At 39.1% G+C, this 144179-nt stretch overlaps 1 long non-coding RNA gene across 1 annotated transcript; it reads left to right on the top strand.

Moving 5' to 3' along the window:
- Nucleotides 1–46741: 46741 nt before the first annotated feature.
- On the top strand, nt 46742–114493 carry LOC145504965 (uncharacterized). The gene is made up of 4 exons (XR_014052661.1): nt 46742–46857; nt 56999–57079; nt 96181–96481; nt 113506–114493. It is a non-coding gene; the product is annotated as an uncharacterized LOC145504965 (long non-coding RNA).
- Nucleotides 114494–144179: the final 29686 nt, after the last annotated feature.

Raw genomic sequence — 144179 nt, 5'->3', positions numbered from 1 at the left:
ATAACTGAAGTGACTTAGCAGGAGTCAGGCATGCAACTTCTGTTTCTATCACATGGGCAGAACTTGGGCATATGGCCACATGTCTAGCTAAAAGACAGGCTTGGAAATCTTGTCTTTATTCTAGAACTTAAGTACTCAGCTAAAAACCAGGGTTTTACCACTAAACAGGAAGCAGAGAAGAGATATGGGGAGAGATACCAGCCTCTGTCATGGAGGGTACTGCAAACATGTATGCATTCCTGAGCTGGCAGGATGCACCAGTGCTATGATGGAGGCCTGATCAAATGCTATGGGAGGATGGGGGAGAGAGATCTAGGGGGCTTAGGATGGAGATCCTAAAGGAGCTGGCATTCTGCTCCTTTGGATACAGGCTCCTTTGGATACAGGGAAATTGGATACAGGCCTTTCTGAGTAGAGGGGATGGCTTTAAATAAAATCAAGGAGACATAGAAGTTCCTTTTTGGTTAAGGAAGGAGAGATGGTCCTTTGTTGCCGATTTCAAAATATCAGGGATCAGCCAAGGTTGAGGGCCAGGGAAGTAGTAGAAGAAAAGGCTGGATGTGTATATTGGAGCCAAATCTCATAGTCTTGATCATCAGTTAAAAAGTTTAAGCTGATTTCGTACAGCATGTAGCAGAAACCTCTAATTGCCTTTCTGTGTATTTAATTCTCATCCTAAAAATGACTGCATTATGGCAGACACTTCATATTCAGCTGTTGTTGCCCTCGGCCTCGGCTGACCTGGATCATCTTTCATGGTGTTCTTCAACTTGATCCTGAGCCTCATTATTCGTTTTCATTCAGGGCAGACATTACTGAATATTTGAATTTAGAATGAGAGATAAAACCTGTTTTCCACCTGAATGACATGATCTTCTTGGTTGTTTCCTGCTATAAAATGTCAATAATCATACTTCTCTAAGAGGAATGCTTTCTGACTCAGTTTCAGCTGATGATGTAGGAGTAGAGGCTGAGTACAAAGCAAAAAGTACCACATAAAGCTTTTACCCCAAAGCAAGAAGCTAGACCATGCATGCAGCCTGCCAGAAAATAGTTCACAAACCTTAGCTCATTGCTCACCTTGAAGGGCTGACATGCAAGAGACCAGGAAAAAGCCTGTCTGAAGAAAGTGTTGGAATGCTGGTGTGTTGGGGGCCACTTGGAGAGCCTTCTGTATGTCCCTGGTGTTTGTGGGGGCAGTGGACTACTCAATGGTAAACCAACCCACTAAATATGTTTAAAGAAGCTACAGGGATAAAGTGGTTTTCTGCACTGATCTTAAAGAGTCCGGCCTATTCAATGTAATGCTTCCAGTTCTATGATTGTCTTCCATTCATTTTGTTTATTTTCAGTTTCCTCCCTGCCCCCAATAGCCATGAAGGCAGATGTATGTTTCACACAACATGTGAAAACACAGTATAATAAGTATTTAATAAATACTTGTTGAATGAATGAGGGAAATGCATACACAGTCATCATTACAATGTAATTGAGTTTTGAGAATCATATCTGGGCGATGGCAAATATAGATGTTTAGAGGTACAATTGAGTCCTATTTAAATTGACTTCAAGTGGGAGGTGTCTTTAAGAAGGCAGAAGGAGCTAAGACGGCAGAAGGAGTGGTGACGAGTGGGAGCCCATATTTAGGGAGGCTTCTTGCCCCCAGTAGAGCATGTGCATGAGGTTAGAGGTCAAGAGTAATCCATGGGTGTTGGCAAGTGTAAAACAGAATAGCTTGGTTTTTTCTTTTTGCCAATCCATAGGCTTTTAATACGACATCACAACTACAGTTATTTTCAGAGCTTGACCAGACTTAAAGGCTCTGAAGATGTTTGAGACTATTGTGTATAGCTTTTCTTGAGCTTCCCAAGTAAAGATAGTTTCACGTACTTTCATCAAAGGTACATGGCTAGAACACACCCAGGCTGAGTGATAGGAGGCCTCTAGTTATGTATTTCCTTAGCACGACCAAAGTAGAGAGTCGTTAAAGATTTTTAGTATTACAAAATATCAGCTGTGCAATGTTTGAATAGCAGTGGAATTAAACAGTGAACAAATGCATTTCAGCCCCAGGCTGTTATTACTGTTTTCTAAAAATGTTAAGACTAAAACAGCACCACTTGGCATAAGCAACAGAGTGATTCCCTCCTAAGCTTTTGTTTCAGGTCCCAGGGGTTATTAATAGTAATCATTTAGCCTGATTCATCCCTGCTATCTTTTCATCATTTAAATTATTTTTAACAGCTTTATTGAGCTTACTGATATACAGTACAGTAGGCATCACATAAAGTGTATAATTTGATAAGTTTTGACATCACCAGCATCAAGATGGTGAACAAGCTAATCATCCCCAAATATTTACCTGTTTTTCTTTCTACTTCCTCCCTCTTGCTCCTCTTTGTGTTACCTGATCCCCCAGGCAACAACTGACCTACTTTCTGTCCCTGTAGATTACTTTGTATTTTCTAGAATTTTATATTAATGAAATTATACAGAATGTACTCTTTTTTATCTGGATTCTTCCACTCAGCATAATTATGTAGAGATTTATATATATGTCATGTATATAGTTCATTCCTCTATACCACTGGGTTAGCATTCCATTATATAGATATATTTGATCATTTTTCCATTTAACTGTTGATAGACATTTGGGGTGCAACTAGTTTTTTTGACTACTGCAAAAGAAGTTGCTATATATATTTGCATATGAGTGTGTGGACATACCATTTTGTTTTTCTTAGGTACATATCTAGTAGCATAATGAATGGCTCATATGGTAGATGTATGTTTAAATTTTAAGAAACTGTCAATCTGTTTTCCAAAGTGGTTGTACTATTTTATATTCTCACTACCAAGGTATGAAGAAAGTTTCAGTTCCTCCACATTTCTCACCAACTCTTTAAGGGCAGTCTTTTTATTTTCAGTCATCCTAATAGAGATGTGTAGTAGTATAAATATCTCACTTTGGTTTTCACTTTCTCTTCCCTAGCGACTAAAGATACTGAACATCTTTTCATGTGCTCATTTGCAAACCATATATGTTTGAAGAAGTGAAGTTATTTGTTCAAATCTTTTGCCTATTTGTGTTTTCTTATTGAATTAAGAGTTACTTATATTCTATAGGTAAATCTTTTATTAAATATGTGATTTGCAGACATTTTCTCCCAGCCTGTGACTTGTTTTCTCACTTTTTTAGCAGGATCTTTTGAAGAGCAGAAGTTTGCAGTAAGTTTAACTTCCTATTTATCAATTTGCTATTTTATGGATCATGCTTTTGTTGTATTCTTCTTTTTGGGAATTACAACTTTATATATTTTAGGCTGCTTGAAGTTGTCCTACAGTTTGCTGATTTTTCTAACCTTTTTTTCTATGAATGTTTCCCTATGGCTAGTAATAATTGTCATGTCTTCAAGTTCACTAATTTTAAAAAATTAAGCTTAATTTTAAAATTTCAGTTAGTGTGTTTTTTCACTTCAGACATTGTAGCTTTCATCTCCTGGAGTTCAATTTTGACTATATATGTGTATGTAGCAAAGAGGGTTGCAGTGGATGGCCTGAAGAAAAAGGATATCTAGAATGATAAGACACAAACTTGAGATATTTATGAATCATCTGGAGAATCTGTTAAACTGTAAACTTGTATGGACTGTAGACTTCTATGGACTCCACACAGAGTTATCTTAATAGAGAGAGCTGGAGGTGGCCCAGGAATCTACATTTAACAGGAACCTCAAATAATTCTATTGCCAGAGAGCCATAGCCCATGTGGAAACACTGATATTGACCTAACACTAGGTCAGGTGCCATGAAAATATGTATGAGAAAAAAGGTTTTGTGATCTAAACTGACAATTTTTGGCACAATTGTCAGTTTATACCTGGGCATGTTTCTGATCCATTTCTACTAAATAAATGAGTGACAAAATGGATGCCTGGATGAAAATGAATGAACTGATATAAGTCCCATTTTCTGTATTCATAAATTGATGAGACATTTATAATAAACACATTAATTATTGATCTATATATAATTAGTGCCATCATCCACTATATTGGCTTTCTAAGAGCGTATTAACTTGGGACCTAGTAATCTATTTATACTATACAACAACTTAGCAAATCCTTTGCAAAATAGTATAAGTGCAAATTCTAATCCAATACCAGGAACATACTCAAAGATTTGGGGTTAGGAATGTAGGAAATATTGAAGTTTCCCTAGGTCTATGAATATTTTAATAATAAAAGAAAACCACCAGTTAAAGGAAAATTTTACATCTATGGTCAGTTGTAAACATGTGATATATCCTTATGATATGTCTTATTTCCTTAAGCATTTATTTTTGATGTATAACAAATAATATGGGCTTCTCAGATGGCTCAGGGTTAAGAATCCACCTGCCAATGAAAGAGATGCACAAGACACCGATTCTATTCCTTGGGTTGGTAAGATCCCTGGAGGAGGAAACGGCAACCCACTCAGGTATTCTTGCTTGAAAAATCCCATGGACAGAGGAGCCTGGTGGGCTACAATCCATGGGGTCTCAGTCAGACACAACAGAGCATGCAAGCATGCAACAAATAATACACAATTGACACAGTATAAATATGTTAAAGACGTTCACTTTATATTGACCATTGGATGTATCATAGCAAATAAAATCTGAGCAGAGAAACATTTCTTGGTTACAGATCGATTTTACTTCCTTCCACAGCTTGGAATAGTCAATAAATTAATAATTAATTTAGTCCTATAAAAAATTCTTTCATTACCAAATCTGTTTCACTAAGAAACTATTCTGTCTCTGACAGTTCATTTGAGGCTGTCAGTAAATGAGAGCATGGGTTTGAATTTCATAAATGAATCTCATGAAAGAGTTTTAAATTAACTGAGTACTGTAGAGGCAATGGATTTTAAATTAATGAATGTTTAATTTTTTTTTTACCATTGAGATGCCTAAACAAAACTCTTATTCAGAAATATGATGCCTGCCTCTCTCACGTGATCAAATTAAGAACTTTTAAATCTACAGCTATCCCTCGCACACATAGACATAGGCACATGCATCAGTGACAGTGTGTCATTGGCTAAAACACAGTGATTAAACATGGTTCAAGCCAAAGCAATGGGCTTCCCTGGTGGCTCAGTGGTAAAGAACCCGTCTGCCAATGCAGGAGACCTGGGTTCCATTCTTGGTTTGGGAAGATCTCCAGGAGAAGGAAATGGCAACCATTCCAGTGCTCTTGCCTGGGAAGTCCCATGGACAGAGGAGCCTGGCCAGCTACAGTCCATAGTGTTGTAAAAGCATCAGATACGACTTAGCAACTAACCAACAACAAGCAAAGCAGGCTATCCATCCATCTGGAATACCTGCCATATTTCTAAGGAAGAGCTTCTCCATGGACCATAAAGAATATTCTGGTCCTTGCTTTCAATCCTGAACCAATGAGTCATTATCAAGACCCAGAAAAGGAAGACAAAGAAAGCTGTGGGGGAGGCTTACTTCCCAATGAATGTCCTTATCACTTTTCCCCATCAACATTCTCTCCTTGTGATACATCTGTCAAACTGGGTTACTGGATAACACCTCCTTGCTGCTGCTGCTAAATCGCTTCAGTCATGCCAGATTCTGAGCGACCCCATAGACAGCAGCCCACCAGGCTCCGCCGTCCCTGGGGTTCTCCAGGCAAGAACACTGGAGTGGGTTGCCATTTCCTTCTCCAATGCATGAAAGTGAAAAGTGAAAGTGAATTCGCTCAGTCATGTCCGACTCGTAGCAACCCCACGGACTACAGCCTACCAGGCTTCTCTGTCCATGGGATTTTCCAGGCAAAAGTACTGGAGTGGGGTGCCATTGTCTTCTCCAACACCTCCTTAAGTACATGCTTTAGCCAAGGCTTCCTCTACTTTTGATTCCTTCCAAACTCCACTTATATGCTACTATTGCCTAGTTTTGTTCAATCTTATTCCTTTAACTTCCTAAATTAGACATTATTGTTTTATATATTGTTAACTTTTTAAATGTTCCCACAATTTCTTCTTGCATTCCAGACTTTCCTTCTGTAATCATTTTCTTTTTCTTCCAGAAGTACAGCCACTGAGAATTCCTATAGTGAGTATCTGTTGGTAGTACTATCCCCTTTCAGTTCTTGCTTGTCTTCCACCTCCTGAAACATTAATAGAATTCCCTAGGGCAGGAGAGAGTGGGATGCTTGACAGCTCAGTTTCTCTATCACTGTTTCAGCTGGCTGGCAACAGGAACCCTGGCTGGTGTGAGTAGCCCCTTGTTGTCCCCAAGGCAGTAATAGGCTTCTCTAGAGAAAAATGCTTTCATAGGCTTGGTCAAAGTCCTCTAGGACAGGGTTTCTCAACCACAGCATTACTGATTATTGCACTTTGGACCAAATAATTCTTTATTGTGGTAGGCTGTCTTATACCTTGTAAGACATTTAACACATCTTTGGTCTCCATCCACTAGATGCCTTCCATGTGTGATAACAAAAACATGTCTCCAGATAGCAGCAAATGTCTTCTGGAGAGCAAAACTGTCCATCAGTTCAGTTCAGTCACTGAACTGTCCAACTCTTTGCAACCCCCTGGACTGCAGCACACCAGGCCTCCCTGTCCATCACCAACTTCCGGAGTTTACCCAAACTCATGTCCATTGAGTTGGTGATGCCATCCAGCTTTCTTATCCTCTGTCATCCCTTTCTCCTCCTGCCCCAAATCCTTCCCAGCATTAGGGTCTTTTCCAGTGAGTCAACTCTTCGCATGATGTGGCCAAAGTATTGGAGTTTCAGCTTCAACATCAGTCCTTCCAATGAACACCCAGGACTGATCTCCTTTAGGATGTACTGGTTGGATCTTCTTGCAGTCCAAGGGACTCTCAAGAGTCTTCTCCAACACCACAGTTCAAAAGCATCAATTCTTCGGTGCTCAGCTTTCTTCATAGTCCAACTCTCACATGCATACATGACTGCTGGAAAAAACATAGCCTTGACTAGATGGACCTTTGTTGGCAAAGTAATGTCTCTGCTTTTAAATATGCTATCTAGCTTGGTCATAACCTTCCTTCCAAGGAGTAAGCATCTTTTAATTTCATGGCTGCAGTCACCATCTGCAGTGATTTTGGAGCACAAAAAAATAAAGTCTGACACTGTTTCCACTGTTTCCCCATCTATTTCCCATGAAGTGATGAGACCAGATGCCATGATCTTATTTTTCTGAATGTTGAGATTTAAGCCAACTTTTTCACTCTCCTCTTTCACTTTCATCAAGAGGCTCTTTAGTTCTTATTCGCTTTCTGCCATAAGGGTGGTGTCATCTGCATATCTGAGGTTATTGATGTTGGGATTGGAATGAAGACTGACCTTTTCTAGTCCTGTGGCCACTGCTGAGTTTTCCAAATTTGCTGGCATATTGAGTGCAGCACTTTCACAATAACATCTTTTAGGATTTGAAATAGCTCAACTGGAATTCTATCACCTCTACTAGCTTTGTTCATAGTGATGCTTCCTAAGGCCCACTTGACTTCACATTCCAGCATGTCTGGTTCTAGGTGAGTGATCACACCATCGTGATTATCTGGGTCGTGAAGATCTTTTTTGTACAATTCTTCTGTGTATTCTTGTCACCTCTTCTTAATATCTTCTGTTTCTGTTAGGTCCATACCATTTCTGTCCTTTATTGAGCCCATCTTTGCATGAAATGTTCCCTTGGTATCTCTAATTTTCTTGAAGAGATCTCTAGTCTTTCCCATTCTGTTGGTTTCCTCTATTTCTTGGCACTGATTATTGAGAAAGGCTTTCTTATCTCTCCTTGCTATTCTTTGGAACTCTGCATTCAAATGGGTATATCTTTCCTTTTCTCCTTTGCGTTTTACTTCTCTTCTTTTCACAGCTATTTGTAAGGCCTCCTCCGACAGTTGTTTTGCTTTTTTTCATTTATTTTTCTTGGGGATGGTCTTGATCCCTGTCACCTGTACAATGCCATGAACTTCCATCCATAGTTCATCAGGCACTCTGTCTATCAGATCTAGTCCCTTAAATCTATTTCCCACTTCCACTGTATAATCTTAAGGGATTTGATTTAGGTCATACCTGAATGGTCTAGTGGTTTCCCCTACTTTCTTCAATTTAAGTCTGAATTTGGCAATAAGGAGTTCATGATCTGAGCCACTGTCAGTTCCCGGTCTTATTTTTGCTGACTGTATAGAGCTTTTCCATCTTTGGCTGCAAAGAATATAATCAATCTGATTTCAGTGTTGGCCATCTGGTGATGTCCATGTGTAGAGTCTTCTCTCGTATTGTTGGAAGACGGTGTTTGCTATGATCAGTGCGTTCCCTTGACAAAACTCTATTAGCCTTTGCCCTGCTTCATTCTTTACTCCAAGGCCAAATTTGCCTGTTACTCCAAGTGTTTTTTGACTTCCTACTTTTGCATTACAGTTCCCTATAATGAAAAGGATATCTTTTTTGGGTATTAGTTCTAAAAGGTCTTGTAGGTCTTCACAGAATTGTTCAACTTCAGCTTCTTCAGCATTACTGGTCAGGGCATAGACTTGGATTACCATGATATTGAATGGTTTGCCTTGGAAATTAACAGGGGTCATTCTGTTGTTTTTGAGATTGCATCCAAGTCCTGCTTTTCAGACTCTTTTGTTGACTATGGTGGCTACTCCATTTCTTCTAAGGGATTCTTGCCCACAGTAGTAGATATGATGGTCATCTGAGTTAAATTCACCCATTGCAGTCCATTTTAGGTCACTGATTCCTAAAATGTCAACGTTCACTCTTGCCATCTCCAGTTTGACCACTTCCAATTTGCCTTGATTCATGAACCTAACATTTGAGGTTCCTATGCAATATTGCTCTTTACAGCATCGGACCTTGCTTCCATCACCAGTCCCATCCACAATTGGGTGTTGTTTTTGCTTTGGTTCCATCTCTTCATTCTTTCTGTAGTTATTTCTCCAGTGATCTCCAGTAGCATAGTGGGCACCTACTGACCTGGGGATTTCATCTTTCAGTGTCCTATCTTTTTGCCTATTCATGCTGTTCATGGGGTTCTCAAGGCAAGAATACTGAAGTGGTTTGCTGTTCTCTTCTCCATTGGACCACATTCTGTCAGAACTCTCCACCATGACCTGTCTGTCTTGGGTGGATCTACATGGCATGGCTCATAGTTTCATTGAGTTAGACAAGGCTGTGGTCCATGTGATTAGATTGGTTAGTTTTTTGTGATTGTGGTTTCTGTCTGTCTGCCCTCTGATCCCTCTCTCAGCACCTGCCATCTTACTGGGGTTTCTCTGTCCATGGTTGAGAACAATTCCTTCAGGGCTACATTAGAGAGGCAAGCAGGTAACACTCCTTACTATCTCCTTTCAGTTGTGCCCTAAATTGCATTTTCTCATTTGTAATAGAGCCAGCACCACCTGCATGATATAAGTTAAACTCAGATTACATATATATATATATATATTTATATCACATAATACACACAGTATATGTATATTAATATATATATACACACACACACACACACACGTGTGTGTGTAGGGACTTCCCTGGTGGTCCTGTGTTTGGGACTTGTGTTGTCAGTGCAGAGGGCCTGGGTTTGATCCCTGGTTGGAGAACTGGATCCCATATGCTGCAACTAAGAGTTTGCATGCCACAACTAAAGATCCTACATGCCTCAGATGAAAATCCTTCATGTCACAGCTAAAGATCTTGCATGCTGCAACTAAGACCTGGCACAGCCAAATAAATAAATAAATATTAAATATATATATATATTTGTATATATTCATATATACAGATGTATGTGTGTGTGTGTATATATATATATATATAGAGAGAGAGAGAGAGAGAGAGAGAGAAAGACATTGAGAGGCATATTTTCAAAGGTGTATCATAGTGAGGAAAATGAGAAGCAAGAGGACCAGGTGCAGTTATGTACACATATATAACTTCAGGGAATGGTAAGAACTGCGGTGAATTGAGAGCTGTACACTACTAATGACACTGTCTCCTGCTTTCCTCTTATTGTTGCCATGTGAGAATTTGAGCTCAATGTTGCTGAATATTCTAATTTTTCAGGAGAAACCACAAGATCCTTGTGTATGTACATGATACATATGAAATGTTTCTACCTTTAAATGTAGATTCATGATTTATCAGAATAGGGTAAACCTCACATTTGTGGGTCACGTGTGGGCTATAGGCTTCTATACTGCAACCTGTGACTTCTGCCTGGCACATAATTATTGCTTATTAAATGTTAGTTCTCTACTCATCTCCTATACTTGGAGACACAAGGTTACCCACTTGGTTTGGGCCCCAGCAGCTTCCCTGGTAATCTCAGAGTTCCTTAAAGTGCCTAGGAAAACTCAACTCAATGCTCCTGGATTCTACCTGCATTCCCATGGCCTCTTTGGTGTAGAGAAATAGTTCTTTACTGAAGCTCAGTGAGTGTTTAATTGATCTTTAGATCACTCAGTACGCATACCCTTTAGGTACTGCCTAAGGAAAGATTAATTTTCAGCCCCAGGAAAGATTTTAAATGGGAAATTTCAGGCCATGCTAATGTGACTGAGGCTTCACCTTAGAAGTAGCAAATCTGGAGAATTAAAAATGAACCCATTTTGGCAAAAAAGCACAGTGGTGCTGTTTCTAAATAGCTGAATTTTTTTTAACTAAAAGGAAGAAATCCAAGTGTATTCTATAAGACTGAACGACACAAATAGAGAGTTAGAGTAGAAAGTTGAGGGTGGCAGTGAAGAGGACTATGGCCAGCACAAAAAGGAATGAGGACTCCAAACTGCAAAGGGAAGCATATAGTTAAGCAAGATTGACTACAATTAAGGGAAAACAACCAGAAAGGGGAAGAAAAGAAACATTCAGAGAGTCAGTGCCTGTTGCTGTATAACAAGCCTGGTGCCAGGTGCTTGACTTCTACTCTCTCATCCTGCTGCTGATGCTCCCAACCAGCTGCAAGGAGGGGCAGAAAGGTGAAGCAACTTGTTTGTGGTCACACAGCTAACAGGTGGCAGAGCTGAGAGAGTTAAAGTACAAAAGTATTGACGTCGGAGCAAAATGTGGCTCTTAATTGGCCTTGAGAGTGATTCTTAACCTGGGAACAGCCCCCTAGCTTCCTCCCACTACCCAGAAATTATAGGCAAAATGTTGTATTTATGAGCACCATCATTGTTCTGGGGGAAGGATCTCCAGTTTCAATCAGGTAAAAAAATAAAAAAGAAGATTGAGACTTTCTGCCTTAAAGATTTGTGGAGTTTAGTCTAGGAGACTCTCTCCATAGTTCTGTAGAAGTACAGAAAAACATACTCCAGATACCCAGAAATTTAAAATAATTGTTTCTCGGTCACAAGTACTTCCCAAAGTCTAAGTCATGACAAGTTAACAGCAAAGTTTTACAGCTAAGTTCATGAAGTGTATTCATCTTTTCTTTTCTTTAGCCCAATACATGAAATGAGAAACCACAAAGGCTATTGAGTTGGTGTGGATAGGAGTGAAGAGATGTAGGCTCTTGTGTAATCCATAAATTCCTGGAATTATGGTTGGATAATACAACTTGCCTCCACTGCCTTATCTTTTAATCGCTTTTGTGAATGCTAACAACTGGTCTACCTAACTCAAGGCAAAATAGAGTGGTAGATTTGAGTGAGAAATGCCTTTCTTAAGTATCTGTACCAACCACTTAATTTATTGAATGAAAGGATTGAGTCACTTCCTCGAGCCACTGAGACCAAAACCTAGGTTAGGAAATATGTACAATGCCATTTCCATGGTACCATGCTGTGTCCCATGTCAACACTGGAAAGAGGCACTAGTGAAATGGATTTCAGCCTCATTCATTCATGCAATCAGTCAACAGGACCTCATTATTGAAGGTGCTTGAGCTCCTTTGTCTCAGAAAACTGAAAGACATTTAATGCACATCTACCATGTGTCAAAACTCTGTAATTGAAATTTTAGAACAACTTGGGTTGTTCAAGCGGCCACTATCCTCTACCTCAAAGAGGCTTTTAATGTCATTAATTGAGTACCTACCGAATGCAGAAGCACAAAGGGGTGGGAAGAAAGAATTTTAAAAAATATGTAACTCATAGTCATTGCCCATATGTTGTATAAAATTAACAATGGAAAGAATGATGTGTAGGAGGATACATTGCCTGTCCATGTATCTGTGGCCTAACCATAATGGAGTTAGACCAACAACACACTGCGTGCACGCTCAGTCGCTCAGTCATGTCAGACTCTTTGAGACCCTATGGACTGTAACCCGCCAGGCTCCTCTGCCCATAGGATTTTCCCAGCAAGAAAACCGGTGTGGGTTGCCATTTCCATCTCCAGGGGATCTTCCCAACCAGGGACTGAACCCGCATCTCCTGCGGCTCCTGCATTGGCAGGCAGATTCTTTACCACTGAGTCACCTGGGAAGCCCAAACAACACATTAGAACTTCTCTAAAAATCAACCCCAAGAAAGGGACTCCATGAAACTCTGGTCTGTGTTGAAGATCATTCATGAAGTCAGCTTCTAAATTCTGTAAGAGGTGAACTCTAAGAACAGCGTTTTGCATGTTTCAGGATGGCATTTAAAAAGAATCCTTCCCTCTATCTTGTTCTTCATGCCGAAAATATGATAGGCAACTTTTACCCTGTTACTAGCACAAGATTTTAAAATGTCCTACCCTGCATCAGAATGAACCAGAAGTCTGCTTCGTTCTAATTTTGTGCATGCTCAGCCTCTACTGCCTCAGTTCTCTTCAGTTCCCTTTATTAAGGTCCAGGTCAGTGTCCTTCCCAGATTTTTAGCTCCCCTGAGGATAGGAACTCTGTCTTACCCATCTTGGTATCTGCAGCACGTTAGCCAGTGCCTGGAATATGGGAAGGCTCCATTCCTCCTTAGTAAACTGAACTGAATTGTAAATGCTGAAGAAACAAGCAGAGTAAGGGAGGAAAAACGTCCAAAAAAGATAAGATTATTTTTCAATAGAGATACTGAGATGTAGGGAGACAAAATACTATCCAAAATTGCCCGGTATTAGAACAGATAAAATGCTCAAGTCTATAAAACTAAGTCTCTGCACTTAGATTGCAATGTTTCTAATCGACACAGAAAATCACCCATCTGATTTTAGGGTAAAAAGTCTACCTTTTGAGTTTTTAAATAGGAATTAGTATAAATACAGAATACACAATGAGAAAGAAAATGAGACAAAATAATTGATGAAGACAGTATACTACCATAATAATCAATAATGTGTCAATTTCAACTCTCAATGACAGCCCAATCAATGAATCTGTCTTGGCAGATAATTACTTGCTATATCTTAGTCCATAATGCGATCAATAAAGTCAAATGTCCAGTTTAATATTTTACATTTAATGATTATACAATAACAGGCAGAATAATATATGTTGAGGGAGATTAATGGAAGGATTAGACATGGTGCGAATACTTTTTTTCCTTTTAGTCAGTGAAACGCTAATGAGGAATTCAAAATAAGCTGAATTGAAGCCTTTCTTTCTTAGCACTCTGCTAAACAGCTGAAATTATGTTCAGAGATTTGGTTATTGAATTTCTAATTATCTAGCAATTCAAATGATTCATGAAATTATTTGAGGCTTGTCCATCCATCTAGTTGGCAAACTGGCTTGGTGAACCCAATTGGCTGTGCCTTTTCAGTAGGAAACAGCATTCATCTCCCCCTAACCCAGGAGGAAAAGCAGCCTTATGCCGGGCCCCTGGTCTGGCTGTTCTATTGACCAGGTGGTGATGTTCCCAGGGGAATTGTGGCTGACCTTTCTTGTGGTCAGGTTCCTCTGAGCCCTGCTTGCCCTTGCTCACTTGTCATGAACTTGGCTTCACTAAAAATTCACCACAAATCAATTTTGTCAGTTTCCATTATTTTATTGTTCACCAGGGAGTAGCCCAGACAGGTGCTGAATAATTCATGATGGCGGTGGTGTTGATCCTATTTTCTGGGTAAGAAAAATCTAAAGCCCCAGAAGGCCTCAGTCAGTGAGTCAATCCCGAGGCATTGGTGTGCCTTCTTAGCACATGCTATGGGGTAGGTTAAGTTTAAATGGCCTGTGCTACTAAGAAACCAACCTTTCTCTCTGGTAACTATGTGAGCCACTTACATATCAGTTGGTGTCAAAGAGGAGAGTTGCAAGATTTGAACTTAAGGTAAAAAGTATATACACACCTGGAAATATAAGAATTATACAGTGAGTCTCAACTGGCAAAGTCTGAGCAGAGAATCAGAATCAGATTCTGAGTCTCAAGACATAAGTCAATTCAGAAAAAGACACAGGAATAAAGAAATATATTACATTCTCATATATGATATATGCCTGTATCTATATTAGATATAATGTCAGCTGCTAGGCAACTTAGAATAGAAAAGAATTACAACTATGGTAAAGAATTCACGAATCGTGAATAAGCCAGCCATAGACTGTGAGCTGCAGTCTCAAAGGCAGATTTCTCTGTTTTCAGAATAAAAGATGTAGGCTGCAGTGGTCCCTCAAAGCCAACATTCTACATTATTGTCTCAGTTAAAGCCAAAAAGCCAAGACAGAAAGGGGGGGGAGCAAGGATGATTGGCTGCCCAGCTAGAAAGGTGGGGAGCAAGGATGGTTGGTGGCCCAGGAAGTACAGGAGGGCAGCAGCACCAGGGGGGAAGGCACTGCAGTCCAAGCCTTGGTCTTCAGCCTGCAGCCCCAGATCCTGCCTCTACAGGTCACTCAAAAGGGAGTGGGCACAATAGGGACTCAAGCACTACTCCTGAGCGGTTGCTACATAACTAATGTGCCAGAATGTTCATTTACAGTGAGACTGTAACTGCCAAGGGACCTGGACCACTTAGATTTGCAGGCAGATCCTCCTGTCCATGGAAAACTCACCTGAGGTACCACTAAAATCAGACATCTGCATCTGAAAGTAATAAGCAAGTGGGAGAGCAAGAAAAAAGCTTCTGCACAGCAAAGAAAATGCAAAGCAAACAAAATGAAAAGGCAACCTATAGATTGGGGTAAAATATTTCCCACAAGGGGTTAATATCCAAAATATATAAGAAACTCATCCAACTCAATAGCAAAAAAGACAAATAAACTGATTAAAATATGGGCAAAGGAGCTGATTAGACATTTTCCCACAGAAGTCATACAAATGGCACACATACAACAGGTACATGAAAAAGTGCTCAACATCACTAATCATGGGGAAAATGCAAATCAAAACCACAATGTATATCACCTCACACCTGTTACAATGTCTGCAACAACAAAATAAAAGGTAACAAGTGTTGGCAAGAATGTGGAAGAAGGGGAATCCTTGTACACTGCTGGTGGGAATGTAAAGTGGTAGAGCCACTATGGAAAACAGTATGGAGGTTCCTCAAAAACTAAAAATAGAACTACCATATGATCCAGTAATCTCTCTTTCGAGTATACACCCAAAGCAAATGAAATTAGTTATCTCCAAGATACTGAGGGACTCCTTTGTTAATTATAGCATTATTCACAGTAGCCAAGATCTGGGAACAATTTAAGTATCCATCATGGATCGATGGACAAAGAAATTGTGCATACAATGGAATTTTATTCAGCCTTAGGAAACAAGATCTTGCCATTTGTGACAATGTGAATAAACCTGGAGGACATTATGCTAAGTGGAATAAGCCAGGAACAGAAAGAAAAAGTTGATCTTCTACCTGTGGAATCTAACAAAGTCAAATACATGGAATCAAAGGACAACAGTGGTTACCAGGGATGGGGAGGCAGGGAAAATGGGGAAATGTTAGTTAAGGGTACAAAGCTGAGTTATGTAGGATAAAAAAGCCCAGAGATCTCATATATAGTATGTTGACTATAGCTAATAAAACTGTATTGAATACTGGAAATTTGATAGGAGAATAGATTTCAGGTATTCTTATCAGATGAAAAAAATAGTACCTGTGTGAGGAGATCATACGTTAATTAGCTTGACTACTGAAATCTTTTCACTACATATATGTATATCAAATCATCCTGTGTTACACCTTGCTGTTGTTTAGTCGCTAAATCATGTCTGATTCTTTTGTGATCCCATGGACTAGCCTACCAAGCTCTTCTGTCTATGGGATTTCTCAGGCAAGAACACTGGAGCGGGTTATCATTTCCTTCTCCAGGTGATCTTCCCAGCCCAGGGATCAAATCCTCATCTCCTGCTTGGCAGGCAAATTCTTTACCACTGAGCCCAGGGAAGCCTGTGTTATACCATAAATACATATAATTTTTATTTTTTAAAAATAGACATAGAGAAAAAGAAAGTCACATAGTAAACAAAGATTGAGAGCAAAGGGAATGGGATGGTGTTGAGGGGCAGGTCTCCAACTTTTTGGGAAAGTCTGATAACCTACCCCAGTTTTAATCAGATGCATTCAAGTACATTTTTCCCTCCATGTCTGCATAGATATGAATAAATACTAACAAAGCTTGTGAATTCATCTTTTATATTTCATTTGTGTGTGTATGTTGCAAAATACATATAACAAAATTTACTATCCTAACCATTTTTATGTGTACAGTTCAGTAATGTTAAGTACATTCATTTTATTGTGGAATGATTACCACCATTCATCTCCAGAACTTTCACCTTGCAAAACTGAAGCTCTGTCATTAAACAATATTTCCCCATTCCCCCTTCACTCCAGCCCCTGTAAGTTTACTATTTTCTTCTTGTCTCTATGAATTTGATTACTCTAGGTATTTCATATAAATGGAACCATGAAATATTTATCTTTTTGTGATTGGCTTATTTCACTTACCATAATATCCTCAAGGTTCATCCACATTTTTGTAGCATGTGTTAGAATGTCTTCCTTTTTACAGATGAATTATATTCCATTGTATGTATACGCAATTGACCCTTGAACAACATAGATTTGAACTGCATGTGTCCACTTATACTTGGATTTTAAAAAATAAATACATACTACAGTATATAATCTGCAGTTCATTGAATCTACAGATGCAAGACAACACATATAGAGGGCCAACTGTAAAATTATGCTATGGCTTTTTGGCATTGAGGGTGGTTGGTGCCCCTAAGTCCTGCATTGTGCAAGGGTCAACTATACCATGTTTTGCTTATCCATTCATCCGTCAGCAAACACTTGGGTTGCTTTCGCCTTTAGGATGTTATGGATAATGTTATATGAACAGGGGTGGACAAATATCTCTTTGAGACCTTTCAATTCTTTTGGGTACATACCTGGAAGTGGAATTGCTGGATCATATGGTAATTCTATTTTTAATTTTTCGAGGAACCACCATAACAGCTATGCTATTTTACATTTCCACCAACAATACACGAGTTCCAGTTTCTCTGTATCTTTACCAACACCTATTATTGTCCACTAAAAAATAGTCATCCTAATGGGTATAAGGTAGTATCTCATTATAGTTTTGATTTGCATGATTAGTGATGATGAGCATCTTTTCATGTGCTTGTTGGCCATTTTTATGTCTTCATGGAGAAATGTCTGTTCAAATCCTTTACCCATTCTTGAACTGGGTTTTGTGTGGTTGAGTTTTAGGAGTTCCCCATATGTTCTGGATATTAATCCCTTATCAGATGCATGATTTGAAATATCTTACCCCATTTTGTGGGTTTCCTTATTCTCTGTTGATAGTGTTTTTGATGCACAGATTTATTAAATTTTCATTAAGTTCAATTTGTCTATCTTTTTCTTTTGTTGACTGTAACTTCAGTGTCATATCCAAGAAATTATTTACAAATCCAATATTGTCCTCCCTTAATTATTTGAACTCTTCATTCAGAGATAATGAAGCGTCACATGCAGTTGTAAGACAGTACAGAAAGATCTCGAGTTTTCCTCCAGTGATAACATCTTGCAAAACTATAATACAATACATAACCAGGATATTGATAGTCATACAACAAAGTTACACAGCAAAGCATTTCCACCACCATAAAGATCTCTCTTGGTGCCTTTTTTATTGTCACACCCATTTTCTTCTCACCCCCACTCCTCCTTAATCCCTGGCAACCACTAATTAGTTCTCCATTTCAATAGTAGTTTTGTCCTTTGAAGAAATTTATATAAATGAAATCATACGATGTATAACTTTTGGGATTGACTTATTCTCACTCAGCATGATTCTCTGAAGATCTCTTCAGGCTGTTGTTTGTATCATTGGTCTGTTCCTTTTTATTGCTGAGTAGTATTCCCTGGTATAGATGTGTTGGAGTTTATTTAATCATTCACCCACTGAAGGACATCGAGTGATTTTCAATTTGAGGCTATGAAATATATGGCTACTATAAACATTCACGTGTGTGAATGCAAGCTTTCATTTCTCTGTGATAAATGACAAGGAACACAAGAGCTGAGTCATTTGCTAGTTGCATGTTTAGATTTTTTTAGAAACTGCTAATTAATTTTCTGGAAGGCTGTATCAGTTTACAGTCTAACCCAAAATTTATGAATAATACAGTTTCTCTCCCTATAGGGTTTTCACCAACAACTGGTGAAAATTTTTTCATTATTTTTTCTTGTAGCTGTTCAGATAGGTGTGTAGTGATAATGTCTCATTATGATTTGAGCTTGCATTTTTCAAACGACTAATGATGCTCAACATTTTTTATGTGCTTATTCACCATCTACATATGATCTGCAGTGAAATGTCTGTGTGTGTTTTGTCCATTTTCTATTTGGATTTTTTTTAACTTTTGAGTTTTGAGCATACTTTATTCTAGATACTAGTTTTTGTTGGGAGATGTGGTCTGCTAATATTTTCTACTCATGTGTAGCTTGTCATTCTCTTAATAGGGTCTTCCACAGAGCAAATATTTTTTATTTTAATAAAATTGAAATTTATCATTTCCTTTTATAGATTTTGCCTTTGGTCTAAGTCTAAGAACTTGTTGCCTAGCCCTACATCCTGAATATTTTCTCTTATCTTTTTTCTAAAAATTTTATAGTTTCAAATTTTACTTTAAAGTCTGTGATTCATTTTGAGTTAATTTTTGTATAAGATGTAAGAACTAAGGTTGAGGATTCTTTTGTCCTATTTATGTCTAGTTGCTACAGTACCATATTTTGAAGATTATCCTTCCATTGAATTGCTTTTGTACCTTTATCAAATGTCAATGGGCATATTTTTGCAAGTAAGTCTGTTTTAAGTTCTCTCATCTGTCCCATTGATCTGTGTCTATCTCTCTGCCAAAACCATGAAGTTGATTACCTTAGCTAAATAATAAGTATTGTAATATACTGATTTCTCATACTTTATTCTTTTTCAAAGTTGTTTTAGATATCTCAGCTTCTTTTTCTCTCTAAATACATTTTATAGTAATCTTACCTATCACTCAAAAAAGTCTTGCTGGGGTTGTGATAGAATTGAGTTAAACTGGCATATCCTTTTGAGAATTGGCATCTTTACTGTGTTGAGTCTTTCAATTCATGAAAATAGTATACCCCTCCATTTATTTAGAGCTTTACTTTCTTTCATCAACATTTTATAGTTTGTTACAAACTACATTTTTCAACAATCAAAAATCCAGTTGATTTCACTTTCTGACCAGTATATGGTCATAATCTAACTTAGAAATGAACCCTATTATGGTCAAGCCTAAAATAAATTCCTGTACATGTCTGGTTTACATCTAAGTATTTCATTTTTTTGATTGATTGGAAATGGTGTTGTATTTTTTATTTTGTTGTCCACATGTTCACTGCTTGTATGTAGATATTCAATTGATTTATGTGTGCTTATTTTGTTTTATAAAACTAATGAAGTCATTAGTTCTAGTAGGGTGTTTTTTTTTTGTAGAGTCCTTGGAATTTTCTATGAGGACAATCAAATCAACTGCAAAAAAAGACAGTTTTATTTCTTTTTTTCTGATATGTATGCCTTTTATTTCCTTATTGCACTGGTTAGAACTTCCAGCACCATGTCCAACAGAAGCAGTGAGATAGACATTCTTTCCTTGTTCCTGATCTTAGAGGGGAGAAATATAGTCTTTCAACATTAAGTATGTTAGCTGTAGATTTTCATGGATGTGCTTTGCAATTAAGGAATGTCGCCTGTATTCCTATTCTTCTTAGAATTTTTACCATGAAAGAGTACGGAATTTTGTCAATTTTTTTTTTTTTTTGCCTCAGTTGGTATTATTATGTGCTTTTTAAAAAAACACTTATTACTATGGTAGATTACATTGATTGATTAAGTATTGAACTAGCCTTATATCCTTGGAATAAGCTCTGTTGGACATGGGTTTATAGCTTTTTTGTATATATTGCTGAATTCTATTTGATAATATTTTGTTTAAAAATTTAGTCTATATTCATAAGGGATATTGGTCTACAGTTTTCTTATTTTGTACACCTGTTTATCTGGTTTTGGTGTGGGGATAATACTGTGTGCTGTGTGCTGTGCTTAGTCACTCAGTCACGTCCGACTCTTTGTGACTCCATGGTTTGTAGCCTGCCAGACTCCTCTGTCCGTGAGATTCTCCAGGCAAGAATACTGCAGTGGGTTGCCATGCCCTCTTCTAGGGGATCCTTCCAACCCAGGCTTTTCAAACATCTCTTTCATATTGGGTGAGCTGTGTTTGTATTTGTTTTAGGAGAAATTGGTTCATTTCATCTAAGTTGTGAAATTTGTATCTATAGAATTACTCATTGTATTACCTTATTATCCTTTTGAAGTCTGCAGGGTCTGTAGTGATATCACCTGTTTCATTGCTGATATTGGTATTTTGTGTCTTCTGTCCCTTTTCTTCATCAGTCTTGCTAAAGGTTTCTCAATTTCATTGATCTTTTCAAAGCACTAGCTCTTTGCTTCATTAAATTTATTTATTTATTGTTTTCAATTTCACCAATTTCTGCTCTTATGTATATTATTTCCTTCTTTCTATTTATTTGCATTTATTTTGTTGTTCTTTCTATAGATACTTGAGGTGAGATCTTAGATTACTGATTTGAGACTTTTCCTCTTTTCTTCTGTATGCCTTTTAATGCTATAAATTCCTGTCTCACTACTGTTTTAGCTGTGTCACCCCCCAATATTAATATGTTTGTTGTCTTTCATGTAATTCAGTTCAATGTATTTTTATTTAGTATTTGTCTACATTGACTCTCTCAGATCATAACCTGAGGTAAGATGGGGCAGGGAGAAGAGTAGGAGTGAAATGTTGGAATGTAAAATTATTATTTGTTAATTTCCTGTGTATTTTATTCACTCATTCTTTTACCAAATATTAATGGAATGCCTATTGTACACTAGATACTGTGCTAGGGTGTGGGGGAATCTTAAGTTTGGTTCCCTGGGAAACAGACTTGGAGATGGAGACTTGTATATAGGAGATTTGTTGAAGAGGGCTCTCAGGAACAATATCTTTGAGGAAGTGGGGGAAGCCAGGCTTGGCAGAAGAGGAGTTGAGCTGTGATGCAGTCAGCAACTAAGGACTTGGATGAAAGCACAGAGATTGGGGGTGAGGAGAAACTTCAGAGTTATCCTGAACTGAGGCAATGAAACCAGACCTTTGTATGCTCACATTGGTCAGTTGTTGGATGAATGCTTGGGCAGAATAGCTTTATTTAGCTGTGGGAAATTCCAGAAAAGAGACTTGGCTGTGACCTAACAGCAGGCGGCAATCATAGCAGCTGGGGGAATGCAAGCCTTGTCCTGAGAAAGGGTCTGGATTATACACCCTGGCACCCATATCGTGAAGTTACAAATAAATGGACAGGACAGAATTTCTGCTCTCATAGAGTTGGCCATTGGAATAGGTGAGAAGATATGTGTAACAAATATGTGCAAGCAAATAATTATGATTACCATGGTAAGTTCAAGAAGAGCAGTAAGTTAAAAGTGCCATAGGAACTCATTCAGGGAGCAACCAACTCACCTGGGTGGGTCAGGAAAGACTTCTCTTCAGCAACACAGTTGCTTTGCTCTTTCGAATTTTGAAGAGAAAAATCCATGTCATCACATCTCACAGAGGAGGTAGTGAATTACAAAAGCTTGAATTTGCTTTGAAAGATGAGGTCTGTACTTTGCCGAGTAAAGAGAAGTAAATCATGCATTAATGGAGCCAGTATTTTCAGTGAGTTAGCGCCACAGGCTGATCTAGCAAAGAGATAGTAAAGGTGAGCATGCAGGTTATGTGTAATGTGGAAAATAACCTTTTAAACTTTTATGCCCCTCTCTAGGGCAAGAATGCTATTCTTTAAAAGGTTAGTCTACTACCAAAAAAAAAAAAGACTACTTCATGTTTCATTCAAGAATCAATTTTTCTATTAAAAATAAATTGCACTTTAAGTAACCTGTGATATGTTCAGCTAGAGCTAGTGGCTAGATGAAACTTTTATGTCTGCAGTCCTGGTGATTTGGAAGGACTGTTGAACTACTCAGAACAGAATATAAATGTTTCTTATCTTCTGAAACTTGGTTGCCCCACCTAACCTTAATCCTAGTGTAATTTCACTGCTGTTTGATGGGTCTTAGGCCTCCAGTGGTTGCTTTGTGCCCAATGTTTTGTGATCATTAGGAAAATCCAGAGCTCTTCTCCTTTTTATCTCCACTGACAGAGGTTCACTGCCCTTCAGGAGTTAGAGTTCCAGGGGAGAGTCACAGAAACATGAAACAACAAGAAAACGATTCATGGGCAACAGGTAAGCAAGTCTGGGGGTACTATATAGAGTCCTTGAGGAGCTTGGAAGAATAAAAGAAACCTGGAAATTCTCTTAGAGAAGTCCAGCATGGAGCCAGAATTTGAAGGAGGTGATGGATTAGAAGAGAGGCTACTGGGACGTTCAAAAGGTCAGGGGTAGCTGAACACAAGCCCAAAGGAGGAGATGACTAAGATGCTGCGGGGTCAAGAGATGCCAAGTCATTCTTCCTTTTGGAAAACACTTTTCTTTGAGAAAGAACCAAATGGGATAATGAGAGTAGTCAGATTCAGAGAAGTTTGTTATTCAAAATAACAAAGAAAACTATACTTGTGACCTTACTTTCTTCGACTTTATAAAGAGAGCAAATAAATGTTTGGATAAGAAGATTATTGGCCCTTTGAAATGGCAAATTGTATTCTCTGTAGTTAAAAGGGACCATAACGATGGTCCATCTGAAACATCCATCTGAAACATGAATTTCCTTAACAATGAATGGTCCAACCAAATCTTCATTTATCTGATGTTTGAACAACCCTAATGTTACAAAATTCACTGTCTCCCTTGATTCTTGAAGTAAGGATAAAATGCTAAAATCTGTCACCTTGTACCAGATCTGGTGGTCTGCCTGATCAAGCAACACTGAATCGATGATACCCCTCATTCTAGGCTCCCAGACCATGTGCCTACATTTTAGGCAAAGTCACATCCATTTTGGGGGTAGAAATATCACAGTGTAACTAAGTTGAGTTTAGTTTCAAAATAAAAGTTTAAAGTTTTACTTTTTATTCTCATAGAGTGATCTTCATACATCTGAGGTTTGTTTGGACTCAAATGAATGACCTTACACTTGTCCCTTTAATATTCTATCATTTAAAGCCTATTCGTTTTGAAAACTTTTGGAACTTTTTTGGTACAGATTCTTTCTTTGAATGAGTTTGCCATTTCTCTTGGCTTGGAATAATTTGCCAAATTGAGGCATAGTTTTCATGGGTTAATTGATATAGTAATCAGGGTATAGTCAAGGAAAGGACCTTTGAGGTGGAAAGAAGAGAGAGAATGTTACATTACTTGCTGACCTAATGCTAAAGCTACAGGTGGTCAAAGGTGAATCCAGCAGATATACTCCAAAGAGGAAGGTGACTGGAAGGGGTGGGAAAATTGTGGAGAGGTGTGCTTTTCTGCCACAGCTCGACAAGGATATAAGAAGAATACAATGGCTACGTCTTGCTGGGCACTTACTATGTGCCAGGACAGAGCTCAGTGCGTGGCATACATTGTGAGGTTACTGTTATCACCACTATCTCAACTTCGGAGGAAATAACAGCTTAGAGTTTGAAACACCTGTCTGTCATCTAAAGTGGAAAGGATAAGGATGAGATTCATATTCAAGTTTGTTTGACTTCAAAACATGTACTTATAATTACTGACAGTCATGTGAAACCAGGACCAGCAAACTCTTAGAAAATCTCAGGGAATGTGAGGACCTTGGTCTATTCATTGTGAGTGTTCTGAGGTATGTGAATAGAGAAGGATTCCTGTCACTTTGTTTTGGTGTCTATTTAACTTGTGCTTTTACTAACTAGCTTTCATTAGTAGAATCATTCTACCCTTCACTGGAAGTCCTAATTGTATGATTAGAAATAACTCCAAATCAATTAACTGTGAAGATACAAAAGATAATTTCATGGGAAGGGTCCTAATGACCAAATTAATCCCAAATATTTTAAAAAATGTCAAAGAAACATAAACCACAAAGAAGTTGGTTACCTGAACTGCTTTCCATCCAAGTGAATGGTATGAAAGTTATCTTGGTTCATTGTCATTTTTTGAATATTTGGGATCAATTTGGTCATCATTAGGAAATTTCCCATGAAATTATCCTTTGCGTCATCACAGTACGAGCTCCCAGGTGGCAATAGTGGTAAAGAACTCACCTGCCAATGCAGGAGACCCAAGAGACACAGGTTCAATTCCTGGGTTAGGAGGATCCCCTGGAGAAGGACATGGCTACCCACTCCAGTGTTCTTGCATGGAGAGAGGAGTCTTGAAGTCCATAGGGTCTCAAAGAGTCTGACATAACTGAAGCCATTTAGCATGAAGCATATGGAAAGAGTGGAGTGTCCTAGGGACTCTTTAGAGCCCAGATTTCCTTACTTGGCTGGGTCATGTCTCAGGAGAAGTACTGACCTCAAGAACACTGTGCTACTGGCTCGATTTGACTTTCCTTTCTGAGTCTTATCAGAGTGTTTTCTGTTAAGATGACAAATAGCATCTCTTCTGTTTCTAGAGGCTGAGTCCAAGCTATCTTGAGATTTTAAGTCTGCATTCTTTGATTGCATTCTTTTGATTGTCTATGTAGACAAAAAAAAAACAAAACCACCTTATTTGTACGTGGGCAACACTTGCAGAACAGTGTGATAAAGTGTGATCTGCCTAACATCCCTTTCCCAACACACCTACCATCTAGACACAGTCAACTCCCAGCTGCCTTTCCCCCCTCCTCACTCTTGCATCTTAGTACTCCACCCTATAAGTTCTTATCAGAGACAGACACATTGAAACTATAAGAAAACTTAGGCTTCAATTCTGCTTCCATCACTTACTGGTTGTGTGATCTTGAACAAATTATCTAATCTCTCTGAGCCTCTTTCCTGATATGTTAAAAAAAAAAACAATAGTAATATCAATCTCTGTGAGCATGTGAAACAAATGAGATTAATGCAGAGCATCGTGTAAGAGAAAGGGATGCGTGGGATTGTGAAATCAACTAACTATAACAGCAGGTCAGCCTGGGAGAGGAGAAGCACAAAAGCTGATGCTGCTGGTCATTGATGATGGAGACAATGGTGATGATGATGATGACAGCGATTTTTGAATGTATAACCATGTGCCAGGAATTGGGCTAAACGCTTTACATAGACTGTTTTACTTAGTCTTCATAATAGTCACCTCAGATGAATATTAACTTTATACCCACTTTTTAGATAAGGAAATGGAAGTTTTAAAGACATTCAGTAACTTTAACCAAGATAAATTAGCTATTAAATTGTTAAGACCAAAGTAATTTGATTATTGGTCTCCATCTTAGCTGAAGTCATCAGGGAGCATCAGAAACTTCATCCTAGGAGCTGGTGCTTATATTCTGTGTTCCCCAACCCCTCCTACTGATCTCTCAGTCCTTTCACCTCAAGATTTATGTATCACAACGTCTATATTTTATGCCCCTACATCTTGAGAACATTATTTGGAAAAGTGAAAGCATATTCTCTCAGTCGTGTCTGACTCTTTGTGATCCCATGGACTATGCCCACCAAGCTCCTCTGTCCATGGAATTCTCTAGGCAAGAATACTGGAGTGGATTGCCATTTCATTATTTATTTCCTTGAAAATATCTAACACACTGAAAATGTAAAACTTACATATAGAAGACCTAAGTCTTATGCTCAGCAATTCTATAACTAGCTGTGTGGCCTTAGACAGGTCAACCTATTTAAGCCTCAGTTTCTCATTCGCAAAATGACAACCGTATAGCCTCTAGGATTCCTTTCCAGGATAATTTCACTCTTTGATTCTACTTCTACAGTCAAGAACACTTAGTCTTAGCATGTGAAATGACACAGAAATAAATATCCGAACCAAAGCTGACTGTCCAAGGAACAAATGTTATTTTCATGTTAATTTTAGATATAATGATGGGAAAAGGTCAGTTTTCATTCCAATCCCAAAGAAAGGCAATGCCAAAGAATGGTAAAACTACCACACAATTGCACTCATCTCACACGCTAGTAAAGTAATACTCAAAATTCTCCAAGCAAGGCTTCTACAGTATGTGAACTGAGAACTTCCAGATGTTCAAGCTGGATTTCGAAAAGGCAGAGGAAGCAGAGATCAAATGGCCAACATCCGTTGGATCATTGAAAAAGCAAGAGAGTTTCAGAAAAATATCTACTTCTGCTTTATTGAATACGTCAAAGCCTTTGACTGTGTAGATCACAATAAACTGTGTAAAATTCTTCAAGAGATGGGAATACCAAACCACCTTACTTGCCTCCTGAGAAATCTGTATGCAGGTCAAAAAGCAACAGTTAGAACTGGACATGGAACAACGGACTGGTTCCAAATTGGGAAAGGAGTATGTCAAGGCTGCATATTGTCACCCTGTTTATTTAACTTCTATGAAGAGCACATCTTGCAAAATGCCAGGCTGGATGAAGCACAAGCTGGAATAAAGATTGCCAGGAGAACTATCAATAACCTCAAATATGCAGATGATGCCACCCTTATCTCAGAAAGTGAAGAGGAACTAAAGAGCCTCTTGATGAAAGTGAAAGAGGAGAATGTAAAATCTGGCTTAAGACTCAACGTTCAAAAAACAAAGACCATGGCATCTGTTCCCATCCCTTCATGGCAAATAGATAAGGAAAAAAATGGAAATAGTGATAAACTTTATTTTTTGGGTCTCCTAAATCACTGCAGATGGTGACTGCAGCCATGAAATTAAAAGATGCTTGCTCCTTGGAAGAAAAACTATGACCAACCTAAATGACATATTAAAAAGCAGAGACATTACTTTGTCAACAAAAGTCCATCAAGTCAAGGCTATGGTTTTTCCAGTAGTCATGTATGGATGTGAGAGTTGGAGTATAAAGAAAGCTGAGTACCAAAGAATTGATGCTTTTGAACTGTGATGTTGAAGACTCTGGAGAGTCCCTTGGACTGCAAGGAGGTCCAACCAGTCCATGCTAAAGGAGATCAGTCTTGGGTGTTCATTGGAAGGACTGATGTTGAAGCTGAAACTCCAATACTTTGGCCACCTGATGCAAAGAACTGACTCATTGGAAAAGACCCTGATGCTGGAAAAGATTGAAGAATGGAGAAGGGGACGACAGAGGATGAGATGGTTGGATGGCATCACCGACTCAATGGAGATAAGTTTGGGTAAACTCTGGGAGTTGGTGATGGACAGGGAGTCCTGGCGGGCTGCATTTCATGGGGTCGCAAAGAGTCGGACACAACTGAGCAACTGAACTGAACTGATTAATGACTGTAACTTTGCTGCTAATCATATGAAACATTCTATACCCTATTTGGGTGATCACATAATTAATTATCTAGATCAGGACATTTTGGGAGTGAAAGCAGATGCTGTTAGCAATTGCACAAGGACAGTGGACTCAACCCTTGGGCTTCCCTGGTGGCTCAGATGGTAAAGAATTTGCCTGCAATGTGGGAGACATGTGTTCGATTACTGGGTTGGGAAGATCATTTAGAGGAGGACATGGCAATCCACTCCAGTATTCTTGCCTGGAGAATCCCCATGGACAGAGGTGCCTGGCAGGCTACAGTCCACGAGGTAGTGAAGAGTGGGACATGACTGAGCGACTAAGCACAGCACAGCAGGCGAAACGAGGACTATCACCTTCTCTGAGCAACCTTGCCATTGCTCCCTTTGTGACTGCTCCTCCCCTTCTCTCCTCCCCTTCTCTTCCTTGGGCTTCGACAAGAGTGAAAGGCGTCACAGACAGAGAGGTGTGAGCTCCCTCAGTCCCTTAATGGAGTGTTAAGTTCAAAGCTGGAGGTGTGACCATTTAAATGCTAACACTTTTAAGCAAGTTTGTCTGCAACAGAAACACGCTGATTAAAGCTTCTTTCTGCCTGTAGTTTAAAAAACCATTTTGCAATGTTAATTTCCACTCCATTCCATCAATAACTGGCTTCTTCCTTCTGCCTCTCTTCATTTTAAACAATGTTTTATCTTGTAATTACCCTGGAGGACATCCAAAGGACCTCAACCTTGAACTCCTACAAAGAGCAAGGACTTTAGTAACACAGTTCCTTTTCCTGGGTCCTCCCTCAGTGTTTCTTGGCTGCTCTGGGAAGACTAGGGGCGGAAGATGGGTTTGATGGAAATCAGTGATTAACTTGAAAGTGATTCCATCCCTTTCTGAGGCTATCAGAATCCACAGACCTGATTTCTACTTCAAAACTAATTTTAAAAATAGAAGTTGGAGCCTAATAATTAACTTTAAAAAAATGCTATTATTATCAAAGACTGTATCTAAGTGCCTCATTGTAACTATAACACACTTTAGTTGAACTGAATTACTTTTTAAATCAATTCAGTATAGAACTTGGCCATTTTATTTCAAGTGATAAAAGAACAAAATTTCAGTGAAGGAGTAAAAGATGACTTCTTGCTGTTAAGAGCTTAGTGAATACAGCGCTTGGTGACTCATCTAAAAACATCTTCAAAAAATCATTTTGCATTGCTCAGCTAAAATCCGCTCATTTAATGACATTTCCTGTGGTTAAAATCCTCTGTCCGTGGTCACTGTTTTTGAAAAGTATGACTTATCTTTAGTGTTTGAATGAACCATAAAATTACCTTTAAGATCACTGATATTTCCACAATTGTAAATAATTATTTTCTCTTTTATCTGCAAGCTGATGTGCCTTTGTTTTAAAACGTTTCCTTCTGCAGTTGTGGAGAATGTGTACTTTTAACAAGCAGTTTTAGCCAATTGTCAAAGGGCCAGGTGGAACATGAGTTGAAACAGAGTAAAATTAATAGCATTAAAAATGCTTAACACTCAGACCTGCTTTTTCTTCTGTGCTGCTGCTGCTAAGTCGCTTCAGTCATGTACAACTCTGTGCGACCCCATAGACAGCAGCCCACCAGGCTCCCCCGTCCCTGGGATTCTCCAGGCAAGAACACTGGAGTGGGTTGCCATTTCCTTCTCCAGTGCATGAAAGTGAAAAGGGAAAGTGAAGTCGCTTAGTCGTGTCTGACTCTTCGCAACCCCATGGACTGCAGCCTACCAGGCTCCTCCATCCATGGGATTTTCCAGGCAAGAGTACTGGAGTAGGGTGCCATCGCCTTCTAGTGTCTATCCACTGTGCTGCTCAGGAGAGCTTGTGAGTGTGGTGGGCCCAGGGAAGTGAAGCCTGATCGGTGGCGTACAGCTCTCAGGCCTTTGTCTGGTGTCCCTAATCACAGCGCCAGCTGCCTGAGTCATGGGGCTCACTCTTCTCCCTGGGCCCCTCATCTGTGTGACATGTGGTACTACTTCAATCTTAAAAGGGAGAGATGCTGAAAAAAAATAACAGTTTGAAAGCTTTATTTTTTGAAGACACTGACTAAACTCCTTCATACTTTTTTAACTGAAAGTCTGATTTAAGGAGGAATGATGAGCAAAGGTTTCTCCGTAAGAGCAGATATCCACTGACTGCTGGGGAGATGGTGTGGGCAGATTACCAATGAAACCTCATTTGCAGTTCAGGTATAGAAACACTGTCACCTCAGGAGGCTTGGGTTCACGGGAGCAGGGCACCTGAGAGGGCCCTGGGGTGTGATCATGGGGTCCAGTCATCAGCTTTGTGGGTTCAGAGATTCTGAAACATCATTGTCCCTAGGGGTGACAGGTCTCTTGGGACTGCTCCCCACTGATCAGACACTCTAGAAGTTGCTGTCCCCGTCAGAGTACAAAATGAGTAGTTTACTTTGAGAATTGTAGCCCTATTGGTAGGTCTACACACCATGCCAAATTATGACCAGAAGGTTTAGGCAAGCAAAAGCAGTGAAAGCTTAATAGCTAAGGTTCACATAGCCATTGACAGCAAACTTAGGGATACCAAGAGGAAAGTGGGAAAGGGGATAAATTAGGAGTTTGGGATTAACACATACACACTATTGTATATAAAACAGATAACCAACAAGGACCTACTGTATAGCACAGGAAACTATAATCAGTATTCTGTAATAACCTATAAGGGAAAAGATTCTGAAAAAATAATATATGTGTATATATACATATAAAACTGAATCACTGTGCTATACATTTGAAACTAACAACATTGTAAATCAACTATACTTTGATACAAAAAATTATACTGTAAAAAATAGTCAGGGTTCAAATTTCAACTCCATCTATGGCTAGCTGTGTGACCTTAAGAAGTAATTTTACCTCTCTGGGACCAAATCTATCCATCTATGAAAGGGGGAAACTCAGGGAGATAGAATTAAACATTTTTTTAAAAAATACTTAGGAAAATGGCTGTAACATGGTGCATACTTCAATCGCTCAGTCATGCCCAACTCTTTGCGACCCCCTGGACTATAGCCCACTAGGCTCCTCTGTCCATGGAATTTCCCAGGCAGGAACACTGGAGCAGGTTGCCATTTCCTCCTCCAGGGCATCTTCCCCATCCAAGAATCGAACCAGCGTCTCCTGCATTGGCAGGTGAATTCTTTACCACTGAGCCACCTAGGGAGCACTTATAATATGGTAGGTACCTAATAAAATACTGTTGACCAAAAGATTTAAATCAATAGAAATAATTTTGGAGTTGTAGTCAGGACAGTGACTTTAGGAATAAAGGATCAATTCATCTTTCTCACCTGTGTCATTAAATTTGGTCGATACCAGTACACTTCATAACCACCACAGGAACACACAGCTCTGAGTGTTCATTTACAAAAGTTAAGCCGCCCAAGTTTTCTGTCTCTGGCTGCCTCTGTCAGTGATGGCATTTTAACAGACTGAGAGCTGATGATGTGGAGAGCAAGTGGGGAATTGCCTGATTCTGAGGTTTCCTTCCAGCCTATCCTAGTTTCTTAGCAGTTATATTCACAAATTAGACCCATGTAAGAAAGTCTTGGTTTCTTTTTCATGCTTGATTTCACACATGTTCACAAACCTGCCCTGAGAGTTAGGCTTTTTATTCAATACTACAAGACCTCAGAGCTGGGTTCATTACCACAACGTGCAAAGCCCGACATTACCCACTGAGAACCAGGAGAGCCTGGGTGCAAGCATGAGTCAGTGAGGTGCATGCTCATTGTCTGGGGCCGCTAATCAGCCACACTTTCATTTCCCTCCAGCACATGTTTATTGGACACATTACATATCAGGCTTTGTTCTAGGAAAGGATTAGGCACTTAATAACAGGGGTCTTACATTCTAGTGGGGGAGACAGGCAAGAAACCAAGAGAAAGGGGAGGTAAAAGAAATGAGAGAGAGAAATCAGAGCCTACAGGAGCTACACAGAGAATTAACATAAGGTGATGGGATGGACCGCACCTACTTTACAGGATGCAGTAAGGACTCTGTGAGGTGATGTCCAAGCTGAGTTTTGAATCAAAAGAAGGACACAGACAGGCAGAGATGAGTGTGATGACATTCCAGGCAGAGAGTACCATTAACATAGAGGCTCTTAGGTAGAGACCAGTTGGTGATGGTGATGATCAGACCAAAGGCCAGGATAGCTGGGGGAAGCCTAGAAGAAGGTGCAGAAGAAGTAGTCAGGGTCAAGTCATCAAGGGCTTAATAGCCAGAGGAAGGAGTCTGGAATGTTTGCTAAATATCACGGGAAGCAATTGTGGGGGTTGGGGGGTGGGATGGGTTGGTGTTGGTTAGGCAGAGGATTGCCATGATTGAATTTGTACTTAATAAGAAAGTCCCTCTGGGCGCTATGTACAGTGGATTATAGCAAACAAGACAGGAAGCAGAGACACTATTCCAGTATAAAGAGACACTGGCCACCTGGGTAAAGATAGTGGTGCCGAAAGGAGGTGGCTGAATTTGGGATCTGTTAGGAGGCAGGGTCTTGGGTAGACTTGCTAATGGGTTGGTTGGATGTGCAGAGTGCAAGAAAGAGATAAAGTAAGTATGACTTCGCTGTTCTTGTCTGCACAACTGCACAGAAGGTGGCCTTTCCTGAGATGAGGAAGACAAGAGAAGAAATATGTTTATGGGGAGAAATATCAAGTGGGTGTGCTGGGAGCTCTCTGGTAGATCACCATGGCTCCTCTGGGTCAGTGCCCTCTCTATAGGTGTGCGCTCACTCCTGCACACACTCTGCCTCACTTCACCTTCAAGCCAAAATGAAACTGGGGACACTGCCTTCAGCTGTATTTAGCCCTAAGCAAAAGAAGAAATTGAAATCATGAAAATTAAGTCTTATTTTAAAAAGCCAATTTTCATTCTTAATTTGGCTTAGATGTAGTTCAAGGCATCCGAATCAGTTAACTTTGAAGTTATACATATGCATGTATATGTAAATATATATACTTACAACAGGAAAGAATATATACACACAGGCACATATATAACAACCAATATCATGTCATCTACTTCTTTTTATTATTAACTGTCATTGACACTATCAACTGCCTTCCTTTATCTTTTGATGAATTTAACCAAGCTATGAAGGATGGAGGGCAGAATTACAGGGACCAAAGCCTTTGCATCTTTTCTTGATTAATGTTTAAGTGGTGGCACTGTGAGTGATTTTTACTTTGTGTTTTTAGATAAATTTTTCTTAATCACACAAATACAGCTATTAACACCTGCACAAAAATATAGACCACTAACCAAAGAACTATAGGATTTAGGACTGAAAGAACACTTAACCAGGGAGGAATCTCTTCTCCTATATCCCTGCTAAAACTTTCTAATAAAGGGATATCCACAATGTCCTGGTAGTTCAGAGGGTAAAGAATCTGCCTGTAATGCAGGAAACCTGGGTTCGATCCCTGGGTCAGGAAGGTCCCTTAGAGAAGGTCATGCCAACCCACTCCAGTATTCTTGCATGGATTCTTTCATGGAAAATCCCATAGACAGAGGAGCCTGGGGGGCTACAGTCCATGGGGTTGCAAAGAGTCAGACATGACTAAGTGACCAACACACACACACACACACACACACACACACACACACACACACACACACACACACACACACACCATCCATGGGATGTCCTTTCCACAGTTGGCAGGGCCAATTGTTAGCAAGTCCTTTCTTAATCTAGAAGATAAAACTTCCCCTAGACAATTTTCACTATTGGTTCCCATTTTGTCTTTGGCAGAAACAAAAGCAAGTGAACCTTTTCTCCTACATAATAGTTCTTCAAATATTTGAAGACATATCTCTCTTCATTCTTTTTCTTTCTTTCTTTTTTCTGTTTTTTTAAACCAAAGCAGATCCAGATTTTTCAACATTTCCTTATGTGATCGGATTCCTTGACCTTTCATCACTTTAAATAATGACCCCTCTCAACGTTTTGTGTTTTAACAAAGATTTTAGCCTTAAGTTAAAAAGCCATTGGTCCCATATAGGTGGATTGCAGATATGAGTTGATGATGCTCCTGGGAGGTGATGGGTCAGAGGTGGGAAGTGCTGTTGCAGGAAGACTTTTTTTTAAGATTTTTTTTGATGTGGACTACTTTTAAAGTCTTTATTGAATTTGTTACAATATTGCATCTGTTACATGTTTTGGTTTTTTGGCCACAAGGCATGTGGGATCTTACTTCCCCCATCAGGGATCAAACTCACATCCCTTCATTGGAAGACAAAGTCTTAACCCCTGGACCACCAGGGAAGCCCCAGAAGGGCTTTTTAAAACATCATCTTAACTATATAATGAAACTCCACATCCTGTGTCCCAGCTTCTGGTTCTGGATCAGTTGCTGTCTTTGGGTTTAGGGGGCTATAAAGGGAGTTACAGCATCAGAAAATTTCAGCATTAGAAGGAAACACAATTGCTTGCTTTCCACTCACAGCAGAATCTCTCAATAGAGAGGCAGAGGAGTAAGGGATCCAGCACACAGGATCCAGCGCTGGACTGACTAGATTTGACTTCAAGATTCAATGACAATGATAGTAGTATCTTCTTCATAGTGGTATTGTACAGTGCTCAGTTGATGACAGACCCTTATAAATGCCAACCATCATTCTGTTTGTTGTTCTTATTATTCATACAACATCCCCTGACAGATCATCATCAGACTTTTAGTGCCGGGAAGCTCCTTACTTCCCAAGGTGATTCCTTCCCAGGGTTCAACAACCTTCATACTAAAATTTCCTTGTTTAAATTGAGCTGCAATCTGTGTTCTAGTAAATACCACTCATGGGGCCTAGCTCTGTCCTCTAAGTATCACTTTGGCCTCTCTCTTGTGAGATAGTTCATTATATATTTGAAGGCAACTATCAAATATTGTATCAGCTACTAACATTTACCAGACACCTGTTAGATAAACTAGACTCTGTGTTTCACAGGACAAATGTCCTGTGGGTTTGTTCATCACTGCAAAGGCAGCATCTAGTGCATTATTGGACAGCTACCAGGTGTTCACACTGAATAACTGAGAAATGAACGGCTCTTTGCCAGTCTGTAGTTAGAACTTTAGTAAGAATTTCCTCAAAGTTAAGACTGTGCTTTGGCTTTGAAAGAGGTTTATGACAAGCCGGGAACAGAGCAATAATTCAATTTAATTTAAGCATTTACTAAGTACCTTCTAGATATTAGATACTATATTAAGTATTAGAAATACAAAGAAGAAAGGGCTATGTATGGTTCCTTCATTAGTGATATTAAGGCAGCACACAAACATGCCATTCCAAGGAGAAGTGCTCCATGGGTGTCTTTGTGAGAAGGTGCTCCACCTGAATGGAGATTGCATAGTCACAGTTTAGAAAACAAAACAGATGGGACAAGACATCAGATGTTGGTTTGTTATGGGGCAAAACAGGGGAAAAGTAAGAGAGGTGTGAAGTGAAATTTGCTCAGTCATGTCTGACTCTTTGTGACCCCATGGACCAGACAGTCCATGGAATTCTCTAGGCCAGAATACTGGAGTGGGTAGCCTATCTCTTCTTCAGCAGAACTTTCCACCCAAGAATAGAACCAAGGTCTCCTGCATTGCAGGCAAAGAGAGGTGTAGGGATTAAAAAGGGGAGAGTGAGAGACAAAGTAAGGGGTGGGTACACTGAAAGCTGTCTCAGCAAAGAATTAAGTGAACCAGGGTATCTGCTAGGTCATTGCTTAGGTGTCTTGGGTGAGACAACGGCTGGGTCATTTAAATTGCCTTAGCCTGACCAGAGTTTGTTACAGATTTGTAATTATGCAATGTTACCTTACCAGTCTGAAAATTCAAATAAAGATACCATAACACTGTTGATGAACTTCACTGATTAATTAGTGTCCATTTATGTAATAGTACAATTTTGAACTTCCAGATCTGTTTATTTTCTAAAGAGAGTCCTGTACATGTTGAGGGACATGTCTATTTGTGGGCCTATATCTCTGTCCTCTTGTAGAGCTTTTGAAGCAGCATCTCTCCATCATGGTGGCCAGGACCCTTCAGGATCCTCGCATCTCTGACTCCCTGCTGGATGAAGCAGATGCTATGGCTACGTGTTGCTGCTCCATGGTCCTACCCAAAATAGGATGAAAATTTCTCCAACAATTAGTGACCCTTTATCATATGGGCCAAAAAGTAACACTGTTTGTGTCCAAAGTTTCACAAAGTCCAGCTTGAAAAGGGTTTCCCAGCTTTGGCCCACAAACTCTCTATAGAAAGTTAGGTATAATTCTTTGGCTTGAACTGAAAGTAGATATCACAGTGCTCTTTCTGAACCCAGCAAAACACCCACACATACTTGCACCTTTTTTATCTCTCAACAACCAGTTCACCAACATCATTCATTCCTCATAGCTTATGCCAAAATAACCAAAGGCCTTGTGCATATTTAGTAGCAAAAATTGTCACAGCCAGCCTCCAAGATGGCCCTTTGGATTCCCAGCTCCTGGTGTTCATGGCCTTGTGTAGTCATCTCCCACACTATACCAGGGCTGGCCTGTGTGCAAGCATGTACCACAGAAGTGATAGCAGGCCCTACCCAGATGAGGTTGTAAAAGACACTATTTCTATCTTGGGCTCTCTCCCACTTTCTTTCTCTCAGGCCTCTTGCTTTGGAAGGAACCAGCTGCCATGTTCTGAGTCTTGGGAAGAGGTCTAGTGATGAGAAACGAAGGCTTTTGGTCAACAACCAGTGAAGAACTGAGGACTACAGCCAATAGCCAGGGGAACAAGTCTTTCTGGAAGCAGATTCCCCAGCCCCCAAACCCAGCTGATACAGCCCTGGCTGACAGCCTGCCTGCAGTGTCATGAGAGACCCTGAATTAGAACCACCTCACTAAGCCACTCTGATATTCAGAAGACTGTGAGTTAACACATTTTTATTGTTTTAAGCTGCTACCTTTGGGGTAAATTTGTTATATAGTGATAGATAACTGATACAAAACTAGAGGAGAAGCAGTGAGGGGTCAATTGTAAACACCATACATCTATTGTCCCATGAGTTAAGTCAGGCTCAGCCTGTCACTGTGGTATGAAGCATTTGTAGTTACTTATATTATGGAAGATTGGTAATATACAATGATAGGGAGAAAGAAAGCAAAATAGCGGAAATACATTGCTTCAATAAGAGTGTCCCTGCTCCGTAAGTATGATCATGGCAACATCATCACTTATCAGAACCTCAAGGTGCCCTGTTGTATGACAGAGTAACTAATGCACTTCCCACCATTTCTGAAGGTTGATATGAAAACTCATAGTGTAACGTGGATGCCTGCCTCCGAGGATGCTGTATAAATCCAGTATGCTATTATTTTCCATTTTTAATGTGAATTGACAAGGGCCACTTTAGCCTGTTAACACTTCCTTTCTGAAAAAGAACCCCGACATCTTTTAGTGCCCTCAGCAGCAAATGACTTATGCCAGAGCCTATTCTTCTTCTTTAGATGGAAACCCTACTGACACCTGTTATGTTTTCTATTAGATGAGAAAGGTTTTCTAGAATGTGGATGAAAGGGAGCTTTGCCAACCGGAAGGAAATGTGGGCTGTAGTCCTTCCCCTTGGCTGCTGAAGAGAAATTGCCGGTGGTCAGGAATACAGTTTTGAATGCCTGTTTCCTTGTAGAGAAAGGTTTTTGTGCCAGCTGAAATACCAGGTTACCTTTCCGTTATTTTCAGTCCTGCAGATATGACTTCATTAGCACTGAGGCTCTGTTATGAAGGCTTTTTATACCTGCAGGTTGTCATTTCTGACTTAGTTACTAATCCTGGTCACACATTAAGGGCTTTGATTAAGCAATTTGCTTTTTTTCCTTCCTCTCTTCCATCTCATTGAGAGATTACAGAGTTTGAGCATGAGGTTAAAGGATTACATCTGAATCCTGAGAGTCCTGACACTGCTCCAGCTGTCTGTCATTTCCTGGAGTGGTTACTTATCTGTCAATATTTCTTCCCTTTTTTCCCAAGTCCCAGACCTACTTGATCTTGTCCATTTGGCTCTGCTGGTGGAGGAATAACAAGGGTCTTCCCATCATGCAACATTCTGGGATACATCATGACAGAGAAATCTCAAAGCCCAGGTCAATTATAACAGAAGATGTGCACCACCTCTGCCCCTGAACGTCTTCTGGGGCTGCAGTTGTTTAAAACTAAGTCACCTGAAAAATGCAAGGAAATGTGTGTCTGGTTTCTGCCTGCCTTTCTGCTTGTTTAGCCAGATACAAATAGCAGAAGACTAATACTCTGTGTGTGTGGTTTGTGGTTGGGAAAAGGGAATAAAGTTGGCAGCTACCTCATTGTGCCGTAATTACTTTTTAATTAGAATTCATTGAATACAGATGGATTCTTTCTGTTCTTTCGCCCACTGATGTTTTTAATATTCCCACATCAGGTATTATGAGGCAGTAGCCAGCAGTGAATTACATAAAATAACTCTGTAGCTGGTAGTGACTTACAGAAAGTTACCAACTTAACCATTTGTCTTAGATGAAAAATGATCTTACACCTTTTTGTGGATTCTATTGCTGGTGTGTTGATATAGTGTTTGTTTACCCTCATTCCTGCAGGAAAAAAAAATCATAGTTCTTGTATCAAATTACTATAACTGACTGGAACATTTTTATTTCAAATAATGTACCATCATTTTTTTTCATGGTGACACTGATAAATTTGCAGGATTTCTCATTTTTCCCCTCCTACCAATGAATAATTTCAACCTAAACGTGAATGGAATATACAATTTCACGCTGTTATAAAACATCATTGCTCATCACATTCTAATTGTAACTAAGTTTGAACCTGAATATCTATTTGCAGTATTTTGATAGAAATAAGAAGTAATTTCCATTTTTTTGCTCCGGGGTCTCTCAACATGAACTGACACAGGATGCATTTTTGAAGTCACACTTAATAATTCTCTTTTCATTACCAACAACCACACCCTTGTTGAATAGCAGACCCAAAATTAGGCTTACACAGGCCTATGTAATATACCTAAGAAACATGATTTATTCTAATGTAATAATGGCATAGATTTATAAAGCTTGACTACTCCAATGCTCCTCGTTATGATTGTAAAATATTTGTGGCCGCTGTGGGATTTTCTAGATCATTATTTTAAAAAAGGAAAAACCCATTTTGACAGATGAACTGGGGCCATTCTGAGCAAATCACAGATACTTCATATAACAAGGCCTCCAAAGAGGGGAGCATACACTTATTACTATGGCAACCTGGATCAAAACACTATTTTAGCAGAGAGTTTCCAGTTTTACAATGCAATGATGATTGTTTATAGTACCATTGAAACCGGATTCAGCAAAGGTTTAAGAAATGAGCTGACATGAGGAAAATCATTATAGATAAACTGGGGATACTGAATGGGGTAGCATGGAATCTGCCATTATTTGATCAAATACTGAAATTTATTGCCCAGGACAATAGAAATAATGGAAGAGAATTCAGATGATGAGAAACATTCTAAAGTTTCTTCTGTTACAATCGTTTGGTCTAAGATCACTGCTATCTGAAGTTCAAACTTTGAAAGCAAAGAGGCTTTTTCATTTTTTTTAAGTACATATCTCTCATTTTTCTTATTTTTCTATCTGCAAAATACCTACTTGTAACTTTAAAGTTGTGGGCTGACGCTTCTTTTCTTAACATATTCCATCTGACAGAGTGTAACACGGCACAACTCAAGAATGATGCCCATCATGCAGGGCTTTGTGCTTCCACATGTCTACATGAAGTGACAGCTGGTTGCAACCCTGCACAGTTATTTTTATATAAGTGGAATTTTTACACAGAAAGAGAAAAATTGTCTGCATCACGAGTTGTCCATTTTGCTGAATCTGTCTCAAAATATCTAAAGACACTACTGGGTGGATAAAGTGCATTGAAGTGAAGGGTTGAATAATCATTTATTTGTTTAGCAACTATTTATTGTGCACCTCCTGTGTGCCAATGGGTGTGTACAATGGGAGTTTGTGCTTCTAGGTGTGCAGTGGTGGAACTTATGGTCTAGTGATGATGAAAGCCTTAGGAAAATAATTGAAGGATGCAGAAAGAGAAAATAACTGGATGAGAATGGTGTTTGGATCTCTTCTAGTACTTATTAACTGGAATAGTTTTCCAGTCTTTGAAGGGAGAAAAGAGAACTACATTTACCAAATGTATGCTTTATTCAAAGTTCTGTGAGCTAGGAGAGCTACAAATAATCTCATTTAACATCCTGAAAAATTGCAGATGCTATCAAGTTTATTTTGCATATAAGTAACAGCGACTCAGAAAGTTAAATGAAATTCACAAGTATATTCAATAAATACCTAGGTAGCAATTATTATGCCCACACACAGATATTAACTCATTTAACCCTTGTAACAATGTGTAAAGCAATACTGTTATTATTCCTATTTTACAGATAAAGAAAAATAAAGCACAGAGAGGTTGAATAACTTGCTTCAGGTCACACAGCTAATAAGTGGCAGAAGCAAGATGTGAACCTGGGAAGTATGCACCACAGTGCAGTGAAGGCACGTGTTGTAGATAACCAACAGCTATAACCTGTTATCTAGAATCAGCAATCTGATCTGTAAGTAATCAACGACCTTGTGCTATAAGCCAGGTCTGCTGACTTAGAACAGGCTTAATTTTTTTCTCCACTTCTTTGCCTACACAGCTGGATACACAACATAACTCTCAAATACTTGTTTGGTACACAAATTTGTTTTATCCACATAATCATTCCTTGCTGAGAATACAATAATGCCTCAAAGTCATTTCAACAATTTCACTTAGGGTAACACAGAGAGCATAAAATTATAACTTGGCTCTGGGCAAGTGATTAAGTCCATAAATAATTTCACAATGTCAAAAAGTCTTGAAAACCTTAAATAGCCTCATATTGTGTGAGGTAAATGGTCAGGCTATAAACTATACCCACATTTATTCAACTGAATGTATGTTGTTGTTGTTTAGTCGCTAAGTCATGTCTAACTTTTTGGACTGTTTGTAGCCAGCCAGGCTCCTCTGCCCATAGAAGTTCCCAAGCAAGAATACTGGAGTGGGTTGCCATTTCCTTCTCCAGGAGATCTTCCCACCAGGGATCGAGCCCACTTCCTGCATTGGCAGGCAGATTCTTTACCACTGAGCCACCGGGGAAGCCCCAACTGAATGTATACATGTTTATACATTAATTTGTGATTTCAAAGAGAGAAGCATCTATCTACACTGATGTGGAAATGTGTAATCAAAGGCCACTGGTTTTTGGCCACCAGCATCTGTTTTCCCTTGCTTTGATAGTGATATCCTGAATTTCCTTCGGGGAAAGACCTTCACCCTCTCCCTCTCCCATCTCTTTTCACACTGCTGTATTGAGAATGGATCCAAGGCTGTGTGGTCTCTCCTGTGGAATGACCCTTTCTATTTGTCTTTGGGTTTGTTGATATGGAATTAGACCATCATCTCATCACTATGTGGGAGTTCTGAGAATAAAGTCACCATGGAGAAAAGCAGAAGCAAGAACTGAGAAAAAGCAGAATTCTGTAACATCATTTCAGATCCCTGATAAAGCAGCACCTGGATTTAGATGTATCTCTGGACCTTTCAGTTAAAGAAGCAAAGTGTCTAAGCCACTTTGAGTTAGAATTTGTGTCATTTGCAACCTAAAAATACCTAAGAATACAGGGTGACAAAACTATTCTAATAATGTCCTGTTAATCCTTTATTCTTCCTTTCTTCTCTCCCACTCTTCATATCCAAAGAGTCATGAAGTCTTATCTATTTTATCTCTTAAATATTTCTCAAATCTGCCTACTTCTCTCCTTCATTATCATCACCTTAGTCCAAGAAGCTGGCACGTCTTATGTAGACTATTTGGGGTAAACTTCTCTCTGGTCTTCTGGCATCGAATCTAGTCTTATTCTAATCCATTCCTCACACTCCACCTAGAGCAAATTTTCCAAAAAATGTAAATCTGATTATGTTGCTCCTCCTTCCCACCATCCTCTCCTTCACCCAAGACCAGCAGTAGCTTCCACTTGATCCTAAGATACACATTAAAATCCTAAATACTGCCTTTGGGTTCCTGCACTGTATTTAGCAGGACACAGGAATGATGACTTATGTCTCTATTTCAGAATTAATACTGTTTGCAGCCATCCCCTTACCCAGGAGTATGAAATATTATGTTAATCAGGAAAGTATTTAAACAGGTGAGTGCTAATTACAAAAGGGTATTTTTGCACTATAGAAAATGATGAAGGCTGGATAATATATTTTAACACATACATAAATTATATCTGACTATATTTTTGCTTCAAAGATTTAGAGACAGGCAGCATCATGCAGTGGAAAGAGAACTTGCCCAATACTTGGGATATCTGGTTTTGTTACTTATTAACTGAGTGTCTTCAAGCTGCTTAATATAAGGATAGATCATAGCCTTTGGAATAAGATAGTTCAGTTCAGTCACTCAGTAGTGTCTGACTCTTTGCGACCCCATGAACTGCAGCACACCAGGCTGCCCTATCCATCACCAACTCCCGGAGTCCATCCAAACCCATGTCCATTGAGTCAGTGATGCCATCCAACCATCTCATCCTCTGTCGTCCCCTTCTCCTCCTGCCCTCAATCTTTCCCAGCATCAGGATCTTTTCAAATGAGTCAGTTCTTCGCAGCAGGTGGCCAAAGTATTGGAGTTTCAGCTTCAACATCAGCCCTTCCAATGAACACCCAGAACACTCCTTTAGGATGGACTGGTTGGATCTCCTTGCAGTCCAAGGGACTCTCAAGAGTCTTCTCCAACACCACAGTTCAAAAGCATCAATTCTTCAGCGCTCAGCTTTCTTCACCATCCAACTCTCACATCCATACATGACCACTGGAAAAACCATAGCCTTGACTAGATGGACCTTTGTTGGCAAAGTAATGTCTCTACTTTTTAATATGCTATCTAGATTGGTCATAACTTTCCTTCCAAGGAGTAAGCGTCTTTTAATATCATGGTTGCAATCACCATCTGCAGTGATTTTGGAGCCCAAAAAATTAAAGTCAGCCACTGCTCCACTGTTTCCCCATCTATTTGCCATGAAGTGACGGGACCAGATGCCATGATCTTAGTTTTCTGAATGTTCAGCTTTAAGTCAACTTTTTAACTCTCCTCTTTCATTTTCATCAAGAGGCACTTAGTTCTTCTTCACTTTCTGCCATAAGGGTGGTGTCATCTGCATATCTGAGGTTATTGATATTTCTCCTGGCAATCTTGATTCCAGCTTGTGCTTCCTCCAGCCCAGCGTTTCTCATGATGTACTTTGCATATAAGTTAAATAAGTAGGAATAAGACAGGTTTGGGTTCAAATCACAGCTTTGACAGTATTAGCTGTGTGACCTTCATTTCCACCTGTAAAATGGGGGAAATGGCACCTTTTTAAAAGAAAGTATGTAAAGGACAAAATGCATTGCTGGCCTAGAGTAAGAGTTCATTAAATGTCATTTTCATTTTCTCTTTTCTAGTTTGCATAACTTATTTAGCTTCCCTGGGACTCAGTAGTTATATCTGAGTCCTAACAGTTTGGGTCATTTCTGAGACTCCACTATATCAAAATTTTTCCCACAGTTTGGTGGGAATGAGTCAATGAATCCCCTTATTTTCCTAAGCTGTTTCAACTTGAGTTTCTGTCACTTACAACCAAAAGAGAACTATTTGTTCAAGACAAGACTTGTCTTTGCACCTGTCAACATATTGTCTTTCTTCTCTCCAAGTGGACTTCTCTACAAGATGAGGCCCAAGGCCACAGGCAACTTGTACCTTCCTAGTTTATTCTAATTCTTCCATCAGACAGAAAGTTGCTCTCTTCCCTTAGTTCCCATGGGAAGAAACCATGAGAAGAGCTCTGATTGGTTGACCTTGAGTCATGTGCCCTTCTGTGGCCAAGGGGGATGGGGCTCTAAGATTAGAAATCCCCCTAGAATTAAGACTGGGTGCAAAGAATGTTCTATGACATAACAGAGGAACTTTCCCCAAAGGAAAAGGAGTTCTGGGTAGACAATATAATTGGTCCCTACCACACCTATACTTGCCTATCCACTTTTGAAGTTCATTGCAAAATAAATATATGTGAGATACTTAGAGAATATGGTAATATAAAATCTTATTACAGTTTAAATTGGGACTAAATAGATGATATATACACAAATGTATCAACTTAGTATTTTCTCCTGAGTGTATTTTTTTCAGGCCAGAATATTGCCATCAGATAATATTTTTACTATTCCATTGTCCTCATAGAAAAGCTCTCTATTATAGCATAAAATTAGGAATTACTCCAACACTCAAATCAACCAAAGAGAAATTCTCTTGTTGATCACACATAGACTCTGCTTAATGCCAGACTTCCTTTCCCACTAAGTTCATGTTCTCATCCCTCATCCTGCAGGGTATGAAGGAAACTTCAATGACCTTGCATTTCCAAGGTCACCAAGTAGCAGCCACTCTCCTTGAGAACAACTCAAGGAGCACAGATGACTCACCCTGGGTTGTACAATACACTATTGACACCCCCACGCACCAAGTAGCATCAAATTAGACTGAAAGAAAGGGGAAAAACTCATTCTTCACTCAACAATTATCTAAGGAATACTTATTTACTTAGATAAATATGGCAATGTGCAGAGAGGAGATACATAGTCCTTGCCCCTTAAGTGGCTCATAGTCTGCTGGAGAACACTAACAAATAAGCATACAGTTCAAATTCAATGTAACCATTACAGTGATAGACCAGTGAAAGTACTGTAGAAGCTTGCAGAGGGCTTATTCTGCTTGGGCTGCCATAACAACTAGCATAGACTGGGTGGATTAAACTCTGAGAAATTTATTCTCTTAGAGTTTGGGAAGCTGGGAAGTCCAAGGTGAAGGTGCTGACCAAATTCAGTTCCTGGTGAAGCCTCTCTTTCCGGCTTGAGATGGCTGCAGCAGCCATCTTGCTGGGTCCTCACATGGCAGACAGAGAGAGCATGCTCTCTGGTGCCTCTTCCTGTAAGGTCATTAATCCTTTTCTTATTAGGCCCCAGCCTTATAACCTCACCTATCCCTGATTATTTCCCAAAGGCCTCATCTCCAAATACCATCACAGTAGGTTAGGGCTTCAACATATGAATTTGGAGGGGATGTAATTCGTTCCAGAGCAGGCAGCAATCCCTCTACATCTTCTATACAAGAGATGGCCTAGGATAACATCTAATAAGCATAATATGATAGAAGCATAGGGCCAACCATTGCTAAAAATCTATTTAAGGTTGCTGCTTCCGGGTGTGTGAGCTGTGCACTATCCAATCTAATTAAACCATTAAGGTTGACTGTCGTAGATTTGTGTGTTTAACGTGATTATTTTTCATGCAAGTAAATTATTTTGAGTAAGAAGTACATTTTAAAATCTGCACATTTAACTGGTGGCAAGACTCAACATACTCATCATCAAGGCAGTAATAAGTTTACTCCTTATGAATTACCAACATTCTTCGTATGCTTCCCGGCATAAGAAATGGCAACCCACTCCAATATTCTTGCCTGGAAAATTCAATGGACAGAGGAGCCTGGTGAGCTATAGTAGATGGGATCACAAAGAGTTGGACACAACTGAGCAACTGAGCATGCAACTGAATGCTTACCGTGTGCCAGGAGCCATGTGAGATGTTCTATGTATTTTAATGCATTTGTTCCACAGAATGTGAGATAAAGATGTCCCCATTTTTAAAAATTTATTTATTTTATTTTTGGCTGTTCTGGTTCTTTGTTGTTGTGCGTGGGCTTTCTCCAGTGGCAGAGAGTGGGGCCTACTCTCTAGTTGCAGCGTGTGGGCTTCCCTTTGCTGTGGCTCCTCTTGTTGTGGAGCACGAGCTCTAGAGCCTGGGCTCAGTAGCTATGGTGCATGGCCTTAGTTGCCCCATGGCATGTGGAATCCTCCCAGACCAGGGATGGAACCCATGTCCCCTGCCTAGGCAGACAGATTCTTAACCACTGGACCAGCAGGGAAATCTGGGAATCCCCATTTTATGGCTGAAGAAACTGAGGCTTAAACTGAGGGACATAGCTACTGAGCAGGAGTTTTCACACAACGGGCCTGCCTCTGAGATGTCTATTTCAGACCCTCAGCTCTACTGCTCTACTGCCAGTGCCTCCCTCACTGGATGACAAAGTTTTATCCATCCCTTAACTGGGTGCCAAGCCCAAAACACACTCCTGGATCCTGTTGCCAGGTCTGCTAGCTCAGATTTTCTGTGCCAAGTGGTAAATCTCTGGTCATGTTACCTCTGGTCTATTGTATACTATCCTGATGCTGACTACAGTGGGGCTGTCAGCATGCCAGGAAACATTTAGCAGGGGGAAAGGAAGAGAAAAAAGTACAGTGCGTGTGTGTTGCCAGTTATTTAAAATAGGCCAATTATCCCAAACTGTAAACGCGTACTCAAGTTTAAATACCTACGAATCACTTTAACAAATTTAGTAACAAATTTCTCACTGCATGCTCTGTTTGTGCTGTATTAAATGCAGCTTGTTTGAGAAACGTGTGGTTGACTAACTGTGGGTTGTTAGCAGTCCTTTCTCTCTCCTATCCATAGATTCATAAGTTCTGCAAATAGACAAAAGCAGTTAAGTTTGTGCACCCAAAGGTTGCTATCTTGTGAAGACTGAAAAGAAACCAACTAATTTCCCAATTCCCCTTTTCACCATGTTCTTGGCATGATATTTTTGTTTGTGGCTTTTGACCCTGAGTGACCTATGGGAGCCCTATAGGTGCAGCTGGGAAATTGTCACCAAATCCACAGGAACTGTGATGTCATAGGTCAGGAGAGGGACCAGACAGCAGGCCACAATAACCTTCAGGCATCTAGTAGCAGTTGTGAAGATGAATGCAGGACCATGTGTCAAGGACCATGCAGAGGTCATGGAGAAAGTGGCCAACTTTCTCCAAAGCAGATAGCTCCTTTCTTGTTGTAGTCCGAGTAGAGTTGGTAAGTAGGAAGGATGAGCTTCAAAATAATTATGCTGTGTTCTTTCTAGAGCAATTATTCCATTTGGGGGTTAATTGCTAGAGTGTGAACCCAGGCACTATCTAATTAGAAATAAGCCTGTACTCGGGAATAATTACCCAGCTAATTGGTCTAGTGTGGTATAGCTCTGAAGACTGGGTAGTAAGAAACAATGGTGAAAAACAGAGTCTTTCCAAGTTTGGGTGTTTCAAAGAAAGGGCACAGAGTGTCAGGACTGGAATGGACCTTAGGGATCATTTGGGCCTCGGGCTCATTTTGCACATAAGGCCCACACTCACAGAAGGTTACTGGCAGAGCAGCACTTGGATGTAGTTCCTTCCTCTCTCTTAGGCCACTACTCAGCAGCTGATACCTACACTGTGTTTGACTGACAGCATCCAAATAATTGGTAAGAGTGGCAGCAACTGGAAATTGGAAGCCAGGCCTTAACCACGAGAAGGGTTCTGGGCAGGGAGGGTTAGTGGTATGATGCTGTACCACCCAATACTGGATTCTAATTTCTCTGGAAGACACATCAACCAGGAGGGACCCCCAACTCTTCCTAGTATTTCCAGTTTCTCATTTATTTCAACTAAACCATTCATGCTCTGAACATTCACTGATCCTCTGTTATGTGCCAGGCACTAGGCTAGACCTAGAGAAACAAACATAAGACAGATGTAGTCCCTTCTCTTATCTGTAGAGACAAGAGTTACCCCAGAAGCCTCTAGTACAACTGGCTTCCATGATATGTGGTGAAAAGCAACAGATCACCTGGATTATTTTCAGGCAAGAACATCTTTCTTCCATCCATATGTTCTCTACTACTTGGGATCTTTAACAAAATCCTTTATAGGGTAAAAAACGGGTGCCCATGTAGCCGCCTACAGAAGTTAGGAGTCATTTAAATTCAGGAAAAACAAATCTTCCACCTCTGCGTACATTTCCTTATATTTTCAAAATATATTCAATAGTATCTTCCTACAGTATATGTATTTTATTTCAGTTTGATTGAATGAAGAGTAAGCAGACTCAAAGCTGTGATAGGACCTTTTAAGTCCTTTAACCATTTGGGGACAAACTCTTCTTTATTGGAAAAAAAAAGATATTTCAGAGACTTTCTTTGTCTTTTTCTATGGAAACTAAATAGTTATAACTGGATTTTTCTCCTAGGAATTAAACTTTACTAGCAACTGCATGCATATTAAAAAGCAGTGTCAAAATGATGTGTCTGCTTGGAGGTAGAGTAAGGGAAAAGGCATGGAGGGACTCTAGGGGTGCTGAACAATGGAGTGCGAAGTTAGAGTTGGTTAGCTTTGAAAAAAGCTACTTGTTCTGCATGATAAAAAAAACAGAGACCAAAAGGTAGCCTTCAGATGCTGGTTCATGCAACAATCCATTATACTTTTATTCATTCAACAAATATTTCTTGAGTCCTGAAATGTACCAAGCCCTCTGCTAGATGCTGAGTGAAGAGCATAAGATGAAACAGCTGCAGGTTCTGATTTCATGAAATGGACAGTATGGTGGAGAGGAAAATGTCAGGACACACATGGACTGGGTAACCTAAGCTTGGTTATGTTGCATAACAAATAACCTCCAAGCCCTTCACTACAATGAAGGTTTATTTCTTGCTCATGTTAGGTCCATTGCAGCTCTGTATCCCTTCCTCTCTGTTTTAGACCAAGGCTAACAATCAGCTTCTGTCTGAGAAATGCCTCCTTGTCAGAGAGGAGAAGTATGACGGCTGAGTCACACAACAACTCCAGCATTTTTTTCTCAGAGTACATTTCCTGCCCAAAGCAAGTCATGTGGCCAAACTTGATGTCAGTGGGGTGGGGAATTTTAACTCCCCCAGCAGAGAGGGGCCTGGGAGAAAGGACAGCAAATATTTTTGAACAAGCAATATAAATATGTACCAAAACTTACAAAAATTTTATGCTGATAAGGAAAGCTATGGGGAAAAGTAAAAATAGAGGGCTGTGAGGGAGAACAACACAGAGAGTGACATAGACAGTGGTGACGTTGCAGCCCTGGAAAAGTTTTCCTGAAGTGACATCTCAGCTCAAACCCAAAAGATGAAAAGGAGGTTATTCAGGAGAAGGGTAGGAAAAAAGTATAACAGAAGAATAGCATGTGCCAAAGTCCTGAGGCAGGGAAGAGCTTGACATGCTCAGAATGATGGAGAGAGGTGGTACCATGTGGTGGTCAAGGGTGAGGGACTTGGGACTGGACATCCTGGACTTAAATCCTAGGTCAGTTCAGTTCAGTTCAGGCACTCAGTCGTGTATGACTCTTTGCGACTTCCCTGTCCATCACCAACTCCCGGAGTCCACCCAAAACCATGTCCATTGTGTCGATGATGCCATCCAAGCATCTCATCCTCTGTCGTCCCCTTCTCCTCCTGCCCTCAATCCTTCCCAGCATCAGGGTCTTTTCCAATGAGTCAGCTCTTTGCATCAGGTGGCCAAAGTATTGGAGTTTCAGCTTCAACATCAGTCCTTCCAATGAACATCCAGGACTGATTCCTTTAGGATGGACTGGTAGGTCAACCCCTTACTAACCATATCTTATTTACTTCTCTGTGCCTCAGTTTGCTCTTGTGTAAAACAGGGATAACACTTTTGACCTCACTGGGTTGTTGTGAGGATTATGTGTGCTTGGCTCAGGATACTTGCTACTAATCGAAAGGAGACCCAGTAGCTGGGATGCAGTGAGCCCAACAAGAGTAAAGGAAATGAGGCTGAGGGTGGTCGCATCTGCTAAGACCTTAAAAGTCATGGTAGGACTCTGGATCTTAACCCTGAATATTATATGTTTTAAACAGGAAAGTAATTTAGGTCAACTTATATTTTATAAAAGCCTCCTGTCATATTCTGGGGAGTAAGATATTCTCCATCTAGACAACAAAGCACTGTTGAAACAAAATGAAATCCTAGAGAGATCCTGAAAAAGGAAGGATGGAAGGAGGAGGCAGAGGGTGGGGAGGGGAAAAGAAATGAATTTCAGACCAAGACAGATAATTGTGAGGGGAGGAGATATAGGAGGAGAGACTGTCCCCTCCCAGTTTCTGGGAGGGGAGCTACCGTTTTAATAAGCATGGGGAGAATACAGAAGGGAGGCCAGGGCTGTTCTTATCAAGGGGTCAGCAGCCGAGCAATAAACGACAGGCAATCGAATGGGCTGAGTGGCAGCCTGGCTCAAAGTGGGGGTCCCCTGACTTCTGGAGCAGTGAGTGTGGGGGGGGCACCACTGCTCTGATGACACGAGGATGGAAATGGCTTTTTGTAGTAAGGAGAGTCTTATGGAAAGTAACCCAGTCCTTGGGCTTCCTCTAAATTGGTGCCTCCTCACCTTTTGTCCTCCCTTGCCTCCTCCACCCGGGAGGCCCAGGCCCAGGGTGAAGGGTTGGACCAGGCTCCGGGTAGCCTGGTATTGTGCGATGCTTTGGGGGAGATGGCCTCACTTCATCAGCTGGATGACAAAACACTGTTAATGGCACCAATAAAGAAGTGTGAATGTAATTTTCTCCTCCTGGTTATTCCCTCAGTATTTGGCATCTTATTTAACAGATCAACTGGCCATTCACGACATCCTTTCTGAAGCCAAGTCTTTTAGTGGTGGAAATTTCCTCAAAGGCAGTGTAGCTCAGATCACAAGCTTATCAGTCGGAAATAGGCCATATACATCTGGCACACGTCAGAGAGACCACAGGAGAGAGTGATCAAGTTCACTTCAAGTTCTGAAAGCTTTCGGGGAGGGCAGTTACAGCCTTTGAAGTCCTGGTGCTTTGGAGGAAAAAGAAGCTAGGGAGAAAATGTAGAACCTTACTTCGAACGCCACATTAAAATATATATGTATGTTGAGTTGCTGGAGATGTAAAGCTGAGAATATATGTGATCAGCATAAAGGCAAAATTTTGGAGCTCTGGAGTGAGCGGGTCTGGCTATGATTTTAGCTACTATTTATTGAAGGATTACTCTGAACCAGGCACTGTTTGGACACTTTGCTGTATTAGTTCCCTTAATTCTCACAACTAGCATACAAAATAGGTGTATTGTCACTCCATTTTATAGGTGACATAACTAAAATTCATTAATACACCCAGGATCACACAGTTTATAAACTTGGGCAATCTGGCTTCAACATCTGATCATATCACCATCACACTCATGGCCCATCTGGATACAAAATGTTGAAGAGACGCAAGTCAGATTCGGGTATTCACATCTGATTCTGTCCGCTAAATGCTAAGGGGTGGGAAGGATATTTATATATGACCTTATACAGCCGCAGACATTTTCAGGAGGGAAAAACAAAAAACTCTCATCTTTGCAAAGCAGCATTGAGTAGGGACTATGGAGGCAGAATTGTCATCTCTTGCCAGTTATAATTTTTTATCATGACCATGTTTTTCCACTGTGATTAAACATTTGGGGCTCTTTTTAAAGAAAGATTAATTTTTTCTTATACATTTACTAAGCCATAAATAACTGGAGGTTGTTGATTAATTTTCAATAGGAAAAAATCCCCAAACTTGAAAAGATATGCTGATGCATCATTTCCATGTGTGCTCATTTTTAAACAACCAAGATGGAGATTGCAATTCCCAAAGCAGAGTATTATGGCTTTGAAGTTTCAGGGTTGTCTGTTCATTAATGTCTCAGGGAGCAGGAGAAAGAAGATATTCAAGCTTAAGTTCACAAGGCTTTAAGATATTTCCTCCTTTGCTTTTTCTTATATTCTGTATCCAATCCTTTGGCTCCAGCCTTATGGTACAATGACTTTATTTTATTTTATTTTATTTAAATTTGAGATTATTTGAAGCTAATTTAGGGGCAAATTTAATAAAAAGAATTACATTTGACAGTTCTATGAGTAATAATAAAACACAACGATGCACATATGACCAAATATCCTGAAAAACAAACCCATCCAGAACTGCTTTCTAAAAATGCCAGGGAAAGCAGTATGAAAATGGACTTTGTAAAAACGTACTGCCATGCATGTTGCCAAATATAATTTCATGCAGGGCACCAATGAGTCTCTTTTTGCCCACGTCTTCCTTTTACCTTGGAGATCAATCCCCTCCTCCCCATTTGTGATGGATTAGATGGAGACCAGAGCAATTAGCCAGCTTAATTTGACAGTTATTTTAAAAATTGGCTGTTAAATTATGAGACAGTTCTGACTAGGCGTGTGGTTACTTCACAAGGGAATTTCTCCCAAGTGTTTATTTGTCTATGTGAATTCCTGCTGTGAAACTAGTTGAGTTTGGCCAGATGATAAGTCAGATTTGTTTTGTGTGAAGAAGACTGCTGCTAGATTTGGATCATCCTAAACCAAACTGTGAGTTAAATGCACAAATTATCACCTAATTGTTCCAATCTGAATACAACTGACAAATTCAGCCTCTTTGTTCCTACTTAGGAAGCCAGATCCATCAACAGTACCAAATATTACTATGAATTCTTGAAACTAAACAAAGTGTTTTAGAATTTCTATTCCCTAATCTACATACTCATTCATAGCCACAGATATTTATTGATTTATAGTCATAAATATTCCTGTAATGTGGAAGACCCAGTTACAGGGTATTCAAGAATAACTAAGTTGTCATAGTTGTTCCATGACTGGCCTGTTGCTGAGTTCCATGCAAATTCTGTGAAAGTAAAGGATATACATGTTTTTTGACTTATTGTAGAGAGGGCTGAAGCATTGAAGAGGACTGGTTCTGGATGACCTTTATATTCTCTTGCAAGCTGGATTTTAAGGCACTTACCATCTGATGGACAGAGCAGTGGGGGCTCTGGAAATGCTGAGATCTGTACATGGCCCCAGGGACCACCCCCTCCCGCCCCACACAGGCCAAGAAATGCCTCCTGAGGTCTCAGCCAAGGTCAGAACCTTTATAGAAACGTCCATTCCCTTCCAAGCGTTCATTTACTGAAAGCATGATAAGAATCCCTTCTATTTGCACACTGCTTCGGAGTTTGTCAGGCATTTGTCACACACACCATCTCAAATGATTCTTTTACTCTAACAGGATAGAACAAGCGTCCTTATCCTTCTCTTACAATGAGGAAACTGAGGCTCAGAGACTAAACGAATCCTCTAAGATCCCATAGTGGAAAGCCAGAATTCCTACAAATAAAGCCTAAGAAACAGATTAAGGGTGTGGAATTTCAGGAGACAAAGTGCTTCCAGATGTCAGAGTGGTCTTCCTTGACTAGGAGAGCCATCCTCCTATACCAGAATGCCTTTCAGGGGGAGGCAGGTGCTGGCGAGAGTAAGGTGGCACTTAGATGCCACCCCCTATGCCAAACCACACCTGGTGGTCGAGGGTGAAGAGAAATCCAGGTCGCATACCCTTTGCCCTTCCCCATACCAGGCTGCCCACAGGAGTACATGTCCCAGAGACTGTCCTGCCCACTCCCTTCTCCCAGCTCATGTTCCTGGGCCCGTGTGAGTAGCAGGCACCCAGGCAGTACCTAACTGTGTGTGAATGCCCGGGTAACAGTGCACACCCATCTACCCAGACATCAGACACTGCTGTTGCCCCAAGGGAAGGGGGATGAGTAGACAAAGCCCCTGCCCTCCTCCATTTGGGGACGCCTCTCTCTCTGAGTTGCAGTGGCAGCGCTCTGAGCTAGAAGGGGAGCCGACTGGCTCCAGCAGCACGTAGGCGAGTGCCCCTACCTCTCTGACAACCATAGGGATAATTCAAAGAGAAAGAGTAAAAACTAACCCCAAGGTGGGGAAAGTGAGGGCGTTTCATACCATGAGAAGTCTGTGTGTTTTCTGCAATGTGACAAACTTCATGTCTCCACCTCACTCACGTGATCCCAGAAGGACCAAGCCCTGCTTCCTGAAGGGGCTTTGCCTGGGAGCTCACACGGGAGCCTCTTCTTTTATCATGTCACAAGATGGCACGCCACAGTGTGTCCCACTGTATCTTGCAGAAAGCTGATATTCCAATGATGTTATTAAAAAGTGGCACCTTTCGCTGCACTGCGAGAAAATCTTTCCGATGGGGGCAAGGAGACTGCGATACCTTTTCCCCAAGGAGCTTGCTTCAGCCACAGCATTTGATATATGGTGACATCTCCCCACACCCTGATGCACACACGCACACATGCACACACACACACACACACACACACACACACACCACAAACACATTTCCTAGCTGAGATGGATAAGGAAGTTGAGGGACTTGTTCAAGGTCACACAGAGGGATAAGGAGGTCAAGTCATTCACATGGGGGCATAAAGCATTTGGCCCAGCGCTTTTTGGCTCTTGGTCCTTCTCCCTGACCTCTGCTCATCCACCACCTCACCTCCTTTTCAGCTGAATAAATGTGTAATGCACACAAGAAATGCCATTGCAATTCAGTGTATCACTTATGAACAGTGGCTTTTAGCTAACAAGAATGCTGTTAACTTGTAGTCCCTATGGGGATTTCCCAATTCAGGGTAGTGTGTTTTTATTTTTGCTTTCTTGGAACTCAAATCCATGCCTAGCTCAGCTTAATGTCCAGGTCTGTGTGCCAAGGAGAGCCTTGTCTGAAGGAGCAAGAGTTCCTCATTTAGCCCAGTGACCCTCCTGGCTGCCATCCGCCCCCCACCCTCAAGGTGGTTGCTCAGCTGCTCCAAGGGAGGGTCAGCTACTTGGAAAGCAGAATGAAAATGATAAAACCTTACCTGCCAACTTCACAAGGATATTTTGAGAAACAAATAAGATTATGAATTTTAAAACTTCTGAAGTAACTAGAAGAAAGAGGGACTTTTTCTGTCTAGTGTGTGTGTGTGTATGTGTGTGTGTGTGTGTCTGTGTGTTAGTCACTCAGTCCTGTCTGACTCTTTGTGATCCCATGGACTGTAACCCACCAGGCTCCTCTGTCCCTGGAATTTTCCAGGCAAGAATACAGGAGTGAGTTGCCATTCCTTTCTCCAGGGAATCTTCCCAACCCAGAGATCGAACCCAAGTCTCCTGAATTGTGAAGGGATTGTGAAATAGCAGAAAGCTGGTGGGCTGGGAGTCAGGCAATGCTGGCTTCAAATTCGGCTCCAATTGTGTACTCCTGGGAATGCTCTTTTCTTTCTGTGTGTGATACGGGAGTTGTGGAGAGAATTAAATGGGAGTCTGCTGAATGCTTCTAGCAGAGCCACTGGTTTGAGAATGGTGGTGATGGGGTATTGGTTCCTTGCTTCTCTGTACCCTCTGCCTATGCATGCCTCATAGACTCTGGGTGCTCTAGAGAGTTTCTAGACTTATTAGTGCAATTGTGCAATAGTTTGGACATTCTTTGGCATTGCCTTTCTTTGGGATTGGAATGAAAACTGACCTTTTTCAGTCCTGTGGCCACTGTTGAGTTTTCCAAATTTGCTGGCATATTGAGTGCAGCACTTTCACAGCATCATCTGTTAGGATTTGAAATAGCTCAGCTGGAATTCTGTCACTTCTACTAGCTTTGTTTGTAGTGATGCTTACTAAGACCCACTTGACTTCACATTCTAGGATGTCTGACTCTGGGTGAGTGATCACACCATTGTGGTTATCTCGGTCATTAAGATATTTTTTGTATAGTTCTGTATATTCTTGGCACCGCTTCCTAATATCTTCTGTTTCTATTAAGTCCATACAATTTCTGTCCTTTATTGTGCCCATCTTTGCACTAAATGTTCCCTTGGTATCTCTAACTTCTTTGAAGAGATCTCTAGTCTTTCACAGTCTATTGTTTTCATCTATTTCTCTGCATGTGCTACTGGAGAAGAGTGGAGAAATACCTCCAGGAGGAATGAAGAGGCTAAGCCAAAGCAGAAACAATGCCCAGTTGTGGATATGTCTAGTGGTAAAAGTAAAGTCCAATACTGTAAGAACACTATTGTATAGGAACCTGGAATGTTAGGTCCATGAATCAAGGCAAATTGGAAGTGCTCATAAAGGAGATGGCAAGAGTGAATATCAACATTTTAGGAATCAGTGAACTAAAATGGACCAGAATGCAAGAATTTAATTAAGATAACCATTATATCTACTACTGTGGGCAAGAACCCTTAGAAGAAATGGAATAGATGTCATAGTCCACAGAAGAATCCGAAATGCAGTACTTGGGTGCAATCTCAAAAACAACAGAATAATCTCGGTTCATTCCCAAGGCAAACCATTCAATATCACAGTAATCCAAGTCTATGCCCCAGCCACTAATGCAAAAAAGCTGAAGTTGACCAGTTCTATGAAGACCCACAAGACCTTCTAGAACTAACACCTAACAAAGATGTCCTTTTCATCATAGGGAACTGGAATGCAAAAGTAGGAAGTCAAGAGATACCTGGAGTAACAAGTAAGTCTGGCCTTGAAGTACAAAATGATGCAGGGCAAAGGCTAACAGAGTTTTGCCAAGAGAATGCAATGGTCATAGCAAACACCCTCTTCCAACAACACAAAAGATGACATCACATGGACATCACCAGATGGTCAACACTGAAATCAGATTGATTATATTATTTGCAGCCGAAGATGGAAAAACTCTATACAGTCAGCAAAAACAAGACCGGGAACTGACTGTGGCTCAGATCATGAACTCCTTATTGTAAAATTTAGACTTAAATTGAAGAAAGTGGGGAAAACCACTAGGCCATTCAGGTATGACCTAAATCAAATCCCTTATGATTATACAGTGGAAGTGACAAATAGATTCATGGAATTAGATCTGATAAGAGTGCCTGAAGAACTAAGGACAGAGGTTCATAACATTGTACAGGAGGCAGTGATCATAACTATATCCAAGAAAAAGAAATGCAAAAGGGCAAAATGGTTATCTGAGGAGGCCTTACAAAGAGCTGAGAAAAGAAGAGAAGTAAAAGGCAAAGGAGAAAAGGAAAGATATACCCATCTGAATGCAGAGTTCCAAGGAATAGCAAGCAGAGATAAAAAGAGTAACATTGGCCAGAAATTCACATACTCCAAGAGTGTTTGGCAATACAGGAAGATAGCTGTGCCAGTAAATGATAGTGCTACCAACAATGATGATGATGGTCATTTTAAACCCTGAGGGTATATTATATCCTAGGAATCATGCTAAGAGCTTTACATAAAGATCTCATTTAATTCTTTGCAGATCCCATTGAGGTTCTATTATCCTCTGCAGCTGAGGAAACGGACACACAGTGAAGTGAAGTTTGTTTAAAATCACCAGCCGGTAAGCTTAGAGGCCAAGGTTAAAATCAAAGCCAGCTCCTGCGCTCTCCCTAGGGATCTTCTTTCACTAAAATTTGTGTGCATGCATGCTAAGTTGCTTTAGTCATGTCCAACTCTTTGTGACCCCATGGACTATAGCCCACCAGACTCTTCTGTCCATGGGATTCTCCACACAAGAATCCTGGAATGGGTTTCCATGCTCTCCTCCAGGGAATCTTCCTGACCCAGAGATTGAGTCTGCGTCTCTTATGCCACTAAAATTTACTGCCCGTGATATCCCTTCAACACACTATACTTCCTTTCCTTTTTTGGTTCCTGGTTCATTTGACTAAACTATAGCTTGTGCCTTATTGCCTGCAAAGAAAAATGGAGAGGAGAGGACCTTTTTTAACTTTCAGTTTGATTCGTGAGTATTTGGCTGAACTACTCTTTGGTCATGTAGTCAATTATGAATGTGACAGAAATGTCCAAATTGTCACAGTTTTAATTGTGTCCGCAAAGACATCATGATGATTCAGAAAAGGGTTGTCATGGTCAGGAAGGAATGGGAATGGGGACTCAAAAAAAACTCATGCTTTTTAATGTTACCTTCTCAGAAATCTCCCCTGACTTTCTATATAAAATAGTACTTGCCTCCCTCACGCTTGGCCCCTTACCCTGTCTTAATTTTCTTCATCGCACCTATCACCATCCATGGGGAGTTACACTCTTTGGCTTGCGTGCTGTTGTTCCCCTTGAAAAGATGGGCTCCTTTGGATCAGGAGCTCAGTTCTGTTTGCTGCTCCATCCTTAATGTCTAGAACAGTGTCTGGCATACAGGAGATGCTCAGTAACTGCTTACTGAATTAATATACTGAATTGTTTTGAAGAAACATATAAACACCTAGAGTAAGTCCTCTCTTTGTGGATTGGATTGTGAAATAATTGAGACAAAGTTTCTCTGTGCTCTTTGTATTTCCTGGGTGCCTGATGAACTAGGGTTTCTTTTTTGCATAACCTTCAAAACGAACTTCACTCTAAGTTTCCTCACACTCTGGTTTGTCTCAACTTGTGCAGTGCCCCATGATACCCACAATCTGACATTTAGATTATTTCTTGCAAATAATTTGAAGCAGCATCACACATCATGGGGTGACATGACTTCCCCCAGAGTAGCTGGAATGTGGGAGATACAGTCAGAAAATGCTCATTTGATCAGCTACATGTTCCCTACTCCTTGAGATGTCCTATCATGTGCCCTGGAACTAGTCAAAGGTTTACTTCTCACTTGTTGGCAGAGGGCCAGCTGAAGGCAGGACTGGTATTCACACATTCCTCCAATGGAAGACACTGCTTTAGGTTAAGTTAAGGGTTATACATGCTTTGCCTGAGGAGCTGAAAATAAGAATTTTCCTGCCCAAAGTGCCATCTCCCCATAAATGAATTGGTGATGTTAATCTGAAGGCTCACTAATGAGATACAAATATGAAATAACTGTAGCTTCTCTACTGGTTACTGTAGCAAAACCACTTGGACCTAATTACAAAGAGTCTTATTAAAACAACTTGAAAATCTTAGAAACCTAACTAGTCAGATAGTCAATTAAATAGGAAGATACAATGGAATATGTAATGTGCTTTTTTTTCCCCAAAGTTGAATGAATCCCACATTCCTATGCTTTGGTCACTATTGACAACAGCTCTTCCAAAACCCAGATTGTGCCTCTTCAGATCTAATGGTAAATAGAGGATAGTTTTTTCCAAAATACAAGACAAAAAAACCCCATTAAAACATCACTTTTCTATATTTCTCCCATCATTATCTTCTCTTTTCTCTCCCAACATTGGATACTTTTTAACTGAAACTGAAACCAATCGTGAGACTGTAGTATTTCTAGAATGAATAGACCCTTTTGGATTAACAATTTTTCCATCATCCCATCTAAAATTTCTTAACTTGGCAAGCAGGCATACCAGTACAAAAGAAAAAGGCTCATGTCTTGGCCTGGATCAAAAATGCTAAACTAAGAAAATAGGCAATTTTGTCTTAGATCAGTCAATCAGTAACTACTTTCACAGAGTCCAATACCAAGCTAAGTGTTGCTGAAGATCCAAAGGAGGTATGATGCATGGTCTCTGCTTTCAGTCCATTCCAGTGACTATTAGTCACCTTTCCTGAGCTAAGCTGGATAGTACTAACAAGACTATTAGTTAAAAGCTCCTGGAACTGCAGAACTGTGGCCCAAAAGAGACTTAAAATAACAAGGACACACACAAAAATGAAAAGAAGTTCTTGCAAATTGTAATTCATGGTTGCCTGGTACTTCCTTAAAAATACCCATAAGCAAAAATCCTTCAAGCCTCAGTGAGGTTGTGTGGTTTTCCACTTCCCCATCAGCTTGGATAGTCAGGGATCCCGCAGAGGGTTGCAGGAGGAGCAGCCACAGAAATAAACAGAAGCCTTTGCTATCACGTGGCAAGTAAGTGTTGCCTCTCTTGAGCATCCCAGGTAACTGGGGCAGCCCCCTGACAATGGATGAAATGATATCGCATCCAGTCGGAGAACAACCCAGCAGAAACAGCAAGATGACATATAAACCCATAATCTCAGCTTTTAATATGAAGCAACAATACATGAGCACACTGTACTTCTGCAGCTACTCTAGAGAAAGAAAGAGAGTAAAATGTGTAAGAAAGCCACAGTTAAATTACTCACTATTAGCCCCTACAGTGTGCTTCCATCCTACCTGGATGAAGACTGTATACTCACATATACACACACACATAGATACACAGACATGTGTAGGGGTAGAGACTGTCACAGCTAAATTTTTTACTAGTGTAATGAGGAACGAGACCAACAGAAGGAGCTCCCTGGGCTAATTTCCCAGCCAGCAGCCACTTCAATGTTCCCACTAGGAGAGTGAGAAGGAGTGAGAGCAAAATATGATAAATAATGACTGGCTCTGCTGGTCAGGAGAAATTATCACTATGCTTGAGGGATCTAAGGATATGTTCATCTAGGAAACGTACTAGGGGTGCAGACTGAGGAAAGGGAGGAAAGAAAACCCAGAATGGATTGGACATATCTCTAGGACATATTCATTTAAATTAAAGGAAAATTTTAAAGCACAAATTAGATATGACTAAACCTAAAGGTTGCCAAACATCTTAGTTCCCCCAAATTAAAATTGCTTTTTAACTTGTGGCTTTATATGGCTTGGGAGGGGGTGAGGCAGAGCAAGCTATTTTACATTTCCCATAGGCATCTGCCCCAAGACAGTATGTTTAGGTGTATATTTGCTTCTATGTCTTAGCACAGCAAAAGGCCAAGATTCCTTATTCTGTGCTCACCTACAGAGATCTTTTCTGTGTAGCAGGAAAATAGGACCTAGAAAATTCAGGGGAATGCAAAGGAAAAATATTATCAAAGCTCAGAAAAATTGGTTTTGCCCATATTTCTGGGCTAAAATTTACTTTGATGTGTCACAAGCAAATAAGTAAGCATCAAGCCAGGGTGGGCTTAAATGTTCATAGGATAGAGAATGGGTAGGCATTATTTATCTTATATGACTTTCCTAGAAAATGAAGGGAACATATCTAGCAGTTAAAGAATTTTGTTTTTTTAAAACCTGGTTGATAGTCTGCCCAGTGTACGACCATGTATCTTACATATAAAAAGACTCTGACAGACCAGTAATATATTCTTCAGTAGCCAGAGGAGTAATAGGATCTGGGTTTTCATTCCTGCCTGAAACAACTAAAACAAACAAACAAGAAGAAACAAAACAATACAAGAAAAGTATATAAGACAACAAATGTTTGGACATCAAGCAATGAAGGTAGGAAACAAATGAGGTGAGCCCTACGACTGACCCAGACTAAAATGTGGAAAGGTTTCCAGGCTACAGTGCATGAGGAGGACTGTATCTCAGATGGAACTTGCTGGTCTCCTTGAGATGAAGATACAAAGCTGGAAGTCCAGGGAGGTCAAGGCAGCTAACTGCTTGCAGGACAAAGTACCAAAGAGAGAAAGCCCAGGAGATCTTTAGGCACTCTCTCTTGAGTCTTCAGATGCATATGTGTCGGAAACTGCCAAGAAAAAGCCAAAAAAATATTAGAAGATATATACTACATGTAGTTCATACAAGTGAAGGTATGGTGCCTGTCATGAGCAACCAGAAAGGAAAGCCTCATAATTTGGGGTACTGGATAGAATAATTGGAAAAGCTTTGATTCAGTAGTGGGAAAAAAAATTAGAATGGAAGGCAGGGGCCCCTCCCAACCCCAAGATACATATCATACAAATTAAAATATGGTCAGAGAGTAATCATGGTACCCAAATCAAAAGTCAAAGGGAAGGTATTTGAAATAGAAAGGTTAATTTGTGATGGAGGTGATTTTTACATGGGCATAGCTATATGGTCATTCTTCCAAGTAATCAGTACCAATGGTTTATTACAAAACAATGGCTAATGAATCACCAGGACAATGCAGAGAAGGTACCATTGTACTTCTGTTAATGTGACATACTTTTGTATGGTGCTTTAGTAAACCTCTTTATAAATATTTATTAAGTATGCACCCTATGGCATGAATCCAGGATTGAAGAGTGATTGAACATCAGCTCTTGCCTCATGGAATTTCTGATCTAGGAAGGGAGACAGAGCAGTAAATAATTAAGGAGATCAAATCAGTCAGTCCCAAAGGAAATCAATCCTGAATATTCATTGGAAGGACTGATGCTGAAGCTGAAGCTCCAGTACCTTGGCCACATGATGCAAAGAACTGACTCATTGGAAAAGACTCTGATGCTGGGAATGATTGAAAGCAGAAGGGGGATGACAGAGGATGAGATGGTTGGATGGCATCACCGATTCTATAGATGAGTTTGAGCAAGCTCCGGGAGTTGGTGATGGACAGGGAAGCCTGGTGTGCTGCAGTCCATGGAGTTGCAAACAGTGGGACATAACTGAGCAACTGAACTGAACTGAACTGAGTGTGAATAATGCAATTCCAACATGAAATTCTGAGCAAGTGCATGGTAGGGTTAATTAACTTAGTTTGAGGGGGTCACAGAAAACATTCTGGAGGAAGTGATGCTGAGACAAAAAGAAGGAGATAGATTTAGCCAAGTGAAGAATCAACATTTACAAAGGCTGAGGAGAGAGAAAACATGGCTCCTTTGAGAAACTGTGAGCATTTCGGAGTGTTATTCCCTTTGTGTCCTTCCACGACTCTGGGAAGAAGGTTCACCAATGAGAGAGCTGAAGCTTACAGATATCTTATAAAAATGAAAAGTGACAGAACTGGGATTAGAAAACTCAGCTCTCCAAATAGTCAGTCTATGTTCTTGCTCCTTGTACTTCACCATGTTAGTTTTATATATGAGCGGTAGTGTATGGGAAATCTCTGTACCTTCCATTCAATTTTCCTGTGAACCTGTACTGCTCTAAAATATAAAGTCTATTTTTTAAAAAACCTGATATCTCCATCAGTAAGCCAATAAAAAAGCATTAACTAACATAAAGGTGGACATATAGAACAATAGAATAGAATGGAGAGCCCAGAAATAAACCTCTGTATATACTGTCAATTGATTTTCAACAAGGGTGCCAAGGCTATTCAATAGGGAAAAGATGGTCTTTTCTAACATACAGTATTGGGAAAATTGAATATTTACATGCAAAAGAATGGTGTACTTACCTTACACCACATAAAAATATTAACTCAAAATGGATCATAAATCTAAACATAAGAGGTAAAACCATAAAACTTTTAGAAGAAAACATAGAGGGACAACCTCATGACCCTGACCTTTGTAAGATTTCATGGATTTGATACCAAAAGAAAATAGATAAATTGGACCACATCAAAATTAAAAACTTCACTGCATCAAAAGATACAGTCTATAGAATAAACAAGCAATCTATAGAATGAGAAAAAAATTTTAAATCTTACATCTGATAAGGGGTTAATAACTAGAATATATAAAGAACTCCTTCAACTCAACAATGAAAAACCAAATAACCTGATTGAAAAAGGGGCAAAGGTTAGACTTTTCATTTCTGGTTTGGCATGTAAGAAGCTTACATGCAAAGGAAAAGTTGGTTCTTTGAAATGGTCGATATAATTGATAAGGCTATAGCCAGGATAAGAAAAAAAGAGAAGAGATATAAATTACTAATATCAGGAATGAAGGAGAAGACATCACTACAGATCCCATGGACATTAAAAGGATAGTAAAGGCATATTGTGAACCACTCTATGCCCATAAATTTAATCATCTAAATCAACTGAGCCAATTTCTTGAAAGACATAATCTGCCAAAATGTGTACAAGAAGAAATAGACAATTTGATTAGGACTATATCTATTAAAGAAGTCAAATCAGTAACCCTCCAAACCATAAAGCAGCACCTCCAGATGGCTTCACTGATGAATTCCATACAACTTTTAAGGAGATATACTGCCCAGTTCTCTACACACTCTTTCAGAAGATAGAGGCAGAGAAACACATCCTAACTCATTCTGTGAGGACACTATCCTAATACCAAAACCAGATGAAAATATTACAAGAACAGAAATACTAGCAAATCAAATGCAACAATGTGTAAAAAGAATTACACATCACAACCAAGGAAGATTTATCCCTGTTATGCAAGACTAGTTCAAAATTCCAAAATCAATTAGCATAATCCATCACATGAATAAGCTATTGAGTAAAAATCACTGGGCTTCCCTGATGGCTCAGTGGAAAAGAATCTGCCTGCCAAGATGTAGGTTTGGTCCCTTGGTCAGGAAGATCCCCTGGAGTAGGAAATGCCAACCCCTTCAGTATTCTTGCCTGGGAAATCCCATGTACAGAGGAGCCTGGCAGGTTACATGGTACATGGGATCACAAAAGAGTTGGACATGACTTGGTGACCAAACAACAATGAGTAAAAAATTACATGATCACAGCAATAGATGCAAAACAAACAAACAAACAAACAAAAAACCCAAAAACTGTATTTGAAAAAAATCTAGCACCCATTGATGATAAACACTCTCAGAAAACTAAGAATAGAGAGGAACTTCCTCAACATTATAAACAGTATCTAGAGAAAAACTACAGTTAACACCTTATTTAGTGTTAAGAACCATGAAGCTAAGATCAGGAACAAGGCATAGATGTCCCCTCTCAACACTGTACTGGAAGTGTTAGCTAATGTAATAGACAATAAAAGGTAATAAAAGCTACAGAGATTGGATAGAAAGGAATGAAGTTGTCTTTGTGTAGAGATTACATCATAGTTCATGTAGAAAAATCCAAAGAATCAACAGAAATACTCATAGAACTATCAAGTGATAATAGCAAGGTTGCAGGATGAAAAGTGAATATACATAAGTCAATGACTTTCCTATATACAAACAATAGAATGGGAAAGACTAGAGACTATACAAGAAATAAACAAGTGTAATTTTAAATTGAAAACACAGTACCATGTACATTAGCACCTAAAACTGAAACACTAAGGTATAAATCTAATAAAATATGAAAAAGATCTATAGAAGGAAAACTATAAAACTCTGATAATATTTTATTTATTTAAAAAAATAGAGAGACACACCATGTTCATGTTTAGGAAGAAATGGTATTATCAAGATGTCAGTTCTTTCTAATTTGACCTATAGATTCAATGCAATCCCAAGCAAAATAGCAACTTATTTTGTGGTGATTGACAAATTAATTCTGAAGTTTATGTGAAGAGACAAAAGACCCAGAATACCCAACTCAATATTGAAGGGGAAGAATGAAGTCAGAAAACGGCCACTACCCAACTTCATGACCCACTATAAAACTACAGTAATCAAGAGACTGTGGTATTGAGAAAGAGTAGACAAGAGAGCCCAGAAGAAAAGAGAGAGCTCAGAAATAGACCCACATAAATATAATCAACTAATCTATGATCAGTCAGTTCTAAAGGAAATCAATCCTGAATAATCATTGGAAGAACTGATGGTGAAGCTGAAGCTCCAATACTTTGGCCACCTGATGCAAAGAGCCGACTCATTAGAAAAGACACTGATACTGGGAAAGATTGAAGGCAGGAGGAGAAGGGGATGACAGAGGATAAGATGGTTGGATGGCATTACTGACTCAATGGGCTTACCTGGTAGCTCAGCTGGTAAAGAATCCACCTGCAATGCAGTAGACCCTGGTTCGATTCCTGGGTTGGGAAGATCCTCTTGAAAAGGGATAGGCTACCCACTCCAGTATTCTGGCCTAGAGAATTTCATGGACTGTATAGTCCATGGGGTCACAAAGAGTCAGACATGACTGAGTGACTTTCACTTTCTTTTCTTTCACCGACTCAATGGACATGAGTTTGAGCAAACTCCAGGAAATAGTCAAGGACAGGGAAGCCTGGCGTGCGGCAGTCCATGGGGTCGTAAAGAGTGAGACACAGCTGAGCAACTGAAAAATAGCAACAAATCTTTGATAAAGTAACAAGAAACAAAGGCAATAGTACAGAGCAAGGTAGTCTTTTCAATAAATGGTGCTGGAACAACTGGACATTCATGTGCCAGAAAAAAAAAGAATATAGACGCAGATCTTACACTTTTCACAAAAATTGACTTAAATGGATAACAGACCTAAATATGAAATGCAAAGCTATAAAAACTCCCAGAAGATAACATAGAAGAAAACCTAGATGAACTTGGGTATGATAATGCCAGTCTATTAAAACATCAAAGACATAATCCATAAAAAAATAATAAGCTGGATTTCACTAAGTTAAAAAACTCTGCTTTGCAAAAGGCAATGTCAAGAGAATTAGAAGACAAGCCACAGTCTGAGAAAAAATATTTGAAAATGATATATCTGAAAAAGAATTGTAAAACATATGAAAGCCCCTTAAAACTCAATAGTAAGGAAATGAACAACCCGATTTAAAAGTAGGCCAACATATATATATATATATATATGTTCTTAGTGTTTATTTAGGTAAGCATATGAAAAGATGTTCAACCTAATATGCCATAGGGAATTGTAAATTAAAACAATAATGAGATACCATATACACATATTAATATGGAAGAAGTCCAGAACACTGAAAATACCAAATTCTGATGAGGATGTGGAACAATGGGAACTCTCATTATTGCTGATGGAAGTGCAAAATGTTATAGTCACTTTGGAAGACAGTTTGGTCGTTTCTCACAAATCTAAACATACTTTCACTATATAATTTAACAATCATGCTCCTTTGTATTTATTCAAATGATTTGAAAACTTACATTCATAAAAAACCCTGAATAAACCTATTTATAGAAACTGTATTTACAGCTGCAAAAACTGAAAGCAATCAAGATGATCTTCAATAGGCAGATCAATAAATAAACTTTGGTTCATCAAAACAATATTATTCAGCACTAAAAAGAAATGAGCCATCTAACCATGAAAAGACATGGAGACAACTTAAATGCATATTATTAAGTAAAAGAAGTCAATCTGTAAAGGTTACATACTATATGATTCCAACTATATGACATTCTGAAAAAGGTAAAACTATGGGGATGATAAGATTAGTGTTAGCCAGAAGCTAGAGGGAGGGAGAGATAAATAAGCAGAGTAAGGGTTTTTTTAAGCATTGAAACTATACTGTATGATAGTATAATACTTCATGCATGTCATAATATTGATACATTTGTCAAAACCCATAGAAAGTATAATACCAAGAGTGAACTCTAATGTAAACTATGAACTTCGTATGATGATTTGTTGATGTAGGTTCATCAACTGTAACAAATGTACCACTTTGATGAGGGAAGTTGGTAATGGAGGCTGTACATGTGTGGGAATTCCTATACCTTTCACTCAAATTTTCTCTGAACCTACAACTGCACTAAAAAATGATGTTTGCTAATTTAAAAATAAAAAGGGGATGTTGAACACACATTTCTCCAAAGATATACAAATGACCACCATGTTCATGAGAAGATGCTCAAAATCATTAATCATTAGAGAAATGCAAATCAAAACTATGAGATGCTAACTCACACCTATTAGGATAACTATTATCCTAAACAGAAGAAAAGGGGGAGAAAAACAGAAAATAAGAAGTACTGGCAAGGATATGGAGAAATTGAAACCGTTGTGCACTGTTGGTGAGAATATAAAATGGTACAGCTACCATAGAAAATAGTGTGGTGGTTCCTCAAGAAATAAAAAATAGAATTACTGTATGATTCAGCAGTTCCAATTCTGGGTATATACCTTAAAGATTGAGATCAGGATTTCAAAGACATACTTAACAGCATTGTTCACAATAGCTAAAATCCCAGTTATGCAGCATGGGTTTACTGGTGCATCAGCCTCCTTTTGCTGCTTTAACAAATTACCATAAACTCAATGGCTTAAGGCAGTGCAAATTTATTCTCTTATCATTCTGAAGGTCAAAAGTCTGAAATAGTCTTATGGGTCTTAAATCAAGGTGTCAGCAGGGCTGGTTCCTTTGGTGCCACAGAATATAAACAGCCAGCAAAAGCTGGAAAAGGCAAGGAGTGGATTCTCTTTTAGAACCTCCGGATGGAAGGAGCATAGTCCTGTTGACATCCTGATTCCAGCTCAATGATATTGATTTTGGACTTCTGACCTGCAGAACTATGATAGAATACATCTCTGTTGTTTTAAGCCACAGTTTGTGGTTGTTATAGCAGCCACCATAACTAATATAATTTCTAAGTGGAATGAACTTAGAATGTAATTTTGTATATGTAATTTTGATGTGTGGGCCTTAATACCTTTAAGTGTGGTCTCTAAGCTGTCATACTAGCATCACCGGAAAGATTATTAGAAATGTTGCAACTCAGATCCCATTCCCAGACCTCATGAATCTAACTCGGCATTTGAGTAAGAATCCCAGATGTATCAAATTTGAGCCATGAGTCCTAGAGACAGAGAACCAGACAAGAGAACCCCAGGAATCTGGAAGCCCATGGAGGGCCACTCAACCCTTGGAGCATGTCCCAGCACAGACCCTTGTATGGAAGAAATGTTATATTTTGTTTAGGTAATCTTTAATTTAGACTACTGAAATAGATGAACAAATATTCTAACAAATACTCCATCTATATGCCAGGCAAAGCACAAATAATTTGAACACATATGAACTATCAAATGTGTGTTTATAAGGCAGGCAAGTCTTTCATTTCACACACACATGAAAAGTTATTACTCATCATAAAACGTTTCTGCTGTTTAACCATAACTATGATATGGATGTTCACAAGAGCTCTACTGATTGTTACCTTGGGGAATCACGGCTAATCATTTTCAGGCTTTACTACTTACTGTAAGCTAACCACAGAAACCACATCTTCAGTCACATGGCCACTGGAGGCTTTTCATTCCGTGTACAAATTAAGCAGCCACTTAGATTTGGAGCCAGCATTTAGAAAAATTTTATGCATTTGGGTTGGATTACTTAAGGGAAAAAAGGCTGTCTATGGGCTTAGCAATGCTACCCTTGTTGTAGATCAGGTGTCCATTTACGTGTGGGATTGTTTGTGGACTCATTCCATTAGTCTATTTTGAGTCATTACCAAACTGTCTCCATACTGTAATTTTGTCTTGATACCCTGTAGTTTAAATCCTGCAACTTTTACCTTCTTTTTCAGCTTATCCTGATTAGGAGTTGGTAAACTATGACCAGTTGAACCAACAACTGTTTTGGTAAATAAAGCATTATTGGAAAGCAACTAGTCTCTCAATTTCATATTGTTTATGGCTGCTTTCTGACTACAATGGCAGGATCAGGTAGTTGCAATAGGGGGTAGCCTGGGCCACAAACTCTAACATAATTGCTATCTGTCCCTTTACCAGAAATATTTATTGACCTCTGGTCTTGATAATTCTTGTTCTTTTGCATTTCCATATAAATTTTAGAATTAGTTTTTCTCTTTAAGATTTATTTATTTATTTATGGCCTCACTGGGTCTTTGTTGCTGCTTGCATGCCTTCTCCAATGGTGGGAAGCTGGGGCTACTTTCTAGTTGTGGTCTGTAGGCTCCCCATTGCCGTGGTTTCTCTTGTTGCAGAGCATGGGCTCTAGTTGTGCAGGCTTCAGTAGTTGTAGTGCGTGGGCTCAGTAGTCACTGCTCACAGGCTCCAAAGTGCTGGCTCAGTAGTTGTGGTGCACGGGCTTAGTTGTCCCACGGCATGTGGGATCTTCCAGGACCAGGGATCGAACTTATGTCCCCTGCATTGGTAGACAAATTTTTTATAAGTGAGCCACCAGAAAAGCCCCAGTTAGCTTTTCAAGGTGTAGAAAAAGAACTACAGAGATATCATGTGGAATTACATTGAACTTGTAAGTCAGTTCTGGGGAAATTTGACATATTGCATTAATGACTATTGCAGTCTATGAATATGATACAACCCTCCTTTTTAAAATAATTTTCTTTAATTTCCCTCATCAACAAGTTTTATTTTTCTTTAACAGACTCAGCAAATCTTTTGTTGGAGTCTTTTCCTTGCTATTTAAATTCTTTGTATTTTAAAATGCTCATTTTCTAATATTTTGTTGCTTATACATAGAAATACAGCTGCTTTCTGTGTAAATGGGCTTCCTAGCTGGCTCAGCGTTAAAGAATCCACCTGCTGGTGCAGGAGATACAAGAGATGTGGGTTCAATCCCTGAGTCAGGAAGATCCTCTGGAGGAGAAAATGGCAACCCACTCCAATATTCTTGCCTGGAAAATCCCATAGACAGAGGAGTTTGGTGGGTTACAGTTCATGAGATCGCAAAGAGTCAGACACAACTGAGTGAGCACATCTGTATATATTAATAGATTTGTCTGATGAGCATTTTTATCTAAACAGATGTTGACTTTACCAACTGATTTTTATGCATTTGTTGAGATGATCTCATGGCTTTTCTTTTTAGTAAGCTAACACAGTTAATACATTAGTGCAATTTTCAAACCTCATTTCAATCTTTTATTCCTAGAGTAAATCCCACTTAGTCATGATATATCACTGAAACTGTGTACAAGGCCCTTGTCTTTTGAAGTAAAATGCAGCCTCAAGACTTAATGATTGGGAAATGTGAAGATACAGAAACAAAGAGTAGCTGTTGGGCTGGGAAACTGGTGTCAATTTAAGCTGTAAGTCTGCCACGCTGAAGAATTGATGCTTTTGAACTGTGGTGTTGGAGAAGACTCTTGAGAGTCCCTTGGACTGCAAGGAGATCCAACCAGTCCATCCTAAAGGAGATCAGTCCTGGGTGTTCATTGGAAGGTCTGATGTTGAAGCTGAAACTCCAATACTTTGGCCACCTGATGCGAAGAGCTGACTCATTGGAAAAGACCCTGATGCTGGGAAAGATTGGGGACAGGAGGAGAAGGGGATGACAGAGGATGAGATGGTTTGATGGCATCACTGACTCAATGGACATGGTTTTGGGTGGACTCTGGGAGTTGGTGATGGACAGGGAAGCCTGGCGTGCTGCAGTTCACAGGGTCGCAAAGAGTTGGACACGACTGAGCGACTGAACTGCCACACAGCACAGTTACCAAACTCTCACTTCCCTGAAAGATACAGGTAAAGGCCTGACACAAATTTCTAAGTTGTTTTTACAGGAAACGCACTCCCTCCAGATGAAAACTGCTGACCACAAGAACATAGACCCTAGACTGGTTGAAACCAGAAAAGTTAATGATACTTGAAACTTCACCGTGATGCCAATGAATCCAAGAAGCACCCATGAGCTATCATGCCCTGCTCCCTGAATGCTATAAAACTCCTCACTACCCACTCCAGGTTGGATCACACAGTCTTGAGGGCATTAGCCCACTGTGATCCCCTTTGCCTGGCAAAGCAATAAAAGCTGCTCTTTTGTACTTCACCCAAAACTCTATCTACCCAGCATTGGTGAAAAGAGGCTGACTTTGGGCAACATCACCTCTACATAAGTGGGTGGATTTTATAAGCTAACAGTTTGGTTTTTTGCTTCTATGTTCTTAGAGATATTATTCCATATTTTTTTTTCTTCTGATGTCTGTCAGATTTTGCTTCCAGGATTATGCTAGCTCATGAAATAAATTGGAAAGTGTTCTTTAATTTTTTGCTTTTTGGAAGAGTTTTTGTAAAATGATTTACTTTTATGCCTTAAATATTTGGGCAAAGTCACAGATGAAGTCATCTGGGCCTAAGATTTTCTTTGTGTGATGGTTTTAAATTATTAAGTCAGTTTCTTCAACATATTTAGGACTACTCAGATTTTTTGTTTCTATTAATAATTGTGAGTATTTTGATAAATTGTGTTTTACAAAAATTTTATTCCTTTCATTTACATTTGCAAATGTATTGCTTAAAGTTATCCAAATATCCTTTTATTCTCTTTCTAATATCTATAGAATTTGTGCTATTATCTACTATTTTATCCATGATTTTGGTAACCTATGCTTTCTTATTTGCTTGAACAGTTTTCCCAGGTGCTTATAATTTTATTAGTCTTTGCAAAGAACCAACTTTTAGTTTCATGAATCCTCCCAATTGAATATTTATTTTTCTATTTCATTATAATGGTTTAATTTTCATTATTTAATTTTCTGCTCTTTTCTAATTTCTTGAGATAGATACTTGAATCATATATATTCACCTAGGCATGGTTTTACCTGTGTCCAGTACAATTTGATATGCTACATTTTTCCTATCCATTTAATACTGTTTGCTAATTGTGATTTCTTCCTTGGGTTGGATCCTCAGGTTATTAAAATGAGTTTTCCTTACTTTCCAAATTTGGGGAATTTATTAACTATCCATAGGTTAGTGATTTCAAGTTACCTCTACTTTAGTGAAAGAACATACTCTAAATGATATTAATCCGTTGAAGTTTATGAAACTTGCTATATAGACTGTGCTGTGCTGTACTCAGTCACTCCGTCTTGTTTGACTCTTTGTGACCCCATGGAGTATAGCCCGCCAGTCTCCTCTGTCCATGGGGATTCTCCAGACAAGAGTACTAGAGTGGCAAAACAAATGCAATATTGTTAAGTTAAAAAATAGAAAATAAACTAATTAAAAAAAAAAAAAAAGAATACTAGAGTGGATTGCCATGCCCTCCTTCAGGGAATCTTTCCAACTCAGGGATCGAACCCAGGTCTCCCACATTGCAGGTGAATTCTTTACCATCTGATCCACCAGGGAAGCCCAAGAATACTAGAGTGGGTAGCTTATCCCTTCTCCAGGGGATCTGCCTGACCCAGGAATCAAACCAGGGTCTCCTGCATCGCAGGCAGATTCTTTACCAGCTGAGCTACCAGGGAAGCCGCTTTTATAGACTAAAAAATAGTAAATTTTGGTAAATGTCACATGTCTACTTGAAAAGAATATGTATTTCTTAGTTCTGGGTATAACTCTATATATGTAAATGAGAAGTTGTTGAATTCAAGTATTTTAAGATTTTACTGATGTTCTAACAGACATTGAAATACAGGCAAACCTCATTTTATTCTGCTTTGCAGATGCTGCCTTTTTTTTCCTCCGCAAACATAAGGTTTGTGGCAACCCTACATGGCCAGATAATGTTCAGCACTTTTTAGCAATAAAGTATTTTTATTTAAGGTATGTATGTTGGTTTTTTAGATATAATGCTATTCCACACTAGCAAAAACATAACTTTTATATGCACTGGGAAACTAAAAAAACGCATACGACTCCCTTCATTTTGATATATACTTTATCGTGATGGTCTTGAGCCAAACCCATAATATATCTGAGGTATACCTATATGTCTATGAAACTATTGCACTATGACTATAGATATATCTACTCGTCCTTTTAGTTCAACCAACTTTGTTTTATATATTTTGATGCAGTGCTATTAAGTTTTTATTAAACTATAGTAATTATATATTTCTGTTGGATAAGACCAATATATGACTTATGAAATGTTTCACTTTATCTCTAGTAATGAATCTTGACTGAAGAATACTTTGTTTAATTCTAGTGTAACCATGGCATCTTTTCAATTAGTGTCTGCATCTTTTTCTATACTTTTATTTGCAATCTTTCTCTATTTTTAGATTTAATACATGTTTGTTATAAGTTGCACATAATTTTTTAATCTTGACAATTATGGTTCTCTGAGTATCTTTTTATGTTTATTTATTGATAAACTTGTTTTCAAATCATCATTTTATTTTTTGTCTTCTGCTTGTCTTACTCTGCTCTATGTTCCTTATTTTTCTTTTGTTACCTGGTTGAGAATTAAATAAGAATTTTCATTATTCATTTATACCCTTTTATCATCTTGCTAGCTATATATTCTTTTATTATTCTTTTACTATCACCCTAGAAATTACAGCAGACATTTTTTATTTAACTTTCTTTACTTCTTCCTGCTTTTTAAAAATTGTGATATATTTTAATGTTTTAAATATCAAACATATTTTAAACCCTATAAGACATTATTTAATATTTTATACAGCAAATATTCATTTAACTTTCTCATTATTTATACTCCCCATTGCTATCCATCCCTTTCTGAATTTTGCAGCTTCTTTACAATGTTACAGTATTTCCTTCTACCAAAAGAATTTGATATCATTTCTTTTAACACAGATTTCCTGATAACTAGTTATCTCTTTTTATTTGTCTAGATATATATTTAATTTGCCTCCATTTCTGAAGTACATTTTTTTCTAGGTACAGAATTCTAGGTAGACAATTACTTTCTTTTAATACATCACAGATGCCTTACTGTCTTCTGGTTTCCATTTTCCTATTGAGGTTCATTTGTAAGCCTTATTGTTACTCTTTTGAAGGTATAATTATCTGTCAGTACCTGCCAGGAATTGGTTTCAGAAACCCTTATGGATCATGAAATTTGTGGATGCTCAAGTCCCTTACATAAAATAGCATAGTTTGGGGATGTCCCTGGTGGTCAGTGGTTAAGAATTCACCTTTGCAATGCAGGGGACATGGGTTTGATCCATGGTCAGGGAGAAGGCAATGGCACCCCACTCCAGTACTCTTGCCTGGAAAATCCCATGGACGGAGAAGCCTGGTAGGCTACAGTCCATGGGGTCGTGAAGAGTCGGACACGACTGAGCGACTTCACTATCACTTTTCGCTTTCATGCTTTGGAGAAGGAAATGGCAACCCACTCCAGTATTCTTGCCTGGAGAATCCCAGGGACAGCAGAGCCTGGTGGGCTGCTGTCTATGGGGTCGCACAGAGTCGGACACGACTGAAGCGACTTAGCAGCAGCAGCAGCAGCAGCAGCAAGGAACTAATATTCCACATGCCACAGGGCAACTAAGCCTATGCACAGCAACTACTGAGCCCACGTGCTCTGGAACCCACAGGCCACAACTAGAGAAGCCCGTGCACTGTAACTAGAAAAGCCTGCATGCCACAGTGAAGATGCAGCTTAACCAAAAAAAAAAAAAAAGCATAACATTTGCATATAATCTATTCACATCCTTTTGGATACTTTAAATAATTTCTAGATCACTTATGATACTTAAAACAATGTATATGTGAGTGCTATATCTGACTCATTGTGACCCCCATGGACTATAGCCCGCCAGGCTCCTCTGTCCATGGGATTTCCCCAGCAAGAATACTGGAATGGGTTGCCATTTCCTCCTCCAGAGGATCTTCCTGACACAGGCATCAAAGCCATGTCTCCTGTGGCTCTTGCACCGGCAGGTGGATTCTTTACCACTTGAGCCACCTGGGAAGCCAATACAATGTAAATGCTATGTAAATAGTTGCTGGTGTACAGCAAGTTCAAGTTTTGCTTTTTGGAATTTTTTGAAACTTTTTTCTGAATATTTTTGATCTATGGTTGGTTGAATCTGTAGATGTGGAATACATGGATCCAGAGGGGCAACTGTAATAAGACTTTTTCTCTGTGTTTGGGGTTTTTGAGATTCTTGAATCTATGGCTTGATATCTTTCATAAATTTGATAAAATTCTGGCAATTATTTCTTTGAATATTGCTTCTATTCTATAGAGTCTCTTATTGGGACTACAATTACACACTGACTTATCTTTCCATTAATCCTGCTAGTTCTTTATGTCTTTTCTTATAATTATCATCCTTATTTTCTTCATATATTTTTAACTGAAATATCTTCCAATTCACCAATCCTTTCTTCAACTCTGTTCAACCATCTCTTAAACCCATATATTGCTATCTTAATTTATTTTTATATTATTCAGATCTAATTTCTATACTTAATTTATTTTTATAGGTTGAATTTATCTGGTGAGATTTCATTTTTTTATTTTTTACACCATATTAAACATACTTACGTGAAGAACTGACTCACTGGAAAAGACCCTGATGCTGGGAAAGATTGAAGGTGGGAGGAGAAGGGGACAGAGGATAAGATGGTTGGATGGTATCACTGGCGCGATGGACATGAGTTTAAGTAAGCTCCAGGAGTTGGTGATGGACAGGGAAGCCTGGCATACTGCAGCCCATGGGGTCGCAAAGAGTCGTACACTACTGAGTGACTGAACTGAACTGAAACATACTTATTTCAGATTCTTTAATAACTCAAACGTCTATATTTCTTGTGGATACTCTTATTTCTACTCCCCTGCCCCGTTTTCAGTCATTTATTTTTGTTTTCTAATATGAACACACTTATGCGAAGAACTGACTCATTGGAAAAGATCCTAATGCTAGGAAGGATTGGGGGCAGGAGGAGAAGGGGACGACAGAGGATGAGATGGCTGGATGGCATCACTTACTCGATGGACACAGGTTTGGGTAGACTCTGGGAGTTGGTGATGGACAGGGAGGCCTGGTGTGCTGCGATTCATGGGGTCGCAAAGAGTTGGACACGACTGAGCGACTGAACTGAACTGTACTGATGCCTTAAAAAAATAAATCCTGGACATTGTGCTTGAAACATAGAAAATTTGGGGCTTTTGATACTTATTTCTTCTAGAGTTAATATACATTTGCTTCTGGTAGCAATTCAACTTGGAAAAAGTCTTATTAATACAAGGATTTGAAGCTAGGTTGTAGTCATTATGAGACTGGTCTGTTTCAGGTTTGCCCTTACACCTAGAATACAGGCCTTGAGTGGTCTGGAGTGTTACACAAAGCTCTATATCTTGGAAGGCTCCAAACTTAAATTCTTGTCTCTTTAGCTGCATGAAACTACAGCCTCTTCGTTGTTCCTTATAAATCGAAGAGAAAAACAAAGCTGCATGTTCGTCTTACCATCTTGTACTTCCCTTCTGTCAGAGGTCTTGGTCTCTTAAATCTTTTTTTAAAACAACTTTTTATTTTTTATTGGAGTATAACCTTTTAATAATGTTGTGATAATTTCAGGTGAACAACAAAAGGACTCAGTCATACATATACATGTATCCATTCTTCCCCAAACTCTCCTCCCATCCAGGCTGCCACATAACACTGAGCAAAGTTCCGTGTACTATACAGTAGGTCCTTGTTGGTTATCCATTTTAAATATAGCAGTGTGCAAATGTCCAATTATCTTGGTAGCTCTATTACCTCTTCAAATAGATCTTTTACAAATATTTATACACCTCTTCTAGCTGATCTCAGTGAGACAAAGTAATCAGCTAGAATCAAAGTGAAACACTCATCCCTAAAATCTTTAGACCTATGCCTCACTTTTACCCTTCAGTGTTGAGGGGTTTGTTTTTTGTTTTCTCCAAATTCAGAGTTTCTCTTGTACAATTTATCCAGAAAATATTCCTTTGATCTCTTACATAAAAGGTAAGTTTTCTGGATAGGTAGAGAAAGAAACAGGGTTCAATATTGCTGTTTAAGGAATTTTAACTAGTTGCCTTGATGTCAACACTATTTGTCAAACCCTTTGCCCCCACTTTCCACACTACACACACACATACACATACACACACTCACAAACATACACCTGTGATACCCAGAGTCTTCCCAGAGTTTTGCAATGTGAATAATTTACTGCTCCCTTTTCTCTCCCTGTATGCAGGCTTTAGGCTGAGTAGCTTCCTCTACTCTGCTAAGGCAGCTTCCACTACTACATCAATTTTTGTGATTATAAAAATGTGTTGAAATATCTCATTCTTTTGTATTTCCTTTTCCATTTGCCCTTGTGGTTTCTACCTACTTTTGTTGTCATTTTGTTGAGTTTTGGGGTAGAAAAGAGAAACGTGTGTGACTGATTTGCCAAGTTACCCAGAAGTCCTCCACATGGTATTTTATAAAACAATGGAACTAGGTAGGCATTATCCATAGTAACAATATAAGCAGGTGAGCAAAACAGTGTTCTTTTACATCTGGGTCAATTCACGCATTTATTTAAAAAAGAAATTTCCCAGTAGATATTTAATAAGTTTACAACCTCTGCTACAGTGGAATTGGAAGCAGTACATTTTCAAGTCTCTTCTTCTCATCTCAAAAGATATATTTTATTTTTCCTTTTTTTTCCTTTTAAAAGCAGAGAGGCAGAAATAGATAGGAAATAGGGACAGGGATAATACTGAATCTGAGGTTTGAAAGTCAGAACACAGTTACTTTATACTTAAAAGATAATAGGGGTTTATAGTTGGAAAGTTTTTATCTAAAGGAAGAGTTTCAAACCTATTACAATGTTTGGTCAAGGTTTTTCAAGCTCTATTTACTGAGCAGATAATATTGTTAACATGGAATGCTTGAATCTTAAAATGCTACAGATGGAAGGAATTTAGAGGTCATCCAGTATGAATTCCTTGTTATAGATATGAATAAACTGGACCCTAGAAAGAGTAAGTGATTTGTCCTTCATCAGTCAGCTAGCAGTATGACACTGTAGATAAAAGCCATGGCCAAGAGTCACACAGAAGTGAAATTTAATCATGGCCCTGAAACTCAATACTTCCGAGACCTTGGAAAATTGACATTCCTTTTTGGAGTGCCAGAATTTTCATTTGTAAAATTGGAAGAAAAATGGTAAGTAGGATAGCTATAAAATTTAAATGAGATAGTACATTTTTAAATAGCTAAGGTATTATTTGACATATTGTAATTACTCCAAAAAGTATTAGTTATTATTGGTAATTACAATTGGCCAGTGGCAGAACTGAGTCAAGCTAAGATGACTTCTGACTCTTGATTTAAAAACTTTTCCAGTGTTATTATTTTTCTCAAGAAGTATCCTGGGATATGTGCTTTGTGTAATCTAGGCCACTTCTGTTACTTTCTTGTTTCCTTACTCCTGTTTAACTATGACATGATAATGGTACCAGTGGTATATAGCAGGTACATATTAGGTTTTCACTGAAATGAATTCTTTCAAAACTCAATTAAAAGCATTTGTTGTATGTAGTAAACTCTTCTTGGTAGAACATGGCACTATTTTTATGAGGAAAGTAACTAAATGAATTCCACTTAAAAATATAGGCATCAAATCTCATAGAATGAGATTGGAAGTATAAACTGATACAATTTTTGGAGGACAATTTTGTAATAGATACTCAACAGTTTTAAAATGAGTATAAATCCAGAAAACTCTAAGAAAATAATAAGGAAAAGGATCTTACACAAGATGTTTATTTTTATATTGCTGCTGCTACTTCTGCTGCTAAGTCACTTCAGTCATGTCCAACTCTGTGCGACCCCATAGACGGCAGCCCACCAGGCCCCTCCGTCCCTGGGATCCTCCAGGCAAGAATACTGGAGTGGGTTGCCATTTCCTTCTCCAGTGCATGAAAGTGAAAAGTGATAGTGAAGTCGCTCAGTCGTGTCCGACTCTTCACGACCCCATGGACTGCAGCCTACCAGGCTTCTCCGTCCATGGGATTTTCCAGGCAAGAGTACTGGAGTGGGGTGCCATTGCCTTCTCCGTATTTTTATATTACTTACAAAAATTTTTGAAAAAGTATCTATCTGGGTGATTTATGAAATATACTACAGTAAATTTATATTATGGACAATAATGTGTCAAAAATCCTGTTTTATGACAATGTTTAATCACATAGAAAAATGTATTATTTAATAAAAATGGTTATCCAAAAGAATTTACTATATGGTTCCAGTTTACTGTACAAAATCTCTCTCTCTCTGGTCTGACCTGCTTTATCATTGTGGTATTAATAAGTTACCATTAACTTTAATATTTAAATTATTTTCCAATACTAAATATTATCCAGTTCTCAGGAACTCATTCTCTCTCTTCAAAGATGCACTTCATGATGGCTATTGTCAGACATTGTTGCCTATGAAAACACATGGACTACATTATTTAATGTTTGTTTATTATCCCTCTCATCTGTGTATATGTTCCTCGAAGGCAGTTTCCTAGAAACTGTCTTGGTCTTTCTACTATCGTATGCCCAGGGCTTAGCACAAAAAGAGATAAAAAATATTTGCTCAATTAATAAATTAACACATAAATGATGGAATGAATCCTTGGCCTCTGCAATAATGATTTCATTGCTGTTCTAGCAGTAATTTCCAGGTATGGGAGTGGCAACAGGAAGAGGAGGTTTATCGTTCAGTGTTATATTTAGTGGTGGTTAACAAATGCCACTTAAATTAGTATAGGTTCCAGAGGCACTGTTTCTTCAGGAAGAACTATGCTACTCATTCAATGTTTATTTAGCCTTGAGTATTCATAGCCAACCCCCTCATGGATCACAGACTTATCATGGCAAGGGGCTTGCATAATTCAAGGAAGCTATAAGCCATGCCATGCAGAGCCACCTGAGACAGACTAGTCATAGTGAAGAGTTCTGACAAATCATGGTCCACTGGAGAAGGAAATGGCAATACACTCCAGTATTCTTGTCTGGAGAACCCCACGGACAATATTAAAAGACAAAAGATATGACACCAGAAGATGAGGTGCCCAGGTTTGAAGGTGTCCAATATGCTACTGGGGAAAAGTGGAGGGAAATTACTAACAGCTCCAGTAGGAAGGAAGTGGCTGGGCCAAAGTTGAAATGATGCTCAGCTATGGATGCATCTGGTGCTGAAAGTAAAGTCTGATGTTGTAAAGAACAATAGTGCATAGGAAACTGGAACGTTAGGGCCATGAATCGAAGTAAATTGGACATGGTTATGCAGGAGATAGCAAGATTGAACATCGACATCTTAGGAATCAGTGAACTAAATTGGACAGAAATGGGAGAATTTAGTTCAGATGACCCTTATATCTACTACTGTGAGCAAGAATTCCTTAGAAGAGATGGAGTAGCCTTCATAGTTAGTGAAAAAGTCCGAAATGCAGTGCAGTCTCAAAAACGACAGAATGATCTCAGTTCATTTCCAAGGCAAACCATTCAATATCACAATAATCCAAGTCTATGCCCCAACTGCTGATGCTGAGAAAGCTAAAGGTGACCAGTTCTATGAAGACCTAAAAGACCAGAACTAAAACCAAAAGAAGATGCCCTTTTCATCACAGGGGATTGGAATGCAAAAGTAGGAAGTCAAGGGATACCTGGAGTAATAGACAAGTTTGGCTTTGGAGTACAAAATGAAGCAGGGCAAAGGTTAACAGAGTTTTGCCAAGAAAATGCACTGGTCATAGCAAACACCCTCTTCCAACAACACAAGAGCCAATTCTACACATGGACATCACCAGATGGTCAATACCAAAATCAGACTGATTACACTCTTTGCAGTCAAAGATGGAAAAGCTCTATACAGTCAGGAAAAACAAGACCTGGAGCTGACTGTGCCTCAGATCATGGCCTCCTTATTGTAAAATTCAGGATTAAATTGAAGAAAGCAGGGAAAACCACTAGGCCATTCAGGTATGAACTAAATCAAATCCCTTAGGATTATACAGTAGAGGTGACAAATAGATTCAAGGGATTAGATCTGGTAGACAGAGTGCCTGAAAAACTATGGACAGAGGTTTGTAATGTCGTTCAGGAAGTGACCGAAACCATCCCAAAGAAACAGAAATGCAAGAAGGCAAAGTGGTTGTCTAAGGAGGCTTTATAAATAGCTGATGAAAGAAGAGAAGTAAGAGGCAAAGGAGAAAGGGAAATACATACCCAACTGAATGCAGATTTCCAGAGAAAAGCAAAGAGAGATAAGACATTCTTAAAAGAATAATGCAAAGAAATAGGGAGAAACAATAGAATAGGAAAGACTAGAGATCTCTTCAGGAAAATTGGAGAAATCAAGGGAACATTTCATATAAGGATGGTCACAATAAGGGACAAAAATGGTAAGGCCCTAACAGAAACAGAAGAGATTAAGAAGAGGTGGCAAGAATACACAGAAGAACTATACATAAAAAGGTCTTAATGATCCAGATAACCAAGAAAATGTTTTGTGGTCACTCACCTACAGATGGACAGCCTGGAGTGTGAAGTCAAGTGTGCCTTAGGAAGCGTTACTAGGAACAGAACTAGTGAAGGTGATGGTATTTCAGCCAAGCTATTTAAAATCCTAAAAGATGATGTTGTTAAAGTGCTGCACTCAGTATGTCAGCAGATTTTGAAAACAGCAGTGCCCTTGGGACTGGAAAAGGTCAGTTTTCATTCCAATCCCAAAGGATGTTCAAACTACCATATAATTGTGCTCATTTTACATGCTACCAAGGTTATGCTCAAAATGCTTCAAGCTAGGCTTTAGCAGTACATGAATTGAGACTTTTCAGCTATACAAACTGGGTTGCGAAGAGACAGAGGAACTAGGGATCAAATTGCCAACATCCTTTGGATCATGGAGAAATCAAGGGAGTCCCAGAAAAAATTTCTACTTCTGCTTCATTGATTACACTAAAGCCTTTGACTGTGTGAATCACAACAAACTGTGGAAAACTGTTAAAGAGATGGGAATACCAGACCACCTTACCTGTTTCCTGAGAAACCTGTATGTGGGTCAAGAAGCAACAGTTAGAACTAGACAAGGAACAACTGACCAGTTCAAAACTGGGAAAGGAGTATGACAAAGCTATATATTGTCACCTTATTTATTTACCTGATATACAGAGTATATCATGCAAAATCCTGGGCTGGGTGAATCAGAAGCTGGAATCCAGATTACTAGGAGAAATATCAACAACTTCAGATATGCAGATGATACCACTCTAATGGCAGAAAGTGAAGGGAAACTAAAGAGTCTCTTGATGATGGTGAAAGGGGAGAGTAAAAAAGCTAGCTTGAAAGTCAACATTAAAAAACTAAGATCATGGCATCCAGTCCCATTACTTCATGGGAAATAGAAGGGGAAAAAGTGGAAGCAGTGACAGATTTTATTTTCTTGGGCTCTAAAATTACTGTGGACAGTGACCTTAGCCTTAAAATTAAAAGACACTTATTCCTTGAAAGGAAAGCTATGACAAACCTAGACAGCGTATTAAAAAGCAGAGACATCATTTTGCCAGCAAAGATCCATATAGTCAAAGTTATGTACAGATGTGAGAATTGGATGATAAGGCTGAATGCCAAAGAACTGATGCATTTGAACTGTGGTGCTGGAGAAAACTCTCTGGAGACCCTTGAACTGCAAGGAGATCAAACCAGTCAATCCTAAAGGAAATCAACCCTGATTATTCATTGGAAGGACTGATGCTGAAGCTGAAGCTCCAATACTTTGGTCACCTGATGTGAAGAACTGACTTATTTGAAAAGACCCAGATGTTGGGAAAGATTTAAGACAAAAGGAGAAGGGACTGGTAGAGGATGAGTGGTTACATAATATCACTGACACAATGGACATGAAGCTGAGCCAACTGCAGGAGATAGTGGAGGACAGAGGAGCCTGGCATGCTACGGTGCTCGGGGTCACAAAGAGCCAGACACGACTGAACAACGACAACAAATTCCTTGCCAAAATTCATTTGCTGTATCAGTTAGCTCTTGCTGCAAAACAAACTACTTCAAAACTTAGTGGCTTAGAGCAAGTAACTACAGATTTATCTCATGATTCTGTAAGTCAGTTGGGCAATTCTTTTGTTCATAGTTAGGGGGCAGGTGAGAAGGGATGAGCTGGAGTCTGGATAATCTACAATAGCCTTGCTCACAAGTTTAGGGTTTGGCAGGCTGTCAACTGGGGTACCAGGCTCACCAGGATGTCTCACATCATCCAGTAGGCTAGCCAATAATCTTCACATGGCAACAAAGATCCACAATCAGCAACAGAGGTAAAGCCTCAATGTACAAGCAGTTCTCAAGACTGCTTGTATAACACTTACACTGTTTTATCATAGGCCAAAGCAAGCCATTCAGTGAAACCCAGAGGCAGCGTGAGGTTTATCAAAACCTCAGAGTTTATCTGAGGCACCCAAGAGTTTTGATAAAAAGAGGCATGAACAAATTAGAGGTTAATACTTAATAATCAGTCATAATCTTTTCTTTAATCCTATTTTATGTTCATTTCACATACAAACACATTCGATCTCAAAACCTTCCAAAGTCTCATCTAATCATGGCATTAGGCTCCAGGTTGCTATAGCAGTTTTCCTGCCATTTTTTCCAGCTTCTACCCACATGTCAGTTCATAAACCAATGCCATCCATCTTGGTTTTTGTTATGGAATGTGCTCAGTCCTTCGTACAGTGTTAGTCTGCTTGTGCCATATCACAGATACCCAAAACTTAGTGCTTAAAACATATATCTAATTCATGATTCTTGGGGACGGCCTTAATTCCCACCTGGGATGGCTGATCTCTGCTGGGTTTTCTCAATCATCCGTGATGGGTTGGCACGGCAACTGAGAGCTGGATGATCTAGGAGGGCTTCACTCCTGCCTGACAGTTGGTAGCTGTGCTACTCACTCCTCAACAGCCAGCAGACTAACCCAGGGTCTTTCCCATGGTGGCAGGCACCTAAGAACAAGAGGACAAGCTCCCACGTGCAAGTTGTTTTTAAGTCTCTGCTTCCTTCACATTTGTTATTGCCAATTGGCTGAAGCAAGTCACAGTCACATGACCAAGCTCAGAACCAACATGGGAGGGGACAACCTCAGGCAAGGGACACAAGAAAGCATGAACAGAGTGGGGGCCATCAACTAAAACAATTTACTGCTCCTGGTCTCCTAATGTTAGGAATCATAATCGCACTTTCACTGTTCAGGCACTGTGTCTAAAGAATGACCACCAGGTCAGGTAGCGGAGTCAAATGAAATCTCTTATTTTGGTCATGCATTTTGTAGAAACCAGTTCTTTTCCTTCCTGCCCAGTCCCAGCCTAAAGGATCTTGCTCTGAACAAAGTCATCAACATAGACTTCTTAATGGAGAGAATACTCTCTGGGGACCTTGAGTATATATTTCCAGCAGAAAGCTTTATCCTGGATCATCTTAAGTCTATCACACTAGGTCTAATAAGGCTAGATCTCAAAAAGCAAAAGGCCTAGATTTTAATTTCTTTCTTTCTAGGAGAAAGAAAATTTGGCCCTTATGCAAATTTTCCCTCCCATTTAAACTTCACTCTTAGTTTCTGCTTCTCCTGCAAAAAGAATTTTAAGTTCTGTTCCATCAGACATCTTGAAGTGATTGTTGCACACATACAACCCCACATACACACAGCATATTCTCTAATTAAATATACATGAATATGAGCAGTGGTTATCATCCTACCAATGAAACTGTGTAACTCAGATTGGAGCTTGAACCCTTGGTGTTTTAACTGAGATCACACATCTGGTTTCAGGACTTAATGAAGCTCTGCTTCTTAATATTTCATTGCAGAAAGAATTTCACAAGAGACAAAGTGGATTTACTTATTTATTTAGAGAGAAACACACTCCACAGAGTGTGGGCCATCTCAGATGGCGAGAGCGACCTTGAAATATGGCATGGTTAGTTTTTATGGGCTGGATAATTTCATAGGCTAATGAATGGAAGGATTATTCCAACTATTGGGGAGAAGGGATTTCCAGGAATTGGGCCACCGCCCAATTTTTGGTCTTTGATAGTTGGCCCTGAAACTGTCCTGGTGCTGGTGGGTGTGTCACGTAGCTTGCTGATGTGTTACTGTGAGTGTATATTGAGGCTCAGGACTAGTGGAAGTTGACTTGTCCACCAACTTGGACCCATTTGGTTCTAATCAGTTTATGCCGAGTTCTCTGGCTATGTCATTCTTTTAAAGGCTATGCCCCTTTCCCTCCTGTTTTACCAAGACTCACTAGAACTCAGGTAAAATACAGTCATATTTTCTAAGCAATCACACACATACCCCTACAAAAAGACAGTAGAGCTTAGTGGTTAGTAATATGGGCTCTAGAGTCAGACTGCCTGGGTTGAGCCTTTTTGTTGTTGTTCAGTCATTCAGTTGTGTCTGACTTTTTGTGACCCCCATGGACTGCAGCACACTAGGCTTCCCTGTCTTTCACTACCTCCTGGAGTTTGCTCAAACTCATGTCCACTGAGTCAATGATGCCATCCAATTATCACATCCTTTGTCACTCCCTTCTCTTACCTTGGCTCCACCCTTTACTGGCTCTATGATCTTAGGCAAATAGTTTCCTCATTTGTAAAATGGTGATAATAATGATGCCTTCCTCATGGAGTTGTTTTGAAGATCCACGAGATGTTTGTAGAGCACTTGAAGCCAGCAGGTTCTTAATAATCAAAAGATGCAATCATCAGTCATCTAAACAGGGACTGGGAAGGGCCCCAGAGTCTCAGCAGAGCAGGTGAGAAGCGACAGAAGCTTTCCCTCCTGAGGTAAACAGCCGAGAAGCTCCTATTTTCCTCACTACTGAGAAAAATTTCCCCATAGCTGCATTCTTTTTCAGGACTTTGGAAGAACCCATCCTGGGGCTTGAGGCCCATGCCAGAAACTCAGTCCTTGCAGTTCTTTGCCTTAGATGAAGGCCATCTAGAGGCTGTGAAAGTAACGACAGAGGCTTCTCCTGGGTCCTTTCCAAAGTGCAGTTTAGTAACTCATTTAATCTTCATAATAACCCTATGGGATAGGTCCAATTGTTATTTCCATTTTATAGACAAAAAAACACACACAGGCTGATCAAATAACTTTCCCAAGGTTAGTGAGTAGAAAAGCAGGGCCAGAACTCAAGCCCAGGTGGTCATGGGCCAGAGTGCTTCTCTGTATTTAACTACTAACCTGTGTGGCCCGTCTCAGTGAAAGGCTTTTATTTATGAAGCATTCCTCCGTGTCTGCACCAGAAGGCTTTTCATTCATTGTCTCATTTAATTCTTACAAAAGAGATTATTATCCCTCCTTTATAGGTGTGGAAACTGAAGTTGATTGTGATTCAGTGAATGGGCCAAGCTCCCAGAGGTGATTAGTAGCACAGCAATGCTTATTCTTGTTAGTTGCTCAGTCGTGTCTGACTCTTTTGTGACTCTATGGACTGTAGCTCACCAGGCTCCTCAGTCCATGGGATTTCCTAGGCAAGAATACTGGAGTGGGTAGTCATTCCCTTCTCCAGGGGATCTTCCTGACCCAGGGATTGAACTTGGTCTCTTGCATTGTAGGTAGATTCTTTATCCTCTCAGCCGCTTGGAGTAAACTCTGGCACATAGTGAAGGACGGGGAATCCTGGCGTGTTGCAGTTCATGGGGTTGTAAAGAGTTGGACAGGACTTAGCGGCTGAACAACAACTGCTTATTCCTGTAAGACCCATGGTTTATCTCACTTCCTAAGGAAGTATTTGATAACTTAAAAGACAACAAAATACCCCTATTCTCCCTACTTTTTCCTGGACTTGACAAATTTAAGCTAAATGTAGTTTCCAGGGAAATTCATTTCATGAAGATATTAAGTATTAGAATAAGAACATCATTTTACATTTATTATTCACTCATTCAGTCCTTCCACAAGTACTTGCTTAGCACTTACTCTATATGCTGGGCACTGCTTGTGTGTGATCAAATCAGTGCTCCAAAGACACAAATCGCAGAGCTCTTTTGTCTAATGGTGATTGTGAATTTGGTTCCTAAGACACAAACCTCCAGATAACACAGCCCTAGTTAATTCTGGCCCAACACATCTGCTTTGTTGCTGTGCACTTATCCAGGACCATCTCTGGCTTCAGACTCCTTCAAGACCCGGGTCAGATGGGGTGAGTGAAGTTTTCACTAGATTTGAAAGAGTTTTCATTGATACCTGCTAGGAAGATTTAGCTTGCCCACTCAGGCCACCATACCATAAATCCCTATTCGGTAGCTAACTGTAGGTTTTGTAGGCATTTAAATTTGCTGTCCACTCCTGGAGAATAATTATAGCTACTTAATTGTATTCATAATTTAGCATACACCTGAAAAATATGCTGTGAAATATCGGGGGGAACCTTTAATACCTGTATTCCATTTACAAACTGTCACATTTATAAAGCATCTTTAATCTTCTAGGGTCTGCTAGAATTTTTTATTACAGCCTGCTTTGTGCTTTAAATATTAAAGATTCGGCAATACTTCAAAAGGTGATAGTGCCTGATGTTCTGATGGCACTTAAACCTCACCAGCTAAATATATTGAGGAATGTTCAGTGGCCCTGGCTTAATTAAACATGCATGTGTATTTTCAAATGCAATCTTTTTCTGCTTGTTAGGTTTTTGACAAATCTCCAAACAGGTCCAGGTGGAACAAAGCATGTAAACAGGCTTGTGAATGAAGCTTAAAGTACTCAAATTAACACCTTCCCTCAATTAACATGCAAACCTTGGAATCTCTGCAATTGATAATGCCATTGAACACTATTTGCAGCTGAAAAGTGTATCTTTGTCATTTCAGTTTTCTAAAACATGCCCATTTTAATTATGTGAAAAGACATTGGTGACGGCTTTTTAGCCAATGAGATGGTGTTTGTTCTCTTCTCTCTAGAAGATGGCATACACTATAAAGCGGTGGCAGGCTTGAAATATTTCATTTGTTTTCATTACATAGCACTTAAAAGGTGGTAGCCTTCTTCTAATTCAGCATGCCATGTTAAAGCAACCAGAGTTCAATAAGCCCTAACACCGGCTGTGGATCCTTGAAAATTACTTAAACAGTGTTTACGATTTTAAAAATTTGCATTAATGCAAAGTCCACCTATATTGTTTTTTCAATCTCTATTTGGCATTTGCCACATTTGGATTTCTCTGAAAACAGTGTTTCAGAGGAATTGTATTTTGTTTTTGAAAATGTACATTTAAATGTTTGTCACAAGAAATGAAATATTAAGCTCAGATTTTCAATCTGAGACTTTCAGACATCTTTTCATAGAGCCATATAATATTGCCTAATATTAAAATCCCCAAATAAATAACACTTTGAATAGCTGCTCATCTATTTGGAAATATTACTTACTGAAGCTAACCAAATGGAGATTGGCAGTAGTTAGAAAAGGGAACAAGATGTTTTTACAGATGAGAAAAAGGACTGTCTTTGAACAATTCAGTCTGCTGCAGAATCAACATATACCAATTGCTGGACTAGAACAAGTGTATAATAAAAATATATGTGGAGGCTTCCAATAAAAGTTCAATTATTGTGCTGTAATAGGTGAGCTTGTACAAAAAAAAAAAAATTTAAATAAAAAAGGTCTGTGAGATCCGAAGCAGTATTAGAGCAATTTTCTAGGTGAGTCAGAGCTAGTGGGATATGACAGGTGAGGTATTGTTATTATAATACCTAAGGCAAAGCAGCAACCATACAAAATGATAGACAAATCTGAATTAATATGATATGATCGGTAAGGTGGCATTTGAATATAATCTTCCTGTATTTGTGAGGAATGCTGCATACATATTATACAGTGAAGGAATTATATGGAAGGCTGTAGACAGAAGACTCAGTGGGAGGAAAGAAAATATGGACAAGATTGCAGAAGCTATCTGGGCTTTGCTGGCTAAGGAGTACACTTGGAAACTGGATTTGTAAACAAATTAAAACCTGAATTTTTCTTCCTAAAGCAGCCTTCAATGGGTGTTGACAATAAATAATACTTAACCTTGGCAACTGGAGGCCTTTGAAATGAATAATTAGGGGGAAATTGGTGGGGGTGGGGGGAGGGAGTATATTTTAATTTTGTTTCCTTTTTGATAATCCATAGTTAGGTTTCTATCCTGGCTCTGTGAGCCAAGAGGCCATTTTAGATCCCTGGATGGAGAAATATTGCCTTCCCTGAGAATTTCAGCCATCTTTGCCTTTCTTGATCTATGATCACCACCTCTAATTAAAAGTCTTAATAGCCTCCAGACCCTGAGAGCACGAAGAAGAATACAGCCTCCTGAAAGGGTGCATTTTATTACGCGACAGAAACTCTCAGAAATTGGAGCCTGCAGAAACTGCCTGCATGATCTTTAATGGATTTTTAAAGATGACAAGAAAGGAAATGGGAAAGTAAAGCCATGGAAGGCAGAAATTCCCTGAAGGAGCATTCTGAAGTAAATCAGTGCAACTGAAAAAGTGAACTCCTAGGGCCTGGGGATATCTCCTAGGTTTTTCAGCTGGACACTTACGGCCTGTTGGGTCCCTGAACACCTCTGCTCTGGGCAGACTTTGACAGAGCAAGTCACAGAAAGATGAACGACAGCACCTGAAGTGCTGTTTGCGGGGCAGAAAATTGCTCCCTTTGCACGCTGGGCTGCCTTTGCTCTCTGTCACATGACTTATTACAGCCTCCCCATATAACAGTGCCATTTATGTATGTTAACTTGGCGAGCAGTAATGGTATTCTTCGCCTCCTTTTTCACTGCTGCTTGGACAATTAAAAACAAAGGAAGCAAATGAGGTCAGTGCTTGTAAAATCTGAGTCTATAGGTGACAGACACCCTGAGACCAAATAGCCTCAGATTCTGCTACAGTGGAAGGAGTCCGTAAGCAAGAAAACATCCCTGCTTCCCAGGGCTTTTACTTAGATTTTTTTTTCAGGTGAGAATCTGATTTTGGGGGTTAAAAAAAAAAATCAACTGAAAGAAGGTATAGCTTTTAAGGAGTTCAGAAATGCTGCTAATACAATTATATGCCCTATATGGAAAAGGGACATAAACAAGAGATTGTTCTCTTTAATCTTCTAGCACAAAGACCAACATTTAACCACACACTAGAATTTTCTCTCTACCGGCTCTTCAAATAGCAGCTCTATTGATGTTGCACAATTACAGTAAGTGTTTTGAAATGTTCCGAACACAGGTATACAAGGATACCTCAACCTGTTTTTCTGATCCTAGTCTTGTGATCACAGTGATTTTGAAAAGCTAATTAGAAGAATCTTCTTGCTTCCCCTAGGCGTGATTTAAATAACATACTGGTTCTTATTCTACATCCCTCGACTTCTACCGCGTGTGTCCTATACATCTTGGCATGTAAGACAATCCCTTAAGGAGAGAAACAGCTCTCAAAATCAGAGGTGACTTATAAGATTGTCCTGGTTTTACTGCTATAGCTTGGCTACTCTCCCTGACACTGGCAATAGCCCCCGAGCCCTTCCCACCCTCAAGGCCTCCTGGGTGTGCCATAAGAGGCTCAGGAAAGGGGCTGGTGTGGAGGGAGGTGGTCAGTACAAGCTCTCCTCCATCAGAGGCTGCAGGGGACGCAGCAAGGAAGGCTTCACGTTGACCTAATTACTTATATTTTCTTCTTGTCTTAAAGGATTACTTCATAGATCTTAAATTTGAAGATACAGATGGCAACTACTCTAAACCTGAGTCCACAACATCCACAAAACTTGACTACATAAATATCTCTTAACAAACCCTGGAATATATGATCATCAGGCCTCTTTCAGAGCAGTATCTCACACAGGACCACTAGAAGACTCCACCACAGCAGAGACAGAAGAAAGGACAGATTTTAACATAATATCTGAGTGGAGCTTTTGGCCTCACAAATTAAATTGTGCTTGCCCTTTGACCACTTACACTCAATGAGAAATATGAGAAGTAGTCTGGCTTTTCATATATCAGCAGAGGGATATCTATCTTTATTATTAAATTTCTAGCCATACCTCATGTAACTATTTTTATCAACTTATCAACAGACTGCCTTCCATCTCCCCATTATTTTACTCTATAATGATTTAGCCTTCAACTAGATTACAAGATCTTTGAGGAGAGGACTGGCTCTTACGCTGACCTTGAATTCTTACTTTTAATAATACTTTGCGTGTCACTGGGCACACAGAATGTACTTCATAATTGACTGATGGATCTGGGAGCAATGAAGGCACCTTCACACATCATTTTTGTTGTTGTTTAGTTACTCAGTTGTTGTCCCACTCTTTGCAACCCTGTGGACTGTAGCCCACTAGGCTCCTCTATCCATAGGGTTTCCCAGGCAAGAATACCGGGGTGGGTTGCCATTTCTTTCTTCGGGTCACACATCATACTCATGTAAATAAAAATAGGCACCGCCTCTGCCCTACTGGTTGCAAGTAACAGAAGCCTGAGAGACCACTTACACTTTAAACAACAGATTCAGAATTCTAAAAGTATCTTAGAAACTGGAGGGCTAGACTGAGCTGATAGCATAGCCAACGATTCTGGGAAAGCATTGCTCAGATATCTCAAAGGCATTTCACAAGCATATTCATTCTGTTAGCAAATATTTTCTGAGCACCTGCTATATCCTGGGGACTGTTCTATCAGCTACAGTTACAACATGGAACAAGACAGACAAGAGTCTTACTCTCATGGAGCTTACATTCTATGGTCCAAACATTTTTTCTTTATCTCCAGGTCATAAAACAGTCCCCAGAATATGGTGTGATGTTTACTGAATGTTTCCTCCATTGTCTGCCTTCCAAAGAAACCTCTTTAGATTTTTAAAGTCCCAACCACTGTGAAAACGCTATTCTAAATAACAATTATTTGCCTTCGTCCTAGCCTCAGATGAGGGGACTGGGATTTCAGGCCATGGTAACATGTTGGACAAAGGCACAGAGCCATCAAAGTTCATGGGTTTAAGAGAAGAGGAAGTGGCCCACTCATCCAAGAGCAGTAATTCCAACCATAGCTGTGCATTAGACTCACCCTTCACAAAACATACTTAAATCTGTGTCCTGTACCCCAAAATTCCCAGTTGATCTCAAGTTGGGCATAAGTTTGTTATTTGCCAAAAGTGGGTCTACTACTCCAGACTAGAGCATGATTGGGTGCAGATGAGCCAGGGTAAGGTATATCAGAGTTATATTGCAAGGGCTTTGAACAGCCTACTGATGAGATCAGAATTAATTCTGAAATAAATGAGGGTCCTTAAAAGACTTTTAAAAACACATGTGTAATGGAATCAGCTTTGTCTTAAAAGAACACTATTGTGTTAGGATGTGGGGAAAATTGGAGGAAAAAAAGATCATATGTAGGGAAACTTGGAGGATATTTTAAACAACGCTAGTGAGAGAGAATTAAGCCTGAACAGAGGCTGTGGGAACACAGGAGAGGAGTCAGAACTGTTTTGAGAAACACTGGTAGGCAGAACTTGCAGACATGATAATCCTGAGTGAAACTGTTCGAGAGACAAGGAATCAAAACTGATTCAAGGATTCTAACTGGAGTGACTGGCTAAAAGGAAGACACCACTCACTGAGGGCAGGGTTCTCAAGAAGCCTGTACAATCCAAGCTGATTGACCACTCCATGACCACTCCAAGCCTTTATAGAAAAGATTAAAGCTCTAAAGGGGAGAAGGACTAGACTAAATAATCTTTAAGATTCTTTTATGCTTAGCATTTTTTAAGGGCTCAAACCTATCTGATGGATGGAGAAATTTAAGATTAAAAGGACAGTTCTAACAAACTTCTCAACATGCACAAATGTTATAAGTTTCCATCTTACTGCACTTAAACGTATTTCACACTAATCTGAACAATGTCTATAATGTAAATATAACACTATTGCTTTAATGATCCACAAACCTGAGCTCCTTTTCTCTGCCTATAAAATTGAGCTGCTAATAATAATAATGATAATAGTAATTTTTACAAGTTATGTGAGTACATTGCGACCACCCAAAGGGCATGAAAGTGAGGGAACACCTGAAAGCAACATTTTACCCAAACTACTGTGGCTGCTGGACAGGGCCACACAGAGATTCCATTCAGTCCTGTGTAGTCAGATAAGCTCAGCTGTTTGGTATCTGCTGCTCCGATTGTACTGTCAGTAACCTAGTGAGCCAAGTTAATATTAGCTCGCACTGGGTATATGAGGGTATTTTGTAGATGTTTGGAGAAATGACCAGTTTACTTGGTTATATTGACAGCTCTACTGTAAAATTTGCTGGCATTAAAGGTCAAAAAGACCCAGTTTTCCTTTGGTTGCTTCTACCCAAAAGAGAATAAATCTGGGAGCTGAATCACTTCTCTGACAATAATTTATGAATCATGCATCGACCGTGTTTGAATTGAGAAAGGCTTTCATATCCTTTCCATTAGCTCAGATTAAGTTTTCATATAGATGCTGGGAAGCATGCTAGCAATATCCTTAGCTCATTTTTATGAAAATTTTATCAGTGCTTTTTTCTGTACTACACTCCAATTGGGATGTCTCAGAATCTAAAGCTCAGCTTTGGACATGAACTTCTCTCAACCTGGCTGGCTGCTGCTCTAAAGGTTTCAATATTTTATGGGCTCTGGCTAACTCAGCCGTGAGATTCAAGCTGCAGAGATTTAACTCTAATGTAAAATCATGAACGGATGAAAACTGGGATGTCATAAGTAATACATCTACAAGAGCAGGATGCAGTTACCATTTTTAAAAGAGCTTTAAAAAGAAAACAACATTCTCTGTTCTGTCTTTATGCCCCAAAATGAAAAGCCCCTGAGCTATTGCACTAACATAGGGCCATCTTTTCTTGCCTTGCTTTTCTTCAATTGCTGCTTAATTGTTGTGGTGGGCTGGGGTTATTTTTTTCCCCTTAAGGTCCTCCATCCACATGAAAGCCCCTAATGTCTGCATTCCAGAGAAATGGGCACCGCATGGTCAAACATGTATAGGCCAAATCCATTTCTTAGCATCTTCCACTTTTTGTCTCAAAACTGATTTAAAACATTTGGAAAATCTGTCTATTCAGCTGAAGTGTTCCAGTGCATTCTTTCCTGGAAACAGTGGGGTCACATGTGATCTGTGTGATGGACTTTCCTGCTGCAATCTATAGCCATTTCCCTCGAGCCCCGCAGAGTCTGGCAAAGCACAGGAGCTCCGTAATGGCTCCAATAACAATGTGTTCTTTGTGCGAAAGAATCCAGGGGGAAGAGCTAGGGTAGACTGGTCAGTAATAAAAAAAAAATCCAACATTTTTGCACTTATTTATTTCTTCATTATATACTCTGTCATTAAACAGATTTTTTTAAACAGTGAATACCCCTTTCGATAAAACACTGCCCAAGCATGAAAAGAACACAAGGAGAAAATTTTATTTTTAAAAGACTCTGGTCATCACTGCTAGCTATTAACCTGCTTCAAATAAGATGGCTGATGGCAAGACTGCATTGCATGTGTCTGAACTTGTAAAGGGAGAGATGGTTCTAAATGGAGCTTAATTCGTCTGGTCAAAAATGTCACCTGATATGTGCATTGGAATAAAATCATCTCTTTCCCATTCCAAAAATATCACAAAATCAACACCCCATGAAAATAACTACAGAATCACAGATGGGAAGAGACCACAGTGATCAGGTGGGTGCTCCTTTCCTTCAGGGCTCTTGATCTTTAGCACCCGAGAAAGAAGGTGACCAGACTGCTCTTAAAAGCTTCCGGATCTATCACCTCTCTCAGGAGCTTTCTGAGTGGCTCATCTTTCTGAAAGTTGCTGTGCTGTCCTTGTATTCAAAAGCAGTCTCTTCCATTGTCAGTGAAGCCGAGCCTCTCTCGTTTAGTTAAAACACACACAGCATGAGAAACAGTTCTTTCTCAGAGACCTCTAATATCCTTGAAAAGAGCAATGAAGTTTCTGCATTTGGTCTTATCTTCTGCAGGGTAATATCAGTTTCTTTATCACACTATTTTTATACAAGGGGCACTTCTTATCCATGCAATCACCAATGTTAATATTAAATTTCCCAGACAAATCTGACTTCAAATGATACTGTAATACTTAAATATTAAAATTTGGGGGCTGGCCTACTAAATTATCACGATTTAATTGTATATGTATATAAATCCATCTATCTATCCATCATGTGCTCAGTCATGTCCAACTCTCTTTCCAATCCTATGGACTGTAGTCCACATGTTCCTCTGTCCACGGGATTTCCCAAGCAAGAATACTGGAGTGAGTTACCATTTCCTCTTCCAGGGGGTCTTCCCAACCCTGGGACAGAACTCATGTCTCCTGCTTCTCCTGAAATGCAGGCAGATTTTTTACCACTTGAGCCATCAGGGAAGCCCTGTATACACATGTGTATATGTGATAGTGAGAAATGAGACATCTCATACCAGGCCAGAGAGGATGAATTGATTCAGTTTATCTTGGGGACAATTTGGAATGAGATATCAAGAATCTCCAAATATCCATGCCCTTTGACCCAGCAATTCTACTTCCAACAATTCATTCTGAGAAAATAATCATGATATGGTAGAGACTAAGTTAAAGAATATTCATTGCAATATTATTAACAGTAGTTTAAAAAACTGAAAACAAACTAAATTTCTAGCCACATCCTAAATTTCTAGGATGATAAAATAAATTCCCATACAATCAGATGACAGAATAGTTTGAAAGAATTAGAAAGTGTTAGAAAAGGCATGATACAAAACTACACACATACAGACAGTATAAAATCTATTTTGCTAGAGCAAGTAATATCCATTTTGTTTGACAAAAACTACTACCAATATTTATTATACATTTATTTTGTGTTCTAGGCACCATACCAAGCACTTGACTTATGTTCTTTCTTCAAAACAAACCCATGGGTTACACAGTGTTACTATTATGTTTGCTTTTAATATTGAAGCTTAGACAGTGGAAATAGCTTTCTAAGACCAAGAAGGTAGTAACTGGCAGAACTGGGATTCAAACCACATCTATATGATGACAGAAATTGTTGTCTTTAACAGTTAGTTATAGTATTTACATAAACATACAAAAAGACTGGAAGTTAATAACCCAATATATCAACAGTTATTATTTCTGATGTTGTAATTGCTATTGTTTTTTTCTTCTTCAAACTTATTTTCCAAGATATCTAAAATGAACACCAATCTCTCTTACAATTGGAGAAAAACGATACTAAAATTTGGTACTTCTCTCATTGATCCTTTCTCCATCTACACAGGCGCACAGGCTCAGATGGTAAAGAATCTGCCTACAATGCATGAGACCTGGGTTCAATCCCTGGGTCAGAAAGATCCCTTTGGAGAAGAAAATGGCAACCCACTCCAGTATTCTTGCCTGGGAAATCTCATGGACAGAGGAGCCTGGCAGGCTACAGTCCATGGAGTCGCAAAGAATGGGACGATTGAAGCGACTAATATACACACATACACACAAATTTTCTTCAACCTTCAAAATTCTGTTATCACCATTCTCTGTGTGTGTGTGCTTCCTTCAAGAGTCTCAGAAGGACTCCACTAAAGGTAGGTGAATTCGAGTCCCCGCTTTTGAGGGCCATATCCAATTTCCTTTTCTTGCCCAGTGGACAATTAAAGCTCCGTTAGAGACAATTTCCATGCTAGAAATGATACAGCCTTCAATCTTTGCATACTGAAAACAAATCAGTTTTATAAACTGATGACTCATTTATAAAACAAATGAGTTTTATAAACTCATTCTTGTTTTCAAGCCTTATTTATAACTGCCCAGGATATGAGTGCATTTTTCTCCTGTTCTACACATAATCCATCAACAGCTCAACACCTGGATGTTTGATACAATTCTGGGGTTGATGATGGGGAGAAGGATGTTACTGAAGGCCAGCAAAGCCATAGTTCCTTCTGCCACAATCAAGTTGCCTATAGCAACTTGAAAGCAAATAGATGTATACAGTAGGTGGCAGGGTGTCCCATTTATAGCTCTGATATTTCAGCAAAGATGAATAAGGTCTCATTTCTGCCCTGATGGAGCTAAGAATCTAGTGGGGGAGAAAGGCTAAAAATATAATGTGAGACCTGATTGGAAAAGGCTTTGACAAGGAGTTTTGATCTCATCCTTGGGATATGAAGAATCCTCAGAAGTTTTTAAGTCATGACATCATCTGACTTATAGAAGCAGTACTCTGATGAGAATGTAAAAAAAAAAAAATAAAGTGACATTCAAGAGACTATCATGGGACTGAGGATTAGCCAAAGAAGAAATTGTGCCAGTCTGAACCAGGGCAATGGGGATACTGATACATTTTGGATATTGACTTGACAAGTCTCCCTAATCAGCTGAATTGGAAAGGGGCATGTGCAATGTAGCTCAGTGGGTAAAGAATCTGCCTACAATATAGGAGACCTGGGTTTGATCCCTGGGTTGGGAAGATCCCCTGGAGAAGGAAATGGCAACCCACTCCAGTATTCTTGCCTAGAGAATCCCATGGACAGAGGAGCCTGGCAGGCTACAGTCCATGGGGTCGCAAGAGTCGGATAAGACTTAGCGACTAAATCATCATCATCATCATCATCATGTGCAATGAGGGAGCAGGAAAAATAATAGTGACCTTTCAAGTTTGGGGCTTGAATGATTAGTGGATGGTGACACCATTCACCAAGACAGGGAACACAGAAGGAAGATTCTTCAGTTGTTTTTAGAAATGCTAAGTTTGATGTTTCTAAAGGACAAATTGTCAAGGTTTTTAGAAAAGAGTGGGGAACGTGGGTGTAGGCCTCATTATGGTCATTAGCATGGCATTTGTTGTGATTCTGTCATACTTATATGAATTCCAATAAGTGCCGAAGGGGTTGGGTTTTCCTTCTGAATGAGAGGAAGAAGCCAAAGTAGGTTTTTGAGTATACAAAACTTTTACATTTTCCATCCTCTTACCCTAATATGCTGATGTAACCTGCTGTGGTTTTCTAATTGTTTATGTAATTGTCTGTAAGCCCCTCGAGGGCATAGATTATATATAATGAATTTGCTGAATGGATTAACGGCTGCATGGAGTGAGGAAATGGGAAACATAAATATGTTATATAGTCTTTTCTTCCAAGACTTGTTAAGTCTAGAAGTAGCAAATAGAGCAAGTGAAACCTGCAGGCCCCTTCCCAGGGAACTCTCTTCACAGTCTCACTAGATCACAGCTACCTCCTTGACCCCTGGTTTCACCCTCTTTCTAACTCCTCCCAAACCAACCCATCACCAAACCGTTGTATAAGCTCAGGCTAGCATCTTCTCCCATCTGTATTGCTACCGCAACATCCCAATGTTTCCTCTCCAATTCTGCATCTTCAAGTCATTACCATACTTCAGCCACTACAGCATTTGTACACTATAAGTCAGATCGTGCCGTCATCACCTGTTCAAAACATTTTAATGGCTCATATTGTAATCAGGGTAAGAGCCAAACTCCTTAGGTTTATAATAGGGTTTGCTGTCCAAAACCCTTCTGCTTACCTCTCTGCAGGCTTTCCTTTCTTACCAACTTGTCTCTTTCTTCCTTGCCCACTCTTCATGCTCGTTAGCCATGCTAAACTACACCCGGTCCCATGTGCCTTCTCTTTTCTGGCCTCAGGACTTTTGCACATGCTGTTCCCACAGCCTGGAGCCCTGCACCTTTCCTCTTGCCCTCTCAATCTGACTAGCTGCAGTTTAGCCTTCGGATCTCTGCTCAGTTATCCCCACTGCCTGCAGGAAGCTTGCCCTGACACCTGATACCAAGCCTTGGTTTCACGCTCATTATATGTCTATCAATGGCACACCCACATTTCTCCCCTAGCAGCAGTTACCAAACAGCACCATGGTCTGTAGGCCTTTCCTCCTCAAGGGTTTGTAAGCTTTTTCCTTTGCTGTTCCCATCATCTAAGGCAGAGCCTGGCACATAATAAACCTTTTGCAAATATATGATGGATGAGCAAATGTCCCACAGGGATGGGGAAAACATGAATATGTAGCCTGGCAAAACAGGCTTCATACTTTCTCTATATCCTGTCTGGGTTGAGTCACTAAATGAGGTCAGTGTTTAATCAATTGGTCCACTAAGTGCCGTTAAACTATAGCTTCTCATGCAGAGTCACAGATGAAAGAAAACTGAAGTTGAAATTTTCCTCAGAAAAAGAGCAAGCACTGATATTTCAAAGAGAAGATGCTCAGATGAAACATACCCATCTCCTGGTTGTCCTGGCAGGTGGGATGTTATTAGCATCCCTGATAAGCAATGAGATGGAGATGGAGCCCAAAGCACTTCCTCTTCTCTCTCCCTGTCTCTTTCTCTTGCCATCTCCCGCCCTCCCCCTCTCTCTTTCTCTTTCTGCCCCCACTCACCCACCATCTTCTGCTCTCTCTTTTTCTCCCCTCCATCCCCTTTGCTTCAGCAACAATCTTAAGATAAGGGGAGTGCAATTACACAGTGCCTGTTTAAAATTTAAGAAGACAAAAATGAGTTGAGGGTTTTTTTTTTTCCTTTTTGCAGGAAACAAATTAGCCCACAGTAGACTTGTGCCTGCAAGCAGCCCATTTAATTTGGTTATTTCCTACACCTTGAGGCTAGTTTTTCCCCACTAATTCTGTCAGCCTTTTTCCATATCAGGGCTTATCTCTTCACTGTACCCAGAATCATGTGATATAGCGAGAGTCCTAGCTGTATTTTATCTATTTAATCATTCCACCACCTTATTCCAGAAAGAATCTAAGGTGATGAGTCATTTTTGTAACCACAATCTCTCCCTTAAATTGATGCCCAGTGGTTTCTAGCAGTGTTTACCAAAGTTTCAAGCCCACATCATTAAGCATACAGCTAAAAATCTATTCACAAAGTTCATGTGTCTGAATATAGTTAGGATAATGAGTCCATAAGCCCCAAAAATGACCATACCAGGAGTGTCTGCTGCTGGCTGTCCAACTGCAGAAGATCCCTTTGCACTGTATCTAGTTTGAACTGGAGGAAGAATTTGGATCTTCACCCTAAGCTCAGGCCCATGTGCCTGACTTCCTGCTGGAAATTGTCATTTGATGTTTCTGCAGGGATCTCAAGTTTGAGATGCCTAAAGTTGAGCTCACTGTCTTACTTGGAGCATAGTGTGGTGATCAACCACACAGAATCTGCTGCCAGGCTGTCTGAGTTCAGATCCTGACGCTACCAATCAATAGCTGCAAACGGGCAAATTACTTAACCCCATGCCTCCCTCTCTTCACCTATGAAATGTGGATAATATAGTGCCTTCCCCACAGGGCTCTTGTTGTTGTTGTTTAGTTGCTAAGTTGTGTCTAACCCAGGGATAGAACCCATGTCTCCTGCATTGGCAGGCAGCTTATTTACCACTGAGCCATCTGGGAAGCCCTTACTAGACTCTTACTAGAGATAAAGCAATTAATATGCATCAAGTGCTTAGAACACTCAGAATGGCACATTCAGCATCTCCTGGCTGGTGGTATTGCTCTTGTGGTCAGTTCTCTGCTTGGTGAACCATGTCAGCATCCACCAATTCTCCAGAAAGTGAGTCAACCCCAGGCTCTTCCTAATCCCTCACATCACCTATAACTGGTCTCCCAAGCCTTGCTAAGTTTACATTCCTGAGATTCTCCCAAGCCCACCTCCTTCTGTTCACCGACAGGGTGGGACATTGCTTTGGTTCAAGCCTTCTTCTTACCTCACTTGGATGCATGTGATGGCCTTCTAACCCATCTCAGCACCTCCAGTGTTGCCCCCTCCACAAAACTCCACACACAAATGCAGTCGTGTCACTTCCCTGCTTAACCCCTTACAGTGCTTCTCTGTGGAGGGTCACTTTCCTCAGTGGACTATTCCAGTGCCTTTAACATCAGCCTGCATCCCCCTTGTCTCCTTTTCCACCCTCCCAAGAGCCACCCCGTCTCCAGCCACACGAATCATCAGGGGATACCTTGCTATCTTGTCTCTGGTCTTTGAACAAGCCATTTTCTCTTGTCAATAATTCATTCTCTGCCTTCTTCACTGGGCAAGTCATGGTGTTTTCTTCCTAGGCTCAGCTCTCCTCTAACCTATGCAGTGCCTCGTGTATGCCTATGCCTCACCACACTACATTGCATTTCTCTCTTTCCTTGGATATCTATTCTACTCCATTATTTCCTTGATGAAGTGTGGACGTGGTATTGGTTAAGAACTCTGAAACATTCTACCAGGTTTGAATCCTGGCTCCTATCACTTCCTGGCCATATAACTTAGGGTGAGTGACCTAGCCTCTGTACCTCCATGTTCTCATCTAGCAGGGTAATCAAAAGACCTATCTCAGAGGCCCACTGTGAGAATTAAATGAATTACTTCATATAAAGTGCTTGGAACCATTCCTGGTACATAGGAAGATATAAATAAATGGAAGTTATTCTTAACCCTGTCCTAGTATTAATTGGAACCTCAAACAATGCCTACCAAAAAATTAGCAACTTTAATAGGTTTTAAGATAAAAGGACACAACGCCCTGACTTGACACTGTCTCCACTGCTCATCATTGGGCAGCTGGTAATTGCAGAGCATTTAGACCTTCCTGCTACCACTTCCCCAGCAGTGTAGCCTCCTCAGGAAAGGCCCTCCAGGGTTGATTCCCAGGATCCTGGGTGGCTTGGTGCAGAAGGAAGAGCATGCACTTTGGGACCAGGGTCCTGAGTCTGTCACCATAAAGCCTGTAGTACTCTAGACAAACTGCTTAATTTCTCTGTTTCCTCATTTATGAAATGGAAAAGCATACCTACTTTTCAATGCAATGTATAAACCAAGTAGCTCTGTGCTGGCATGTAGAAAACAGCATCAATTACAGTTTTTTTTTAAAAAAAGACCTTTCCTCAGCACTACTGCAAAATCATCCTAACTAATCAAAACACACAAAATTCTTACAGAAGAAGGTATGGTTGAAAGTGTTAATAGACATAATGTCAGTAGGGAGGGATATAGGGTCAGAGAGGAGAGCTTCAGGTATGGATTGGAGCTGAGGAATTGATGTGAAATAAATCCTTTATGGTATTTTTTTGATTCTCTGAAAGTGAGATCCTGGCAAGTATAATCTGAAACAAGGAGTATTGAATAAACAATGTTATTTGAAGCCTGCTCTGGTATCTGTCTTTCATCCATGCTGGGCCTTCTGCATATGGTAGGTGGCCTTCATAAGTCAGTTCAGTCACTCAGTTGTGTCTGACTCTTTGCAACCCCATGGACTGCAGCATGCCAGGCTTCCCTGTCTATCACTAACTCCCAGAGCTTGCTCAAATTCATGTCCATTGAATTGGTGATGCTATCCAACCATCTCATCCTCTGTTTTCCCTTTCTCCTCCTGACTTAAATCTTTCCCAGCATCAGGGTCTTTTCTAATGAGTCAGCTCTTCACATCAGGTGGCCAAAGTGTTGGAGCTTCAGTTTCAGCGTCAGTCCTTCCAATGAATATTCAGAGCTGATCTCCTTTAGGATGGACTGGTAGGATCTCCTTGAGTCCAAGGGACTCTCAAGAGTCTTCTCCAACACACTTCTCCAACACCACAGTTCAAAAACATCAATTCTCCAGCACTCAGCTTTCTTTATAGTCCAACTCTCACATCCATACATGACCACTGGAAAAACCATAGCCTTGACTAGACGGACCTTTGTCAGCAAAGTAATGTGTCTGCTTTCTAATACACTGTCTAGGTTGGTCACAGCCTTTCTTTCAAGAAGCAAGCATCTTTTAATTTCATGGCTCCAGTCACCATCTATAGTGATTTTGGAGCCAACCCCAAATAAAGTCTCTCACCATTTCCATTGCTTCCCCATCTGTTTGCCATGAAGTGATGGGACCAGATGCCAAGATCTTCGTTTTTTGAATGTTGAGCCTTAAGCCAGCTTTTTCACTCTCCTCTTTCACTTTCATCAAGAGGCCCTTTAGTTCTTCTTCTCTTTCTGCCATAAGGGTGGTGTCATCTGCATATCTAAGGTTATTGATATTTCTCCTGGCAATCTTGATTCCAGTTTGCGCTTCATCTAGCCCATCATTTTGCATGATGTACTGTGCATATAAGTTAAACAAACAGGGTGACAATACACAGCCTTGGCATACTCCTTTCCCAGTTTGGAACCAGTCTATTTTTCCATGTCCAATTCTAACTGTTGCTTCTTGACCTGCATACATATTTCTCAGGGGACAGGTAAGGTGGTCTGGTATTCCCATCTCTTGAAGAATTTTCCACAGTTCACTGTGATCCACACAGTCAAAGGCTTTGGCATAGCCAAGAAAGCAGAAGTAGATGTTTTTCTGGTATTCTCTTGCTTTTTTGATGATCCAATGGATGTTGGCAATTTGATCTCTGGTTCCTCTGCCTTTTCTAAATCCAGTTTGAACATCTGGAAGTTCATGGTTCACATACTGTTGAAGCCTGGCTTGGAGAATTTTGAGCATTACTTTGTTAGCGTGTGAGATGAGTGTGGGCCTATGCATATGTGGGCTGTCACACATATGTCCTTGATTCCTACACAGATTTTTATTCCCTGTCCCAGAGTGGCCAAATGGATTGGTCCTCTGCTCTGCCCCCAATGCCTAGTCCAGTTTCTAGTACATAGGGGACATTAAACAAATGTTTGTTGAATTGTTGAATGAATAAGTGATCTCTTCTTAGACTCAGTCACTAGGGTTGATTGGCTTCAGCCAGAGGCCACAGCTCTGCTCACTTACCATTCCTGGGAATTGCTTCCTCCTCATTTGCTGATCAAGTAGGTCATTGACTAGGAGGGAATTATACTTACATTTGTGAGCTATTAATACATACTGCTCAAGTGGGAACTAGAGCCTGTTCTAGAGCATCTAGATCTGGCCACAGGAGACTGGGCTTCACTCTCATTTTGAAGTTACTTTGTTGAATGCCGTTTTTTTAAATTGAAGTATAGTTGATTTACAATGTTGTGTTAGTTTTAGGTGTACAGCAAGGTGATTTGGTCATACACATACACACACACACACACACACATATATATATGCCCATGTATATATATACATACATATATCCCTTTTCAGAGTCTTTTCCCTTATAGTTTATTATAAAATAGTGAGTATATTTCCCTGTGCTCTACAGCAGGATCTTGTTTGTCTTACATATAGTAGTGTGTATCTGTTAATCCCAAATTCCTAATTTATTCCTCTCCCCACCTCATTTCTTCTTTTGTAACCACAAGCTTGCTTTCTATGTCTAGGGGTCTATTTCTGTTTTATATATAGGTTCATTTGTATCTTTTCTTTAGGTTCCACATATAAGTGGTACATGATATTTGACTTTTTCTGTCTGGCTTACTTCACTTGGTATGATAATCTCTAAGTTCATCCATGTTACTTCAAATGGCATTATTTTGTTCTTTTTTATGGCTGAGTAATATTCCATAGTATCACATCTTTATCCATTCATCTGTTGATGGATGTTTAGGTTGCTTCCAGGTCTTGGCTATTTATAAATAGTGTGGCAACTATCCTATTAAACAGTATAGTTTAAAAAAATTCTTTTGTCACGGCAGGTCAAACCTAGAAGACAATCAAATGCTTTCAAAACATGATTGTTTTGACTTCAGAGGGAGGAAGTCCAGTTGGGAACACAAAGCCTGCCCATGGAGTAGGAGTTCTGGATTCTAGTCCCTCAGCTAGCTGTGAGACTTGGACCCCAGACATTTTGCTCTCTGGGCGGCAGTGCTTTCATCTATAAAATGAAGTGAATTAGTCCAGAGGATCTCCAAATCTTTCCAGGATGAAAATGTATTTAAAGCCAGGCGTATTTAGCACATCCACTTCATCATATAGTATTGCTTTTGAACTACTAACATAATGTATCCTAACAGTTCCATTGTGGAAACTAAAATGAAGGGCACTTCTTTAGCGTGAAAATCTTTTTCTAGATTACTTTTCCAAATTAACATATAGGGTAAGCCCAAAGTCCCTGTTCATCTATATTTAAAATGGCCACAAATTTGTGTGTACCTTAACAAATAAGATAAGAACTGTAAATGACATCTATAAGCAACTAGGGGATATTTTCAACATTTATTGTGACATAAAGAATAAGAACTGTGCTAATATTCGTGTGTGGAGATTCACTGGTAACTTATCTTGCATGATAGATGCATAGCAATGCTGGGCAGATTCTGCACATAAAAGTAATACATTAGGTATTTAGAATTTCTAGGAAATTGTAATAAGAAACCAACCAATCAGGAACATAAAAGCACTTTTTCATAGCAACTGTGATTTCAACTGAGAGGTGAAATGAGGTAAAATTAAAGATGTTGAGAAACAAAGTCGCCTCCATTTCTTCTTGGCTCTATTACCTTGCAAACCTTTACTCATCTTCCCTCCGAATAGAGGCAGAGTTCTCCTCTCAAAAGCCAGTTTCTCTCCCCTGAGCTACTTATTGCTTTGCTCTATTACGGATACATGCCTAATTCCAGAATTGTCTCTGTGTCCTGTTCATATATCCTCAATTCTCCCTTCCCCTGATCCCTCTCTTCTTTTCTCTAAACACACATAGAGTTATGCTATAGAATAATTTGCTTGGTCATAATGCAACTTCTATTAAAAGTCCTTCTATTTAATACATGTGCTTGCTCAGTTGCTCAGACAAGTCTGACTCTTTGCAGCCCCATGGACTGTAGCCCACCAGGCTCCTCTGTCCATATAATTTCCTAGTCAAGAATACTGTAATGGGTTGCCATTTCCTCTCCAGGGTATCTTCCGACCCAGGGATGGAATCCACTTCTCTTGTGTCTCCTGTGCTAACAGGCAGATTCTTTACCACTCGTACCACCTGAGAAGCCCCAAGGGGCTATTTGATACAGATATCTTAAAATTGCTATCTCTATTACTTCTCCACTGTTTAATATCTTAGCCTCCTAAAAATCATTCCCTCCCAGGCAACTCTAAAGTGCCCTCGGCACTACCTTCCTTTCCCTCCATCACAGAATCTGCAAAATGGTACCAGTGAATAATCAAATGAACAGGTGTGAAGGCTTGGAGTTATCCTGGGCCTCTCCTCTGAATTATAGTTTCAAATATCTCAGTGTCTACTCAATATTGCCACTTGGATGTAATGCCAGTCACAACTCCTGCAGGTAAAAGACAGCATACTGAAAGGATCCCTGAAGGGAATTTGATGAACGGACTCTAAGGAGGAGCGGGAAACATTCAGGGAGCCAACAAGAGATGATGGAGCCCTCCAGGGAGCCAGCAAACCAAGGAGCCATCATCACATCTAGGTTTAAAGAGTGTAGCAAGCTGAACCGTGTCCCCCCTCAAAAAATTCACATTGAAGTTCTAACCCCGTTATTCAGAATGTGACAACATTTATAGATAGAGTCTTTATGGAGGTGATTAAGCTAAAATGAGGTCATTGGGGTGAGCCCTGATTTAATATGCCTAAGGTCCTTGTAAGAGGACATCAGGTACATATAGAGGAAAGAGGATGTAAAGCAACAAAGAAGAGAAAATGTCCAGCACAAGCTGAGGTGTGGGGCCTAGGACAGACCCTTCCCTCATTTGCTATCAAAAGGAACCAACCCTGCTGATGCTTTGATCTTGAACTTCTGGCCTCCAGAAATATGAGAAAATACGTGCCTGTTGTTTAAGTCACTCAGAGTGTCTCCAAAGCAGAGAGTCTGTCTCCTGGTGTCTCCCAGGGAAATTCTCTTGCATGACACAAAAATACACATAAAAGCATGTATTGGTTTACCCCCAAATTAAAATATAGGGTTACTGATTCTTATGTATATATAAATGAGGAATTCTTATTGTTACAAAGATAAACAATTCAGAAAATGATAAGGACAAAAGTAAAATAAAATGATTATTTAAGTTCTACCATTCTGAGATATTCATTATTAATGTTTCTGTGACTATGATTTCATACATGTTTTAGGCTCAGATAGATACTTACATATAAAATTTTATACAAATGAGTTCATATTATACATGCCCTTTAAAGAAGTTCTCAATACCTTTCCCCTTGTCTTCAATCTTTCTGTTTATTTACCTGTCCTTTCCATTTCTCCTGACCCCATACTTCTCCTTACCCCAGACCTAGGAACCAACATTAACACTTTATCATATAGTCTTCCATATTTCTTTCCAGGCTCATAAGTCATGTGTGAATATTTAAGTACAAATATTAGTCTTTGGGGAAACAGAGTAAAAATTAAGACTCGCTTCAAAAGATACTGCTTACCCTTATCTTCTCTTAATTTGTCTTCTAAAAATTTTCTGCCTTTTATTTTCTATTTAAATTTGTAACATAATTGGGATTTATTTTTACATGTGATGAGAGATAAGAGTATAATTTTAGTTTTCTTCTAGATGGAAAGCAAGTTATGCCAGTATTTTTATTAAATCAGTTATTTTTTCCCCTGAAGTTGAAACATCACCTTTGGCATATGTCAACTTCCCATAGTTACTAAGATCTATTTCTTGAATCTCCATTCTATTTCATTGGTCTTTTATTTTGATATCATATTGCTTCAATTGAAAGGTCTCTACAGTATGATTTAATCTCTAGTAAAACATCACTGCTTTTCTTTTTATTACTTTTGATTATTCTCAGACATTTAATGTTACATCTGCTGCTTTTCTCAAATTACTCTCTTTATTTTGAGATAGATTTACATGCAGTTGTAAGACATGATAGAGAAAGGCCATGATTCCTCAGTAGTAACATATTGAAAAACTATAGTACGATAGCACAGTAAGGATATTGACATTGATATAGTCAAAAAGTACAACATTTCTATCATCACAAAGATCCCTGTATTTACCTTTTAATGTCAAACTCACTCTTCTCCTACCCCTACCCATTCTTAACATCTGGCAAACACTTATCTGTTCTCCATTTCTATAATTTATAATTTCAAGAATGTTATATAAATGAAATCATGTAGTATATAACCTTTTGGAATTGACTTTTTCCACTCAGCATAATTCCCTTGAGATTCATCCAGGTTGTTGCTGTATCAATGTTTCCTTTCTTTTTATTGCTGAGTAGGATTCCATGATATCAATATATCATAATTTGTTTAACCATTCACTCACTGAAGAACCGGAGAAGGCAATGGCAACCCACTCCAATACTCTTGCCTGGAAAATCCCATGGACAGAGGAGCCTGGCAGGCTGCAGTCCATGGGGTCGCGAAGAGTCGGACACGACTGAGCGACTTCACTTTCCCTTTTCACTTTCATGCACTGGAGAAGGAAATGGCAACCCACTCCATTGTTCTTGCCTGGAGAATCCTAGGGATGGGGGAGCCTGGTGGGCTGTCGTCTATGGGGTCGCACAGACTCGGACACAACTGAAGTGACTTAGCAGCAGCAGCAGCATTGAAGAACACTTGGATCATTTCCAGTTTGGGGCTATTACAAATTAAGTTAATTTGAACATTCACAAACAGGTTTCTGCATGAACACGTTTCCATTTTCTTGAATAAATGACCACGAGTATAACCGCCAAGTTGAAGTCATACACTAGTTATACATTTAGCTTTCTAATAAAAGGCCAAACACTTTTTCAGTGTGGATGTACCATTCTATATGCTCACAAGTAATGAATGTAGGAGTGATCCAGTTTCTTCCATTCTATCTCACCAGCATTTGGTGTTGTCATTATTTGTTATTGTAACCATTTGGACAGGTGTGTAGTGATATCTCATTATGGTTTTAATTTGCATTTCCCAAATGACTTGTGATGTTTAACATCTTTTCATGTGCTTATTTGCCATCTGTATGTCCTCTTCAGTGAACTGTCTGTGCATGTCTTTTGTCCATTCTCTAATTGCATCTTTTTTTTACTATTAAGTTTTGAGAGGCCTATTTATTCAAGACAATGTTTCTTTGTCAGCTAATGTGGTTTACAAACATTTTACCCCACTGTGGAACTTGTTTTCTCATCTTCTTTGAAGGGTTGCTCACAGGACAAAAATTTTTAATTTTGATGAAATAAAATTTACTGATTGTTTCTTTATGGACTGTGCTTTTGGTATCAAATATATGAACTCTTTGCCTAGCCTTAGATCCCCTGGTGGCTCAGATCATAAAGCGTCTGCCTGCAATGTGGGACACCCAGATTCGATCCCTGGGTCAGGAAGATCCCCTGGAGAAGGAAATGGCAACCCACTCCCGTACTCTTGCCTGGAAGATTCCATGGACGGAGGAGCCTGGTAGGCTACAGTCCATGGGGTCACAAAGAGTCGGATACGACTAAGCGACTTCACTTTCTTTCTTTTTCTCTCTTTCTTTGCCTAGCCTTAGATCCTAAAGATTTTCTATTTTCTTTCTTAAAAGTTTTATATTTTAGCATTTTATTTAAGTCTGTGATCCATTTTGAATTAGTTTTTGTATAAAGTGTGAGACTGAAGTTGAGGTTCACTTTTTTGCCTGTGGATATCCAGCAGCTCCTGCACTACTGTTGAAAAAGCTATTTTCTTCCATCAAATTGCTTTTGCACTTCTGTCAAAAATCAGTTAGGCATATTAGTGTGGAGATATTTCTGGTTTCTTTATTCTATACCCATTGATCTCTGTGTCTAATCCTTTCAAAACTATCCAGTCTTGATTACTGCAGTTACATAATATTCTTGAAATCATGGAAGCTGACTTCCCCCACTTTTCATTTTCAAAAATATTTTTACCTATTTTAATTTATTTTTCTTTCCATGTGTATTTTAGAATAATATTGCCTATATCTAGGGAAAATATTGCGTTAAACCTGCTTATTGACTTGGGGATACCTGGCATCATTACTATGTTGGATTTTTCAATTCATGAATATATGTCTCTCCATGTACTACTTGGACCTTCTTTGATGTCTTCCAACAGTGTTTTATAGTTTTCATCACACATGTTCTACACATTTGTTTTAGATTTCTATCTAAGTATTTAATATTTTGAGTGACTCTAAATGATATTTTTAATTTCAGTGTCTACACATTAATTGCTGGTATATTGAAATGCAGTTGACTTTTGTATGTTTATCTGATATCTTTATAACCTTGCTGAATTCACTTTGTGGTTCTATAGGTTTTTACATATATTCCTTGGGATTTTTCTATTAAAACAGTCATGTCATCTGAAAATAGGGATGGTTCTTCCTTTCTGATATGTATCTTTCATTTCCTTATCTTGCTTTACTGTCCTAGCCAGAAATTCCAGTACTACATATGAGAGTGGTCATTCTCCTCTTGTTACCAGTTTTACAGGGAAAGCATTGAGTCTTTTACCACAAGCATAATGTTAACTGTAGGGCTTTTTGGTAGAGGTTCTTGATCAAGTTAAGAAAGTTTCTGTTTATTTCTCTTATTTAGAGAGGTTTTTCATTTTGTTTATTTTTAATGAATGGGTATTAGATTTCATCAAGTGGCCATGCAGGGAGACTTGATAGTCTAGTTACCTCTGGCCAAGTTCCAGGCAATGTCTCCAGGGGTCCCAAGACACACAAAGATGTGAAAATCTGGAATAGAAAGGAAAAGAGTCAACTGGAGACAGTTGCTACAATATGGAAATAGACTTTAACTCTCACTTCTTTGAGCATTTCTATAATAAAATTTCACATGCTTTTCAAAGGCAGGGTTCTAGCTTCTTTTCTTTCTTACATTTTCTCTGTGTTTTTCAACAAAATGATCAGAAACTTACAGTTTGAACTCCTAAGCAAAGAACCTTCTGCCAAGGCCTTGCGTGTGTAGTGTCTAGTTCGACTCTCTTTTCCAGAGATAGAAAATGAAACCCCGTGTATCTGTTCCCTAGAATATAAAAACCACCACTTCACTGCTAGTCTTGTCACTAGGAAAGTGTTAATTGGTATTAGTTGAAGGCAGATTATCTTGGCCTCTGTTAATATTGTGTCCCTTGTTCTTTTCTGCCATAGAAAAAGCACTGTTATAATTGACAGGCAGCACCACAGCTTCCCAGGTAGGGATAAGAGAAGTATTGCTAATTTGATCAGTGTCACACTTGCTTTGTTCTTCATTATATTGAAGGGGAAGTCAAAGCTTTGGGGAGCCTGCAGGGGGAAAGAAGTGATCCTGGCCCCAGCTGTTACCTAGGAACCCAAGCAATCCTGGAGGGCAAGGGACAGTCTTACCCCAAACCTCAAAGTAAAGTGGAATCATCGCTTCCTTGTGATAAAAAGATTTTATTCCAAATTCTTTCCTTCCTTCACTCATACAAATATTACTGAGCAGCCAAGACAGGCACTGGAGACAGGGCTCCCCTCTTCAGATAACTTATATCCTGGTAAGAAAGACAAATGTATGACCTAATTTCAATTATTAATAAGAGCCACAAAGAAATGCAATGCAGAGAGGGTGACAGTGATGGAGCAAGCATGCTATTTTAGATAGAGTGGCCAGAGTGGCCTCTCAGAGGGCTGACATTTGAGCAGAGATCTAAATGAAGTGAGGAAGCAAGCAATGCAAAGTTCTAGGGGCAGAGATTCCATGATGAAGTACAAAGGCCCTGAGGCAGGATAATGCTGGGCGTGGCTGAAAATCAGCAAGGACTTCCCAGGCAGTGCTAGTGGTAAAAAATCTGCCTTTTAACGCAGGAAACCCCAGAGATTTGGGTTCAACTCCTGGGTCAGGAATATCACCTGAAGTAGGAAAAGACACCCTACTCCAATATTCTTGCCTGGAAAAGTCCATGGACAGTGTAGCCTGGTGGGCTACAGTCCATGGGGCCACAAAGAATTGAAAGCGACTGAGCACACACACACACAAGGCCAGTGCAATACCTATCTTATACCAGGCAAGAGGGCCCCCATCCCCCCGACCCCGTCCTCAGCCTCTGTTTCAGAAAGCCTTACATATCACACACATGCACACATATCCCCAGAAATGGCAACTATGTGGATGCGTCCATCACACAGAAGCTGGTGATCTGCTCTGGTTACAACAGCACAACCTGTAATTTTAAACAGCTGCCCTCATTATTTGCTCTACCCAGGTTCCAGACAATTGTTTCTCCATATCTTTGGCTCTATGTCCTCAAAACAAAAGGCAACTGTGTCCAACTGCAAAGGTTTGAGTTTTGCTGAGCTGACATAGCCTTAGTCAGACTACAGTGAGTGAGGGTTTTGAGACATGGAAACACTTTGGCTTACAAAAAAGACAAATCAATTAACTTTTAAATCCTTTTTCTCAGAAAACATGAACACAGTTGATGCTTGCATAATGAAGGTTGTTCTCCATAGCACAAAGTATCCATTTCCTTGTTTCTCTTCCCATGCCATTTCCTGGCTCTTGCAGTGTGCACAAATTCGGGTGGTATTTGCAGGTTATGTATGGACACTGGGAACATCCCTCAATATTATTCAATACATGTTTCTCCTAAATTTGTAGACGTGTAGGCTCAGATGTTGACAGGTGTGAAGCATGATACTGAGACAACTAGATCCAGAGTTTTGCATATTTTACAATTATAAAATATTGAATGGTATTTAATTTTCAAAAATTAAGTAAAAATAGCTTTAAAAATTAAATAAAATTTCAACTTTACTAATTTCATTCAAAACTTTGATAGTCATTAATTACAGTTTGTATTTGCCTTTTAACCTAATAGATAATCTGACTATTTTAGAAGAAAACTTTTGAAAACATAAAAATCTTAATCTTTTAATTTTGTCTTTCTTAAACACCCAGATATACACAATGATAATTAAATTCAGATGTCTAATATCTTATAGAACTTCAGTTATATAAATCATAAACCACAGCTTCACACATTTTTTTTGCCTTTGTCATTAGAAAGGTATGTTTGCTAAAATGGGAGAATATAATATATTTTGTTTAATAGTTTATTAGCTTGATTAAAATTTTTAATATTTAGAAATACGGAATGTGGTCCTCAATTTTTACCTCTTGCCTAGGTCCCACAAATGTTAGGAATGTGTCTGGGCCAATGAACCTAGAGCTACAGCTGACTCACATAGGGCCCACTAAGCCATGGTAAGGAGTTGGGATTGATTCCAAGTTGGATGGGAAGTCATTAGATTTGTGGTCTGGGTAGCAGCAAACTGGAAGTTCATCTCTGTGTAGGACCAATTCAACACTGATTTTTTGAAAAGAAAGATATTAGATGAAGGATTTTTGAACACCCCCACTCCACTTTTGACTATAAACATGAAAACTGTCATTAAGTGTCATAGGAATTCCAAATCCATCAACTCACACTACCACATTCAAGGAGGAGTCTGGTTAATCCAATACATGAGACCAGGTTGAACTGCAGCAGAGCCTGTTTGTTTAAGAAGGAATTTCCCTGGTACACAATTTCCTTTGAGGAGGCCTTGACTTTGCTCATGCAAACAAACAATGGATAGAGCATACTGGTTTTCCAGGATGAATCCATTCTATTAGGTTGGTGCAAAAGTAATTGCGGTTTTACACTGTTGAACTTTGCTGTTTGATGTTGGAATATATTCTTAAATAAATGTGGTTATGTTATACACAATTTTAATGTGCATTTCTCCTTTTTTTGCTAATGATTTATTACTTGCTATGTATTTTATATTTATTTTAGACTATGGAAATGATGTTAAACAAAAACCAAATCCAAGCGATTTTCTTATTCGAGTTCAAAATGGGTCACAAAGCAGCAAAGACAACTTGCAACATCAACACATTTGGCCCAGGAGCTGGTAATGAATGTACAGTACAGTGATGGTTCAAGAAGTTTTACAAAAGAGATGAGAGCCTTAAAGATGAGCACACAGTGGCCAGCCATCGGAAGCTGACAACCACCTACTGAGAGCATCATCAAAGCTGACCCTCTTACAACTACACAAGAAGCTGCCGAAGAACTCAGCATTGACCATTCTACAATCATTTGGCATTTGAAGCAAATTGGAAAGGTGAAAAAGCTCGATACATAGGTGCCTTGTGAGCTGACCAAAAAAAAAAAAAAAAAGATTGTTTTGAAGCATCGTCTTCTCTTATCTCATGCAACAATGACAAACCATTTTCCGATCAGATTGCGACATGATGCAAAGTGGATTTTATACAACAACCAGACAACCGGTGATGACCAGCTCAGTGGCTGGACTGATAAGAGGTTCCAAAGCGCTTCCTAAAGCCAAATTTACATGAAAAAAAGGTCATGGTCACTGTTTAGTGGGCTCCTGTCGGTCTGATCCACTACAGCTTCTGAATCCTGGCAAAACCATTACATCTGAGAAGTAAACTCAGGAAATTGATGAGATCCACCAAAAACTGCAATGCCTGCAGCCAGCATTCATCAAGAGAAAGGGCCCAATTCTTCATGACAACACCCGACTGCATGTTGCACAACCAACACTTCTAAGTTGAGTGAATTGGGCTACAAAGTTTTGCCTCATTCACCATATTCTCCTGACCAACTGACTACCACTTCTTCAAAAATCTCAACTTTTTGCAGAGAAAATGCATCCACAACCAGCAGAAAATGCTTTCTAAGAGTTCATCAAATCCCAAGGCATGGAGTTTTACACTACAGGAATAAACAAACTTATTTCTCATTGGCCATTGGCAAACATGTATTGATTGTAATGGTTCTTATTTTGATTAATAGATATGTTTGAACCTAGTTATAATGATTTAAAATTCACACTCTGAAACTGCAATTATGTTTGTACCAACCTAATATATTCAGACAGTATGTTCTCTACATTCAGATTGTCTGCCCTGAATTTTGGCTGTTGCACTTTCTAGCTGTGTGACCTTGAACAATTTACTTGACTCCTCTCTATCTCTAAAGAGGTTAATTATAGGATTGTTGTGAAGATCAAACAAAATAAACTACACACACAATTTAGGACAGAGACGAGCATATAGTAAGCACTTAAAAATACTAGTTATTTATCATTATTTCCATCTTCTTGGCTATCCAGTGATAAGACTGAAAAGGCCACATTTCAATTCTGTGAATTTTTTTTTAATTGAGCAATTCATGAAGAAATGGGCTTTTCACAACAGGCTGTATTCAGGCAGGAGCTGCATAATTATCTTTATGGAAGATTGTAAAAGTAAGCACAGCCTAAGCGGGAAATTGAATTTCATGAGCTCTCTTTCAGTGTCAAGATTCTATGTTTCTTACTATGAATTCAGCTTCCTAAGGGTTATACATCCTCTCAGAGCTTATAATCTCATAGGAAAGATTAAAATGACTCACACAAAGTGGGTAACAGTAAAGAAGGTGACACTGATGGGAGGCACTGAGGGTGAATGGTTCAGTGGAGGGGTCTGTGCAGGGAGCAGGCAGGTGGACAGCTGGGGTTTTCTTCAGCTCATAACAGAGAATAACACTGGTTCGGTAGAGAAGGAGGGAGGTGGAGAGAGGCTTATGTCATGGCCCCTAAGCTGCCCTACCAACCCATAGTTTCACATGCCCCTAACTCTCCCCATCTCAACTGCTGTTTATGCAGCATCCAGAGAAGCAGCTTCATCTGGCCACTCTCAAGGGACAGATGCCTGGGCTTTGAGAAACATCTGTGGATGCTTGATAGCAGAGGTCAGGTGAATTACCCTCTTTTATATCGGAGTTTGGACTGTGCCTCATTCCCTTTATCCCAGTGAGCTGCTCCATTTCCATTACTGACAATGCTGCATAGACCCTTGGTACTCAGAGTGTGGTCCAAGGATTAGCATCTCTGGCTTGTGAGAGATGAAATATTTCCAGTCTAAAATCTACTGAATCAGAATCTGCATTTTAACAAGAGCCTGGGCAAGTTGTATGCACACTGAATTGTAAGAAGCACTTTTACAACAGTGGTTTTCAAGTCTGGAATTGCTGATGGAGATTATACCTGAGAGAGATGGATACGCAGGTCCCTTCTCAGGCCTACTGAACCAGGTTTGCCAAAGATGGGGTCTTGCTATCTATATATTTTTTTAATGTGTAATTTTTAAAATTGGGAGCAAATATGATGATCAGGTGTAGAAATCATTGCTTTAGGAGAAAACCCAGGTTTAGTCTGGACACTCAGGACTCAGAATCCATAACTAACACCAAAAGAGAAAAAAAAAAATATGTTGTACTATGAGAAAAAAAAATACATTGATCCCAAATGATTATGGAGATTAGAAGTCACCCAAGCTCCCAGTAGCCCTGGGGAGTGCTCTGTGTAGGACTTGGCCAGGTACTTTACTCATTTGTAAAGTGGGAGTACTAAAGTATCTACCGCAGGAAGTTGTAAAACTCTCTTTCTTAGATAATAAAGCTCTTTAATTCTTGCTAATGTTGGCAAATTGGACATAGCTGTTGACAGCTACCTAGAATGCTCTCACCACAGAGACCTACATGGACCACTATGGTACTCCTTCAGCTATCTGATCAAACATCATCTTGTCCTGGTCAGGCTTTCCCTGACTTTCTCACATGATATAACACAACTTGCCACCATCATCATCACCATTTTTTAATCCTCTTTTTATTCTTCTTTTTAGCATTTATCTTTGTCTGACCTTTCAGGTGATTACTTGATAACTGTCTCTTCCAACTAAACTTTAAGATCCATAAGAAAGAGTCTTTATCTTTCTCTTAATTGTTATATCCCCATTGCCTGCCTTCCAAGCAGGCATATAGTTGGCATCAGTAAATATTTACTGGATGAATGAATTAGTCATTGCACTTTGATACTAACTTCCCTTGAACTCTTCAAGTACTGGTGATTAAAAGCTACTGGGTCTCTTCAATACACTATCCATGTATTGTGCTCTATGTGAAGGCAAGGAATGGAAGCAATATAAATGTCCATCAATAGATGAATGGATAAAGAAGATGTGGTGTATATATTGGGTTGGCCCAAATTTTTGTTTGGGTTTTTCCACTACATCTTGTGAAAAAACCCAGATGAACTTACTGGGCAACCCAGTATGATGAAATACTACTTGGCCACAAAAAGAATGAAATTTTGCCATTTGCATAACTTGAATGGACTTTGAGGGCATTAAGCTAAGTGAAATGAATCAGACAGAGAAAGACAAATGCTGTATGAAATCATTTATATGTGGAATCTAAAAAATACAACAAATTAGTGAAGAAAACAAAAAGGAAGCAGACTCACAGCTACAGAGAATACATTAGTGGTTACCAGTGTGGAGATAGAAGGAGGAGGGGCAATATAGGGGTGAGGGCAAAAAGGTTATTATGTGATTGCATGAAATCATGTGTATGAAAATTTTGAAAATTGTAAAGCACTATAGAATTTAAAGAATCTTTCATTCAATAAAATATTTTTTTAATAAAATAAAAGCTAATGGCTGTCCTCAGTATACTACCCATGTATTGCCTTCCATGTGAAGTCTTCCTGACAGGCTTCTGCCCTAGAGAGAACAAGTGATCTTCTTCCTTGTATCATGTATTCTTTCCTCCTATTATTCAATAGTTAATGTATCTTTTTCAACTTCTCTTAGACTATGAGCTCCTTAAAGAGCAAGAACCATTTGTAACTCCTCTTTGTGCCACCACTTCTAGTGCTTGTTGAATGAAAATTTAATGAATTTTCCTACCACAAAAGATGAGTCCATACACATAATCAAGAAAAAGGTCTTTCCAACTCCAGAGCTGAAGCTGAGGAAAAAAGGAACAAAACAAAGCAGATCTTCCTAAAAACTTGTTGGCTTCTGCTCCTCAATTCACAATATTAGATCACTTCCCTCATCAAGATCAAAATGAAAGCCCAGTGTTAATTATGAAGAGCGATGCCAGTAAGTTTAGAGCAGGGCCACAGAGACCTGATGCTGCCAAGGGGAGAGCAAAGTCCAGAATGAAAGAGAAGCCAGTTGAATGGTTCCCAAAGCAATATTCCAGGTCTGAGTCTCCAGTATAAGGAGACCAACTGCATCAATCATTCAGCAGATCTATGGTTCAATCTGCTAGGAAAAGCATGCATAGCACATTTATTTCCAAGTGCCCAAGCTGCTGTACTAAATAATAAAGAAAAAGAGAAAGGAGGCAGAGAATTCAGTTGTTCTTTTCCTGCCAAACTCTTCAGCCCTCACAGCAAAGGCTGCTAAGCCTGTTCTTACCTGGAAATCTGTCAGGCCTAGGAAAGCTGCTTTCCACAGGGGAGCATGTTTGGCAAGATGGTAGAGTACCCTCACCTTCAAACATTCTTCAGTATCAATTCAGAGACTTAAATGTCAACAAGGACCTACTGTATAGTACAGGGAACTATATTCAATATTTTTGTAATAACCTATAAGAAAAAAGAATGAAAAAGATCATACACACACACACACACACACAGACACACACACACATATATAGCTGGGCTTCCCTACTCAGACAGTAAAGAATCTTCCTGCAATTCAGGAGACCTGGGTTCTATCCCTGGGTCAGGAAGAACCCCCAGGGAATGGAATGACTACCTTGTCCAGTATTCTTGTTGGAGAATTCTATGGATGGAGGAGCCTGGCAGGCTATAGTCCGTGGGGTTGCAAAGAGTCAGACATGACTGAGCGACTAACACAGACACACATATATATGTATATATGAATCACTGTGCTGTATATATGACACTAATATAACACTGTAAATCAACTATACTTCAATAAAATACAATTTTAAAAAACAAAGACTTACCTGTCAACATTTTGAAGGACTGGTGAAAATCTACTTAGGTTGTTTTAAAATTTGTCTTTACTAAATCATTTTGCTGGGAAAAAAAACCTTAAGTTTTCTTTCCTTTTAAAGAAAATATTGCTTTTGGTATCTTGAAAAAGTTCTTCACATTCTTACCAAGAGGTTTTTATTTAAATAGATTATTTCTCTCTCACATGAGATGAAACCAGTTTTCTCAATTTTCTTCATGCAGTCAATATTTACTGAATGCCCAGATGCTAGACACCACTGTCAGCACAGAAAAACTAGGGTTTCTTTTTAGTGGGGGAGACAATCTATTGCAGGGAAGAGAAGATCTATCAATATGGCTGTGATGGAGAACTTAGTGTTGATAAAAATGAAGGACAGAAATGTACATCACTTAATCATTAATTCCAGAATGTACCCAATTACCGGGCTTCTGCTATTTGTATATTTGCCACATACAAACATTTTCTAGCTGGTCAACACTAAATATCTCCCAAGTGAAGTCACAAAACAAGCCAGTGTCAAGTCTGAGTAGGGAGATACACCCTCTGCCCTGATTGCTTGCAAATGAGCTGATGAACATTCAGTTGCTGTTCTCCCTTTAATTAATTCTGATGGGCTATTGATGTACCACAACTGTTTGTCCTAATAATGAACTCCAAAATTAGAATGGATGCAACCCACCAAGACAGCTGCCACAGAACATAAGCATTTGAAAATGCTCTTGGTCAAGGCAATGGGGTAGAAATGGCTGTAGTTCAGCAGCAAATTCACATGATTATGTCACATGAGTTTTATTTTTCCATTTCAGGCATAGTTAACATACCAGCGGTGATGATGGCAAGAACCATTACTAGCTGTAGAGTTAAGACTGTTACTTCCTATCAGTAGGAAAAGGATAAACATGTACCCTGAAGGGTGCTAATCGAGGAGTCGATATAGCAACAGGCATGGAACAATTTAGGTCAGTTCCTTGCAATGTTTAATTAGACTAATATATCTGTTTGCAATTAATAGCAGATGTGACAAGCTAACGTGTCCATGTACAGACAAATTAACCTCTGCCCATCAGCTGCTGGGATCTGTGAGAAAGCTGCCATGTTTTGCTTCTATCCATCCGCGTCTAAATAAAACTGCAGGATAATTATAAACATAGATGTTAATAGAATATACACTTCACATGAAGCACTGTCCACAGGAAACCACCTTTCAGGCAGGCTTTTAATGACAACAACAAAAGTGAACATCTATGCTATCCTTTATATTTTATAAAATATGGGCACATAGATGATGCTTTTATCTCCTGAGTAATAGAAATGATTTCATAATTTTTCACCTGTTGTAAAAGAAGTCTATCTGCTTCTAACACAGTTAAAGGTTTATGTCACTGAAATTTGGTTTTATCTTCTCAAAAAAGAGGTTTCTATATTGTGTCTAAAGCAACGCTTCTACTTACCAACTTCAATTAATGACTATTACCCAATTCTGAAGGGAGAACTCCGGGAAGAGGACATTTCCACAGTGCAAGACTTTCAAAAGCAAAGATTCTGGGCATTGATTTTGTCCAGTTAGGAGAAGGTCAGGGACAGGATGCAATAATCCTGTCACAATAATAGTCCATAATTATTTGCTACTCCTCCCAGCCTTCGTTCAGAAAAGCCTCCACTTGCCCAAACCCATGGGGGAAATACCCAGATTGTCCCGGAGCTGAGCTATCTAGCCCTTTGGGCATTTCCCATTACATTTAAACAGAATCTAATGACATACTCCCACTTCATTTTAGAGTGTTTATGTACACACTGTGCATATAAGTTAAATAAGCAGGGTGACAATATACAGTCTTGACATACTCCTTTTCCTATTCGGAACCAGTCTGTTGTTCCATGTCCACTTCTAACTGTTGCTTCCTGACCTGCAGACAGGTTTCTCAGGGGACAGGTCAGATGGTCTGGTATTCCCATCTCTTTCAGAATTTTCCACAGTTTATTGTGATGCACACAGTCAAAGGCTTTGGCATAGTCAATAAAGCAGAAATAGATGTTTTTCTGGAACTCTCTTGCTTTTTCGATGATCCAGCAGATATTGGCAATTTGATCTCTGGTTCCTCTGCCTTTTCTAAAAACAGCTTGAACATCTGGAAGTTCACGGCTCACGTATTGCTGAAGCCTGGCTTGGAGAATTTTGAGCATTACTTTACTAGCGTATGAGAAGAGTACAATCATGCGGTAGTTCGAGCATTTTTGACATTGCCTTTCTTTGGGACTGGAACGAAAACTGACTTTTCCAGTCCTGTGGCCACTGCTGAGTTTTCCAGATTTGCTGGCATATTGAGTGCAGCACTTTCACAGTATCATCTTTCAGGATTTGAAATAGCTCAACTGGAATTCCATCACCTCCACTAGCTTTGTTCGTACTGATGCTTTCTAAGTCCCACTTGACTTCACATTCCAGGATGTCTGGCTCTAGGTGAGTGATCACACCATCGTGATTATCTGGGTCACGAAGATCTTTTTTCTACAGTTCTTCTGTGTATTCTTGCCACCGCTTCTTAATATCTTCTGCTTCTGTTAGGTCCATACCATTTCTGTCCTTTATCGAGCCCATCTTTGCATGAAATGTTCCCTTATCTCTAATTTGCTTGAAAAGATCTCTAGTCTTTCCCATTCTGTTGTTTTCCTCTATTTCTTTGCATTGATCACTGAGGAAGGCTTTCTTATCTCTCCTTGCTATTCTTTGGAACTCTGCATTCAGATGGGAATATCTTTCCTTTTCTCCTTTGCTTTTCACTTCTTTTCACAGCTATTTGAAAGGCCTCCTCAGACAGCCATTTTGCTTTTTTGCATTTCTTTTCCATAGGGATGGTCTTGATCCCTTAAATGCTGGGCTGGAAGAAACACAAGCTGGAATCAAGGTTGCCAGAAGAAATATCAATAACCTCAGATATGCAGATGACACCACCCTTATGGCAGAAAGCAAAGAGAACTAAAGAGCCTCTTGATGAAAGTGAAAGAGGAGAGTGAAAAAGTTGGCTTAAAGCTCAGCATTCAGAAAACTATGAACATGGCATCTGGTCCCATCACTTCATGGGAAATAGATGGGGAAACAGTGGAAACAGTGTCAGACTTTATTTTTGGGGGGCTCTAAAATTACTGCAGATGGTGATTGCAGCCATGAAATTAAAAGACACTTACTCCTTGGAAGGAAGGTTATGACCAACGTAGATAGCATATTTAAAAGCAGAGACATTACTCTGCCAACAAAGGTCCATCCAGTCAAGGCTATGGTTTTCACAGTAGTCATGTATGGATGTGAGAGTTGGACGGTGAAGAAAGCTGAGTGCAGAAGAATTGATGCTTTTGAACTGTGGTGTTGGAGAAGACTCTTGAGAGTCCCTTGGACTGCAAGGAGATCCAACCAGTCCATCCTAAAGAAGATCAGTCCTGGGTGTTCTTTGGAAGGACTGATGTTGAAGCTGAAACTCCAATACTGTGGCCACCTCATGTGAAGAGTTGACTCATTGGAAAAGACCTTAATGCTGGGAAAGATTGGGGGCAGAAGGAGAAGGGGACGATAGAGGATGAGATGGCTGGATGGCATCACCGACTAGATGGACATGGATTTGGGTAAACTCCGGGAGTTGATGATGGACAGGGAGGCCTGGTGTGCTGCAATTCATAGGGTCGCAAAGAGTCGGACACAACTAAGTGACTGAACTGAACTGTAGACACTCTTGAAAATCAACCATGTAGAAGCAGTACTTGGAAGATGGTGCAGTGTTGGAAATTCCCCACAAGTCATAACTCCTGCCAAGTAAAGAAGCCCCAGCTTGAGACATAAAAAACTTGAGCGGGATATGGGAAATGGACGAATGCAAAAAGGAGAAAGCCCCTGGGATTATTTAGTCGCAAGAAGAGAAAGAAATAGGTCACTTAATGTCTGTTTAAATATAGGAAGGATTATTATTCAGAAGCTGTATCCAGACATATGAACATTTCTCTGCTGAGGATAGAGCAGGAAACAATGGGCTCCAGCTAGAGAAGGAAAGGATATATGTGTATAAAGAGGGGCTTCCTGACAGTCGTGGTTATAAACCATTGTAATGGGATGTTGGAGAGGCTGTCACATCCACTTCCCCACAGAATTTTAAGAACTCAACAGACACCTCTTGGTAAAAATGGTTTAGATAAAACCTCCCTGGAGGTTGGGGGATGGATCACATTACTTCTCAGGGGCCCTTTCAGCCTATGTGTTTATCATTTTAAAACTGGGTTACAATACTTTTTCAGATAAGCCTTATCTTACAAAACTAGAAGCTAAATCATCTCTTCTCCCCACCTCCCAGGTCCTGTCCAATCTTATTTCCTGTGTTTATCCCTTGCTTTGCTGATACCTACTTGACACCTGCTCTCTGGGTCTTGTGCATACACTGCCACGGCATGCTACCAGGCCCACAGACACTATCAAAGATGGATGGGACACTTGCACGGACAGAGAAGAGATGGTTTCTTAGTACACCGCATACAGACACTGTGGGCTCCCGCGCTAAGGAACTTAATCTCCAACAAAGCAAGCCCTATTTTAACAGTTTTTTAACACTGACTTAAATCTCATTTCAAGATATCAAAACATTTTGCTTTCTTGGGGAAAACTTATGTCATATCACACATGGGTTTGATTTTCCTCAGACTTTGGAGTCACACATCCCATTTACTTACAGTGCTGTCTTGAGTGGCTGGTGCTGGAGGAGACCCAAGGTGGCTGCTATAGTCCTCCATAGCACAAGGCAAAATTGAGAGCATGTGAATGATGCTTCATGATGTGAAGAGCTCTTCTGAAACCCCACACTTTTCCAGTTCTAGATGGTTGCCTGTCTTCCATAATTCAGAGTTTAAAAAATGCATGTTGGCTTTCCAGGACATACTCAAGCAAGAGAAGTTTGAAAATTAAGAGTCTAATATTCATGAGGCCAAGAAATTAGTTTGGGTTACCAAGAATCACTCAGTAAAAGTCATTTGAAAACTAATTCAACATCAAAACCGATCGCCAGCAGGAGAATTCCACTGTATAAATAGAAGCAACAAAACCATCAGCTTTAAATTTAAATAAAACCGCCATCGATGCAAATGCATAATAGCAATGAATGCACAAATAAATTTTAAAACTCATAAAATAAATCACACTTTTACTTATGGAGTAGTAGGTAAACATCTTCACCCCATACATGCACGCATGCAAAAAAATTCATTTTTAAATTATTTTGGTGAAGTTTCTTTTGCGCCCCCATTTGGTAGGATGTGGCAAACAAAATCTCAAGCTATCCCAGGTCTCCCCTGTCTTTCCCTGGGAGATCAGGATTTCTAGGACATTAGTGGAATGCCAGGGGCTTCCCAGGTGGCTCAGTGGATGAAGAATCTTTCTGCAATGCAGGAGATGCAGGAGACACAGGTTCGATCCCTGGGTTGGGAAGATTCCCTGGAGGAGGGTATGGCAACCCACTCCAGTATTCTTGCCTGAAGAATCCCATGGACAGAGGAGCCTGGCAGGCTACAATCCATAGGGTCGCAATGAGTTGGACATGATTGAAGTAACTGAGCACAGTGGGATGTCAGAGCATCAGCCGGGAGACTCTGCTCCTCAGTATCATCTAGTATCCAGGCTAGCATCCACCCACGTGTCTGCTATCCCATCTGGTCTGTGATCATCACTCCATGCAAATCACTGTGCATACTCTGTGTCTCTGCTCCAAAGCTTCTTCAGGTGTAAACTCTCTCTTAACTAGTTCTCCCTCCTGGTGGGTGTAGGGCATCATTATATTGCTCCCATTTATGTTGGGGACTCAGAATTGTTTTAGGACACTTCAGGTAGACAGGACCAGCTACATAATTTGTGAGGCCCTGTGCAAAATGAAAATGGCGGTCCTTGTTCAGAAATAATTATTAATTTCAAGAGGTAATTTGCTGTTGTTCAGTCACTCAGTCGTGTCCGACTCTTTGCAACCCCACGGAGTGCAGCACACCAGGCTGCCCTGTCCATCACCATCTCCCAGAGCTTGCTCAAACTCACGTCCATTGAGTCAGTGATGCCATCCAACTGTCCCCTTATCCATCTGCCTTCAATCTTTCCCAGCATCAGGGTCTTTTCTAATGAGTTGGCTCTTCACACCAGGTGGCCAAAGTATTGGAGCTTCAGCTTCAGCCTCAGTCCTTCTAATGAATATTCAGGATTCATCTCCTTTAGGATTGACTCCTTTGATCTCCTTGCAGTCCAAGGGACTCTCAAGAGTCCTCTCCAACACCACAGCTCAAAAGCATCAATACTTCGGTGTTCAGCCTTCTTTATGGTCCAACTCTCACATCCTACTGGAAAAACCATGGCTTTGACTAGATGGACCTTTGTCGGCAAAGTAATGTCTCTGCTTTTTAATATGCTGTCTAGGTTTGAGGTAATAGGAAAGCATTAAATCAAGTGTGAGGTCCCGTGTGACTGTACAGGTCCCTCACTCAAGAAGCCAGCCCTACATGCAGATATCCTACTCCTTCTGCCTCCCACTGTGGTATATGTCAGTGATAATGAGGTACTTCTTCCTAAGCAAAGCACAGGTTGTCTATCCTCAGTAATTCAAACCTTTTTGGAGAGTCTGTCTTCCCCTGGAATTCAACCTAGAGTAGGAGTGACTAGTGCACAGGACACAGGACCCCCTCACTTAGGCCTATGGAACACAGGCTGCCTTCTTTCTCTTTCTCATCCTTCTCCCTCCACATGAACAAACCTGTGGACCCCATCAAGTCTGGGAGTGTGACAGCCTTGACTTTTTCCCATTCTTCTCAACATATTTCATGGCAGGGAGGTAGGGAGGGTAGAATCTGCTCATGCCCTGAGACCTTCACAGCTTAGACTTTTGAAACTAAATGAAACTAATAAGCAAAATATCTTTATCCAAAGCTTTTTCTTCAATAATATGATGTCTTCCATTTATTATAGAACCAATTTTGAAACACAAAAGTGCTATTTTGACTCTCTTTTCTCTCTTTTTACTGTGATATCCCTTTCTGAAGTGAATAGCATTTAAATACTCCAGTTGCCAATGGAATAAGGAAAGCCGGCCAATAAGTAACAGAAATAGGTGGAAAAGCAATTACTGGTCCTCAGTTCACCAATAAGGGAGGTTAAGTACGTGGACCAAGGTCACACAACAAATTACATGGTAGAGCTGGGATTTCGGCCTGTGATTTGGTGTCTGAGTCTGATATCTTAATCATAAAGCTGTACTGCCTCCTCCAGAAACACTAATATGTAGCAGCTTTAATATTTATGATGATGATAAAGCAGCAACAGTTCGTGGCAACAGTTCATTCCTCATGTTCCCCAGAAACAAAAGTAAACACAGACCATCAAAACAAGTATATTGGGTTGGTCAAAAAGTTCTTTCAGCTTTTCCCATACCATGTTACAGAAAACCTTGAAAGAACTTTCTGGCCAACACAGTATTTAAGGTACAAGAAAGGAAATTTTGTTTAGTGTAACATTTACTAGTGCTCACTGATCTTTAACACAGTGTTAAAACAGTAATAGAAAAGTAGTGAACAACAGGCACTAAAACCCCCTTTTTTACAGGGGCAGGCAGATCCAGAATAATATAGATAGTAAATATAGGCCCTTACATTACAGGCCCTTCAAACAACGTCCTAAACCTATTTTTTTTTTTTTTTGTTCAGCTACTCAGTTACATTTACAGAAGTCTAGCAGTAATCACCAGGCTTCCTGATCTTTCAAAGCCACAAAACTTGATGTAGAATCTTCCAGCAAGAAGGTGACAGAAAGAGAATTTTGAATGTCAATCTATGCCTAGGCCATTTCAGAGGTATAGTGAGGGAACATGAGCTTCCCTGGCTTCATCACTTTCTCTCTGTGTGACCACAGATGAGACACTTAGCTTCTCTGACCCTCAGTGGTAGTATCTCCCACATATCATATTGAATACAAGCACCTGTGTCAATGTCAGAAATTCTAAGTGTTCAAAGCATAATAGTTGCATTTCTTTTTCCTGTGTTTTAGATTCAGCCAATAACAGCACCAATGCACATTTTCAGTTAGCACTTAGACATTGCTTTTTATGTGTCAAACACTATTCAAAGCATTCAACATCTATTAACTCACTTAATTCTCACAACACAGCAATCTTACAAAACAGGTTCTATTATTTACCTTATTTTAGAGATAAAGAAATTGAAGCACAAAAAGGTTAAGGAATATTCCAAGGTCATATAGTTAGAAAAGAACCCAGACAGCCTACTCCAGAATCTACTATTTTAAAGCATCTGTAAGCTATTTTGTTGGTTTGACATCTGGTCTTTTACTTTAGATGACTTTTTATATTCCTGATCTTGGAAGCAGTGCATGCTACTAGATAAAAATACTGAGAATATTTAGTAATCTTAGGGTAGGTTGTCATTCCTAGACAAGACAAGGAAGCTATAACCCATAAAGTAAAAGATAGAATAACTACATTAAAATTTAAAACTTCTAGGTGATTATAAACCAAGTTATAAGACAAATGACAAACTAGGAGATAATCTTGTAAATAATAGTAAACAAGTTAAATGCCATAATATATCAATTATTAAGAAAAAGGAAGACAGTGAAATATAAAAATTGGTGAATGTTATAAAAGGTGAGTAACAAAAAAAGAAACAAATGACCAATGCATATGAAAATATGCTCAATCTCATTAGCAACTGAGAAATAATAAGTAAAATGAAAATGAGGCACCACTCTTTACCCACTTGATTGTCACAAAGGGAAAAAATTAATATCCAGAGTAGCAAATGTGTGGGCAAAAGAATATTTTTATATGATATTATAGGAGTACAAACCACAGTAATGTTTTTGGAAAGAAATTTGGCAGTACTTATCAAAATGTAAAATGTATATGCTCTTTGATTTAGCAATTTACTTCTAGGAATCTAATCTACGGAAATGTTGTGTGTGCACCCAAAGCTATATGTACAGGATTATTCACTGCAACATTACCGATAACGGCAAAAAAAGAAAAGTAAATCAAAATTCAGCAAAGAGACTGACAAAGTTATAGCTTTGCAATTAATAATACAAAGAAAGTGAAATTTTATGCGGTGACTTAGAAATATCATCCAGAACATTGTAAGGAAAAGAGGATGTGCGTGTGTGTGTGTGTGTGTGTGTGTGTGTGTGTGAAGTGAAATGAATAATACAATTCCCATTTACAAAAAACCCACTCACACATACAAATATAGTATGTAAATATTAAAATATCCCTTATATTGCAAGAATACTTTCATAAATTTACAGTGATGGATCTGGAAGGGCACATTAAGTGGTTAATTGTAGTTATTGTAAAAGAAATTAGGCACATGTGTGTCTCATTGGAACAGTGAAAGAACTTGAATTTGCCTAATTCCTTATCTGTAAAGGAACTCTACTTTCAGCACAGTCCTAGCCAGTATCAAAGCAGACTTTGATTTTTACTCTGTAACATTTTATACTGTCTGAATGTTTTACAATGAACATATATAATTGGTATTATTTATGCAATTTCAAGATTTTTAAGAAATCAAGTACAAAGAAAATAAAACAGAAATATTTTTTTAAAAAATATGCTGTGGTGGCTAAAAAATACCTACTAGAAATATCAGGTCCTAATCCCTGGAACCCCCAAACATTAATACCTTATTTGGAAAAAGGGTCTTTGCAGATGGGGTTAAATTACGGATTGTGCATGAGGGGATTATCTAGATTATCCCAGGGGATAATCTATATAAAATCCTTATAATAGGGGGACACAGAGAGATTTAACTTCACCAAAGGGCTAGTTGAAGATGGAGTTGAGAGAAATTTGAGGATGCTGATTCTGAAGATTTGAGTGACAAGGTCACAAGCCAAGGAACGCTGGCGGCCACCAGAAGCAAAGGCCCCAGGGAGCCCAGTCCTGCCAGTATCTTAAATGTGACCCAGCGATACTAATTTCAGAATTCTGGACTTTAGAACTGTGAAGTAATAAATTTCTGCTGTTATAATCCACTCAATCTGTGGTAATTTCTTACAGTTGCCACAGGATACTATATGCATATATTCTAGAAAATTTAGAAAACTGCAAAAATGTACATAGAAAAAAAACAACTTGTAATCCCACTGCCCAGGAATAACAGTGAACTTTTTTCATGAATTTCTTTCTAAAACTTTTACTTTTAAAATATGAATATATACATAATCATTTTTGTAAGTATAGCTAATGTACAATAAACTGCATATAGTTAAAGTACACAACTTAGTGACTTTTGATATGTACATACATGCATCCATGAAACAACCCCACAGTTGATATACACATATTCTTGTTCCCCCAAATTTCTTCATACCCCTTTAGAATCCAACTCTCCCTAGACCTCTGTCTGTCCTCTGCCTTCTAAAACTATAGATTAGATGGCATTTTCTAGAATTGTACATACATCTTCTGTTTTCATCTCTCACCTATCACTTGGCATAATGATACTGAGATTCATTTACTTTGTCAAACATCCCAAGAATTCATTTCATTCTATTACTGAGAAATATTCAATTATAGGATGTACTGTGGTTTCTTAACCCATTCCACTGTGGATGGACATTTGGATTTCCAGGTTTTGGTTATTATAGATAACACTGTTTTATGGATTTGTAAACAAGTCTTTGTGAAGATATATGATTTTATTCCTCTTTGGGTAAATACCTAGGAGTGAAATGGCTGGGTCACATGGTGAGCGTGTGTTTAACTTTTGAAAAAGCTACCAAAAGGGTCTGGCCAGTAGGCGTCTTCCTCCTTGTTCCCAAGAGTTCTAGAAGGACTCTTACATGGAATAAATCCTTTTACAGTAAGGTTCTCAATCAAGGTTACTTAAATAACCTTCAGGGGGAGTCAGGGAACCTTCTGAAACTATATGCAAAGGTTTTTCTGTCTGTATATACATATATATGTACATTTTTTGGTGAAAAGGTTTATAATTTTCATCTTTTTCCTAAAGTGGCCCTGTCCTCTCCCAACAAGTTTCAAAACACCGCCTTATGGACAAAACTTACCCTTAGACCGCCCTGCTTGAGACAAGCAATCTAATTAATCAACAAGTATGCACTTATTGAGCACAGTCAGGAAAAGCCATAGCCAGCATTTAATACCAACCAAGGAAGCAGTAGAAAATACTAAACGAAAATGTGGGAGGCAGAGAGACAGCTATAGTCACTGAGAGGAGAAAGGGAACATCATTGGGTCCTTCCTTAGGGAAAATTTTAAGGAGGTGGGACAGGAACTGCAAGTTAAAGGATGAATGTTTCTAAGATTTGCTCTCAGATATAAACAAGAATAAAACTCTTTGCCCCCGAGTCCCCATTCCATATCAGTGAGTGACTAGGCAGCTCTGGCCACCAGATTACCATTAAATGCAACTTAGCTGTTGTCCCATTGGGTCATCAGCATTCAGCTAGTGCCATAGCATAAAGGGAGAAAGCATTACACTGAAGAGAAGATAAAAAGAACAGAGCAAGCAGAAAAGAAAATGCCTTGAGTCTCTTTTGCAGACTCAAACCCACTAATCAATTATTCCAACTCTAAGTTGAGCTAACATAGGACATAATATATACCAGATCAGTAGTAGCACAGAATATTTTGACATAATCTGGCCATGGAAAAGAGTCATTTTAAAGAAGTTATTAAGCCATCTGGCTAAGGGAGCTGCCTGCCAGTCCACATCTCCACTGCTAAATCTGAGTGGGCCACTGGTCTCCAATCTGAATTCTATTAATGCTGGACACATTGTTTCACTCCATAATCCAGCAGACACACTTGATATTTAAAGCAGGTTACCTATTTTTAGTAGGTTGCAGAACATCTGTCGGCCTTTCTCCTTAATAGCCTGCTCAGTAGACGAGGAGGAGAAAAGCAGTATAAAATCATTTTGTTGTTCAATACCATGATTAGTTTTCTCATGTTGACAGCCAGCCTTAACAAGATTCTCCTCTTCAGGAAAGATTCTTTTGATGGATGGTGTCCCTGTGGCTCTAAACTGAATAGCAGAAGCAAGGAGGAGGTGAATTCTATCATTGGAGAGAGTCTTTCTCCTGCTAACTCAGGTGTAATTGATAAAACCCCACACCTCGCATAGCCCCAAAGCACAAGTCAATGAGAAAGGACAGGCTTTTTTCTGCTTTGTTTTAACTGAATTATTCCTGGTTCTGTCTCTTATGGTGCTGAACTTGGTTACAAATAATAATCTGGGGCCAGAACCAAGTTTAATATCACAGTACATTTTGGGAGAAAACAAAAATTCTCCAAATCTCAATTAAAAACAAAATGGCATGTTGTTACCAAAACAAAGGGATATACACTGGTTGAGAAATTCAGAAAGCTGGGTAGGTAAATGGTTGATGAATTATAAAAATTACAACAAATCATTGTAATAAATGTCCTGTTTTTTCTCACTTCAATTCTTTCTAAACCTGGAAAGAATTGGGCCTGGGTAAAACTCAAATTTCTTTATAAAAATATGCCATGCTCTTGCCATTGTGGGGAAACATTTTTTCCTTTGTAAACAAGCCCTTTAGCCTTTGAGTCACTTGGCCAAGATGTGTCTGGGAAGGAAATGTGAGAGGGAAATCTCACCTAAGAGGTCTGACAAGATTTCATTTAGGATTTTAATGACATAAATGAACCATAGGATGGAAATAGAGTTTTAAAAATAGGAAGGGAAAAAAAAAATCTCTTCATTTGCATCCATATATTCATAATTACATATAAATACATTTATAAATTTCTATATTTAGATGTAAATGCTATATTCACTCATGTCCATTTATCTATATGTGGGATCTGAAATGGTATCTGTGAAACAATTTAGATAAATAATCCAGAAGACTCTCATCACGTGGACTAGAACATTGCAGTTTTAGGAAATAGATATGTTTCCTGTAATTTTCTATTTGAAAAGGAACCTGAATTTAAAGGCAAAGCTTCAACAAAACTAATCATAAAAAGATTTTAAAACACACAATTTGAAAGAGAAAAACATTCCACAGTTAAATGTCTTAATGAGGCCTCCCAGCTGGCTCTGTGGTAAAGAATCCTGCCAAGCAGGAAATGCAGGAGATGTGGGTTCAGTCCCTGGGTCAGGAAGATCCCCTGGAGAAGGAAATGACAACCCACTCCAGTATTCTTGCCTAGAGAATTCCATGGACAGAGGAGCCTGGTAGGCTACAGTCCATAGAGTCGCAGAGTCAGACACAACTGAAGCGACTAAGCACGCACTAAGTGTCTTAATAATGACAAAATATTTAGTTACAAGACTTGATTGAGAATGAAGTATAAATAGTCATTAAAAGGCACTTGTGATTATAAAACAGCATTTGCAGTAGGTTAGCTCACAGAAGGTTGCCTCACACCATGGTTTCTTGGGGAGGGAGTAGTTCATGAAATGGTTGCACATATCTGACAAGCTAGCTCATTTATATTCGCAGTGAGTAAGAAGCAACAAACAAAATGGCACATGACTTTTTCACTGGCTTTCAGCCTGAACTTCTGAGAAAGCTTTAGAATTATTAAATGTTATAACCGTCTAGTCAAAGCTATGGTTTTTCCAGTAGTCATGTATGGATGTGAGAGTTGGAGTATAAAGAAAGCTGAGCACCAAAGAATTGATGCTTTTGAACTGTGGGGTTGGAGAAGACTCTTGAGAGTCCCTTGGACTGCAAGGAGATCCAACCAGTCCATCCTAAAGGAGATCAGTCCTGGGTGTTCATTGGAAGGACTGATGTTGAAGCTGAAGCTCCAATACTTTGGCCACCTGTTGTGAAGAACTGACTCACTGGAAAAGACCCTGATGCTGGGAAAGATTGAAGGCGGGAGAAGAAGGGGACGGACGACAAAAGATGAGATGGTTGGATGGCATCACCGACGTAATGGACATGAGTTTGAGTAAGCTCTCGGAGTCGGTGATGGACAGGGAAGCCTGGTGTGCTGCAGTCCATGGGGTCACAAAGAGTCGGACATGACTGAGTGACAGAACTGGATACTCTGACAAAGACATAATAACAGAACTTCCATTTAATAAAATATTTATGTATTGGCTGAGAAGAAGTCTTTTCAATAAGTTTGATAATTGAAAATAGAAAAAGTAAACTGTTGGGAATCACACTAAATCCATCTTGAGAAGCAGTGTTTTTTAAAGTGATTGATTACAAATTCTGTAACATCTCATTGTGGTACACATTTAGTTAGTTACTATTGATACAGCTAGTTATCAATTTTAACTTTAAAAACATAACTGGGTATCTCTGTAACACAATTATTTAAGGCATGCAACTGTTAACTGAAAGACTGGTGGTACAAGCCCAACCAAAGGTATAATTTGACATTTCAAAAATTTATATTCTTTTCCTTGTTGTTTGTCATCTGCAGATTCCTCATATAAAATTTACCCTCCAGTATTTGTGGTCCTAGCCACTTCATGTCTGATACTTGCCAACGTATCTTGCCAGCTCCCCAACTTGATTCTTATGGAATATCTTCTGAGATATTGGATTTATATCTGGGTAACAGAAATTCCTGAAACAGAGACGTAAGAACTCAGGTTCTGGCGGGATAAAATTTTTAACAACAATGAGATACCAATACACACCTGTTAGAGTGGCCTAAATCTGGAACATTGATAGCACTAAACTCTGATAAAGATGCAGAGCAACAGGAACTCTCATAAATTACTGGTGAGAATGGCACAGTCACTTAGAATACAGATTGGCTTTTTTTTCTTTTTTACAAAACAAAACATACTCTTATTGTATCACATTCCTTGGCATTTACCCAAAGGAGCTGAAAATATGTCCGTATGAAAACCTTCACACAGATGTGTATAGCAGTTTTATTCATAATTACCAAAATTTGGAAGCAACTAAAATGCCCTTCAGTAGGTAAGTGGATAAAGAGTCATTCATCCAGACAATGGAATATTATTCAATACCAAAAAGAAATGAGCTTAAAAGACAATCCTTGTCTTTCAATACTTAAAAGACATGAAGGAACCTTAAATGCATATTACTAAGTGAAGAAAGCCAATCTGAAAAGGCAGTATACTGTATGAATCCAACTCTATGACATTCCGGAAAAGGTAAAACTTTGGAGACAGTAAAAAAGATCAATGGCTGGGAAGAAGGGGAAAAATGAACAGGTTGAGCACAGAGTATTTTTACAGCAGTGAAAATATTTCATATGTTAGTATAGCGGTAGATACATGTCACTATACATTTGTCAAGACCCTGTAGCATGGACAACACCAAGAGCGAACCCTAATGTAAACTACGAACTTCAGGTAAAAATGATATGCCAATGTAGATTCATCAACTGTAATTAATATACCACTCTTGCAAGACATGTTGATAATGCAGAGGCTCTGCATGTGTGGGGCAGGGAGTATGTGGGAAATCTACCTTCCTGTCAATTTTGCTATGAACCTAAAACTGATATAAAAAATAAAAAAAGTTTATAGGTAGAGTGAGTCTAGTTTATGTGTGAGTGCATGTTCAGTTGCTTCAGTAGTGTCTGACTCTTCCCAACCCTATGGAATGTAGCCGTCCAGGCTCCTCTGTTGATGGGATTCTCCAGGCAAGAATACAGGAGTGGGTTGCCATTTCCTTCTGCAGGGGATCTTCCCAACTCAAGGACTGAACATTTGTCTCCTGCACTGCAGGCGGATTCTTTACCCACTGAGCCACCTGGGAAGCCCTCCTAGTTTATAGATAACTAAAGACAGAACTACCTCATTTAGATGAAAGACAACAAAATGATCAGATATGATCACTTAATTTTTCTCTCAGTGGGTGTAAATAACAAACCAATTTAAAGATGGTTGAGTTTTGATGAAATACCCTTTTTTAAATTAAAAAAGATAGTTATTTTAAATAGAAATGTCATCATTATTTGAATGTATTCAATCCGCAGTGCTTTGGGTGGGTGGGGATGGGTGGGGTGGGGGTGGGAGTGAATTTCTTCAGAGAGAAAAAATATTGTGTTCGGTACTGAGCAGACATGAAGAGTTGAAAGTATACCAATTGTGTTGGCTACATGTTTACATAACCAGTGAATTTGAACTTTTTTATGGTACACTTTCATATACAAAGGCTGAATTAAAAAACAAAGAGATTAATAAAAGGAAATCCATTAATATTCACTTGAAGTCAAATACATATAATTTAAGGGAGAGAATAAAATGCTAGCTGGTTAAAGCTTGCTGCTTTACTCTTTTTAAAAGGAGGTTTTAAAATGTTTTTTATGCCCCTCAACTTTCACATCTTGCACTGAAGGAGGTTTTTTTTTTCTTCATTGTCTCTGTGGTGGTATAATCAAAGGAGAAATATATGAAAAGCTGGATAATTTCAGAGTCTTCATTTCAAACCATTAGAGCTGAATTGTATCATTTCCTTTCTAAAAATTGAGGCTGTCTAAAAGTGAACAGATGAAAGGTCTCAGCTTTCTAGGATACTTGTTCATCCACTTATACAAATAACATATAATAACATGCATTCTAAGACTAGTTATTTTTCCTTTAGTATCTCAAAACAGTATGAATTGATGCAGCCTAGATCAGCTATTAAGCCCCTCAGTTGCCTGCCCATTAAGATTGGTTGGCAGCAGAGGTTCAGAGAGCTGCATTATTGAGCCATGGCATTACCAAACAATGATCATCATATGAAATTAGATTCTCCATCAAAAACAAATTTTTTGTGGCTGAAATTATGATTCTGGGTGCAGGCCTCTAGCTCAAGCATCAACATTGATGCAAAATTGATGAAACTTCCAAGTGAAATTGCACTGTTTGATCTTCACAGCCCTGGAATAACATAGCCTAAAGCTACAGTTTCTGTAAACTTACTTTGCACAAACGACTTAGCCAGTACGGATATATTGACACAGAGTGCCCATGAATGACATTAGGGCTACTTAGAAAAGAGACAAAAATAACAGCAAAAGAATGCAGCAATTGGTTCTGAAAATTACCTTTTCCCAGTGAACCTCTCTGAAAAATTACCTTTTTCTGCTGAATCTCACTCAAAAATTACCTTTTCCAACTGAAGCTCTCTCAAAGTGCCTTGATGTTAAGCAATATAGTTTTAAGTTGAAAATGTCACAAGGCCATGAAAAGAAATTGATAGAAAATTTCAGGGTTTCTTGTTGATATTTGAAGCAGCCTGTGGATTTTTGTTCTTTAACACAGATCTGTTCTGCTGTGTTACCACTTTGATTTCTGTATTGCCCAAAACAGCATGTTTCTAGGCTTAATGGCTTCACAGAGAAGAGGATGAAGGTGATTTAGTTATTTCTGCCAAGGTTCTGTTACCAGTAGGAAACTGGTAAACAGATGTTTTCAAAATCTTCTCCGTTCACCGTGGAACTTTTTAAAAAGTGCAGTAAATAAAATTTTGAAATTTCTTTGTCTTTTAAAAGAAACTATAATTTTAGCTACTATAGTGTCCTTTCAGGAATTGTGTACTTGGGTTGAATTGTTGTGTTTTTTATGTTTTCCCTAACAGGAGGAATTTGATTTCTTCAGTCAAAAGATGCAGGAAAGACATCATTTATCTTGGAAGAAGGACCACTGGACTGGACATCCAAGAACTTCATCCAAAGGCTCTAGCCTTGAGTCTATCTCTCACAGAAGCATGACCTTAGGAAAGTCCTAGGGGAATGAGGGAATGGACAGGATAATGTCAGAGGTTCCCTCCAACTCTAAATTTCTACAGTTCCCTCTTAGTCCAGATTTAAAGACAAAACATGTATCAGGGATTTTCTATTATTATTACAGATGTTAGTAAAAGACAAATTGTAGAATTTTTTGCTTGTTTGTGTTGTGTATGTGTGTGTGTATGCATGTCCTTTAATTTTTAAAAAAGTTTTTAGGCCTCATAGAAATAATTTAATTAAATGAGCTTTGTAAATAAGAACGAAAAGGATATTAACACCACAAATTTTTTTCACAAGGCTGACTACATGTGTGCTCTTTAAGAATCAAAGAAAAGCTCCCCAATCTGAGATGCTTTGGACCTGATCTCATAAAGGAATGACCTAGCTGGTTACAATACCTGGGGAAACGATCAAAGTAATTGACCTCCCTGTCACACAGGTGAATTCTCCCTCTTTCTTGTTCACTTTTTCTTCTCTCTTCTCTTCCTCTCTGCCTGTTTGCTTCTTTCTGCCCTCAATTCTCCCCTGCTGCCCATCTCTTCTCTTTCCCTCCCTTCCCTTTCTTCTGGCTTCACTTGTGAGCCTTTTAATTTCTCCTTAGTACCTGCCATGAAGACCTTGCTGGTAGAATGCAAGATTATGAATAATATGGACTGCTATAGTAGATCAATGTTTAATATTTTTACAAATTCATGAAATAATTAAGATTGAACATGAACCAAATGACCATTTTGGGTAAGTACTTAATTGTCAATATTGATTAAAATCAATATTCTTCTAAAGCTGAAGTTAAATAAACCTCAGATTGTGATAATGTCTAAATGTTTATATTTAAAATTAATTAGAACTTTATTGTTAAATTTTAATAGTCAAATGTAAAAGTTCTGACACTATAATGCAGGAATAATACTTCCTTCATTTGCTCATTGCTATATTTCCTTTGCAGCCTTTATTTGTGATTCAAAGTAGATTCTCATTTTCAAGGAGCATACTTAATATTTCATAAACTGTTTTGTGCAAAACAAAATAAAAATTTTTAAGAATACTTTTTAGTAGCATTTTTCTATGAAAAACAATACCTGTTTCCTAATTTGGGCAGATATTTTTTTTAAATCTTTCATCTTCAATTATAGAATATGGTTGACAATCAAAGTAATAATTACAGAAAGTTTTTAATTAAAAATTTTAAACTACATAGATCCAAAACTAAGAAATTGTCTTCTAATGAGTTTTTGCAAAGCCTATTATTTTGAAGTTTGATTAATGAGAATAAAATGTGCTTCAGTGACTTCTTTTTTTTCTTATAGTTTTTCTTTTTCTTCACGCACTTTTTGTTCTTCACTTTATCATGGTACAGGATTTTTGAGTTTTTCTCATACACTCTTGCAATTGAAAAGATATTCTGCTTCTAATTCATTCTCCCAAGATATGATGAATTCCAAAATGTTACTTTTTCTTTAGAAACTCACAGACAAAATAAAATTAAATGTCTAAAATCTAAATATAGCACATGGTGGGATGTGGGACATATCCTCTCATACATTGCTGTGGGAATTCAACTCTATGGAGGGACTTTGGAATATCTAACAATATCACAAATTCATTTATCATTTGTTCCAACAATCTCACTTTGATAAACTTTTCATATTGTTCCAATGATACGAAAATAAATAGACACAAGATTATTTACTGCAGCATTATTTGTAATTGAAAAACACTGTAGGCTTCTAAATGTTCAAACATGAGCTATTGGAGAATAAACAATGCTACATATAGACAATGGAGTACTATGCAACAGTAAAAAAAAAAGAATGAGGAAGATCTCTATGAATGGATAGGGAGTGATTTCTAGATATTTTTAAGTAAAAAAAGCAAAGTTCCAAACAGTATGTATTTTTTCATTTTTACTGTAATATTTCAGCTCATACTGTGAATACTGAATAGATATGAGTGACTCAATAGTTTAGTCCAGATTTTACACAGGATATATCCATCTTTATCATTATTTAGGATTTAATTTTTAATTTAATTTTAATTTTTAAAAATCTTAAACTTTCATATATTTCTTCAAAGTAGATAACTTGAATCTCTTCTGGGTGAATACTTTTTCTTTTTTAATATTTTTAAAATCTTTGCCAAAAATGTATATGTGTGTGTATACACATCTCCACATACTACCTCCCTGCACATCTTTTGTGTAAAAAAGAGAAGATAGAAAAAATGCAATCTCTGCTTATGTGGAAAAAAGGAAGAGTAAACCAGAAAATAATGAAATTGACTACTAGAAGGGGTAAAGAATGGGGGTGAAATGGAGGGATGACGTAGAAGGGAATGAAACTTCTATGAGTGTAATTTTTACATAGTTTAACTTCTGGAACATGTTAATAGTCTACATATTCACAAATCAAAATAAAATCAGTGAGAATGGTAGGAAGTGGACCCTACCACTGAAAGCAAGCTGAAACCAATGACATTTCAAAGGAACACTATAGTCACAGTGAAGGTAAAAAGGAAAGAAAAAGTGGGATAGGGAGAAGGGAGAGAAGGAGGAAGAAAAAGAAAGAAAGAAGAAAAAGAAAGGGAGGGAGGAATCTAAATAACTTACAAACACAGATTTTTACTATATACTCTGAATTTTTGGGAGAGGTGGGTAGGTTTTTATTGACTGTGCCTCCTATGCTGTACTCTACAACCTCATGACTAATTGATATTGTAACTGGGGTTGAACCTCTTAATCTCTCACCCATTTCATTAATTCCCCCTACTTTCCCTCCCTCTAGCAATCACGCTACAGTTTGCCCCTGTATCTGAGTCTGTTTTATTATGTTTGTTTTGTTTTTCAGATTGCATGTATAAGTGAAATCATATTACATTTGTCTTTCTCTGACTTACTTCATTTAGCATAATACCCTCTAGGTCTATTAGTGCTACTGCAAAAGGCAAGATTTCATTGTTTTTGGTTTTTTCCTTTTGTTTTTCCTTTTATATGGATGAAGCAATCAAATGTTGTTTTTTTTTTTATTGAAGGATAATTACTTTACAAAATTTTGTTGTTTTCTGTCAAACCTCAACATGAATCAGCCATAGGCACATTGTTTTTTATGGCCAAGTAATATTCCATTGTACATGTATGCCACATCTTCTTTATATATTAATCTATCAGTTGACACTTAGGTTGTTTCCATATCTTGGCTATTGGAAATGATGCTACAATGAACACTGTGGTACATATGTTTTTGCTTTCTCCTGAAAAATACCCAGAAGTGGAATTGCTCAATTGTATAGTAGTTCTATTTTTAATTTTTTGAGGAAACCGTATGCTGTTTTACACAGTGGCTATGTCAATTTACAGTCCTACCAACAGTGTACGAGGGTTCTCTTTTCTCCACATCCTTCCTGATATGGTTTTTTTTCTTTTAAATAATAGCATTCTGACAGGCATAAGATCATATCTCATTGTGGTTTGATCTGAATTTCTCTGAGGATGTTGAACATCTTTTCATGTGTCTGTTGGACATCTATATATATTCTTTGAGAAAATGTCTATTCATGTCCTCTGCCCATTTTCAATTGGGTTGTTTGCTTATTTTATGTTGAGTTGTATGAGTTCTTTGTATATTTTGGATATTAAACCCTTATCATATATCATTTTCAAATACCTTTTAATATCAAAGAGTATACTGATCATTTGAAAATATATTTTAATATCAAAGAGCATACTGCCTATGCTCTTTGTTTCTGGTATTACATTTTAAGACCTTAATTCATTTGAGTTTATTTTTGTATACACTATGAACAAGTAGTTTAGTTGATTGTTTAGCCTGTAGTTATCTAGTTTTCCCAACATCATTTACTGAAGAGGCTGTCTTTTCTCCATTATATATTCTTGTCTTCTTTGTTATAGATTAATCGACCATATAAGTGTGGGCTTATTTCTGAGTTCTCTGTTCTGTTCCATTGATCTATGAGTCTGTTTTTGTGCCAGCACCAAACTGCTTTAATTACTGAAGCTTTGCGATATAGTTTGGAATCAGAAGGTGTGATATATTCAACTTTGCTATTCTTTCTCGGGATTGTTTTGGTTACGCAAGGTCTACTGTGTTTCCACACAAGTTTTAGAATTATTTATCCTAGTCCTGTGGGAAAAAATGCCATTGGTATTTTGATAGGGACTGCATTGAATCTGTAGACTGCCTTGGAAAGTATGGTCATATTAACAATATAAACTCATTCAATTCATGAGCACAACATATCTTTCCATTTGTTTGTGTCATCTTTATTTTTTTTTCTCAATGTCTGATAGTTTATAGTCTTATAGTGTTTATTCATTCTTGAGTTTGCCGAGAATTTTTATGATCATTAACTTTAATTCTTTACTAGATAGATTGCTTATCTCTAACTTAATTTAGTTCTTCTGGAATTTTGTCTGATTCCTTCATTTGAAACATATTCTTCTGTCTCCTCATTTTGCCAAATTTGTCTGTGTTCATTTCTGTGTATTAGGTTGGCTGGTTATGTTTCCCAGTGTTGAAGTGGCCTTATATATGAGATGTCTAGGGGACCCAGAAGCACACTCCCCTTTAGTCACTAGAGTTATATGCTGTGAGGTGCTCCTTATGTGGGCCTCTCTGTTGTGGTGGGGACAACTACTATGGGCATGCTAGTATGTGGGCTGGACGCTGGATCAGTTGACTGTCAGACTCTGCCCTGAGTGGTGTCTGCCAGCTCACTGGTATGTGTGACTGGGTCCTGGCATGGCTGGCTCTGAGGCCAGAAGGGCCCTGAGTTGGTGCTGGCCTAACTGGTGAGTGGGGTCAGATCCCAGAAAGAATTGCTGTGGTGATCAGTGGATCCCAGACTTGTGCTGGCCCATTGGTGGGCAGGTAACCTTCCAACACTAATGGACTAGAAAGATTTATTTCACAATGGCACTTGACAGCACCAGTGTCCTCACGGTTGAACAAGCTCCCCAAAATGGCTGCCACTAGCATCAATGTTTCCAGGGTGAGTCCTAGTCACCTCCTATCATTTTATCAGGCTCTTCAAGATCAGCAAGTGGGTCTGACCCAGGCTCCTTCTAAATTGTTGCCTCTAGGGACTTTCCTGGTGGTCCAGTGGTTAAGACTTCACACTTCCACTATAGGGGCCATGGGTTCAATCCTTTGTCAGGGAACTAAGACCCCACATGCTGTGACGCACTGCCAAAAAAAAAAATACTATTTCTGCACTGGATTCTGAGCATGTGAGACTTTGTCTGTGCACCTCAAGAGATTAGTGCCTATTTGCCACAAGCACCTGGCTTTCTGGTAAGTAAGCTCCATTGGGCTTCAAAGCCATATGTTCTAGTGATGCATCTTCCTGGTATAGAACCCTTTGTCTGGAGAGTCCAATGTGGAGCTTTGACCCCTTACTCCTTGGGGATAACCTCTATAATTGTAACATCTTCCTGTTTGTGGGTCATCTATACGGGGGTATGGGTATCAACTATACAGCATCTCTACCCAACCTGTCTCATTGTGGTTCCTCCATATCTTTAGTTGTGGAAAATCTTTTCTGCTAGTCTTCATGTTTTTCTCATTGACAGTTGCTCTGTAAGTAGTTGTAATTCTGATGTTCCCACTGGAAGAGGTGAGCTCAGGATCTTCCTACTCTGCCATCTTGGCCACCACTCTCAACAATATGAAATTTTTAAAAATATTTTTATATACAAATAAGACTTTAAAACTCTTTCAGAAAGCACAGATAAATATTCTGCACATCAAAAGGACAGAAGGTATTTTTTTAGTCAACAATATTCTTCTTTACATCTACAATCACTGACAAGACTAATTTAAATGAAATATGTAAATAGTATCAGCTTTAGTATTGGCTAACAGAATTAATAATAAGAATTTAACGAAATTATCTATAATGTCTGGGACCCTTACATGCTTCAGAGCCAATTTAGACAAATTTTGTTAACCAGGGAAAACCCTCCTAAATAAAATAATTTCTATTATTATTTTTTCTAATATCAAATGTTATTATACAAAGTGGGGAGTTAAGAGATAACTTAATTTTCTAGGAGATGGATAAATGTCCTGGAGGAGTTCTCGAATGGAAACCCTTTCATCTCAGGATCAACTACATCATAGAATTCTCAAGATGGCAGCATGACAGCTAAGAAAATAATACTTTCATTTCAACTATTAGATACCCTGAGCTGTTCTTATTTAATGTTAAAAGTCATATCACCATCATAGCACCTATTTTGCTGAATGGCTCTCATCTTAATTTAGCGAGAAAAACACATGACAAACACATTTCCACAGTAAACACTCAAATTAGTGGAATGGACAAATGCTCTGGTTGAATCAGTCACATTCATAAATGTAACAGCTCTGAGTGATAATAGAAAGAAATATATTAAGATGGTAAATTAAAGAATGTATCAAACAGAAACAAAAATCCAGGTATCATTTATATTCAACCTGAGTACTTCGGTGCTGTTTTAAGGAAAGATAAATGAACCCGGATGCTTAGACAAGATCTTTCTTAGAGTCATTAGTTATATTTTCTCAACGTGCTTTCCTCTGAAACCTTAACTAACTATGAGCCTCTTTTCCTCTCTGTCCAAAACATACCTAATTGGGATTGCTAAAAGCCTAAGATCTTCTACTTCTTTCCATGGTGAAAAAAGGAACGCCCTGAATTAACTTCACAATGTAAACAGTTAGAAAGTTGTAGAAAACTGTTGTCAGACATTGGATAACAGATAGTTCAGGACAATGATCTCCAAGAGAGAAACAGGCAAGTACATAATCACTCTGGCTGGCTGCTTGGAGCCAATTTTCAAACTATACAAGGTGCGAGAATGAACTCAACTAGAGCTGCTCCACTAAGTTGAGGAAATTGGAATTCTGAGAGGCTGAAGTGGTTGGATGTTTCAGGGCAGAGTTCTTGAAAGAAGGATGCTTATAGAAAAACAGCTCCAGAAATCCACAAAGGATTGCCTTGAGTCTTTGTGATTATTAAGACATGTAGAATTAAACTCCACAAGGCCAGCCAAGGCATGGGTAGAGACTTGTAAGCTAAACAACTCCCAGAACCTACACAAAGTAGGGAGATGGTCAAACTCTAACCAAAAAAATAGAATCATTGGTGATCCCTTACAGTATTTATAGGAGACTCTATTAGATCACACCTTAGCAGTGGGGATGAATTATTCCTGGAGTAAAGAATATCCCAGACCTATCACATGTTATTGAAGATAAACTGGCATATATTCAAATTAGTGTTATAAATTTTGTAATCCCCATGGTAACCACAAAGAAAATAGGTATAGAATATACATGAGAGGAAATGACAAAGAAATTTAAATAGTTCACTACAAAAAACCAGCTGAACCAAAGGACAGTAATGCAGGAAACAAGGAACCAAAAACCTTAAAGTTATGTACAACACGAAAAGCACAGTGACAGAAGTAAGTCTCTCCTTATCAGTAATTACTTTAGATGTAAATTGATTATACTCTCCAGTCAAAAGACAGAGCTTGACAAGATAGATAAAAACCATATGATCCAACTCTCTGCTCTCTGCAAGACTCACTTGAGATCCAAAGACACAAACAGATTGAAAGAGAAAGATATTTCATGCAAATAATAACCAAAGTGAATACAGGTGGCTATCCTAATGAGACAAAATAGACATTAAATCCAAAAAGATTACAAGAAACAAAGAAGGACATAATATATTAATAAAATCTTCAACATAGCAAGAGGATATAACAATTATAAACATTTACACACCTAATGATAGACCATCAAAAATTGACAGAATTGAAGACAGAAATAGGCAGACAAGCTCTATAATAATATCTAAAGACTTTCACATCCCACTCACAATAATGGATAGA

This window comes from Giraffa tippelskirchi, chromosome 5 (genome assembly GCF_054371585.1).
Source record: "Giraffa tippelskirchi isolate mGirTip1 chromosome 5, T2T-mGirTip1v1.2.pri, whole genome shotgun sequence".
NCBI lineage: Eukaryota > Metazoa > Chordata > Mammalia > Artiodactyla > Giraffidae > Giraffa > Giraffa tippelskirchi.
Note: the sequence above shows the minus strand (reverse complement) of the source record. Positions and strands in the feature narration are given on the sequence as shown.